The following is a 121896-nucleotide window of genomic DNA, read 5'->3' on the forward strand; positions in this document are numbered from 1 at the left end:
CTTAACCACTGTGCCACCAGGGAAGTCCCCAAGTACAGATCTTGAGCTTTTAAATATTATACAATCCTGCCTCCCAGAGCCAATGAAGCAGTGGTCCTCCTGGTGCTCCAGGATGTAGAGCCTGGAATCAGAGGAGAGTGACAGGGCCAGAGAGGGTCATGGTGAGAACAGAGGCCCAGCTTTGATTAGGGGGTCAGCAAGGGAGCCCAGGATGGGGTGGTGGGGTTGGGAAGTGATGTTACAGTTCAGGGGGCTGTGGCTCTGAGCCTCTGAGTCATTCAGACTGAGCAGCTTGACTCCCAGCCACAGGAGATGCTATTTATAACCTGCAGGTTCTAGCAGCCTCTGGATCACCGAGCCCTGAAGCTGCTTGGGGCCCTTTGCCCTGGGCCTCAGGGCAAGGAGGGAAGGCAAGTGGTCAGGGAAGGCCATGGCCCAGCCTTCCTTCTCCTTGCTCTGGACTCTTTAATCAGCACAAAATACACACTCAAGTACCCTGTGGCTCGCTCTGGGGGAGTCTGGCTTGTCATCAGCATAGTGCCTGGCACCTAAGAGGCTTGAATAAATGATCGAATGAATGAACGAATGAACGGCCATAGCTTCAGACTTTTTGTTGGGTCAGATGATGTCACCTCTCTGCCCCAAACTCTCCAGTGGTTTTCCATTTCATCTGGAGTAAAAGCCACAGTCCTCACAGCAGCCTACAAGGCTCATACATGATGTGGCTCCTTTGCTGCTCCTGGGAACACTACTGGAATGTTCCTGCCTTGGGGGCCTCGGCCCTGCTTCCTCCTCCTGGGACACTCTTCCCCAGGTACTGGCCTGTCTTCCTCCCTCACCTCCTTCAGGTCTTTGCTTAAATGCCAACTTCTTAGTGATGCCTTCCCTGACCCTTCTACTTAAAATTGCACTGACCCAGTATACTCCCAATCCCCTTTCCCTGCCTCATTTCTCTCCGTGTCTGTTGCCATCATCCAACGCACTACATATATTACTAATTTATCATTTTATTTTCTGTCTCCTTCAATTAGAATGTCAGCTCCAGGAGGACAGGAATTTTTGTCTCTTTTGATTACTGCTGTAACCCTAGTGCCTAGAACAGTGCCTGGCACATATATGGCACTCAAAAAGTATTTGTTGGTGGCATGAATTCACTGGGATTTTTTTTTTTTTGCGGTACGCGGGCCTCTCACTGTTGTGGCCTCTCCCGTTGCGGAGCACAGGCTCCGGACACGCAGGCTCAGTGGCCATGGCCCACGGGCCCAGCCGCTCCGCATGTGGGATCCTCCCGGACCGGGGCACGAACCCATGTCCCCTGCATCGGCAGGCGGACTCTCAACCACTGCGCCACCAGGGAAGCCCACTGGGATTTTTCACAGACTTGCTGTGTGACCTTGGACAGCTAACCTCCCCTCTCTGGGCCTCAGTCTGTTGGATTCAGTGGCCTTCCAGTTTGGATAGTCATACGGCTCTATCCCTTCATCCTGCTTCCTGTGATATACTTTTTTTTTTTTTTAACATTTGCTGAAAGGAGATCTGGCCAAGGCCTGGCTTGATATTTTTCTCCCAGACTAGGCTTCTCTGTGCAGAGCTTTTGGGTCTGTAATCAGGCATATGCCAGCACCCTTATATCTATGTTAGGGGCTTTGAGCAGATGCATCTGTGTGAATGAGCCTCTACATGTGTTTGGGATGGGACATTCCAGCAAAATGTCAGTACAGGTCCTAATTCTGTCTTCCTGCTTCTTTTTGTTTTCAATGGAGCAAAAAGTAGACATTTCCAAGGGCATGGCTGACCCTTCTCCAATTAACTGATGGAAACACCAACTCCTCTGGAGATGCAAGGGAAGAGCTTGTTGGCTGTGAATCCTCATACCTGTAACAAGCTGTTTTCACTTCCTCTGGAGCCAGCTGTGAGAACCCCACAGCAGCACTGCCCACTGTTGGATGAGGGAGGCCCACAGGAGCCCTGCAGCCTTCATTGGGGGTGCCAGGCCCGTTTTAGATCTTATCTGTTCTTAAGGGGAAGTGGGTCCAAACTTGCCCAGGTTTCTAGAACAATCCCTGGCATATTTTCTTCCCTCATCTCCTCGGGTCTTTCCTCAAATGCCAACATCTCAGGGAAGCCTTGCCCTGACACTTTTACTTAAAATCGCACCCAGGCAATACGTTCCTTATTCCCTTTCCTTGCTTCATTTTTATCCATAGCACTTGCTACCATCTAGCACACTACATATATTATTAAAGGGCTTTGGAGATTATTAGCATGTTCATACTCTATCTCATTTAATTACACGATCTCTTCTGTTTTTGCACACCCCGAACTTACATAGTACAGTACCTGGCATCTGGTAGGCGTCACTACATTTTTGTTAGAAGAATTAATTTTCCTGAGTAGCAGAAGGCAGGCAATACTGTCATTTTACAGATGATGATGAGGCTCAGTGGTGACAAGACTTGTCTGAAATCGTACAGCCAGGACATGAACCCAGGCAGGCAGCTGGCTCAGAGTTACTAGGGATGGAGAGAGGGAACCACTTCCCAGTGGTGACCACACTTCGGGAAAACAAACTTTACTTTTGAAAGATGAGGGAGGGCCTAAGAGAGCTTGGGCGTTTGAGAGCCAGAGAAACTTGGTTCAAATCCCAGGACTGTCATTACCTATGCCTGTGGACAAGACCCCCAAACCACGAGCCTCAGTTTCTCTATCTGTAAATAGACACAGCAATCCCTACTACGTAAAGCCCTTGGGGTAATTTAGTCCAATGCCTGCCACTGGGCAATGCTCAATACATCCCAAGCCCACCCTGACCGCCCCCCACTGACCTCCTGAATCTCTTTCCCATTCCTACACTGCCTCCTGCCTTTAAGGGGACCAGGTTGAAATGTGCAGCTGCAACATCTGGGCGAGGGTGGAGAGATAACGAGAGGACTAATCCTCCCGCGCACGCGAAGCCTCCAAAAGTCACGTGGCTGGATGCCAGACAAGCCCAAGGTATGAGGCTGAAGGAACGTTATGTTCCCACTGGGACTCGGTACTGTCATGTTCTCATCTCAGCTGGAGCTTCAGGTCTTGGAGCGCCTAGGTATACACTTGGCGGGGAGGGAGAAAGCAAAGACCTTCCAGAACCTCAAAGAGGTTCTTTTGACCTTTTCATTTTTGAGAGGTATCTTGCTGGGCCTCTGGGACCAAAGAATTGGTAGAAATGGCCACCATCAGGCAGGGCAGTCCTCCTGGGTTCAGTCAGGCAACAACTGAGCCTTCAACTCTTCACTGGTGTTCGGATCTAGGGACACAGTGACACCGGCCCAGCTGGGGAGACAGACATTCCCTGGAAAGTGTCAACCGAGTGGAAACTGGAGGGGTGAGTCTGAGTTAGTCTGGAGAAGGGAGAGGAAGAGGTTGCAGACAGATCTGGGGACAGAGTGCAAAGGCCTTCAAGTGGGAAGAAGCCTGGATGGTCGAGGGAACTGAGGCAGAATGGTGGCCCTGTGAACAATTCTGGACTTGATCCTAAGAGCAGTGGAAAGCCATTGAGGTTGGGGAATAATGTGGTGTTTATGATCCTTCACTGAATAATATTTTTGCCTTGCTTGCTCATTAAAAAAAAAAAGGATTTTGAATTCCACACCTGCCAAAGTAATTTTTTGGGTTTTTTTATTTTTCAGAAGGAGAAAACAAGGGAATGGTAGAATATGCATTTACCTCCAGGATTAAATGTGCTAACAGATGCAAATTGCCTAGCATTCTATGTGTGGTCTATAAATGGTAGTTCCCTTATCCTTCCTCTGAATTCCATTTCACAATTTCTGCTATTCCAAGAGCACGGAAGGAGACCAATCCTCCCTACAGACTAAAGATAAATTTCATTTGAAGTACTTTAGATGGATGAAAAAACAGAATTGGTTCAAAAGATCAAAGGGTGATTATTTTACCAAATTATTATTCAAATAGTGAGGTCCCCCTAATCATACAACATATTATCTGATTTATGGAAATACAATCTCTATTCAACTTTTTAGGAACACATTTAACAGCATAAAACAAGACCGCATTTCGCCATGTCAGAGCCCATGGTGATGTTATTCCTCACCGTAAGATTTCCATCTTTCTGGCCACGTAGTAGGCATTTGAATATTTGCGTGGTTGATTTAAATATTGGAATAAATCTTCTGCTAAATCTCAAGTCGGGGGCATCAGTTCTGCAACTCTCTCTTTATAGTTGTTCACATGAATTTTGATGGCATGAAAAAGCTTGTTCTCGAATTATAGTTAGCTCATACAAACACTACTGCACAATTATGTTGTAAGGAAGAATTAGGTGTTATCTTTAAGTTGTTATTATAGCCTTGTGAAAAGGTGAACATTGAGAACAACTATAAAGTAGTAGCATATCGTATTATTAATTTTGCTACTTTTTTTTTTTTAAACTGTGGTGCAGGGCCTGGAACAGACTGACATGTGTGGTAGGTGTATCAGTCAGGTTCTGTATAAGAAGCAGATGGTACATTCAAATTAGATAATTTGAGGAGGTTTTAATAAAGGAACTATTTACAAAGGTTTGGGTAGAGTGTAGGGAAGCCACAGGGGTAGTGCAGTACCCAGGGGGCTAGGGATAGCTGGGGTCTTTACCATTCCTAGATCTAAAAGTTGAAGGGAGGGAGAAATTCCAGAACCCAGAAAGAGAGCCGTGTGGAAAGGGCTGCCTTGAGAGGGAGCAGTGACCTTTTATCAAAAGACATAACCAACCTGCGGCGATCTGGCAGGGAGGGAACCAGGGAAATAAATACTTCACCCTCCCTGCCCTTCCGCCCTCCAGTCTGCTGCTGCTGTCGCCTCCCACTGGCTGTATCCAAACGGAAGCTAGAGGGTCAAGTTGATGGCGTCTGTACAGGGGAGTATCCCAGGCTGGACGGTGGATCGGAAAGGGCAAATAGAAAATATCTGGTACAATGGGCTTCGTTTCCAAGTTGAATAAATACCCGACATTTAAATCTTGGTGTCTTAGACAATGTGTCTTTAGGAATGGTCCTTTGGCAGTAGGTTCAAGGTTATCATTTGATCATTCTTTGGATCTACTGAACATTCTATAAAAAGTATTATGCTGGGCACTTTGAGAGAAGCCCGGCAATGACGAAATTATCCCAGAAATGCAATGAATTCTCCTTCCTGATGCATCTACTTTAAGAACACATTCCCACTCTATCAGAGAAGCACTTGTTTAGAGCTCTGTGACCCCACTGGACTCAAAATTAGATGCTGCTTCCTTCCCCAGAAGCAAGAGAGTTCAGTTCAGGCAAGGCGCACAGGTTCTGAATCTGGTGGCTGGCAACAGGCAGTTATGTTTCTTGCCGTGTTGGTACCTTTTAGGTAGTGGCTGAATAGTCATTTTTTCAGGCTAGGGGACCAGAAGAGGATTTATCAGTGCAATTCTGGAAATAGGACTTGCTCTTGTGAATGGAGTCGACTGTGGTCTCACATTTTCTCCATCTGTAAAAATCATCCCCCTCTTTAATGAGGTCCTCTTGGAAGAGGAGGGAACGGGCCTCCTTTAGTGACATGACTCTGACAAGCAAATCAATTCGTTCCATTTGTTTCCTCTTTGAAAACAGCAATCCTCGAGCGTTACATAATCTAATCTCCATGCCTCACTGGTTTGTTCTGTCCTCCTGAGGAACTGGCAGATGGTGCCAACGCAGAGACCCGCACACACGCCTCGCAAGCCTCATGGTAACAGGAGAGTTGCTCACGGTGTCTGTCTCTCTGCTGTGGGGTCCCTCGCTGGCATTTGTTTCCCTGGCTCAGTCTGCTCTTTAGCATTCCTCAGGCACCGCTGGCTTCTTGCCTTGGGCTCTCATTCCAAGATTAATTGGAAATACAGAAAGCAGATAAAAAGAGAACAGAAAGTGAAGTTGCCAGGGCAGAGAATTTGCCACATCTCTTCTCAAAGGCCTCCTCCATTAAAGGCTGAGCATCTTTGGAGAGTTTAGCTCCAGACCTTCCTCATCCAGCTGGTCCCCGGGTCCATCCTTGTTGCTGGGTTACACATAGCTCAGGGACGGGGTTGGCTGTGACAGAGCTGGGAGACCAGAGATCTGCTTGATAAGGTCTCTAAATTTCTCTCTCTCTCTCTCTCTCTCTCCCCCCCCCCTCCCTCCCTCCCCCCCCTCCCTCTCTCTCTCTCTCTCTCTCTCTCTCTCTCTCTCTCTCTCTGGCTCTCTGTGAGTCACATACCTGAAAGAATGATTGTTCCCCAGATAGGGCAGTTGCCTGGATCCGCCTTCAAGCCAGTGATGTCATCCTTGCTTCAGGAAAATTATCTCCATACTCTGTAAGGGAAGGAGCCTCCCAGCAAGGCCCTGTCAGCGAGAACCACAATGTTTAGATGTCCAGGCAAAGATATTGCCTATATAGCTAATCTAAAAACGTGGAAATGGCAGCTTCCAAGGAAGCAAAGGCTTCTTGAGCATCCTGTGGTGGGTATAGTTCTACTGATACTTTGTACCAGAAATCAGCTGACGTGCTCTGGTTTTGAAAATATTGAAATATGTCCATATCAGTTGGTAAATAGTTATATCTTTGTGCTCCCAAGTGCCTCCCATCCTTCTGCTAATATGTAAGTCTATTGAGAGGCTCTTATTTTAGGTGATCTCTTTTTTTTTTTGATGTGAATAATTTTTAAAGGCTTTATTGAATTTTTTACAATATTGCTTCTGTTTTATGTTTTTATGTTTTGGTTTTTTGGGGCGAGGCATGTGGGATCTTAGTTCCCTGACCAGGGATCCAACCCGCACCCCCTGCATTCAAAGTGTTAACCACTGGACCGCCAGGGAAGTCCCTAGGTGATTTCATGAGCAGCTCTACCTTTCCATGCAGCACTGTGAGCCTCCTTTGCTACTTTGTTTCCAAACATGTGGTACCAGGATGTCTGCTTGGTGTCAGGGTCAGGCTCAACTCCAAGTGCTGCAGATGTAACTGCCCTGCTCACAGACTGGACTGTTGGCTGACTTGGATTTTTGATGGAACTTCCAGGCAATTAAAGCATAGAGCCCTCCTGCCTGTGGCACAAACATGGCTGGTCCTTGAAGGTCACATGTACCTTTATGCTGGCTGGTCACTCACGATCCAGGTTGTATATACAGATGACAGAAACGATCTGTCTGAAGGAGGAAAACAAACCAAATCATGTAGAATCTTCTTACAGTTCCATCCCCTGCCCCCCACTGAGTCCAAGCATAGGGGACTAATTTCTATAAAAACAATGAATGCTTTGCTTCTTTCAATTTGTGACTCATTCACTCAATGTCAGGTGAGTACCTACTATGCTATTATGTGTCGGTCACCTTGCTAGGTGTGGGATATCTACTAGTGAATAAAACAGACCCTGTCTCTACTTTCATGGAACATACACTCTAGTGGGGGAGACAGATAATTAAGGAGGCCACCATGGTTGGAGTGTCCTTAGGTCATCTAAACATGGGTTGCATTTCAGCTGATGGAAACTGTATGGATGTCATGGTGACTTCCAGTGAATTGTGTATGGAGTGCATGTGTCTACACTGCTAGAGTACAGGGGTGTGTGGCATTAGTATTAAAGGAATAATGGCAGGGCGAGGGTCAGGGGGTGAGTTCACTTCCTGTATCCAGTCAAGATCTCAGAGAGGCTGAGAACTGCTTTGGACTAGGGAAAGAAAATAAGGAATATTCTTAATGAGCATGATGATGGTGATATATTTAATATTTGGAGATCAGGTATGCTGTTCTTAAAAGAAGATGGTAACTTCTGACCAATCAGTCATCGGTAGGGGACAGAATTTCTCTCATCTATGCTTTTTCTCTCCTTTGCCCTTGAAACCAGGGAACAAATAAATACAGAACTTGCTATCTAGGAGGAGGGGTACAAACTGCACCCCCAAAACCATGGATGGTTAATGGCCTACGTAGGAATCAGCTCGTGACAACCTTGGCCTCACTGTCAGAGACTCCTCCCAATGGAATTGTCACCACTATTTTGAAAATCATAATTCATGTCCCTAAAATAGTTTGGTAGTTGGTTCTACTTGTCAGTATTAATTATTTTTGCTCTGTCTGTCCCGCTTGTTTGATTTTTCTTTGTATTGAGTTATAATTTATACACAGCAGGATGTCTAGTCTCAAATGTACAGTTCAGTTTTGACATATGCATATATATTCTTATAACCCACATCCCTTTTCACTTTATTTAAAAAATCTTGGAATCCTCTTAAGTGATGAACATTTGGGTCCAAAGGCAGATTTCTGAAAAGGAATCCCCTATTCAGTCCACTGACTGTCCCCTCCCCCCACCCCCTGGAAAAAAATTCTCATCCAATCCTTTCCCGAGTTCCCCAATCACCACAGAGGACTTAAAGCCATAAGAACATTTTGTAATCCCAGCTTTCTGAAACCTAACAGAGAGATTTTTGTCATCTGAAAACAAGGAAGAGATTAAATACAGAATTTGATTCTGACAATGGCAGAAAGGAACCAGCTAGACAAGAAACGTCCTGGAGAAGTAATCCAAGCACCGCTGTCCAAATGCTCCCCACCTTTTTCACGACTCTGAACGTGACATACGGTTCTGTTTTTTTTTTTTTTTTTTTTTTAGTACGCAGGCCTCTCACTGTTGCGGCCTCTCCCGTTGCGGAGCACAGGCTCCGGAAGCACAGGCTCAGCGGCCATGGCTCATGGGCCCAGCCGCTCCGCGGCATGTGGGATCCTCCCGGACCGGGGCACGAACCCGTGTCCCCTGCATTGGCAGGCGGACTCTCAACCACTGCGCCACCAGGGAAGCCCGACATGTAATTATTTAATAATTATAATTTGTATAACATTTAAAGACAAGTGAGAGGCTTTACGTGAAAGTGCTTTTAAAGCTATAAAAATATGTATAATCCAAAAGGATTATTTAAAAAATTGTTTCTACATGGCAGGATACTTTGCAGTAACTATACTCCCATTATAGCAATAATCAGAGAGGCAAGCCATTCTCATTTTCCACATGCAGAACTTCCCATGTCTTAATGGTGACATTTCTGAAATATTTCCTGAATCTGACCCAGCCTCTACATTTAGGCCTTATTACCTCCCCATCAGGCTTACAATCCATAAAAAAAGGCATGATGTTCCCTTATTTACTGCTCTGTTCCCAATGCCTAGCACATGGTGGGCACTCAAGCATTTTGTTACATAAATGAACCTAATTTCCTGGTTGGTCCTGCCTTCAGTGTCCTTTTAGTTTACTCCACAATACATCAGCATGATCTTCAAAAACACAGTTCTGCTTATATCCTATATACACTCATAAAACCTTAGAGGACTCTGTTGTCTGTAGAATAAAGGACAGACTCCTGAATATCACATTCCAGAGCCTTCATGGTCTGGTTCCAACCACCTTTCCAGGCCTGTCTTCCAGCCCTTATCCCCCCACCCCGCCAAACCACTAGTTTCCAAACACCCTCTGCAGGTTCACACTCCCAAGCCTTCACCAAAGCTGTCCCCTCTGCCTGGAATGACCTTCCTTTTACCTTCCTTATTCACCTGGTGGAATTTCACTTCTTCAAAACGCAGCTCAAATGTCACCCTCTCTGATGCTTCTCCAACTCCCCTAAGGGTTCCACTTTGGTGCTCCCATATAAGCCTGCTTGTCCTTCCCTTATTGCATGCTACCCATTATATTATAGCGGGGTTTATCCTCTCTTTTTTCTTTTTGCAAATTCCCGGACAGCAGGAACTGAATCGTACTGACTCTGTACACACCTCCTGAATCTGACCACTCCTTCCCGCCTCCCCCACTATCAAGCTAGTCCAAACCACCACCCTTTCTCGCCTGTGCCACACGACAGCACCCGACCGTCTCCCCCTTGCCACACTGCCATCCAGCAATGGACTTGCTGCAAAGCCGCCAATGCTCCTCAAACAATGTAAACAACCAGATGCCTCGCCCCTACTACAGACCTGCTAGTGGCTTCCCTTGACACTTAAAAAAAAGCAAATTGGACTTCCAGAGGACTTCCCTGGTGGTCCAGTGGTTAAGACTCCGTGCTTCCAATTCAGGGGGAACGGGTTCGATGCCTGGTCGGGGAAGTTCTGCATGCCACATGACCAAAAAACAAACAAACAACAACAACAAAACCCCAAAGCCCTGGACTCTCTGGCCTCTGTCTTCCTCTCCAGTTTCATCTCTATCACTCTCCCCCTTGCTCATGCCAGCCCCACTGGTCTCTGCTTCTCTGTGACTGGGCTCATCCCCTCCTCGGGACTTTTGAACTGTCTCCCCTCTGCCAGAAAAGTGCTTCCCCTGAATATATGCCTGCCTTGCTCCCTTCCTTCATTATGACCTCTGCTCAAACATCCCCTCCTTAGAAAGGCCCTCCCTAATCACCAGCTAAGATAGCACCCTCCATTAAGCCCTCCTCTCCTACCTGCTTTTAATCTCTTCACAGCACTAAACCACCAGCTGGTCACTATTAATTATCTGTGCATCTCTAGTTGTTCATCTGTTGCTAGGGATACAGACTTTGTTTTGTTCACCACCATGTCCCTGGTACCTAACGCAGTGCCTGGCAAACAACAGGCACTCAAGTGTTTGTGGAAGGAATGGATGAATCTGTGTATCCCAGGTGCCTAACACAGTGCCTGTTTCTAGACGGATTTGTTAAGTAAATGACCAAATTAATGAATTTTACAAATGAAATGGCATCTTGGCCTATATCCACGATAATCCAGGATCTGGAGGCAAGTGTTTCATCCATTTGCTCCACGAACATAATCTTGATTTGTTTTATTTACTCTAAGATCATAGGTGATATAACCAAGTTCTTCACTTTTTCAGAAACTAGTCACTGACTGAGGTCTTGCCCAAGAATATTTAGGGAATTTCAGAAAGCTCACCAAGAGGGGCACAGCGGGGATTTAGAATACCCTTCAGCCCACTGCTTTCAAAAGCTCCTGGTGTGTGGGGGAAGCTCCTGGGCGGGGGGGGGGGGGAAGCTCCTGGGGGATTCGGATAAGGTCCTTTATCTCCTGTGATTTATCCAGAATGTACATTTGTTGTTAATCCTGCCCAACACTGATTATTCTCAGGGCTGGAACAGGTAAGACACTGATTGACCTCAGACTCCGAGAGAATAGACATGGCAGTGAGGCTTCAGGGTTACTGCACCCCAGCCGGCCTCAGTATTTGTGCTTTAGGAACCTGGGAGTTCCTAAACTCCTAGGCTTTGATGTGGCAATTCAGCCCCTGAGAGTAGGTGAGCTGGGGAACAGTTGCTGGAGAACAAGAGGAACTTCCCTTGTTCGCTTTGGCCTCTGGGCAGTTGTATTTCCCACCCATCCTGTTTTTCTTAATTCCTTGCATATGGAATTATATGTCTGCATATGCAGAAAGTGCAGAGAAGGATGAACCCCTGGCATGAGTGAAGTGTAGCATCTGTCCATCTATCCTTCTATTGAGGTGAAGCGGTGACCAGACTTGCCCTGTTCTCCTGCATGGATGGCATCAGGGCCAGAGACCAGAACAGGGAGAGCCTGGGAGGTTCACACCCCACTCCAAATCTCCAGTATCCGATTACTAAACAAGAGTAGGGGATGGGGCCTCATAGGCGCAGAGGGAAGGGAACTAGCTTAACTGCACGTGCGGCCCTGTTGCAAACACTAGACTAGGCCTTTTATGTGATGGTGTCATCGGATGTCACCGAGAAGTTAGTTATGATTATTATCTGCATTTTACAGAAGAGGAAAACAAGGTTCAGAGAGGCTGATGACACCTGCCCAAGTTACCCAGATGGTAAGTAGCAGAGCTGGGGTTTGAGATTCAAACCAGGCCTGTGTGACTTCCTGGCTGCCTACCAAGAGCAGGAATTTCTTTAACATCTAGAAGGGCAAGAGGGTGAGAGGGGGGACAAGAGCTGGAGGGGCAGCAAATGGGTCCTACCTGAGACTTGAGCATCACCAGACCCTGAAAAGCCCAGGTTAAGCGGATACCACCTGGCTTCTGTTCTGAGAACTGAACATCCTGTGGCTGCTTCACCAGGGTCATCCTGGTCCCACTCTAGGGTACTGGGAGTGAGTGAAGCCCCCATAGAGTGGAGCCTCTCCTTCCAGCAGTGTCCTTCCACGCCGTTCTGGCTCTGGGCTTTGTAGTGGTGGTGTCATGAATAGCGTGCTTTCATCCTCCTTGGGTCTTGAGTTTACTTCCTTCACCTCTCTCGTCATCGTTTCCAAAGTTGTACCCCGTGGACAGTGCACCCTGCCAGCATTTCTGGACGTTCCGGCGGTTCTGGGTCATTTGGAAACCTCCGGGCATGTTAAGGGGGACTGCCGGCGCCACCAAGGTCTGGGCATCTATGGGGCCCTTCGCCTAGCCCCTTCTCTCGCGCTCCCGGCGCTCCCGGCTACGCACCGCAGCGTCCCCTCAGCCGCCAGGGGCCGCCGGGAAGCGGGGCTCCTCGAGCGCGGGGCGGGGCAAGGGGCGGGGCGCGGCGGTACCTGGGCCGCCGGGGAGCCGGGGGTGGGCTCTTCTGGGACAGCCGGCGGTCCCCCCCCAGATTCGCACCGCCAGCCGCCGGGGAGCTCGGGGCTCCAGGCGTAGAGGCTGCGCTGTCACATGGGCGGCGGCGACGGGGCCGCATTTAAGCGGCCGGGGGACGGCGCCCGCCTCCAGCGCGTCCTCGGGCTCGGCTCCCGCCGGGCGCCCCGCTCTCTGCCCGCCGGGGGCCCAGCGCCGCGCCGCACCGCGCCGCCCCCGCCGGGCCATGCGAGCGCGGGCCCCGCCGCGATGAGCTCGCACATCGCTAAAAGCGAGTCCAAGACGTCGCTGCTGAAGGCGGCGGCGAGCGGGGGCAGCCGGGCTCCCCGCCACGGCCCTGCCCGGGAGCCAGTGCTGTCCAGCCGCCGGCTGCCCGGCCCCTGCCCGGGCACGCCGCCGCCGTCCGGGGACCCCAGTTTGCGGAGGCCCCTGTGCCGGCCAGCGCCGCGAGAGGAGGGCGCGCGGGGGAGCCGGCGCGGGCTCCCCCAGGCGCACTGCAGGCCCCGGGAGGCGCCGCCGGCCGCGGCGTCCCGACCTTCGCCGCCGTCGCCGCTGCCGCCGGCCCGCGGGCGGGATGGGGAGGAACGGGGGCTGTCCCCGGCGCTCGGCCTCCGGGGCTCTCTGCGAGCCCCAGGTCGCGGGGACTCAGCTCCAGCCGCCGCGTCCGAGGCAGACCCGTTCCTTCACCAGCTGCGCCCCATGCTCAGCTCCGCCTTCGGCCAGGTAAGGGCCGCGCCTCCCGCCCGCTCCCTGGAGAGGCGCTCGGGACCCTGCCGCGGCTGCGCGCCCACAGCCCTCCTCCCGCTGCCCGCGGGTCCCCGGGTCACGCTCCTCTGGTCCTCCCGCCGCCTGGCGCCCTAGCCCGCGCGCCTCCTCCCCCGTGCCTGATTCAGCACCCTGTGCGCTGTCCACGCTCCGGGCATCTTCAGGGCGAGGCCCCACCGCCTAGCCTCCCTCCACTTGCCGGAATGGGCCAGTCCTGGACGGGAGCGACCTCCACAAACCGCCTGGAAATTTGCAGGGGTCAAGGAGGGGTGCTCCGAGCAGGTGGCACCAAACCCACTCCTCCGGCCTCTGGCCAAGACGGCCAATGAGCGACCCAAGAGAGCAATGGGCATGGAGTCTGGGGATCAAGAGTGGGGACCTCGGGGTACACAGCCTTGCTTGGGGATGAGGGACCCTAGCCATTGCCTGTGGTGGCCCCAAAGGCCTGGGAAAAGTTAGGACAGCTAAAAATATGAGAAAAGAGAAGTGTCTGGGTAGGCATGGAGGGATGCACAGAGCTATGGCTCAAACTGGAACTTTGGGGGTATTTTAAGGAGGTTGTCATCTAGGGATGCCATTAAGACGGTAGTGGGCAGTTGTCGAGTTGTGGGACATGGAATAACACCCAGAGACCCCTAGTCTGAGTTAGTGAGTATTCTAGGGTCAGAAAGGTCACTAAGGGGTCATGAATGACTCGTTTTGTTTCTTTTAAGAACCCCAAGCAGCTGGGCATCTGCCCTTTAAAAATGGCCCCGTGGTCATAATCCAGGTCTACAGTTAGGGGCTGTGCTGCTGGGGAGAGAGGCTCAGCAGAAAGGAACCTGTGAACTCCTGAGCAAAGCCAGGATTTCCTGTAGTTCTGAGTCCATAATTAAATCAAACTCGTTGGCACAGCATGGACACAGTTCTGGAGCAGCCGAGGAGGGGTGTAACACAGGTCTGATCAGAGTGTCGCGTGCTGTGTGGGCGAAGGTGGGGCCTGTGCGTTTCTGTGCTAGGATGTAGCGTAAAGAAGCCGTTTCAAGCTCCTGGCTTGCCATGCTGGATCAGAACTCCAAGGAGGCCGTGCGTGTTTTGCTTCAGATCTGCACATTCCTTTTCAAAATACTACTCTGCAGTGGCTGATGCCGGTGGAGGCATGAAGGCAGCTGACATGAAGGCAGCTGCACGTAGACTCGGGTTGCACGGGGCTGCTGTGGTGGCGTGATAGGGCAGCAGTGTGGCTTTGTTCCTGCCAGGAGCCCTCGTTAGCCAAGTTACCGGGAAACGGTTCTCCAGAGTAGAGATTTAAATGCAGAGCTGTGAAAGTTAGTGCAGTGATATGTTGAAGAGTTGACTGCAGTGGCTTCTGTATTAGTGAGGGGGTGTCAGGTGTTAGGGCAGGAGTGGTCTGGATTGCAAAAGGGATACTGTGTCGTTGAATTGGTGACAACTATTCATCCATTTATCCAATATATTTTGATTGCCTACTTTGCCCAGGCATTTGCTGGGCACTATGGAGACGAAAGTGGACAGGATAGCCCGGGTTCTGGCTATTTTGGAGCTTACCATCTACCAGTGTGGAAGGGTAGGTCATTGGCCCAGGATCACACACTTTCTGGTTATTTAGTTTGCTGGTGATCTGACTTCGTTTCTGGAAAAAGGGCCCTTTCTTTCCAGTCTTGCAGAAGTTGCCTGCCTGGGCCCTTTGTGAGCTCAGAGCATTTCAGCTCATGTGCTTTTCTTCTTCTACTTCCTCAGTCATAAAATGAAGGCTGTTTTCCAGTTCCATGTTCTGAAATGTCACCAGGGTCACCTGAGTCAGGAAGAACTGGAAGGTCCCATCAAATATTTACTACCTCCCTCTGGAAGCTCTTGTCCCTGGAGCTGCAGGCTTTCTCTTTAAAGCTGGGCACATCCCGTCTGGCCTTCCTGCTGACGGCTCCAAGGCATCTGCTCCAGCAACGGTAACAGTAAGAAAACCCGGCCTGGGACTTTGTGTCAGAGTCTCCAGTCTCCTGCAAGAATTAGGCTTTCCATCCCTTCTCTTTGCATTGAGATTTCTGTCCTTAGAGACAGGGTCAGGACCAAGAGAAGGGAAATGAGATTCTGAATATAGAAACTTTCAGATAGGATCTGCTTTGGGCAAAATACAGCCCTGGGGAAGTATATTTTTCATGTCTCCCAAGTTCCTTTTTTTTGTTTTTTTTAACCTTCAGTGAATCGTTTGACCTCAGTAAGCCTATGTTTCTTTATCTGCAAAATAGGGATAATCATAGTATCTTAATGGGTTTTCGGGGGGAATTAAAGGGGATATGGAGATATGCACAGAGCTTGGCCCAGAGCAAGGGTCTATGGATGTTAGTTATTATTATTGTTGTTGTTGTTGATTAACTACCAAGGACTGTGTCCGAACTTCTTTCCATTTGTGATAGAGCCAGGGAGGGCCAGGGGCCAAAGTGACACTGAAGGTACCAAGATGGACTCCTTCATTAGGGGGAACAGGAATTAGGGTTCTTCCAGTGACCTAACAGAGCATCCTTACTGCCTGCAGGGAGATGGTGTGGTTTTGAGGCTAAGGCATGGAATGGTAGTTTAGGAGTTAGAGCTGCAGGTTCCAATCCCAGCAATGTTACTTCCTATTGCTGTGACCTTGGGCCTGTTATTTTCTCTCTCCGGTCTGGGTTTCTTCATCCAGAAATGAGATTGACAAAAAACTACCTTGCAGAGCTCTTATGAGGGTTATACAAGATTAAGGATGTCAAATGGGCTGGCTCAGAGTGAGTGCTGGAAAAGGGCACAGGCTTCATTAACACTATTATTAGTAGAGTAATTGTCAGAACGAGGGCCTGCGTCAGGTAGTTTGAAAGCTGTCTCTGAGCCAAGTGAGGAGGGCCATTAAAAGAAGGAGCTGAGAGGGCCTCCCTGGTGGCGCAGTAGTTGAGAGTCCGCCTGCTGATGCAGGGGATGCGGGTTCGTGCCCCGGTCTGGGAGGATCCCATATGCCGCGGAGCGGCTGGGCCCGTGAGCCATGGCCGCTGGGCCTGCGCGTCCGGAGCCTGTGCTCCGCAACGGGAGAGGCCACAACAGTGAGAGGCCTGCATACCGCAAAAAGAAAAAAAAAAAAAAAAAAAAAAGAAGGAGCTGAGGGACTTCCCTGGTGGTGCAGTCGTTAAGAACCCGCCTGCCAATGCAGGGGACACGGGTTCGAGCCCTGGTCCGGGAGGATCCCACATGCCGCGGAGCAACTAAGCCCATGCGCCACAACTACTGAGCCCACATGCCACAACAACTGAAGCCCGCGTGCCTAGAGCCCATGCTCCACAACAAAGAGAGGCCACCGCAATGAGAAGCCTGTGCACCGCAACGAAGAGTAGCCCCCGCTCGCTGCACCTAGGGAAAGCCCGCGTGCAGCAATGAAGACCCAAAATAAATTAATTAAATAAATTTAAAAAAAAAACAAAAAAAAGGAGCTGAATGACAAAGGACCTCCTCTAGTACCCTCTTTGTGGCCAGCTAAGGACAAGCCACCCAGCTGCCTAGAGAGAAGATGTGGTATCAAAAATTAACTCAGGACAGGCATGACTTGGGGGCAACTCTTGGCACTGGGTCTAGGAAAACTATTTTAAGAATAGTCTTTCTGTTCCTTCCCCTAAGTTTGGGAAGAAACACCTCTTGTAGACGAGGCAAAGAGGAAAAAAACCCATAGCTCTGTCCCATCCTTCCCCTTTCTTTAACTATAGAGACATCTCTTCTGATTTGAGTAGGCTAGCCCAATTCTCAAACTGCTTTGTACGTAAGAGGGTCAAGGTATTTAATGCGTGAATGAATGAATCTCCAGCCTCTGCACTTCAGTTTCTTGGTTCCTATAGCTTAGATGAGGGAGAGGGACCGTACGGTTTGGATCCTAACGGATTCAAGTGCACCAGGCCTGTGTACCTAGAATGATGGCTTGTGAATATTACTTACTCCTGCCCAGCCAAGTCACTCCCTACTGCTCTCTGAGAGGGCTGGGAGTCCCTGTGGCCTTTCTCTGGGTCCTGGGGAAGGGGAAGAGAAGGTCAGTTTGTGGTTGAGATCAATCGTAGATGATAGGTGTCAGTTCGTAGGTTTTGCAGATGCAACATTGGCACTTTCAACCTCTGTCTAGAGCCCAGTAAACAATGGACAAAGTATCTTCTCATTATCTTATCTTCATAGCAACCTGTGAAACTTAGCATTATCTTGCCCCATTTTAGAGAGGAGAAAACAGGCTCAAGAAAGGGGAAGTGGCTTGTCCAAAGGTCACAGTGTAAGTAAAAGGCAGGACTGTGATGTGGTGTGTCTGTCTCCAAACAACCTGCCAGTGCCACACCATGCTGGCCAGTGGAAAGTCACAGAAGCGTGTTTCCTATTTGTCAGAAGCATCCACAAAGCACTTCTCCGGTTACGACCCAGCTTTCCCCAAGTGTCTTAACACTGGGCTGCCATCCAAGTTCAAATGCTGGTGATAGGACTGATCAGGGCCCAGAGCCAGCCTCCCTCCTAATCAGGAATCATCAGCAATGGGTTTATCCTTCTCATCCCTCTGATCCTATTATTCCATTCCAGAACTCTAAGCATGGCTTCTGGAGGCCCAGGGGCTGCTGCCACGGTGCATAGGGGTGGGGAGGCGGGGCCGTGGGATGTGCTTCACTCCTTAGGGAAGCCCCCACCATTCAGCCCTCTGTGAAATTTTCTGCCAAAGGTCAAGCCATCTGCCTCCTCAAGATCAGTAGTTACTCCCGTCACACAGAACCACCACACACCCCATCTGTTCAACCTAAAATAGATTAAGCAAGCTCGGGGTTGGAATCCTGAATCCCTGGCTGCCCTTAAGCCTCAAGCTGGTGTCAGCACCCTCTTCGCTAAAGAAGGATGGGATTTCTTCCAAGTGCATGGACTTTTCCACAAGGGCCTGGTTTTGCTGTCTCCTGTCTCCTTGTCTCTAAGGACAGAGGCCTATCCCAAGGTCGACAGATGGGTGCTGTGCTCTGAACTGGCCTGTGGGGGGCAGGAGTCACCAGGTCTGAGCCTGTGGGTGCCCTGCTGAGTGAATGGAGGCCCTGCTGGGCCCTTTAGGACCAACATCGCCACTGGGCAGGGGAAGGGGCACCTTCTATGTGCCTGGAACTGTGCCAAGCCCTTTGCATGTATTATCTCATTAACTCCTCACAAGAGTCCTATGAAGGAAGGGTTATTAGAGTACCCACTTTATAAATACAGAAACTGAGGCTCAGAAAGATTAAGAAGTCCTCAAGGTCACATGGTTGGTAGGCAGGTGGGCAAGATTTGAACGCAGGTCTGTCCGACTCTGTATGCTGGGCTCTTTACCTCTAGATCAGTGGTTCTCAACACTGGCTGCAGGTTAGAATTACCTGGAGTATTAAACAACTCCAGGGGCTCACCTACACCTACTCCATCAGCATCTCTGGGGAAGGTCCCTAGTGATTCTAGTCTGCAGCCACCATTCAGAACCCCTGCTTCACACTGTGCTGACTTTTCATGTATCCACCCGTTTAGTTCATATGAATTGGATTTGTACCTGGAGCCTAACTCATCTCCCCTCTGGGGTCCGCAGTGAGACCTAGCTTTTCAAAAGAGTCTGCAGATGGTCAGTGTTCTACATTTTGTCTACAAGTCTTTCCTGATCCTTCCACACTAAGTCAGACCCCTGTCTCACATTCTTAGAGTGTTTGTGTTTCTCCTTCATAGCATTTACCTGAACTGAGATTAAGTATGTTGATAGCCCTTTAATATCTCCTGCCCGCCTGCCAGAATGTGAGCTCCCTGAAAGCAGGGACCATGTGTATCTTGTTTCCACAACTTTCCCAGAGCCAAGCACATGGGACAAATGATACTTCCTTCTTCCGTTTTAATAATTCCTTATCCAGTACCTGTCCTGTGCCACGCACTTTCCCCACACGCACCGTATCACCAGGCGAGGGAACTGAGGGCTGCCATGTGAGCACTCAGGAGCCGCGGGGCCAGGACTCAACCCCAGACCTCCAGATCCTTCCCATCCATCTGAGTCCGTTGCTCTTCCCACAACCCTGCCATCACGCTCTGTTTCCGAGGAACAGGTCTTTGAAGAAGGCATTTTTGTTGGCTCTCCCCATACCAGCTCCCCAGCAGCATCTTCACCCCCTTTCCTGCCCTTTAAGTGTCAACAGCGCACCCCCAGCCCCACCCAGGCTTCTCCTTCTGGCCTCCAGAGGCCGGAACCAAGCTGCTGAGCAACTCCCCCGACTAAAATAAACCATTGCATCGTCGTCAGCGGCACGGTCCTCAAAAGCTATCCAGGGGCCTCCCTCCCCAGCTCCCTGGGAGCTGGCCTGTGGCACCTTCTGGGCGGCGTCCCCATCCATCTCCCCCTAACGGGAGCTCTGACCAGCCACCCAAAACTGTACAAAAATTCCTGCGAGAGGAGCCCCTCTGGACTGAAACTCTCAGCCGTGCGTGTAAATGGTTTTGCTTCAGGGCCTGGGAAAAGCTCGGCTTCCCAGCCTATCTCTGGTGCCCCCTGCTGGGAAAAGCCGGGTGCAGGGAAACGGGGACACTTCCTCTCCTGGGTCATCTGGCTGGGGCTGTAGGTCACAGAGGTGACATCTGAGGCTTGAGATGAATTCACATCAAAGCTGGAAGCTGGAGGGACGAGGACGTGCCAGTTACCTAAAAAGTTTCATTCATGGGACCTTGAAGACCGCTTTGTAAAGGGCGGCCTCTCTGCACCCCGAAGGAAACCGGTGAAAGATCCTCTATGGGGATCAGGCAGAGGATTAGGAGGTCTGTCGCCCTCGCTCGCTCACGGCCGCCCGCCGTGCCAGCACTGCCTCCATCAGGACCCCCTCAGGGCCGGCTCTTGATTTCCCTTGGGTTGGAGAGAGCGCGCACAGTGAAGGGAGCCGAAGGAGCTGCGTCGGCTCAGCTGTGCTTCCAGCCCTGGAGCCTCATCCCGTTTCGGTGAGGAGGCAAGTGTGAAAAATGGAGCGTGATGGAGACTCGTCACAAGATCTCCCAGGGCCTCGCTGGAGCTGCCTGCTCTCAATCCAGCTGCCATGGCGGCGGTGATTGAGATGCGTGTTTGTCCCTGAGCACCTGTGTGTGTGTGTGTGTGTGTGTGTGTGTGTGTGTGTGTGTGTGTGTGTGTGAATGTGAATGCACACATAAGGTTGGAAGCTGGGAGGCACCCTGGCTTTGGGGGTCCAAACTAGCCTGCTTCCCCTTCTGGGTCTGCTGGCCTAATTCCCAGCTGCAGCTGCCATTCTGGGCTCCCCTCCCCGAGGCAATCTCCCTGCAGATTTGACAGCCAGAGAGGAGGGGCCGAGGGAAGGGGAATGGACCGGGGAGAGGACTCAGCTGTAATCTGATGTAGATGATCCGGCAGCCTTCTCCAGCTAGGCTGCCCTTTGCCATCAGCTCTCCGGGCAATTTCCTCTATGCCTGCACTCTCCCCTCCTGCCTTCATCTCCTTAAGAAAGTGTCCAGAAAGTTAAACCCACACACATGAACACACACACAATCTACCCAAAAAAAAAAAAAAATCTGGGAACAGGAGCAGGCAGACAAGTGAGAGAGCACGCGCGCAAGAGAGAGGACTCAGATCGGTCTTGGAGGAAGAACGGCGCAGGCAGAGGGAGGCTAGGGTTGGTGGGGACCCAGACTAAGGTCTCTTAGCCCCCAGGAGCCTCCTTCATGGACCCGGGGGTCCTGAGAGGGGCTGCCTCAGCTTAGGATGGGCAACTGTGTCAAGTCTCCACTGAGAAATCTCTCAAGGAAGGTATGTTTCTGGAGTTCCTAAGACCTGGGGCGGGGGATTGGGGCATCTTGCCCTCTCCCCCAGAAGTTGGGGGCAGAGAGGGTGGGCATCTGAAGCTTGCTACCCTTCCCGTGGGTTCTGTCTAGAGCTGCTTCCCTGTTTCTACCTCCAGATTCCCTCCTATCACATTTTTCTATGTCCCAGGCTCTGAGCTGAAGTTGGGACTTAAAGCTGCATGGGGCGCTGTGTTTGGGAATTTGTGCAAGATTTAGGGAAAAAACCACGTAGCTCCATGAAAAGCGTGGATCTTTAGGATGTGAGTGGACAGACCCCCTTGGAGCCAACAGGATCAGAAGAGGGTTGAGCTGGGCTTTGACCCTGCTGCTGCTGGTTCCTTCCCGGCAGTAGGATGGGGGCTCATTCAGCTCCTTTGAGGGTCTCTGAGCCTCTCTGGTGGTCTCTAAGCCTTCAGAGTTGTGGGTTTTGAAGTAGATCGCCTTGTTCCTGAGAGGAACCAAACCAGGTGTCCCCTTCCACCCTTGATAATTCTTGAGTCAGATCAGAGACTCACAGCTAGGACCAGACTGGTTTGGGGCCCCAGGGTTGTTTCCGTCGAGAAACAGAGTGTACAGCAAAGGCGTCTGTAAGTTGCTTTCTGTAGTGGATGTATTGCTTATACACCACGATAATATCCTTTTGCAAGAATCCTTTTTGGAAAGCAAATAATCACCTCCAAAGCATCTTTCTTGCAAACCTGGGCTTACTTCTGTAGGGTCTTGCTTTAAGTGGGCTCTGCCTGTATTTCTAGCCCCCTGTAGTCAGGCCATAGAAGAAACTCATAGATATTACTTAAAGGAAGAAGTAATGTGAGGGATGTTTTCCTCCGAATTATTTTATTTACCAGACGAGGAACTTGATTGCCACTCAGGTTAAGTAACTTACCCAAGGTCTCAGGTTAGCTAATGGTTCCTCTACCCCCAGCCCCATTCTACCTCCTCTGTTAGTTTGACAGCCTCTCAATTTAGGACATTTCAGCCTTTTCTGCTCATCATCTTCCTCACTTAGCTAAGCTGCTCACATCAAATTCCTTTTAATCTTCACTGTTCCTTGGATCCTTCTGAGGGTTGACTGTTTCTTCTGTGCACACACCCCCCAATCATCTGTCATCTTAAAGGAGAGTCTTTTGCATCAGAGGTGGCCTCCACACTGTTGCAGAGAAGCAGAAACGGATCTGAATTAGTTTAGAGGACAACAGGGCGAAGGCCCTTTCCCTGGGTTCTGTCCAGAGTTTAAAGAGGTGAACTCAAGAACAGGTATTGTCCTCCTGTCCTACCCAACCCATCTTCCCTTATACAGCAGAGTGCTTAAGAGTCAGACTTCTCAGGTCTCCTCTTTCTAGCCATGTGACCTTGGATAAGTTACTTGACCCGTCTGGGTCTCAGTTCCTTTGTCCATCAAGTGGAAATACTAACATCTACCTCCAAAGGTGATTTTGGGGGCTAAAGGAAGAGCTGGGAACACTGCCTGGAATATAGTACTCAGTAAATGTTAGCTAGTGTTATTAGCATCATAATCATAATTTTTCCACTCTGGGTTTTCTGAGAAGGGGGATGGAAATAAAAAGGGAAATAGGAGAGGTTTTGCGTCCATGGAGTAGGGCTAAAGATCATAAAACGTATTGCATTCAGTTTCATGTTTTTTTATAATAGTAATCATTGCTTCTTCCTGAATATCTGCAAGACCTCCAACACCTGTTATCTCATTTGCTCTTTTCCACCAAGTAGTTCTCTTGGCTATTTTCTAGAGAAAGGAGCTGGACTCAGAGATAAGAGCGTTCCTATGATCCCACAGCCAACCAGAAGCAGAGCTGAGATGTAAACCCTGGTCTGTGTAAATCCAGAGCTGGTATTTTTTGTTTTTTGGGGTTTCTTTTTTGAATGTTATTTATTTATTTATTTTCTTATACAGCAGGTTCTTATTAGTTATCTATTTTATACATATTAGTATACATATGTCAATCCCAATCTGGTATTTTGTGAGCCTCTGTGAGAGGCTGCCTCTCTCTTTTTCCTGCTGTCAGAGATGTTATTCATAGATTCACGAACCTGACCTTACAGGTCATCTTAGTCCAAATTCCCACTCACTGGGCAGTGCTCTCGTCCACCTCACCAAGTGCTTCCTCACTCAACTTCTCCTTGAATACCTTCAGTGAGAGGGAGCACGTGCTTGGCGAGCTTGTGCTGTTAGAGAGCTGTTAGGTCATGAGTCGTGCCAGCCCCTTCTGTTGCCCTGCCACACTCAGGAGACGTCCCCTCGGTGCCAGGAAACATTGTCAGCCTGTGGGCCGCTGCCCACTTGGCTTCCTAAGTAGTAGCTGGGAATTAGTAATGGAAGGAGGAGGCCTCCTGCAGGCTCTGAGCAGGGCAGGACTGGGCTGTCAGGTACCATCACTGGCCAGGGAAGAACAGAAGCGTCCTGGGGCAACTTGGTGCCAGGCAGGGTTAAGATCAAGAGACGCAGTGGAAATTTCCCAGCCATCACTGGTTCCTCCTTCGTGGGAGCAAATGTTTCTCTGTCCTTCTCACTTCTTTCCTGATTGGCAAATATTCTCCCACTTCTTTTGCAGCCAGAAGTAAATGCCTTCTGGCATCCAGCATCTCTTAAGTCGCATCATCATCATCATTGTCATCATCGTTGTCATCATCATTGTCATCACCATGGCAACTCTACACAGTCAGCTCTTACGATGCTCTAGGCACCATGCAATAGCCCATTTACCTCTCACCGAATCCTCTGAGTTGCCCTGATCATACCCATTGGACAGAGAAGGAAACCAGAGCCCAGAGAGGTCAAGTGACCTGCCGAAGGTCACATAGCAAGCAAGCGGCAAGCCAGAATTTGTCCCCAAGACTGTCTGAGTCCAAAGCCAGTTATACTCAAGCTCCTCTCGGAATTCTGTGCTGCCTGCTGCCTGCTTCTGGGCGTGCTCATCCAAGCCAACTGAGTGAGACTCAGCCAGAAACGAAAAGGCTGATTCTCTACAAACATCTCCTGAGATTGTTTCCTGGGGTTAAGCCACGGTCGGCTCCTGGGCTCCCTCTGTCAGGAAGGTCTCTCTGGTCCTGCCCTGGCTCTAGCCAGGTCCCTGAAGCCTATGTGAGTGTGGCCGAGGCTCTGAACCTCTCCTGGTCATCAAACCAGAATGGACCCTGGTCATGTCTGACACCCCTCAAGTTCTAAGATTACCTAGGGTGACCCTTTTTTGCACTCACTGGACTCAGGCCTCGGACTGAGGTCCAGCACCTCGGGTCTGAGTTGCTGCTTTCCCTTTGAGGGGCCAGAATATTGCTCCTTCGTCTCTAGTCCTGGAAGAGGCTTAGGAAGTTGGAAGAGAGTCTAGACTATAGCTCCACAGTGTGGGGCTCCGGGGAGGAGGACCACGAGGACAGGGTGAGATGGGGGAGGTTGCCCTGCTTGGCCGCCTAGGAGGACAGGCTACCTGTTAGGTCGTGGGGCCTTCCTTGAGCTGGAGGAAACTGTTAGAAAGCAGGTGCAGCAGGATAGACGGGCAGGGCATGCAGCTCTGGTGTTCTTGGACAAAGACAGCCCGCTAAGTTTCCACCACTCTCTCTTTCCTTGGAAGGTTTGGCTCCAAATCCCCACACCAGGGGGGAGGCATCAAGCTCAGGGCCGAAGGCAGACTGCCCTGACCTGGATTCTGGGGGGGATGCTGGGCATCCTGGCCGGGAGGCTGGGGTGGAAGAGAATACTGTGTCTGGATGCCGCTGTTGCCCTAAGGGGACGGTCTGTGGGCAGTGTTGACTTTTTATAGCTGCATCAGGGAAGAGGGTGGGCTGGCCGTGGCCTGGGAGCACAGCTATATTCGGCCAGCAGAGAGGGCCCCTGCCTCAGCCTCTAGAGGTCCTGCAGACTGGGCTGGGCAGGGAGCCAGTGAAGGCGGGGGGGACGAGGAGAATTGCTGGTGGTAGAGAGCGTCTAGTCTCGAGGCCACACACTAGGTGGAATCTGACCCATAGATGTGCTTTGTTTAGCCCACCTGGTGCTTTAAATCAGAAGATCTGGCAACACTGGGCTGGAGTTACATAATGTTGTCCCTTCAAAGGGGACACACAGCATCCATTTTGCCCCAGGCCCTGCCTCTCACACCTGCCTGCTTCATTTCTGTTCACTGTGGCACCTGTGTCTGCAACCTCCGATCTTGCAGACTAGCTGAGCCTGCTCTTTGTGTCACCAGTTCTGATGGTCCTCACTGTCTTCCAGTGGGTTCCAGTGGGGGTAGGGTCAGAGGTCAGTCTGACCGGGGAGCTTAGCCCCAGGAATTGCGCTGGGACATTGGGAGCATCTTGGGAAAGGACATTATTCCCTGAATGAACAGAAGCCTCCCTCTGCCTGCTTCTCCCTCTGAGCTTCTGCATGCACACAAGTGTGTGGTTCTGTGCACGTGTGTGTGTATGTGTGTTTGTGTCTGCACTTGGGCCACACAGAGGGTATCAGACCCACCTCTCCCTGGAGCATCCGTTTTGGCCGAGGATCGGGGACTCCACCTGTTGGACCAGTTTGATGCCTGCCCCAGAGCATCCTGAGGGCTCTCTGCACCCTGCTGTTTGCCTCGCAAGGTCTGCTCTTGAGAAGGGCCCCTTCTAGGACCAGGAGCCAGGCTGGGGCCAGGAGGACCCAGCTGGGCAGGGAGGTGATGCCCTGCCTTTCTTTTGTATTTGCTTGGTGCTGGCTGAAGATGCGCCAGGAGGAGACCAGCTATACGGTGGTGCAGACGAGTGAGGAAGGGCTGGCGGCCAGCGGCGAGCTCCCCGGACCGCTCCTGATGCTGGCCCAGAACTGCGCCGTCATGCACAACCTGCTGGGCCCGGCCTGCATTTTCCTGCGTAAGGGCTTCGCGGAGAACAGGCAGCCTGTACGTAAGTTGGCCCCGGTGGAGCCGCGCTCGACTTGGCTTCACAGGGCGTGAGGAAGGAGGTGCTGGGAAGAAGAGGGGGCTCTGTACTCAGCAGTGCGCGTCCCCCAACGGATACACCTCAAACCCGCCACTTGTGAATCTGACCCCCAAAGTTTCCCACTGATGGCTGCAAAGCCCTGGTGAGTCCACATCCACCAGCAAGAAATAATAGCAGCTAATATTGCTTGGAGTTTTTGGTTTTTTTTGAGCACTTACTATGTGCCAGGCACTGTGCTAAGTGCGTTGGCTCATCACCTCCCTTAAGCCTCAGAGCAACTCCAAGAGGTAGGTACTATTATCCTCCCCATTTTACAGATGAGGAAACTGAGTTGGAGAGGTAACATGCTCAAGGTAACATCTGGTGGGTGATAGAGGTGGGATTCAGATTCAGGGATACTGACTCAAAGACCTCCTGTGCTCTGAACAACAGTACTGAATATGCAGCACCATCCAGTAGAACTTACTGTGGAAACACTGCCCAATCTGCGCTGCCCTCCCTCTACAGTAGCCACTAGCCACATGTGGCCACCGAGCCCTTGAAGTGTGGCTAGTGCAACTGAGGAAGTGAATTATTAATTTTCTTTGATTCCAATTCCAACTTAAATAGTCACATGTGGCCATTGCTTTGGACGGCCTCCCATGCGTATCTGAACAGTCACAGAGAGGAGGGTATTAACAGTGATGTTATAGATTCAAACATCAGTAGGTTTAAATGCCACCTGTTAAACACTTTACACATCTTGCCTCACAGATGCTTACAAAGGCCGTGTAAGGTGAGTACTGGTATTAACCCATTTTACAGATGAGGAGACTGTGGCACACACAGTTGAAGGAACCTGCCTAAGGTCCTACATCTAGGAAGCAGCAGATCTGGGCTTTGCCCTTGAGTCCGTCTGACTCTAGAGGCCAAGCTCTTCCCCCGACTGCTTAAGTTGAGGAGTGAGGGGTGTGGTGGGCTCCATTCCCACCTGACCCCCCAAATCAGTGCTCATGGTTTCTCTGCCCCATCGGTGGGCATCCCCGGCTCTACTACACATCCTCCCGCTGCTCTGCCCTGAGGAGTGTATGATTCAGGGACCAGCCAGCAGGACTCAGTTGGACCAGCTCCGGCCACGGGCACACTGCCAAGGGGTACCCAGCTTTTTTGTTCCCTGGCTCTGGGTTTATAAGAAGTAGGGTGGGGGCTGCAGAGCTGGGTCCTGGAGATGTGAGAGGCTACTTGAGGCCTGCAGGGTGGGAAGGGTTGTGTCACTTGTCCCAGTGAGCATACTCTGCACGTGTGAGTGCATGCATATAGTCGCTGACACTTTCACTTACTGGGGGTACCGGGCATTGTAAAAGACATTCTTTTTGGTCACCCAAGATCCCAGTCTGACTGGAGCAGCTAGTGGGTGATAGAGGTAGGATTAGGTAGGTATTACAGGGCGTGACAACCCCTCCCTGTGCACAGTGACAGGTTTTTAAAGTGGAAGTCCTCACAGTCATTTCAAAGAAACAGACACCTTGAGGTGAGTCCTACCTTCAGCTAAAAATGCCGCTAGCAGGACCTGGTAGCCTGCAGCCTACTCGTTCCAGGCTCACGTACGCTGTCAGCACTGTCCTACCACGTACGGCCACTTCTGAGAGCTGGGTCCTTCCTGCGCAGCTGGTAGTCCCACAAAATGTTGCTCAGCAGCCCCTTTCTAGAAGATTCTCAGATTTTCCAGCACTGGGGTCCCTTGCCCTGGGGCCAGTTTGGAGCAGGTGGGCAGCAGCCTCTCACCCGCCCTGGCCCTATTGGCTAGAGCAGCCTGTGTGCACAGCTGAGATGCCTCACGCTCGCTGTGGCCCGCTCGCTGTGGCACACCCGTGTGTCTGTGTTTGCGATCGGTGTGCCCACACCTGGTGTGCACTTCCTCAGGGCGGACACACCCTGCCCCGTGTTCTCCCTGCCCAAAGGCAGAGAGCTGTGACATATGGAGAGGATGAGCCCGGTGGACCAGTTTTGGAGCCTGCTAAGCATGTCCATCTGGGCACTGCATCCATTTCATGCCAGTCTGTCTCCCTCCTGGGCAGGCCTGGGGCGACTGACGCCTCACCAGCCGGAGCCTGCCCCCTGCTTCCTCTGGGCCTGCTCTTTGGAGACTTCTCTGCCATCTGTTCAGATGCCTCGTCCCAGGGCTTCCTTGACTCCCCAAGGAGACCTGGACACTGTTTGAGGCCGCAGACGTGCGCTTTGGACCCTGGCAGCCGCCAGAGGCACTGGCAGCCCCCAGGGTCCTATGCTGTGTCCTGTGACAGGGCGAGGTATAGGATGGGGGTCCAACTGGAGAAGGTGGGGCGGTGCCCAGGAAGCAGGGCACAGCCTCATCCTGCCTCCGCTCCCTCGGCTCTTCCTCCGCCTCCTGTTCCTCCCTCTTGGGTGCCTGTCTGGGCCCCCACTTCCCCCCCAGCCCCTCGCTTCTCCCATTGCTTTGCAGGCCTCTTCTCCACTGCTCTTCCTGGTTTCTTTGGGTAGAGCCCTCTTCTTTCTGTTGTGACCTCCTGCTAACCCCGTTTTATTTACAGGTTTTGGCCTCCAGACCAGCCCTGTTCGTTGACACATTCTTGTGTCTGGAATAAGGGGCTGGGGGCCCAGAGGTTCTGTACCCAGGCTGGAGAGGGCATCTCCCATGTCTGTGGGACAGGTGGGGCTGCATCCTTTCGCCTCCAGGACATGGTCCAGGCACGCCTCCGCTGCTGCTCCATCACCTCCCGCCCAGTGCCTGCTGCCACTGGGACGGCCCTCAGCTGGGCATTGTATGACTTCTGGGCCCCTTGCAGCTGCTAATAGGACATGTTCTTTTGTTTCAGGACAGATCACTGCGGCCAGAGGAGATTGAAGGTAAGAACTGGCCCCTTAGGGGAGAGGGTTGCTCAACCATCCAGAAAGATAAGGAGAGGGAGGTGGGTGGGAAGAGAGGCAGAGATATCTCGGCCTCCTGCAAACGGGGCCTGGTGCAGAGCCAGGCATCCTCTGTGGAGCCAGGCGTTGGAGGAATGCAAGAGTCAGCAGGCCCTCGGGCTGCCTCTGCCCCAGAGACTCTGCAGGTCATCCCCTCACCCCCCCACCCCCATCCACAACCAACCCTCCCCCACTTCCTTTGCTTCCCCAGAGCTCCGGGAGGCCTTCAGAGAGTTTGACAAAGACAAGGACGGCTACATCAACTGCAGGGACCTGGGCAACTGCATGCGCACCATGGGCTACATGCCCACCGAGATGGAGCTTATTGAGCTGTCTCAGCAGATCAACATGAACCGTGAGTCCCTCCAGCGGGTACCTCCTTCCCTCCCCAGCCTCGCCCTTGCTGTCCTCCTCCTGGGTTCAAGTTCTCGGCCCACCTCTTCCCAGCTCTGTGACCTGGGGCAAACTACTCTCTCTGTGCCTCTGTTTGCTCACCTGTAAACTGAGGGGTGGAATAGAGCACAGGAAGTCAGTTGGGGGCACGTTTATTTCTTTATTATTTTTTCGTGGTTTATTCATTTATTTTTTATTTTTATTTTTGGTAACAGCTTTACTGAGATATAATTCATAAACCATACAATTGACTCACTTAAAGCATGCACTTCAGTGGCTTCTAGTGTATTTAAAGTTGTGCAACCATCACCACAATCAATTTCAGAATATTTTCATGGCCCCCAAAAGAAACCCTGTATCACTTTGCCATTACCCCCAAGTCCCTCCCCAGCCCTAGGCAACCACTAATCTACTTTCTGTCTAAGCAGGTTTGCCTATTCTGGAAGTTTCTTTTTTTTTTTGCCGTATGCGGGCCTCTCACTGTTGTGGCCTCTCCCATTGCGGAGCACAGGCTCCGGACGCGCAGGCCCAGCGGCCATGGCTCACGGGCCCAGCCGCTCCGCGGCATGTGGAATCTTCCCAGACCGGGGCACGAACCCGTGTCCCCTGCATTGGCAGGCGGACTCTCAACCACTGCGCCACCAGGGAAGCCCTGGAAGTTTCTTTTTTATTTTTATTGAAGTATGCTTGATTTGCAATATTATATTAGTTTCAGGTGTACAACACAGTGATTCAAAAATTTTTATATATTATACTCTATTTAAAGTTATTATAAAATATTGGCCCTATTCCCTGTGCTGTATACTCTATCCTTGTAGCTTATTTATTTTATACATAGTAGTTGGCATCCCTTAATCCCCCGTCCCTATCTCACCCCTCCTCCCACTTCCCTCTCCCCACTGGTGACCACTAGTTTGTTTCTGTATCTGAGAGTCTGTTTTTCTTTTTTGGACATATTTAAAACAGCCAAATACCTGGCACACAGTAAGAGGTGAACAGAGGATGCCATTATTATGTTTTTCTCTGTCTTCATTTTCATTCTCCCAGGAGCAGACCGGGAGATAGGGCTTTGAGTGCGGTAGTTTACTCCGTAGGGGCAGGACGGCATCGGTAGGGGGTAGGGAGATGAGGGGGCGGAGACAGGAGCCAAGGCACGAGGCACTGGAGCAGCTGCCACTGCGGGTGATGGAGTCTAGTTCTGCCGGGAGCTCGGGAAGCTGGTGTAGCAGGCCCACCTCGGAGTTGTCCCCAGCCCTTACCTCTCGGGCTGGGTATTTATCCCCCAAACTCAGTCACTGGCTGAAAGTGCTGTGAGCAGGCCCCAGGGGGCAGGTCCCCTGTATTTCTCCCCACTGAGGGCCACTTGGAAGGTGAGTTCTATTTGCACGAGGGAAAGGCGGGGGCAGGTGGGCCAGGTGCCCACGGCTTCTGCTTCTCTCTCTGCTTTTCTGCATGTGTGTCTCTGTCTCTCCTTCTCTGAAATTCTTTGCCTGTCTCTTTCTCCCCTCCGTATCTACCCCTGTCAACTTCCTGACTTGTTCCTTTAGTCAAACTCCAGCCACTCGCCTGAGCCATTCTGTGACAACCCCCCATCCATGGTCACCTCTGTGTCCTCATTTGGCCTTTGCTTATACCCTGGGCCTGGAGCTGGGCAGGTCAAGGAGGGTTGGCAGTTCCCTCGGTTGCCTAGTTGGAGATGGGCAGTGGTTAAATTTTAATTTTTTAAAATCTATATGTATTTATTTATTGGCTGCGCCACGTGGCATGCGGGATCTTAGTTCCCCGACCAGGGATCGAACCCGTGCCCCCTGCAGTGGAAGTGCAGAGTCTTAACCACTCGACTGCCAGGGAAGTCCCAGATGGGCAGTGGTTAGATGGATGATCCAGTCTGTTCCTCTGTCCCCAGTGGGTGGCCATGTGGATTTTGATGACTTTGTGGAGCTAATGGGACCTAAACTCCTGGCGGAGACAGCAGATATGATTGGAGTAAAGGAACTGCGAGATGCCTTCCGAGAGGTGAGTGATGGGCAGTGGACAGGCAGCGGTGGGGAGCTTGTTAGAATTCCAACCCGGGACGGAAACGTGAGCTCTGGATCCCAGACCAGGGGAAGGAGCTTGGACAGAGAAGGGATCCGGGGAAGGCGGGACAGGAAGGGGCTCAACCTCGGGATCTGCTTCCAACAGTCTTCATGTTGTAGCTACTCCTCCCTCCTTCCTGCCCTCTCTAGTTTGACACCAATGGTGATGGGGAGATAAGTACCAGTGAGTTACGAGAGGCCATGAGGAAACTCCTGGGTCATCAGGTGGGACACCGAGACATAGAGGAAATTATCCGAGATGTGGACCTCAATGGGGATGGACGAGTGGACTTTGAAGGTAGGTGGAAGTGGTTTTGAGAATGGAAGAGAAACCAGGGTAGTAGTGGGCATCCATAGAGCCCTCCACGTGTGTATCCATGATGCAATCATCAATGCACTCCAACTTTCCATCCCCCTACCCTTCCATCCTGCCACCCCTCTAATCTGCCTTCCATCCCTACACCCATCCATCCATCCAACCATCTGTCCATCTTTCCATATCTATCTTTCCATCTTTTCATCCATCTATCTCTTTATCTGTCCAGGTGCCTATTTACCCACTCACCCATGTGTAAACAGTTATCCATAGAACCATTTATCTATGGCCTTATCTATCCATCCATGCACCTATTCATTCTTCTCTACATTCACCCATGCATTCATCCATGCATCCATCTACCCATGTACCTCTCTCCATCTATCCATGCATCTCTACTTCTCAACATTCATTCATACATTTGTATATCTCTACTCATCTGCCTATATTTCTACCCATACTTCCAATGATCTGTCCATCAGTCTGTACAGTCATTTTCCCATCTCTATCCATGTACTCATTCATCCATCCATCCCTGTGTCCATCTGCCCCCATCCATCTCTCTCTATCTATCTGTCCACCTACTCCTGCATCCATCCATGTAGGTATTTTCTGAATACCACATTCCTCAACCTGACACTCAGGCCCCCTAAAATCTCTTCACGGCTCACCTCTCTGGCCACAGCTCCTACCATTCCTTCACTCACACTCCACCTTAAAGCCATAGGTGGTCCATGAACCTCCTAAGCTGTCATTTGAATACGTTGTTCTTTTTGTCAGGATGCCTTTTGTCCTATTCTTCGCTGGTCCTAAATTCTATTCATCCTTCAAGACCCAGCAGTGGGGCCACTCCCTCAAACACTGCTTTCCTCATTCCCCAGATTGAACTTCCTATTTTCTGGGCTTTCACAACACCTCAGGCTCACCCTCATTCTTCACACTGGCCCCTAAATGCTAGTTATATCTCTGCTTGACTCTGAACTTTTGGAGAGGAGGAACTCCGCTTTCTTTATCTCTGTCATTCCCACAGAACTCAGTACCGGACACATAATGAATGCTCAGTAAAAGTGTTTTTAAAATAACCAATAATAATCATAATAGTGATCATCTATAACTGTACACTTATTGTATACCAGTCACTGTACTAAGTAGCTTTACACATATTATCTCATTTAATTTTCATGATGACTCTAAGGACTGCACATTATTACCTCATGTTATAGATGAGGAAACTGAGGCTCAGAGAAGTAATATAACTTGCTAACTGGTAAGAGGCAGAGCTGGGTCATAAACTCAGGCCTGGAATCTCAACCACTACATACATTACACTGTACATGACACCGTCCGAGGCACCATGGGATACAGGAAAAACAACAAACAAACAGCAAAACATTGATTCTGCACTCCAGGAACGTGCATTCTGAGCAGAAAGGCAAGGTAAACACGAGCAAGACTGTGAATATGTCCAGAACACAAAGGCTGAGAGGCCTTTTCTGGGGAGTAGCTGGTCTTCAAGGTCAGAGAGTGTGGCAATGGAGAGAAGGCTTTGCTACCACGAGAGCTGAACATTTCAGGTCACCCCATGTCCAGGTAGTGACTCCTACAGATGCTGGCTCTTCCCTGAAAGCCCAGCATCCCCCATTCATTCTATCAGCATGTGTTGTACACCTAGTGTGTGCCGAGACCTGATCCCTGCCTTGAGGAGCCCAAGACCAGCAAGGAAAGCCGAAGCCAGCAGTATAGTCCATGCTGTTTGGGGGAAGTACCGTAGGCTGTGGGGCACAGTGGTGGCACCTTTGCCAAGCTGGGAGGGGGGATTAGGGAAGACTTCCTGGAGGAGGCTATAAGTAAGTAGAGCCCTAAGAGATGAGTAGGAGCCAGCAGGTGAAAAAGAAGGAAGAGATATTTACCCAAAGGAATTGAAAACTTATATCTACACAGAAAACTGCAAACAGATTTGTTGTTTATAGTAGCTTTACTCATAATTGCCAAAACTTGGAAGCAACCAAGACGTCCTTCAGTGGGTGAATGGATAAATTAACTATGGTATATCCAGACAATGGAATATTACTCAGAGTTGAAAAGAAATGAGCTATAGGGGCTTCCCTGGTGGCGCAGTGGTTGAGAGTCCGCCTGCCGATGCAGGGGACACGGGTTCGTGCCCCGGTCCGGGAAGATCCCACATGCCGCGGAGCCGCTGGGCCCGTGAGCCATGGCCGCTGGGCCTGCGCGTCCAGAGCCTGTGCTCCGCAGCGGGAGAGGCCACAACAGTGAGAGGCCCATGTACCTCAAAAAAAAAAAAAAAAAAAAAGAGCTCTCAAGTGATAAAAAGACATGGAAGAACCTTAAATGCGTAGTAAGTGAAAGCAGCCAGTCTGAAAAGGCTACATACTTTGTGATTCCAACGATATGACATTCTGGAAAAGACAAAACTGTGGAGACGGTGAAAAGATCAGTGGTTGCCAGGGGTTGTGAGGAGAGGGAGGGATGAGGACAGGGAACACAGAGAATTTTTAGGGCAATAAAACTATTCTGTATGATAGTACAATAGGGATACATGTCATTATACATTTGCCCAAACCCACAGAATGTCCAATACGGAGGATGAATCCTAATGTAACCGTGGACTTGGGGTGATAATGACGTGTCAGCGTAGCTTTATTGACTGTAACCAACGTCCTGCTCTGCTGGAGGATGTTGACGATGGAGGAGACCGTGCGTGTGTATGGCAGGCAGGGAGCGTGTGGGAAATCTGTACCTTCTGCTCGATTTTGCTGTGAACCTAAAACTGGTCTAAAAAATGAAGTCTAGTTAAAAGAGAAGGGAGCAGGGATAGGCTGCAGGAAAGCTGAGAGGTGAACGGGAGGGGCGTGTGTTGGTTGCCCCTGAGGCGCTGACAGGGAGCTCTGTGGAGTCAGAGCTTAGTGGCTGGAGGTGAGTGGTGACAGGTGAGGCTGGAGATGTCAGCTGGGGCCAGAACAGGGAGGCCCTGGGGTCGTGTCAGGATCCAGCACGTTATCCAGTGGGGACCATGAGAGGTTTAAGAGGGGTCAGATACGCAGATAGAAAGCTCCTGCTAGCTGCTGTGTAGAAGGTGGATTGGAAGATGCTGGATGGGGGAAATTCTCTGGCCGTCCAGTGGTTAGGATTCCGCGCTCCCACTGCAGGGGGCGCGGTTGGATCCCTGGTGGGGGAACTAAGATCCCGCATGCCGTGTGGCGCGGGCAAAAAAAAAAAAAAAAAGAAGATCCTGGGTGGACGGTGGGGACCAGCATCAGTCAGGGGCCGCGGCAACAGACACGGGGCCACCGATCCGAGGGAGGTTTGGAGGCAGCGTCCTGGGCCCTGACTGCTGCTTTCTCCCCACCCCCTCCTGTGCACCCCACCGCAGAGTTTGTCCGGATGATGTCCCGCTGAGGCCGCCAGGGCCCCTGCAGGACTGCCAAGCTCCACGGGCGGGGAGAGGAGGAGCCGGAGCTCGCCTCATCCCGCCGCCGCCGCCGCCGCCGCCGCCGCCGCCGCCGCCCAGAGCCCGGGACGTACTGGCGGATGGGGCCTGCCTGCACCCCGGGGAGGTGCCCACCCCGGACCCCCGCCCCTCCGCACTGTGAAAGACTCACGACTCCTGCAACTGGAAAGGGGGGCGCCCGCCGACGAGGAGGCCACCGTGCCAGGCCGGCGGAAGTCAGGCCGGGCGCCGAGTGCCATAGACCCAGCCGCTGCTGGCTGGGGGCGCCCCACACAGCATGTCTGCCCCCCGGGGCAGAGCCTCTCGCCGCCCTCCTTAACTCTGTGCCCGTCCCCCCTCGCCTCAGCCCTGTTATCTCAGAACCAATAAAAATATTTCCAAGAGAAAGGCAGCCGTGGGGGGATCTCTGCTTCTCCAGCCTGGTTAGATGGCACACGCGTTTCCTGAGTACCAGCTGCGTGCCCAGAACTGGGTGAATCTCCCTGCCCTCGATGTGTACTGAGTTCCCATTAGGCACCCAGCCTCTTCCACCTTTAACTGAAAGGGAGACTGGGGCATATAGTGATGTAGCTGGATTTGCTGCTACACCAAACAAGGTCAAGTTATACGGAAAGGAGACTGGATATTGGTTGCGTAAGCATCTAGCAGGGTCTGCCTCACTTCCTGCCTCCCTGGAGCTTTCACACTGGTCGAGATAATCACATCCATATGTGATTACAAATTGTGATCCTGCTTTTAGGAAAAATGCAGGGACCTTTGGTGGGGTAGGATAAGGAGGCCTGGACTACTCTCTGGGGAGATCAGGAGAGGCTTTCCTGAGGAAGTGATAACAAGGTTTTTGCCCTGGAGGAAATCCCAGTGTGTGTGAGGACACGAATGTATTAGAATGGAATCAGCTGCCAGACACTCTGCTGAGTGAGAAGCAGGATGGTATACTGGTTAGGTCCTGGATTTACTTGCTGTGTGACTTTGGGCCAGTCACGTCTCCTCTCTGAGCCTCAGTTTCCTCATGTGCAATAAGGGGATAATAAAGTCCACAGTAAATGATCTCAGGGTATTGCATTGCCCACCTCCGGGGGCTGTGAAACTGTGCAAAGTGGCATTATTAAACAGGATCCATTGTAATCATTGTAATTAATTTCTATAAGCCAAGGGCTGAAGGAATCCAAAGGAGAAGTTTGTGGGTAGAAGTCGCCCAGAATCTTTGACAGGCTTGCGGCATAATCGGACAGGTGTGTGGGATGGACCCATGTTCTCCAAGCCAGTGGTTCTCAAACTTGAGTATTTTCATCAGAATCGCTTGGAGGGTTTGTTAGCCCCGCCCCCAAATCTGGGCCCCACCCAGTGATTCAGATTCAGTGAATTTGCATCTCTAACAAGTTCCAGGGCATGCTTGATGCTCTCAGGACCTCAATTTGAATAACACTGCTGTAAATCCCAGACACGAGGGAGGCAGGTGTGCTGTGGGCTAAAGGCTGGAAGCAGAAGGTAGGTGGAGGATTTGTGCTCTTGGATCTGGCAGGGAAGGACTGTGGGCGCCCCCCACCCCCACCCCCCCGCCAGAGGCCTGGGTAATCCCCGTGTCCCCGAAGCTAGGGTGGCTGGGAGCTCCAAATTCACTTGAATAATCCAATTCTGAGACTAAGCCCTTGGCTCTGTGCCCCAGTAGGCAGGCCTGCAGCCCTGCCTGCTCCTGTACCTAGCTCTGCCCAAAGACCCCCAGATCTACACTGTTTCAGAAATTCAATGATCTTGGAGGGCCAGAGGAGCCATTTGTAGAAAGGGAGCTTCTGGGGGCATCTGTGTCAGCTGACAGGATGAGCCCTTGGGGGCACCACAGGGAGATAGTAGAGTTAGGGTGTCAGCTAGGACACTTCTGTCCTCAGTATTGTGGCCTCCTCAAATCATAGACAAGGTAGCTGTGATAAAGCGACTTGAGAAGATGACAGGCCACTGTTCAAAGGAGCGCTCAAGCCAAGGGGAGGCCCAGAGGTGGGGCTTCCGCCTCTGCCAATGCTGAAACTAGTGCTTCTCCCCTTGAATTTGTCTTATATCTAGGGGTTCCTAATAAGATCATTTGAAGAAAAGTTTCTCTTACTTTCCAAGAACTGAGACCCATTTTCCGAGATGGACCCTATCTCAGGTAGGAATTCTTTCTGCATCTTCACCCTTGGGTGGGTGGGTGTCATCTTAGAAGAGTTCTCCTTGTCTGTAAGGTATTAAACTGGGCCTGGATTTGCCTCCTTGTGACTTGTAAAGTGCAACTCATTCACTCATTCATGCTTGCATTCAACCACTGTTTATTGAGCACCTACTATGTGCCAGGTCCCGTGCAAGGGTCCCTGTCTTCTAGGAGCTCAGACTGGAAGGGGAAATGGATAAGAAAACAGACAAGGCTAATGTACTGGTATAAGTGCTATTTACTAGGTTACTTATGAGGTTAGCCTAGGAGAAGTGAGGGTACTAAAAGATACCCACCCAATATAGTGGGGTGAAAGGGACAGATTTGCTAGGACCTGAAGGCTCAGCCGTGCTCAGTCAGAGGAAGTGAGGGGAAGCAAAGACCTGGAGGTAAGGGAGAGTGTGGCTCATTTGGGAAACGAAGCAGAATTCCACTTGCCTGGTGTACTGGGCTGGAGGGAGGAGCAGAGATGATGCTGGTCAGAGAGGCAAGGCCTGACCCCACCGCAGACCTTGGAGGGTAGAGCGGCTCAGGTGGGACTTCTTTTTTTTTTTGTATTTTATTTTATTTATTTTTTATACAGCAGGTTTCTTTTTTTTTTTTAACCTTTATTTATTTATGGCTGCATTGGGTCTTCATGGCTGCACACGGGCTCTCTCTAGTTGGGGCGAGCGGGGACTACTCTCCGTTGCGGTGCACGGGCTTGTCATTGTGGTGGCTTTTCCTGTTGAGGAGCACGGGCTCTAGGTGTGCAGGCATCAGTAGTTGTGGCTCGTGGGCTCCAGAGCGCAGGCTCAGCAGTGTTGGCGCATGGGCTTAGTTGCTCCGCAGCATGTGGGATCTTCCCAGACCAGGGCTCGTACCCGTGTCCCCTGCATTGGCAGGCAGATTCTTAACCACTGTGCCACTAGGGAAGTCCCAGGTATCAAGGTTTTTAAAAAAATGGGCCTGAATAGGGACTTCCCTGGCAGTTCAGTGGTTAGGACTCCGTGCTTCCACTGCAGGGGGCATGGGTTTGATCCCTGGCTGGGGAACTAAGATCCTGGATCCCACATGCCATGTGGCATGGCCACAAACAAACAAACAAAAATGGGCCTGAATAAATGACAGTGTCTAGAGATGTGCACTCCAGTGGAACAAAAAAACATAAAGAAACACAAGGGAATTATTCCTATAAAAATCTGAATAGGGACTTCCCTGGCAGCTCAGTGGTTAAGTCTCTGCGTTTCCAATAGCGGGGGCGTGGGTTCGATCCCCTGGTCAGGGAACTAAGATCCCACATGCCTGTGCAGCCAAAAAAAAAAAAAAAAAGTCTGAACAGTGGTTCCTTTTAGGGAGAGAGAGGGAGGGGGCTGTGATTGGGATGGGGCACAGAGAGGGGAGTCTCTGGGGAGTCTGGCAAAGTTCTATTTTTTTTTTTTTTTTTGGCCACACCATGCGGCTTGTGGAAGGCTTGTGGCATCTTAGTTCCCCAACTAGGGATTGCACCCAGGGCCATGGCACTGAAAACACCGAGTCCTAACCACTGGACCGCCAGGGAGCTCCCAAAGTTCTATTTTTGATCCATGTGATAGTTACAAGGGTGTTTGCCTCTCGCTAAGTTGTACATTTATTCTGTATGTTTTTCTGTTTGTCTTATTTTACAATAAAAAGGTTTTTTTTGTTGTTGTTTTTGTTTGTTTTTTAAAGTGTGAACTCAGGAGTCAGCCACCTGGTTTCAAATCTCAGCTCTGCCACTTATAAGCTATGTCATCTTGGGTGAGTTATAAGACCCTCTGGGCCTCAGTTTCCTCATCTGCAAAATGGGGATGAGGTTACAGGGTTGTTTTGAAGATGAAACAAGCTAGTATACTTGAAGCCCTTGGAATGGTGCCTGGTACACAGTAAGCCTGATACAGGTTTTTGCTATTTTTATGATTATTGCATTGTTATTCCCTATTTCCCTATCCCTTCTCCCATGTGTCTTCATGCCTCCATGATCCCCTCTCCAGGAAAGGGGAAGGGAGAGCCAGCCTTGGCATTCTTTAATAACTGTGGCTGAACCTCTCATTGACAGTGACAATATAATCACAGCTTAAGTCTGGGATCTGGCCCTATGACCAGGGAGTGACGATCTGCACAGTATGGTCCTGCAAAGCGGTCCTGATGCTGTTGACTGTGCCTGTGGCTTAGGCTGCAGGGCCAGAATGTCCCTTCACCCCTCTGGAGGTGCCTGCCACCTGCTCCAATGATCTTACTGATGTCTGTCTTTCCTAGAAAGAGGACAAAGGGGCTGAGTTTCATGATCAAGGGATGGGCTTTGGTGGTAACATGAACTTGCTTTCTAACCCATCTCTGCCACCTAGAGAAGTTGAGAGAGATAGGTGTTAAGGGAGTCCCTCTTCTTCTTTGAGCCTTGTTATCCATTATTAATGATAATAATTGCACATACCTGGGGGGGTTGTGGAGAAATAATCCATGCATAATGCTTAATAGAGGGCCTGGCTCAGGGCCTTCACACATGCTGTTCCCTCTGCCTGGAATGCTTTTCCCTGCATTCATTGAGTAGCTGTTGGATCTTTCTCATTTCTTGGGGCTGGGCTTGAATGTTTCCTTGGCTTCCCTGTTGAAGGAAGGAAGGAAGCCACTGCCACATCTCATTTATATTCTTTAAAGCATATGTGAAATTTCTGGCCTAATACATTTATTATATTACAATATTTTTTAAAATCATTTGATGCCCCCTGCCCTTCACTGGAATGTAAGTTCCATGTTGGCAGAGACCATGTCTACCTTGTTCACTGCAGTATCTCCAGTGTCTAGTAGGTACTCAGCAATTATTTACTGAAAAAATGAACAAAATCCACAAATATATAAATATGTACTGTTCACTTCTCTATCTCTTGATTTCAGGTGGCTTCGGCCTGCAGTGGCTTGAAGCAGGGTTTCAGTTCCCAGCCAGAGACTGAAGTCAGGCCACAGCAGTGACAGCACTGAATCCTAGCCACTAGACCAGTGGCCAATGACAAGGTCCTAACCCATCAGCTTTGTAGAAATGAACTTCCAAAGAGAGACAGAAAGTAGCGAAACAAGTAAAGTATTTATTAGGAGGAAAGGGGTACATGTGGATAGACACACGGGTGGACTCAGAGAAAGAGTCATGCCCTCGTGATAGTTTGAATCACTTATATGAGGCATTTCTTCCAGGTTGCCTTTGGCCAATCATCTTGCATTGCCTGGTTCTGAGTCCGTATTTGGTATATCTCAGGGTCCTCCCCTGTGTGCGCACACATCTCTTAGCCAAGATGGATTCTAGCGAAGAGGCCTATGGGTAGGTTGACATCACTTACTATGAGGTGACTCCCCCTCTCTTTTGACTTCTGAGGAGCCTTTCTGCACATGTATAGTCAGGAAGATCTCCTTGACCTCGAGAATGAGAAACATGTGGTCTCTATCTTTTATCTGGGCAGGACTCAGCTCCTCTCTTGCTCCTGCTATTTTGGAGTATCTGTCCACAGGGGACAACTCCAGCTACCCAGCCTGGGGCCCGTCTATCTCCTGCCTCAGTCTGTCTTCCCTGACTGGCTTGTGAGGGACATAAGGGCAGGGACCTTGTCTGACTTGTTCTCTGCTGTGTCTCCTGAATCCCTTGTACTGGCCAGTGCATACAGCATACAGTGAATACAATATTTGTCTGGTAGACACAAGCCTGGGGGTGCAGAGGGTGGCAGCCACCTGTGACCACTGCCGTCGTGTGCAGGAAGGGCTCCAGGCCCCATCCCTGGTGGCTTCCTGACCTCAGGTCTCCCTCTGTTCCAATGTTGGATCTTTGGGGACCACGTCCTTGTGCTACAGGGGTCTCAAAGTCACAGGCAGTGCCATGGAATCAGAAAACAGACAAAGGATTGGGAGTTGGGCAGACCTAGATGCTAGTCTTTGATGATCAATCATTAACAATCTCTGGGACCTTAAGTCAGTTGCTGAAGCTTCAGTTTTCTCATCTGTAATACCATCCAATATGGTAGCCACTCACCACATGTGGCTATTTAAATTTAAGTGAATTCAAATTCAGTAAAAATTTAGTTCCCTGGTCGTACCAGCCACATCTCACAAGTTCAATAGCCACATGTGGCAGGTGGCTGCTGTACTAGATGTGCAGATATGGTACATTTCCATCATGGTGGAAAGTTCAAGTCTAAAGGGACCGCTGACAAGTAACCTGGCATGCAAGCACTGGCTATTGTATTTCTTCTTGCTTCCCTAATTTGCCCAGGTCAAGGGGAGAGAATGGAAAGGATACAGCAGCTGCTTTATTTATTTATGCGGTGTTGTTGGGTATGTGTTAAGTCCCTTTCATTTATCATCTCACTCCATCTATACAACCACCTTATTTTACAGATGAGGAAACTGGGGTTCAGAGAGGGCTTGTGACTTGCCAAGACTGTCTCTGGTGTTCCTGACTCCAAAAAGTTGTGTCCTTAACATAGGAAGAGTCTGGGAGATAATAAGAACAGCTAATATATAGGGAGTGCTGACGATGGCTGTGTAAAGCACTCTTGGAAATTTGCTTTTATATAATCCTCATCCCAACCCTGGGCGACTGAGGGTTCTCACCACCTCATTTACAGGTGAGGAAACTGAAATGCAGAAAGGAAGTGACTTGCCCAAGGCCACCCAGATGGGAAGGCGTTTGTTTTTTTTCTGTCCTTGTCCCAGGCAACTTTCCTGTGACTCATATCCTCCTGGGGGAAGCAAAGAATAGCCAAGTCCATTCTCCCTCCCATGACATTGGAGACCCAGCCAGGTTTCTCTTGGTTCAAGTTGCCTACTTGGGGCAGGACCAGGAGACACCATGGGCTGGTTCCCTGACTCTTTGGGTGGTTCTGGTCCCCCTGCTATCTAACTACTAGAGGCCCTAGGCATGGAAACTTGGCTTTGGGACCAGACCCACCCACCTCCAAGACCAAGGGCTGGCAGGGCGAGCTGAGCAGAAGGCAGGGCTGGCTCCCACCCCTTCTCTGTGTTTACCTTTTGAACTTTTATTGTGAGCTTAGCTTTAAAGGGGAAAAATATTCCATAAACTTAAAATAGGCAAGACTTAATTAATAGCATGCTTTGTTCTTCTGATCCTTATCTATATAGGAAGAAACACCCCTTTTCAGTTTTGTGGGTCAAGGCGAAATTGCCCCTGGGGGCTTCCAAACAGCTCCTCCATTTTCTACTTTTGAACTGTGGGTCCCTTTGGCTTTTCCCTCCCTGGGGTGAAAAGGTTTTTTCCAACTCCTTAGCCTGAGGATTTCACCAAGACCTTTTCTATTTGCCAAACTACCAGTGTCACATGTTATAATTATTTCTTCATAAATGATTCACAGCTACTATGCATTGAAGACCTACTCCATTAAGGGCTCCTAATACTCTTATTTCCATTTTACAGATGAGGAAACAGGCCCAAAAGTGGGTGGTGGGTCTTATTTCCATTTTACAGATGAGGAAACAGGCCCAAAGAGGAGAAATGACATTCCCAAGGCTGCACAACTCTAAGAAGTTGAGCTAGGCTTTGAATCAAGGGTTCCATGCCTCCACACACCCATGACTAATATTTATTGAGTACTTAGCTCTGGGCTCAAGAGTCCCATGATGCTAGCTTCTAAAACATGTCCTTTTTATTTTCCTTGTTTAAAACATGTCTTTTTACTTCTTACAGTCCTACATGGCATGTATAATTATTCTCTCCATTTCACATATGAGGAAACTGAGGCTCAGAGAGGTGAATTCATTTACCCAAAATCACACAGCAATTAATGGTGGAGCTGTGATTTGCACCAATCTGTGTCTGATAGGTAGCCTGGCTCAGAGGAAAAGGAGTAGATTAGAAGCCAAAAAAGCCACAGCTTTTGCCTCTTCATTGTGTGGGCAATTCACTTAACCCTTCTGAACTTCATTTTCTTATGTGCAAAATGGGGACATTCTATTTTCCCAACTTCTTGAGGTGAGAATCAAATAGCTGGGAAACAATGGTTCTTGAGAACCTGCTCTCTCAGGGCCTGAGTTTATGCCTTATCCCAGTTTTGGATGGAATTATGGTGAATTTTATCTTTGTAAAATTCTCTTCTGAGTTTTCCACAAAACGTTTATCTTTCTTCCACAAACAGAGAAAAATAGTTTAGGTACTTTTTTTTTTTTTTTTTTTTGCAGTACGCGGGCCTCCCACTGCCGTGGCCTCTCCCGTTGCGGAGCACAGGCTCCGGACGCGGAGGCTCAACGGCCATGGCTCACGGGCCCAGCCGCTCCGCGGCACGTGGGATCCTCCCGGACCGGGGCACGAACCTGTGTCCCCTGCATCGGCAGGCAGACTCCCAACCACTGCGCCACCAGGGAAGCCCGGGAAGCCCCTAGGTACATTTTTAAACCATCTCATTTAATCCTTGCAACAACTATGAGATGGATGATCTTATTTGCACTTTAGGAGAGAAGTGATTAGAGAGAAAAGGAGTGACAGAGCTGGGGAGCCACTAAGAAAGGACCTGAACCCAGTTCTGTCTGACCCTCAAATCTCCATTCCTGTCATTCCATGGAGGGCAGATCCTCCGCCCTGAGAAAGTTCTGGAGGGTTTGAAGTAGCATTTTTTTAGATAGACTTTATACTTTAGAGCAGTTTTAGGTTCACAGCAAAGCTGAGTGGAAAGCATCAATACATAGAGTTCCCATATTACCACGTCCCCACTCCCCCGACCCATACACAGCCATCCCACCATCAACATCCCCACCAGAGTGGTACATTTGTTACAATTGATGAACCTACATTGACATGCCATTATCACCCAAAGTCCAGTTTATACTAAGGTTCACACTTTTTTTTTTTTTGCGGTACGCGGGCCTCTCACTGTTGTGGCCTCTCCCATTGCGGAGCACAGGCTCCGGACGCGCAGGCTCAAGGGCCATGGCTCATGGGCCCAGCCACTCCGCGGCATGTGGGATCTTCCCGGACCGGGGCACGAACCCGTGTCCCCTGCATCGGCAGGCAGACTCCCAACCACTGCACCACCAGGGAAGCCCAAGTTTCACTCTTAGTGTTGTACATTCTACGGCTTTGGACAAAAGTATAATGACATGTATCCACCACTATAATATCACACAGAGTAGTTTTGCTGCTCTAGAAATTCTCTGTGCTCTACCTTTCGTCCCCCCACCCCCTGCAATAACCCCTGGCAACCGCTGATCTTAGTGTCTCCATAGTTTTGCGGCTTATAGTTGGCATCATACAGTATGTAGCCTTTTCAGATTGGCTTCTTTCACTTAGTATTATACTTTTAAGATTCTTCCGTGTCTTTTTATGGTTTGATAGCTTATTTCGTTTTTAGCACTGAATAATATTAGACTATCCCATTGTCTGGATGTACCATAGTTTACTTATCCATTCACCTACTGAAGGGCATCTTGGTTGCCTCCAAGTTTTGGCAGTTATGAACAAAGCTGCTGTCAACATCCGTGTGCAGGTTTTTGTGTGGACGTGGGTATTCACTTCCTTTGGATAAATACACAGTAGTTTGATTGCTGGATCTCATGGTAAGAGTATGCTGAGTTTTGTAAGAAGCTGCCAAACTGTTTTCCAAAGTGGCTGACCATTCCCACCAGCAATGAATGAGAGTTTCTGCTCCTCTGAAGACTTGAAGTAATTTTTGGAGAAAACCAGCCCCAGCTGAAGGAGGTGGGGATGCAGCCACTCTGAGGGTCCTTGGGCTCTCAAATGGGGCTGACCTTCCACAGCAGGCAGGAGACACTGGAGGCTGGAGAGAAATGGCCTGGGCCCAGCACCACCAGGGAACTGACACCCTTACTTTCCTAGAGCTCACACTCCCTGCCGTGTGGACAGCCAGCCTTGAGAGCAGGCCTGGGGCTATTTGGGGACTCCTCTAGGTCAGTGACTTTGTTTTTTTGTTTTTTGTTTTTGGCCACACCACGCGATCTTAGTTCCCTGACCAGGGATCAAACCCATGCCCCTTGCAGTGGAAGCACGGAGTCCTAACCACTGGACTGCCAGGGAATTCCCTAGGTCAGGGACTTTGGATGTAATCCTGCCTTGGGGTCAGGACCTCCAGTCTGGCTTGGCAGCTGCAACCCTAATCCTTTTGTCTCCTGCCCCCACTCCCATCCCAGCCCTGAGTCCCGCTCCTGATAACCCCTCAGCTGCTAGAAACTTGACTCCCTCCACCCCAGTCAAGTCGGCTTGCCCCCAGGAGACTGCCCCTGAGCCAGAATCTCTCAGATGAGACCCCATTCTGTAGCAACCAACTTCTGCTTGCAGGAGCAATGCCCATCATTTGAAAACTGCTGGCCCCTATCCCTGCGGGCTTGTTTCCTCTGTTATATACATGGGGATAGTAGGCTACGGGGCTTTCAAACACTGTAAGAATCTCATGAGATAAGAGAAAGAGCTTGGTGAATTGAAGGGCCCAATTCTTCTGTTAGGAAGTACCCTGTTAAATGGTACCACCAATTTCACCTGCCCCAGGGTGAGGGGGTGCTGCCTACAGAAGACGTTGTCACCCTCAAGGGGCACAGAGTCCTTCAGCAGAAAAGAGTTTGAGGAGGCTGCAACCTCAGTGATTATACTTATCATGAGCTCTGGGCATTCCTAAAAAAGCCTAACTCTGGCAGTCTGTCACAGTGCAGGTGGGGTTACATTGCAGAAAGCAAAAACTCAGGGACCCTTTCATTCCAGGATAATGATTGGTTGAGTGCTTGGCTTGTGCCAGCCACTATCCTAATGTCTATTCTATTCTAATGTACATCGCCTTCTCCCCTTCCTCCTCCACCCACCCCCTTCTCTTCCTTCTCTTCCCTCTTCTTTCTGGTAACAGTTTTATTTAGATATAATTCACATACCATGCAATTCATCCATTTAACATGTACAAATCAGTGGTTTTTAGTATATTCACAGAATTGTGCAACCATACCATAATTGATTTTAGATATTTTCATTACCCCAAAAGGACACCCTATACCCTTTAGTTATCACACCCCAATCTCCCTGCTCCCCCAGCCCCAGACAAACCCTAAGCTACTTTCTGCCTCTATAGATTTGCCTATTCTGGACATTGTATATAAATGCAATAATAGACTTTATGGCCTTTTTTTTTTCTGGCTTCTTTCACTCAGTACAATGTTTTCAAGGTTCATCCATGTTGTAGTCTGTAGCAGTACTTTGTTACTTTTTCTGGCTGAATAGTCTATTGTATAGATATACCACATTTTAAAAACCCATTCATTAGTTGATGGGCATCTGGGTTACTTCTACTTTTCAGCCATTATGAATAATGCTGCTATGAACATTCATGTACAAGTGTCTGTGTGAACATATGTTTTCATTTCTCTTGGGTGAAATGGAGTGAAATTGCTGAGTCAAATGGTTGCATTACCTTCTCTAATTCTCACATCTACCCTTTGAAGTAGAAACTATTATGTCACAGTTGAGGAAACTTGAAACTCAGAGAGGTTGCCCAAGACCACATGGTGAGTGAATGGTGGAGCAGGGTTTGGAACCCAGAAAGTCTAACTCAGATCCCATGCTCATCCCGCCTCCAGGGTATCAGAACTTTTGTTTTACCTAAGAGGTAGCCTAATCGACCAGCATCTGAATCTCAAAAATGGGGCCAGGCCTCTCGGTACAAGGATAGCCCAGCCAGGCGTGGACTCTGAAGGGCCTAGTTTGGGGGAGGGGGGCTAGCCAGTTATCTTGTTCACCTCTGGGGTGACCAAGGATCTAGGAGACTGGAAGAAGGCTTAAGGTTAGGGTTTCTGGGTCCTTTTCAAAAGTTTAATCGTTTCTGTGATAGTTTCTCCTAGACTAGACTGCCCTGAGGATAAACATGAGCTCCTGGAAGCAGTGTAGTAAGTGGCCAGAACATAGGCTTTACAGGTCAACTGCCCAGGAGGGAGGAGGTCTCCATCACCTCTTTGTGTCTGTGTTCCCCCATTTGCACCACGCCCCTGCACTGAGGGCTCTTCAAGCTCTGACTTGTCAGGTTCCTCCAAGGATGACAGGTTTCAGAGGAAAGTAGGATTAGACACTCTAGGGCAGGGCCCCAAAGAGGCCTTGGGAGGGGAAACAAGTCTGTGGAAGGAAGCAAGTCCAGATTCTTGCAAAACGGGGAAAAAAGTGGGACCAGTAGAGGATACTACAAAAATTGTCTCTGTGGGAATCTGCTCTTGGGGTCTGGGGAAGGAATTCAGGTGCATTTAAATTCCCCACCTATACTCCTTTTCCGTACCTCACTTTGTTCCTTTACAACATTCCTCATTGTTCTAACTAAATAATTGAGTCAGGACTGTGATTCTCATGCAAGATCCTGGGTGTAGTTTTGTTCATTGCTGCCCAAAACTCATTGCCTGGCAGGTAGTAGGCAGGGTTGTCAGATAAAATGCAAAAAGCCCAGTTAAATTTGAATTTTAGACAAGCAATAAATTATTTTTAGTATGAGTATGTCCCATTTATTTGAAATTCAAATTTAACTGGGCTTCCTGTATTTTATCTGCTAAATCTGACAATCCTAGTAGTAGGGCCTTGATAAATAATTTGGAACAAATGGATAAATGGGGTTTTGCCTTGGCTCCGCCCTAAACTTGCGGTATGACCGTTTGGGTAACGCTCCGCCCCTCTCTGGGCCTCAGTTTCTCTGAGAAGAGGGAGTTCGGGCAGCGACCACAGCGCAGGGATCGCCAAGGCAGGAGAGCGCTGGGTGAACTGCCAAAGAGCAGGGAGGAAGCTAGGGTCATGCCTGTACGGGACAGCCTGGACCTCCATACTGGGTACCTCCAAGTCCTTGCCGGGGCCGGCGAAGCCCCAGCCCCGCCCCTCCATAGCTGGGGCCTGCCCAAGGCTGTCGCCATGGAGATACGGGTAGCCTGGAGCCCCTCCCCCCAAGCCACGCGTTTCCGCTGCGTTGGAGCCTTCTGATTGGGCGGCCGTCTGGACGCTACCACCAGCCCCGAGCCCGCTAAGGGGTGGGGGCGGGATCTTGTCTTCGTGAGGCCCTTGCCCTGAAAACCTGTGCCTGTGGCCTTTCTAGAGGAGGATGGGTTCTCTCCTCACGCGGGGAAAAAGGCCGAGTCTCAGGTCGGAAGAGTGATCATTGCTTCTCCTACTAGAGCGTATGCTCATGCTTCTCCCTGAGAAAGAAAGGGGGCGGGAAAGTCGGCAGCGCCCCCTCGGGAGCCTATTCGGTCCCCAAAACCTGGAACACCGGAAGTGCTGGCGACGTGTCAGTGCGCCCTATTCTAAACCTTCCCCGCTAGGCCCCCTTTCCTATTCAGCTGTGGGATTCCGGGGCCGCCTGGGCGCTGCACCCCACCACTTCCGCATTGAACCGCCGCTTCAACCCAACTCTGCGCGCGCTCCCTCTCGTGCCTGATGGTTGGGCCGGCGCCTGGGAGTAGCCACGCCTTTTCCCGCGCCTGGCAGCCAATGGGCGGGCGTTTCCCGGCTGGGTGGTGGGTAGTTAATGAGGCCCGGGTGCTGATTGGCTGCAGGGTCGTGGCCGGGGCTGGGAGGTGGGATAGGTTGTTCCTGAGGTGGGAGGTGGCACCCGTGGCTGAGAAGTAGGCCTGAGAGAGACATGTCTCCGGCGGCTGAGGCACAGCGGCCTGTGGCGCTGTTTTTCTGAGTCCGGGGCGGCCTGGCGGGGCTGAGGACAAGGCTCGGCGGAGGCTGCCCCCCGCTGTGGAGGCCGCCATGCTGGGCGCCCGGGCGGTTGAGGGAGCCGCCGTGGCGCTCCTGCGACTGCTGCTGCTGCTGCTGCTGCTGCCGCCGGCGCCCCGCGGACCGGGGCTCGGCGTGGTGGGCTCGGCTGGGGCCGGGCTGCCCGAGAGCGTGATTTGGGCCGTCAACGCCGGCGGAGAGGCGCATGTGGACGTGCACGGCATCCACTTTCGCAAGGACCCTTTGGAAGGCCGGGTGGGCCGAGGTGAGAGCCCCTCGGCTGAGCCGCCGGATCCCGGGCCTGCCGTGCCCGGCGCAGCGCGCCGAGGGCTGCGGGCCCCGGGCCCCGAGCCCCTTCGTCGACCCTAGGGCCACGTCTCTGGAGCGAAGTTTCTCTCTACGGTTTCCTCGGGAACCCGATCAGAGCCCAGAGCCTGGCACTGGCTCGAAGCTACCTAGAGCCGTCGAGGCAGAGAGTTGGCGAGAAGTGATATTTGGACCTCGCATCCTGCATTTTCTTAACCCCTCACCTCCACCCAAGCTAGGAAAGTAAAGACGAGGGCGGCCTGTTGCCACCTTGAGGCCTCACGGGTTTTTCGGTTATCGCTGTCCGTGACCCGGAGGTTCTGCTCGCCTTTCAAGTCAGTTTCTGGTATATTCCTGCCGACCCAGAAGTGGGCCGCTTTCTTTACCCTCTCTGCAGGAGCGGGGCTTGATTCTTAGCCAGAATGGAAAGGAATCTTCGAAGAGGATGGGCCAGGAAAGTTTGATTGTAGCTTCCTCCCCCAACCCCCTTTGGAGCGGGGCATGTGTGCATAAAAGTAGAAGCTGCAGGCCCTTTCCAGAGGGCGGTTATGTCGAAACCATACTGCACAGGGGGCTGGTGGTGTGTCACCTGGGTCAGCCAGAGTAAGGTCTGAATATTCCGTCTGCGAGTGCGGAGAACCTACCCTAAGTGGTCCTGAGAGGTGTGATTCCAGCTTATGGGAAAAATGATTTTGACTTAATTGATTGAGCAACAGTAGTTTTGACAGAGCTGCACAGTTCTCAAAGTTAGTGTAAGAACTGCCACGGGAGCTGGTTAAATACAAATTCCAGACCTGTGGATTAAACCCAGGTTTCTGCACCCAGGGCTTCTGATGTAGGACATCTGCAGACCACTCTTTGGGAAAATCTGCTCTAGACTCTGTTTCTTCTGTTAGTAGGATTGGAAAACAGGATTAAGAAGGAAGTTCCTCGCTTCATGTGTTGGAAGGAGATTTATGCCGTATGCTGGGTTCAGAGGCTGCCAGATTGGCAATATGCCATCTCCAGAAAAGTAGGAGACAGACTTTCTCACTCTTTTTTCCACGATGCCAGATTTGGCTCTTGCCTTTCCTAAAGGGTTTAACTTAGTTCTTCCAACCAAGTTAATTGCAGTGTCCTGGAGTTTGTTATATTGGGGAGTTTATTGCTTCCATACATGTCAGGGTGTTGGGACCCAGAGCTGTTTTCTGAAGCACTAAGTTTGTCTTCAGTTTAGCTCTGGAATTTATTTAGCCCTGGCATGTAGGTCTCAGTAGCCTGGGTTCAGCTGAGTCAGGGCCCTGGTCTGTAGCAGCTGTAACAGCAGCCAAAGCCAGACTTAATAGCAGGAGGTCATTGCTATCTCCATCCTGGACCCTTCCTCTGTCTTCATGGGTGTGGGCAGGGAGGAAGGAGACCGTTTGTGGACTTTGCCTCTAGAGATAGCCATGGTGAGACAGTGTGCAGATGGTTCCTTTCACTTAACAGATACCAGGCTTTACATAGGTTACATTATCCTCTTGGGTCCGTTGTGCAGAGGAGGGAGCTAGGACCACACAGGTTTAGTCCCCAGCTACTCCCCTTATTCAGAAATCCTGGTTTTAATTTGCTGGTGCCGGTGGGTTTGGGTTTTTTTTTTTTTTTTTTTTTTGGTCTGGTCAGCACTCAGCCGGGCTCTCTGTCCTTGGGTTATTGGCTCATGGTCGCAGTTCCTTTGGAAGAGTTTATTGTAGCAGGTAAAAGTATGCGACTTACCAAATTACCGAAGCTCATGTGTACTGGAGTCCTGTCTCAGACCCTGCCACTCCATAAACGGAGGCCCCCTGCTCCACGCCGGCGGACCATTTGGGTATGAATTGTAGCAGTATTAAGGCGTGGACGGAGAGTAGAGGGCGGTTGTGGGCTTGTAGGCTGTTGTAGCTTGGACCAGCCAGTTGCAACATTGCACTTGGAGGGCTCCTGAGAGTAGCATTTTGCTGGCTTTAGGTCTAGGGCTGAGAAGTGATTTATCTTCCTCTCTCAGAAGGCAGCTCTCTAGTTTCTTTCTGTGCGAAGGAGTCAGCACCACCAAGGGTGGTGCAGCGGTTCCCTCTGCCTGCCCTCTGGCACTGTTCGGGTAAGGGTTGCCAGGTATTTGGAGACCCTTGCCCCCTGCAGCTATTTATACTAGTTGCGGTAGGAGCTGTACGTCTTTCTTTCCCTGCCTGTGATGTTGTTTCCAGCACGCGAGGAAAGTCCATTTTTATGTTGAATGAATTCAGGTATTTGTTGCCATGTTAATCCAGATAAGGGTTTGGCCTGCTTTTGAACTTGCTGTTTCTCTATAGCGTCTTTGTAGTTCAGCATTCTCGTAACGGTGAGTGGCCCAGGGCACCCAGTGGCTTTTGCTTTCAAAGGCACTTCATAATGTTTATTAAATTTCATTTCTGCCTTGAGGATAGCTAGTGCTCATAGAAGATGCTGACAGCCTGGGAAAGGCTTTTTTCAACCCGTGTGCTTCAGCAGATGGAGGTACCACTACCGAGAGTGATTCAGAAGCGCTCCGTGTGGGATTTTGGCGTGCTCTGCATTCCAGGTCCTTTTTAACTTGCTCTTTCTGGGTTCCTCTTGACTCTGGTGGAAAAGACCTGGTTATTTGGCTTGAGGGCATTGAACTTGGCTTGGTTTTAGGAGATATTTCCTCTTCATAGAAGGATGCCCGCTAGTCATTTGTATGACCTTGAAGTATTCGCTTTCCCTCTCTTGAGCCTTGTTTTCTTTCTTCATAAAACTTGTCATGCTTTTGAAATCAGTGACACGAGTCTGAAAGTTCTGCCCAGAGTAGGTTAAAGTGTCTCTATCTTTTTCTTTGCTCAGTGACCTTTTACATGGAATTAAAAGTGGAGCAGAACGTGGCTCTGGAGGGGAAAAAAGCTGGCCAGGGGCCTGAGCCCATCGGATGACTAATTCTGTAGACCTAATTCTGAAGACCCTTTCCTTTTGGCTGGGGAAGGATTTGGCTTTGGGGAGATAAGAGCTTGAAAAGATAGTGTGAGAGAGACACTGCTACCTCTGATTTGCTTAAGGCCAAGGGATTTGCTTAGAATTCTCTTCCTGTACTGCCACATACGGGGCAGGCTTTGTTTGCAGGCCCTCCTAGCAGCAGTTCACTGGTAGAGAATTGAGGTAGGTGATACCCCATTTTCCAGGTGAGAAAACACCTAGAGAAGACAACTGGTTCCACATCACATAGTAGGTGGCAGAGCCAGGATGCAAATCCAGACCCATCTTACCTTCAAACCTGGGCTGAATTTTTCAAGTAGCCTGGTGACTCCATTGTCTAGAGCTAAAAAGCTGCAGACATAGTGTGGGCCCTTTGGCCCCCCTCCTTCTTTGGCTAACTATCTGAACCATGTCGTGCCAGCTGCAGTGGCGTGCTGCGTGTGTACACTGTATTTCAGAGAAACGTAGCTGTGAATGCATAAAGGCTCGGGGGGTGGGGGGGAGAAAAAGTCCTTTTTGCTATTGTCCCTTTTGGGACTTGGGCAAAACTTTGCTTGTGGCAAATCTCGTTGGAAAGCCACTTGGGAAAATATTTAAAGATAATTCCAAGATTGTTAAGTAGTTTTTTGCTCACATGGCAGCGTTTTCATAGCCGTGGGACTGAGAGTGCCACAGATTACATTACCGTCAGTTTCTCACTTTTTCCATGCTGGAAGGGGGGAAAAATGATTCTCTACACATGCACAACCTTTTCTGTGTCTCTGAAAAGCAAATCTAGCGACCGTTCCAAATTTGTAAGGATCACGGTCCTTGAGGAAGAGGGAGATTCTTAGAACTCAGTTGGAAGAGGACTGGCAATCTTTTAATCTTTACAGGTTTGTGGTCTGAGCCTGGGACAGACCTGGGCCAGCTGGCGGTATACCCTTTGCAGTGCTACTCAGCCCCCACCTTCTTTGATTTCTTGAGGAGAAATAGGAAGAAAAAAATGTCTGGAGACAAAAGTGCAATGAGTTTCCTGTTCATTGTCTCATCGGTGCATCTCATCTCCCGGCTGCCATTCACTTACAGGAACCGTTAACACTTCTGTTTATTTTTCCAAGGGCTTGACCTTAGCCATTGGATCTTTTAGTTACTCTTTTACCTCCCTTAGAGATAAAAGATCCTCTCCCTTGGAGTTTCAGAAGATAAAGCTCCCGGGATGACCACTCTCAAACGTCACCCAAAGGATCTAGGTGCCAGATGTCTTCAGAGTCACCATGTGAGATTGGAAGATGGTCTTAAAATCTTAATTCCAAGGCTTCTCCTCCAAGGTGGAGGAGAGACTAGGCCCATGTACTGAAATCACTGCTAAATCTGTGGTTTGGAAAGTATCAATAGATTGATGGAGCCCTGGAAAGCATAGCTAGTCATCTCTGCGGCTGGAGTGTGGAATCTTATATTTGAGGAAAGACCTGGGTATAGTTTATAACGTGGGGGAAAGAAAAACATGTACAAATCCGTCTCCTACTAAGATTGGGGGCAGGCTTAGGGCAACAGAGGTTTTTGGCTCTTCTGATAACCACCCAAGTAAGAACTTTTTACTATTACTCCACCTTACTTCTTGTCTGTCTGAAATGGGAAAGGTGCTCCCTCTGGACCTGGGCATCTTAGGCCAGAGGTGCCAATAGGACCGTGGCACATTTTCTTTCCCTGCTCGGGTGACTCTGGCCCTGTGGAGAGGAGTGCATGGCTTGACTGCTCTGCAGGCACCTCCTTTGTTGCCATTTGTTCGTTCAGCGAATCATATTGAGTGCCTGCGTATGCGCCAGGGCCTGTGTCAGGTGCTGGGGATATAGTAGGGGCTTTTTTTCCTTGCGGTTTGCCTGGGGGAAAGTTCAAGAGCCTGCGTGAGGTTGAGTTCTATGAGTCTGTGGGGAGTAAGGTGTTTGGACCCAAAGGAAATTAGAGAGCATCACATCCTTTTTTTAATGCACATACTTCTTTTGACCAGCCTTGGAACTTTTTGAATGAAATAATTATAAAAAGCAGCCAAAGCTGGTATCTTAATTTGTAGTAAAGACAATGAAGAATGACTTTCCTAACAGATATCCTGTTTTTTATTTAGACTGAGCTTTTCTGAATGAGAAAAAAAAAAACAACATTCTTTGAACTTAATTGTCTTGCTGTGTTCCTGGCCATCCCCCTGGTTTTATGAGGTTTCTCTGAGGCTCTCCCTCACCAGGGAGCCCAGCAGCTGTGGCACAGTGTTTTGTTCTCGTAATGAGTTAGACTTGTTCCCTCCCCATCACTCTGGATATAGTTGGGGAAAAGTCATTTTCACGTACTTTCAAAAGGTTCCACTGTGAGGGTTATGGGAGCTTCTTGGGGTGATCAGTGCTTGGTTTCTTTCATTTTACTCTTCCTTGGTAACGGGTATCTGATTCTTGCCTTTGTGGCTGGTCTCTTGAGAGCCAGGTGCAATGTGGGTGGCCCCTTTCCCTGGGAGGGTTATTAGCATAGCTCTGCAAATGCCTCTGGTGGTTCTGGGGTCTCCACTCTTCTTTTGTGTTTTGCCTCTGACGTGGTTTCTCTTTGTCTTTTGTGCCCAGCCTCTGACTATGGCATGAAACTGCCAATCCTGCGTTCTAACCCCGAAGACCAGATCCTGTATCAAACAGAGCGGTACAATGAGGAGACCTTTGGCTATGAAGTGCCCATCAAGGAGGAGGGGGACTATGTACTGGTGTTGAAATTTGCCGAGGTCTACTTTGCACAGTCCCAGCAGAAGGTGAGGCCTGGTCAGGCCCCTGCCTGGCCAGTGGGATGTTACCACTTTCGGATAGCCCTCTGCTAAGGGCCAGAGAGTGTGAGGCGCGTTCCCAGAAGGGAGGAACAGATGAGCTTTGAGGAAAAGCTGGATTTTTTTTTTTTAAAGGCCGTACCATGCGGCCTGCGGGATCTCAGTTCTGCGACCAGGGATCAAACCCGGGCCATGGCAGTGAAAGCCCAGAATCCTAACCACTAGGCCACCAGGGAACTCCCAAAGCTGGATTCCTTTTGCCCAGCTGTGTCCCATTACTACACGACTGAACTTGCCTTGGGGTTGGTGACAGAAGGCTACGCCAGAATCCTAGTTCTTGGCCACTAACTAATCCTCTTCAGGCCCTCCTGGTTATAGCCTTTCCCTTCTTGGTTGTCAGCACCTTCTTGTTTTTAGCCCTGTTCTCTTCCTGTCCCTTCCTCTGAATTTCCTTCTTTCCATGTTGAGCTTTTTGTTTGTATTCTTTGTTCCCTACGGCCAGTGTGCGACCTTGACAGTGAAGGAACATGGCTTTGATTTGGCTCAGGTGAAGGACTCTAGCCACCCTGGAGTATATCCAGTCCTGTCATTCCTTGAATTACTTTTGAACTTGAAGCCCAGGCAGGTACCTGATGTCCAACTGGGGAAGGGGTGTGAAGCGGGTGGTTTTGACATTGTCTCCTTTTCTCATCTTGGCAGGTATTTGATGTGCGATTGAATGGCCATGTTGTGGTGAAGGACTTGGATATCTTTGATCGCGTTGGGCACAGTACAGCTCATGATGAAATCATCCCGATGAGCATCAGAAAGGGGAAGCTGAGTGTCCAGGGGGAGGTGTCCACCTTCACAGGGAAACTCTACATCGAGTTTGTCAAGGTAATGCTCCTACTCTGCCCTCACAGCTGAGGACGAACTCAAAAGAATGGGTGCAGGGGGATGTTCGCTGCTGTGTGGGGTTGACCGCTGTTTCCCGTTTCCTAGGGATACTATGACAATCCCAAAGTCTGTGCACTCTACATCATGGCTGGGACAGTGGATGGTAAGTTGTGTTTCTGATCTGCTTTTTTTTTTTTTGTGGTACGCAGGCCTCTCACTGCTGTGGCCTCTCCCGTTGCGGAGCACAGGCTCCGGACGCGCAGGCTCAGCGGCCATGGCTCACGGGCCCAGCCGCTCCGCGGCATGTGGGATCTTCCCGGACCAGGGCACGAACCTGTGTCCCCTGCATCTGCAGGCGGACTCTCAACCACTGCGCCACCAGGGAAGCCCTCTGATCTGCTTTTTGACGTGGTCTGAAGGATCTGATCGAGGAAGCCCTTGGGGGATGGTTTAGCTGATTGATGTTTTGAAAACACTAATACTTAAAGCCAGACTGTGGGGAACCCAGAGTCCAGTGGCCAGGGGTGAAGTGTAGCATGGTGCTAGCCGTAAGCTTGTGAGTAAGATCTGTGTTCACATCTTGCTGCCCCAATTAATCAGCAGATTGGTTTTGGATAAAATCCTTTAATCCTACTGTAAATTGGGATTAATAATGTGACCTATGGTGTGCCCTGAGCCTTGTAGTCATTTGGAATTGCCTAAAACTCATCCTTATTCTGTTTCTTTGACATCTGTGTCCTGGGGGCAGAAAGAAGAAAAAGGCTGAAGGAAGGGTCCTTGAGTGTTTTGGTGTGCTCCAAGAGAGTGCAGCATTGCTGGGCTGCACTGAGCAAAACTTCATTTACTAATGTCTCCCTGTCCTTGGGATCCAGCCTGAGAGTACATCTCTTTCTCAGGGTTGAGGGTCCTGGCTGCCAGCTTTCCCAGGCTGATTTTTGCAGAGAAAGTTTCTGTCTTAGTGACTTTTCTCCCCCATCCCACCTCTGTGCCTTTCCCCACCTCATCCTGGATGCACCGAGGCTTGCATCCTATTGTTTTGACATCCCAGAGGATGTCTTGCCACCAAACTGATTTGTAGCCAGAGTCCCTCAGGAGGGGACAGAGAACAGAGGGATAGTGTGTGCTGAGAACCCACAACTCTGTGGATCAGCTATTCCTTGATTGCTGTGTGAATCAAAAGGGAATGTGGGATCGTAGGAGGGAGGAGGAGAGGTTTGAAAAGGTTAATCTCTGGGTGTCGGGTCATTATCTTTGTCCAGTCTGGTTCTTTCTGGGCTCTGAAGAAGTAGGACAGGAAGGGGAGGTAGTGAACCTCTCCGTGCTCAGGGCTTTTACTACGTTTTAGTTAAATCTAAAGAAGACAAATGTTTGCGCAGCAATCTGCTGTTCTCTAGGCTGGGAACTGTTTCTGCTCCTTCCTGTGGATCCTGCTTAAGTGCATCCTGCTTAGGTCACAGGGTCTCTTTACTGTGACTCATTTACTGCCCTTAAGGGCCTCACTTAAATGCCATGGGTCCTACTTAAAAAGTGTTCTTCTTCTTGTGTCAGATGTACCAAAGCTGCAGCCTCATCCAGGACTGGAGAAGAAAGAAGAGGAGGAGGAGGAGGAAGAATACGATGAAGGGTCTAACCTCAAAAGACAGACCAATAAGAACCGGGTGCAGTCGGGCCCCCGCACGCCCAACCCCTATGCCTCGGACAACAGCAGCCTCATGTTTCCCATCCTGGTGGCCTTTGGAGTCTTCATTCCAACCCTCTTCTGCCTCTGCCGGTTGTGAGAACAAATCACCATCCTGAACAGGTGGAGGGGTGTGGGAAAGAAACCAAACATGTTGGTTTGGGTTTCTGTATTTTTTACAGTGATTAACAAAAACAAACAAATGAAACACACACACACACACACACACACACACAAAATTAAAGGAGATGAAAAGAGGCGGAGTGAGTAGAGAGCAGCCCTCATCCACCACCTGGTCCTAGACCTGCTCCAGTCCTAGTTCTCTCTTTGTGGTGGCCTCCAGCTGTCTCTTTTCTCTCCAGGGTACATAGGGTAAACTGGATCCTACCTGGTCCAGGGTCTTCGTCCGTAAACGCAGTGGAAAGGACTCTGAACTCAGAGCAGACACGGTTCCTTGTTTTAGGTTAGAAATTAACAGCAGGGAAATGTCATCTTCTTACCTGAGAAGACTAGAGCTGGGAGTTGGGTATATTCTGAAGTTATGTCTAGATAAGTTTTCAGATGTCCTGGGATTCAAAGTGTGTTTGGTTTGTGTGTGTGTGTGTGTGTGTGTGTGTGTGAAGGTGTATAATTTGTATGATAAAGATGAAAACGGAAGGGGGATTAAAAAGAAGAAAGAAAAGATACTTCCTTACTTGGAAGCCTTTCTGGTTTTAGCCCAATGATGGTTCCACCTTAAGTGTTTGAGCTTTGTCATTGCTTGTCTCCCGGACATGTGCCAGTTAGAGAACTGTCTGGTATCCGAGACGATTAGTTTATATCAGGTCCTCAAGTTGCCTCTGACTTCTTACCACAAACAAATCATTTTGATTTCAGTGCCTGTTGGGGACTTGATTTCCTCTCTCTCTCTCTTTTTTTCTGAACCTGGCTCATTTGAAATCTCTCTCTCAACCATACCGCTAAGTTATTGCCAAGAAGGGAAGGAGACATAGGGATTTGGGGTTCCCTCTGCTTGAATGTCTTATCCTCCACCACCTCACCTTACTGGTACCTCCCTCCCTGGATCTCTGAGCCAGCAGCCAGGAGGACCTGACCCAGCAGTTCTTTTATTGGCCCCTTTGTAGGGTCTTGCTGCCAGGGGACAGGGATGCTTTCCAGCCTGCAGCAACAGAACACTTGACCTTAAAAGTCTCTTCTGGTCTTTGGATCAGAAAAGGCTTATGTTAGCATAACTTAAGAGCAACCTCGGAGACTTGAGCCCTACTAAGTGACTGACCACTGTTGAGAGTATCTAGTACCTGATGTTCATTTATTCCCACATCCTTCCATGTCACGGTTCAACCAGTTTTGGTTTAAGCCTAGAGCTGCCCCAAGGAGCTAGACTGATTGTCTGTATCTGGCCCAGTGACGCCTCTCACTGACCTTAATAGCCTGCCCTTTTTGTCCTTTCATTTCCTTGTCCAAGTCTCAGCCAGGTTCTTGATGTGATGGGGCTGAAAGATTGCCAGTCAGCCATAGTCTTGGCAGCTCTGAAGCCACCCTTAGCCTCTAAGTGTCTGTCTTGAATTCCATGGGAAAATTTCTGCAGGAAGTGAGGCTTCCTTGTTCCTCTCCTTTCTGGTCCCTGTCATCCTTTTCCCAGTTAGGGGAGCAATGAGAGAGGACCCAGCTAAGCTACAAGGAATTTTGTGGATGGAAAGCTGCAGGATTAGCTTATGCTTGGGTTGGAGCAGCATAGAAGCTCAGGCCAGGCTCATCTTTTTAGAATGCATTTAATTTTGAGTTTGTCTCTTTGGATATGTTTTCCAAGAGCTCCATATATTTGAACTGCTCATTATATGACTAAGTAGCCCTTGGGCTCATGTCCTGGGTTTTGGTTCTTAATGAGTTACTCCAGGTCAGCATTTAGTCCTTTGAGAGTCGTAGCCCTTTATTTCAACTGTGACTTAGGCCTCGATACTTGGGTACTGAGTCAGGCAGCTGGACAGCTGCGGCCTGGAGCTATAATCAGAGGAACACTTCTGGAGTGTTTCATGAAGCTCCCTGCGTTACAGGATGATGTCCTGAAGCCTTGGTCCTGGGGACCACCTGCCTGGGGCAGTGGACATCCTGGCTATTAACTGGGCTTCTGACAGGGGCTTCGAGTCCCGTTCCGTCATAGCTCTCCAAAGCCGTAGGCTACTGCCAGTGGAGTAAACAGGGTGCTGCCTCCATTTTGCCTTGTTCATTAGTTTGCCTGGGTCTCTCTGAGGAAGGAGGGCTCCCCGCCTCCTCACCTCAACCCTTCCCTTTGGTGACTCAGAGTCTCAGAAGGAAACCCTGGCTCCTGGGGCCATTTCCTAACGGTACTGTAAGCCAAGCAGCTTTGCTTCTGCCTCTGTTTCCAAGCCCACCCTTTCCCCCTGAGCTCAGGGATAGGGACGGGCACTTTCCTCTTTGGTTGTGTCTGAAAGGAAGGAACATCTTTCTGTGGCTCAGAAAAACTAAAGGGGAAGTGAGGAAACAGGAAGAAGTATGGGGGCAGCTGGGGTAGAGTCCCCTGGAGCCAAGCACACCCAGATCACAGAGCTGCCCAGGGCTGGTTACGGTTGGCTTGTGATGCTGAACTTGAAAGTTTTTTTTTTTTTTTTTTGGCTCTTTCAAGATGATATAGGTACATGAAATTTGGGTTAAAGGGGTGGGGATGGGGTACTCTTTATTTTTATTTTTGTATTGTGTATGTCAAGAATTACTCTGTTGTTCATCTTTTGCTTTTTGCACTGTTTGTCCCCACGTCTGTATCCTGAGCTGGTGCTAGGGGCTGAGAGGCTGCGCTGTAGGGGAGTCTGGCTGGGGTTGGGGAGGTGAGAAGTCACGCCCGTTAGGCGTGAGGAAGGAGAGGCCTGGGCTCTTCTACTGGATCCACGCTCGTCCTAGGGTTTTAGATCTTCCTGAGCCCAGCTGGCCAAAGCCAAGAGCAGATAGCCAAGGTGAAACTCTTGTTGCCAGAAGTGTGGCTTGGGTTCAGTTTCCGGGTGGACTGGGCAAAGATGTCTGAGGGAGGTGGGCTCAGAGTCTGCAGTGTAGCCCTGATTTGGGTCAGGGACCAACTGGCCTCTAATCAGACTTTTTGGGGGCTTCACTCATTGCTGATGGGAACATCATGCCAGGAAACAATGTTTGGGACCCATGTCCCCTAAACCAGTTACGTTTTTCTAAAAAAGCCTCCACTATTGAGGAGAAGCTGCTCAGTGTTTACCTTGCGTTCTGGTGACTTGAAAGGTGGTTCTCTTTGTGTCGGTGGTGTCAGACTTGCAGGAGGACCACAGGGCCTGCAGGCCCACCTGTTGGTTTGAGAGTGTGATCTTGTTTTCGTGTTCCCACTGTTTGCCTAAGAGATACTGGCCTGAAATTGGAGGATCACAGTAGAGGTCACTTAGGCTTGGAAGAGATGGGGTGAAGTTTGAGTTAAGTTTACCCCGCCCCCTTTCTTTGCCTGGGAACTGTTTAATCCAGTTTTAGAATTGTGATTTGACTTCTTTTCTTTTTGGAGAAGCTTCTGTTTTAAGGAATTTCTCTTCCTCCGTATCCTGCCTCTGCCCTCGCCTGGGAAGGCCTGGCCATGGCTTCTAGAATCTCAGTTGAACTTCAGAAAACAGCAGCAGTATTTTCCCTTTCCTAGCACTTATATTCCTTTCCCTAGAAATTGGTTTACCTTGGGAAGCACAGGGGGAGAATCAGCAGGATCTTGACCCTCCCTGGGGATTGGGGAAGGACCCACCCGGCCAGCACAGTGCCTTGTCCTCTCCTGCTCTGAGCCAGGGTGGGCGTTCCCTCTAGATTCAGGTCTGGGCAGGGGGTCTCACAGTCCCTTCCTCCCCCTCCCCTTTGCTGCCTGGCTCTGACCTAATTCAGGTGTCTTCTTGCCTCGAGGAGCCTTAATGGCATCAAGTGGCAACGTTAATACCATCCTCCATGCCTCTCCAAAAGGACCTAGAAGAGCAGGTGAGCTTTCCAGGGTGAGAGATGAATAGATGCTCCTGTTTTAAAAAAACAAGTTGGGGAGGGAGGGTAAGCTTTGGGCCTCCTTCCGCTGTGGCCCCTGGGGAAGGAGCCTGGGGCGAGGCTAAGTGATGGTGCAGAAGCAGAACCAGAAACACCCAGGATCGGTTCAGAGACCAGAGAAGGAATCTGCTTTTCTTCTATGGGAAGATGTAATTAGGGACCAAAGAGCTCTAAGAAAATTGCAAAGAAGGCTTCACGTTCAAACTTAGGAGAGATCAGAGTAATTTTTCCCTTTCAGTCCGAGCTAGGACTCTTTCTGTATTTATACCTCTCCTGGGGCAAGAGGGCTAGATTTCCTCATTTTGTTACAAGACTAGGTTGGCACCAATGGGTCCGCTTCCCAGCGAGGGCGGTTTCTTCCCTGTACATGGGTGGCTTGCAGCCGCTGGTTTGTCCTTGCCCAGCTGTCTTTGGCAAGCTGGCTGTAGGCTGCCAAATCATTTGGATAAGGGCAGATGATTTGGGGCCTGGCTGGGTTGGCAGGAAAAGAGCAGGATGGATCTCTTGGGACGGGTTCCCCCCTCCCCACCCCCCAGGAGTATAAAAACAAGGAGCCAGGATTTTGCTGGCAGCCTGGGAAACAGTAGTGCCTGCTGGAGTTGGCACAGAGGGCCCTGGCACCTCTCGCATCCAGGCAGTCTTGTGAGAGGGGAGCACGTAGCACCAGGAAAAGCAGAACTCCATTCTCACCTCTATTTTGAGCTTTGGGGCTTTATTTCAGTACGAGGAAAAACAACAACAATCTGAAGTGCGCTTTCCGTCCTTTCAAAGGACAACTGTCGGGAAAGGAGGGCCGAGTTGCCAGGTGGGAGGGGAGAGTTGGCAGGGAGAGGCATTGTGGCAGAACCAGGAATGAGACATCCTTGACTCCTGTCTTCCCTGGTGTGTCATGATCCAGGGAATGAAAAGAAATTTGACCCTGGATTAGTTCCCTCCTTGGATTTTCCTTCCACCAAATTCTCCCACGCTTGGACCAGCTGCCCATTCAGAGCTCAGGGCAGCCTCTTCAACCACTACTGGCCTAACCTGGCTCGTCAGGAAACCAACCCCACCCCTCTAGATTGGGTCTGGCTGCTCTATTCTGTACCAAGTACTGGACAATAGTGTCAAGTTCTCAGTAGCCCCTTTAGCTCCTACTCTAGATTCCCATCCTCTCCCTGCAGAGGCCAAACCTACTCTCTGTCTGTAGCCACAACACGCATTTCCAGCGACGCAGTGAGATGTGATTGAGGGCTGTGAACCTGGCTGGCCCGGGAAAGCTGTAGGGGTGGATAGAGCTCTTTCCTTCTGGGCTGTCTCCATCTGTCCCTACCCCTTCCATGCCCCACCCTACTCCCACCAAAAAGTAAAAAAAATCAGGATGTTTTTCACTGTCCGTTGCTTTGTGTTTTAATAAACAATTTGCAGTGACACTCTTGTGTTGGGATTGAGTTTGAACTTGATTGCAAAGAAGTGACGTGATGGGGTGGGAAGAGGGAAACCCAGGGGTTCTCTTGGCTACTAAGGGTTCTTCCGTGATGAGTCTGGGAGCTTTCTTTTCTTTCCACCAGGATGTTTGGTTAAGGGAACGGAGTTTTGTTAAATGCTGCCCGGCCATTTCAACCAGCAGCGCATTCAAGGAAAGCTAAACAGTTGTTGTGTTTCCACTTCCACTGGGACGCCAGGCCATGACACTGTCGCTGCCAAGGCACACTGAGCCTGCTGCCTTCCCTCCGTGTTTCCCCGCAGCTTCCACGATAGCCTGTGGACAGACTAAGCCGTGGGACGGTTTTCTCTGCTTGCTCCTTTTCTGATGTGTTGTCAGTGTTGACAAGGGGAGGGGCAGGAAGAGCAGGAAGGATTTTTGTTTTCCTATAATTTATCCATCACGTTTTATAGCTGAGGAGCATGAAGCTCAAAAAACTTTAGTAATTTACCCCAGGCTAGTCAGTAAATGATCAAGCCAGGATTCAAACCCAGTCTGTTTGTCTGCAAAGCCCATGATCTTTCTAAGGCTATAAGAATAATAATCACAGATATCTTTTATTGAGCCTTTGAAATGGGCCAGGCACAAGGCCAAGCAGTTTTACAGATGTTATCTCTGTTTAATCTTCAACCAACCAGCTGGTACTCACCTTTAAGAGGTGAGGTGACTTGCCGAAGACCACACAGCCAGCAAAAGGCAGAACTGAGGTTTTACATGAGGACTCTTGCTCTTAATCATTATTCTCTCCAGCCTTCCATTCCCGCCCTGATGCCATGTGCTGTGTTTCTCCAAGCAGGAATGGAGGCTGCTGGTTTGGGGAATGGGAGGGAGAGCTTGGCCTACCTCCCTCAGTTATCCCTTGAAGGGCAGAATTCAGCGCTCAGCTCCAAGAATGAAGCCTGTGTGGATGGAGTCTGTTCTCAGGGCCCAAATAAGCCAGGAGGCCCACAGAGCCTCATTCTTAGCTTGAACCCACCCATAACTGGAGTTCTTTACTAATTTAGACTTGGCTGTTACTATTTCAAGTAGCTTCGCATGAGCTGCCAAATGGGGAAGAGACCTGAAGAAGCCCTGCTCTAGGGACTCGCAGGGAGGGAAATTGACAGAAGATCTTGGGCCAAGTGTGGGGGGGTTGGGTTAAACCACTCTTGGGTCCAGATCTTAATCTCACTAAGGAAATCAGGCTCCCAGTTGGCTGGAGCCGGTGTGTCGGACCTTTCTCCATACTTAGTACCCCATGCCCCTCCACCCCCCATAGAGGAAGAGAGATGAGTTTTTCCAACATTTACTGGAAAGCCTGTTGCCATAGCAATGGTGAGGGGTCAAGGCAGAACAGAGGTGAAGCACAGAGGTGTGCAGTGGGCAGGCCTCTGCTCTCTAGCAACCTGAGATGGTAGGCACCTCACTGCGGTACTCTGGCCCAAGAGTCTTAGTTTTGTTTGTTGCTAACCACTTATATTAGTGAAAAATAACCCCACTTACTTTTTGGCTTGGGCCTTGTCCTAAGACTCCCTCTTCTGGGTTTTCTTATGGCTTCTACTTGCCTCCGTCTGTTGCTTCCTCAAGCCTTGGTCCCCAGCTCGTTTCCTCTCTGCTCTGACTTGACTGTTCTTTTTGGTCACCACACTTTCCAATCCAGCTCCATGGCTTCTCCCTGCCCAGGGTGCCTGCCCTCAGCAGGGGTCCTGGAGAAAGAGGCCACTTAAATGTATTGTCATAGCGACCATACATGAAACACTCTCCCTGGCGCCAGCAGAGTGCTTTTCGTTGCTGTTTTCATCTCCGTTTTTAAAATTTTATTTTATTTATTTATTTTTGGCTGTGTTGGGTCTTCGTTGCTGTGCACAGGCTTTCCGTAGTTGTGGCGAGCAGGGGCTACTCTTCGTTGCGGTGTGCGGGCTTCTCATTGCGTTGGCTTCTCTTGTTGCGGAGCACGGGCTCTAGCTGTGTGGGCTTCAGTAGTTGTGACACGTGGTCTCAGTAGTTACGGCTCGTGGGCTCTAGAGTGCAGGCTCAGTAGTTGTGGCGTACAGGCTTAGTTGCTCCACGGCATGTGGGATCTTCCTGGACTAGGACTCGCCACCAGGGAAGCCCTCATCTCCTCTTTACAACCCTAGGAAAGACCAGTGACTAGCCTGACTTATAAATAAGAAAACTTAGGCTCAGAGGGCATAAATGACCTGCCCAAAGTCACATAGCTGGTAAGTGGCAGAGTGGGGACTGGAACTTAGCTCTGTCTAACAAAGCAAAGCCTGTGCTCTTAACGTCATGATGTACTACTTTTAAGAAGGAACCTTTTGATTGTAGATAACTGAAGAAGCTGGGTGTTGGTTATGTGGAGGTTTATATTATTCTTTCTCTAAAAAGAAAGTAACCTTTTAAGACTTAGTGATACAAAGTGCGTAAGTACATTTTAAAAATCGGGGGACTTCCCTGGTGGCTCAGTGGCTAAGAATCCGCCTGCCAGTGCAGGGGACACGGGTTCAAGCCCTGGTCCAGCAAGATCCCACATGCCACAGAGCAACTAAGCCCGTGTGCCACAACTTCTAAGCTGTGCTCTAGAGCCCATGAGCCACAACTACTGAGCCTGCGTGCCACAACTACTGCAGCCCACGCACCTGGAGCCTGTGCTCCGCAACAAGAGAAGCCACCGCAATGAGAAGCCTGCGCACCACAATGAAGAGTAGCCCCTGCTCACTGCAACTAGAGAAAGCCCACACACAGCAACGAAGACTCAACATAGTCAAAAACAAATAAATAAATAAAATATTAAAAAAAATTTTATATGGGGTGCAGAATGTGAAAACTCCTCTTTCTTAGACCTACCTCTTTAATCCCTAGAGGATATACAGGTGTATTATCTTTGGTGTATATCTTTCATTTTATATGTATTTATATATGTTTATATGTACATACACACATATTTACATAATATATTTATTTTGCACATGTGCAAGTGTGCCTTTAGAATTCCATTAAGGAATTACTAAATCAAACAGTATATGCACAGGACTTTCCTGGCAGTCTAGTGGTTAAGACTCTGCGCTTCCACTGCAGCGGGTTCGGGTTCAATCCCTGGTCGGGGAACTAAGATCCCGCATGCTGCGCAGTGAGGCCAAAAATAAAACGAAACAAAACAAAAAGCAGTATATGCACTTAAAATTTTGAAAGTTCTGCAAGGCTATGTGAATTTCCACCCACCAGTCTTGTGCTGTACGACTTTGGAATACGCCACAAATCCTTTTTGGAAAGAGGTGAGATATAAATAATAAATTAATGCTTTTAAAGAACAGCCCTCAGCCAGGGAGAGAAGTGACTTGGGTACTATGGAAATCACTAGCTCTGTTTCCCAGACCACAAGGCCTGCCTGCAGTCCCAGCCACGACTTGCTGATTCAGTGGATGCCATCCTTAGGGAAGCAGCAGGAAGGAGGACTGAACTTCCCTGCCTCGGCAGAAAAAAGCCCTCTGATGTCCTGCTTACCTTGGCCGCATCAGCTGTGGGCCCCACCTGCCTGGCCTGATTTGAGGCAGACTGCCTGGCAACTCTGGGACTGCCCTGGAAAACAGCCACTGTCACACCTCTTACAGTGAGGAAAATAACCAGCTTAAGGAGAGGGACTTGAAGAGCACCAAGCTGCGGTGAAAGGGAGGCCAGCCTTTCCACTCCAGCCTTCCCATGTCTGGCCCAAGGAGACATTGGGGTTGCTATTTAATGCAGTCAATCTCTATTTTTCTTTTTCCACCCAACAGGGAATTAGTATATGTACTTTTCAGAAAACTTTTTTTTTTTAAAGAGCCTTTTGACATACCTTAGAAAGATTTGGTGAGGAGAGGCAGATTGGAGGTTATGGCCCTAATTTTTCCTACTCCCTCTTAAAAAGTAATATTTAAGGATATTTTTCATTTCTTTCTGTGTGTTTTCTGTTCTCCTAAAGACATAATCTTTTGCTTTTTAACCACAGTTTATAGGTAGTGATCAGAGACAGGCCTCAACTCCCTTATATGGCAGTATTTATTTAAAATTTTTTGAGCAGAAAAAAGTGATCAAGTTTGAGGTGGCTTTTCAATTTTAAGAGATTTTAATAAGTCTACTTTGACTTAGAGTCTGCCTTCCAGACGCAGATCCTAAGTTAGTTATATTTATTTATTTATTTATTTAAAGGTATACAAGCAGCCCATGATCATATGCTTGTTGTGATAAAATAGTATAGAAGTAGCTCTAAAGAGTGTCAAAAGTGAATATACCCCCTTTTAATCCCTTCCAATGCTCTCCTCCCCCAAGGGAACCACCTCACTTAACTCTAGTGTATATCCAAACCCCTTCCCGTGTAGTTACAGATAGAAATATTCATATACTTTCAATTTTTTTTTTTTTTTTTTTTTTTTTTTGCGGTACGCAGGCCTCTCACTGTTGTGGCCTCTCCTGTTGCGGAGCACAGGCTCTGGACGTACAGGCTCAGCGGCCATGGCTCACGGGCCCAGCCGCTCCGTGGCATGTGGGATCTTCCCAGACCACGGGGCACGAACCCGTGTCCCCTGCATTGGCAGGCGGACTCTCAATCACTGCGCCAACAGAGAAGCCCTACTTTCAAATTTTAAACAAATGGGATTATGTGCCTTGTCCCCAGCCCCACCCCCGCCAAACTATCTGTCTTTGAGATCTCTCCATACTAGTAAGTAGAGATGGACCTCATTCTTTTTAACAGCTGCATAACATGAATGGGTGCAACTGTAACTTGTTGTAATTTTTCAGTGTTACAAATGGTCCTGCAGTAAACATCTTCGTGCATACATGTAGGCTAAGTTCCCGGATGTGGAATTGCAGGTAAACGGGTCAATACGTTTGTTATCATCCCTAAAAAGAGAAAAGCTGGGATCCAGGTAACTAGTCCTGGTGCTGAGGACAATGTTCAGTCAGCAAGTGATTGTGGGAAATGGCTCCATGCTAAATTCCCTTCTTGGTGATTCACAATCAAGTAGCATATTAAGAGTTCTGGAAATTCTTCAGTAACCACTTACTGCTGAGTAGTTTAAAAAGAATTGTTTGCAAAGGGAAATTGCAATGTGCAAATGTGTAATTCTTGTACACATCTTAAAATTTCCCTGAACAGTTTGGGAAGTCGCCCCCCCGGGTGGTAATCTCTCAAAGACAGGACATCATTTAGATAGGGACTGGCCACATACTGTTCCACCAGGCTGGGCAGCTGAGGTGGAGTCAGGTTTGGGTTTGGTCCAGGAACCAGGTGAGGCCTGTCAGCCACTCCCAAACCCCTCATGTCGGATGAGAGGGATCCAGCAAGTCCTGCATAAATCCAGGCTTTGAGGCTGACCAGTGGGGAGAGGGGTAGAGTTTCACTTCGACCTGAGTCTATCTAAGAGGTGACATCAACCTAGCAGACACACTTTGCATCAGTCAGGCCCAAGCCTCCAACAGAGAAGGGTGTCGATCCAGAATCTCTAGAGAAGGAGCCACTTGGGGTATAAGAGGGCAATGTCCTCCCCCCTCCCACTCACCTCCAGTCCTTGAAATCATGGTTAATTTCCATGGCTCAGTGCCAGATGTCACCCCTGAAGCCTCTCCCCTACCCCCTAGACCCCGCCTGTGTGCTCTGGTAGCACGTCTGCTGCAGCAATTAGCAGTCTGTTTTGTCTTCTGGTTCATTCATACTTACTGGGCTGGTCTAGAGGAAGGGCCACATGATGAATTATGTACCTCACAGTCTTCCCCAACAAAGTGGGAGCTCCTCCGTAGCCCGGTGCTGTTCAGGCCTTCCTTCACTCATTCGATCATTGAGCACCTACCACATGTCAGGCATTAGCTAGACTGCCTGAATACAGTGCTGAATACAGCAGACTCAATCCCTCCCTCTTTCGTATTCTTATATTCCCTGTAGCCCAGCCCAATGTGTAGCCCAAAGCCTGACACGGTACGGTTTAGAAATGGCAATCTAATTGGAAAGCTGCCTTTGCATAGCAAGAACTGCCTTACCTTCTAGACTACAGATGAAAAAACATTTTCTCAAGATGCCTCGTCTACATTTTATGTGATGGAAAGTCATTTGACTGTACGGAATATTTTTTTTAGACGTTTGGGGTGACCTCGGGGGCCTGATAGAGAATCTGGAGTGCTAAGGTGCCAGCCACCTGGCTGGACCAACGCTGGCGGGAGGGCGCTAGCGACGCGGCCCGCAGGTCCCGCCCACACAGGCCCGGCCCCGCCCCCGCTCTCCATAGTTACGGCTGCGGAGGCGGCGGCCATCTTGGCGGCGGAGCGATGAGCGGGTCGAATTCTAAGGCTGCGGCCTTGGGGTCGGCGGCTGGGTCCGGGGGGCTGGTGACTGGCAAGGAGGAGAAGAAGAAGGCTGGCGGCGGCGTCCTGAACAGGCTTAAGGCGCGGCGGCAGGCGCCCCACCACGCGGCCGACGACGGCATCGGGGCAGCGGTTACGGAGCAGGAGCTGCTGGCTCTGGACACCATCCGGCCCGAGCACGTCCTGCGCCTCAGCCGGGTCACAGAGAGTAAGTGCGGGGCCGGCCGCGCCCTCCCCTCGCGCCGGTCCCCGGGCCCCTCGTAGCCTAAGCGGAGCCGGCCGCTTGCCGCTCGGCCGGCCCAGGGTGTCCACCCAGGCGCCCCCGGCCGGCCGGGCCGCGCTGCCCACTCTCACCTAGACCTGGTCGGGAGGGGTTCTCCTGGGGCTTGACTGCCCTCCTCTGAGTCCGGCCACGCTAGGCTTCCCTGTGGCCCGTCCCCGCTGGGCCCTCAGGCCCGGCCGTTCTCCTCCTCAGCTGGATCTGTTTGGGTGGGGACCCGCCTTGGCTTAACCGGATCCTCCTGACCCTGGGAAGTGGGCCGCTGCCCCCCAGCCATCAGTGAAGTTCCTGATCAGCTAGGCCCCCTCAACCTGTCTACAGCCAGCTTCTGCCGCCCTCTGCCAGCCCAGACCCCTACCCTAGCTGCTTTCTCTGCCTTTCCCTCCCCTCCGGCCCCTGACAGCCCCGCCCCCTTTCCAGCCTGCCTTGGCCCCCTACCTCTTTGGGCCCCTAGCGTTGCCCCTTTGTGTGCAGGTGGGCTCCTCCTTCCTCAAATACATTGCCGTGGCATTTCGTGCCGCATTAAAAAAATATTAATAAAGTTTCAGTTCACGTACAAAACCAAAATGTGAATCCTGCTTTTGACACTTGTTCCAGTGAATTAAGAATATGTCAGGGTGTCAGAGATGCATTTCTTGCATAAAATGCAACCGTCCTACACCTTTTCATTGATAGTACGAGGGGTGGGGAGAAATATATAGCTCACCTCCTGTCCTGGTTTTCCTCTTTTCTGTTCTCTTCCAGGCCAACCCCTGACTTGATGCCCCTTTTCTTGCTGCTGTTTCCCCCTAAGAGTTTGCAGTCAGTTGGTTAGACCCTGCTTGCCCAGCCGGCCCTGTCCTCCAGACTTCTAACGTTGAAGCGCCAGCACTCCCTTGATGGATTAAAGACTGCCGTCCTATTATCTGCTGAATTGCTTTAGTCGGCAGCCCAGGGCTGCTCAGGTGTCCCTCAGGGAGATAGAGGCCGCCCCAGTGATTTGAGGATGACAGTTTGGGGGGATAGGCCTTGGTCCAGCCTGTTTGAAAGGGAATTCCCATCTCCTAAAATAGCTTTAATTTGAGTCTGGGTATTTTCATATCCCCATTTTCCATCACTGTTTGGGTTGGGACTGTCCTTTGCATGCCTGAGTATATCTTTGGAAGGTCTTGCTATTCTGTTTCATAGAAACATTGTGAAAAAGCTGCTTCTGTTCTGACCCAGATTTCATTTGGGGCTCTGAAGGTACGGAAATGCTCACCACCTCACCTTTCTCACCCCATGCTTTCTCCTGATACCAAAGGTGAATTAGGCCACTCTAATGCCTGGCCCTGAGCAGCATTCTAGGAGAGCACTGAGGTCCTGTGTAGGAACTTGAGCTTGGTGCCATTGCTCAAACACACCTCAGCAGCTTATTGGAGAAAGTCACAAGTCAGCTTGGTGATCTCTGGATTTTTTACTCTTAAAGTCTGTTCCGTTCAGCAGGTTATTTATTGAGTCCCCTCTAAAGGTGCAGAACCAATCTCAGCACTTTTGAGAGTTACAGAATAATCAGTAGCTCTCAAGTTTGCCATCTTATTGGAGAGTCAGCTTGTAAAACATGAAACAGCTAACACAAACAGGCAGTATAAGATAAAGTGCCAAAGTGAGTTGTGGAGAAGATGCTCTCAGGAGTCGTGATAGAAAGAAATCAATGAAATTGTCTTTGATCAGTACTGTTTTGATTAGTTGATCAGGTTTTTGGGGGCTGTACATCACTTTGGCCTCACGCCCTCCATAGCAGATCTGTCCTGTGCCTGGGTAGGTATGGCCCACCACCTGGTTTTGTGCAGCCCATAAGCTATGAGTGGTTTTTACCTTTTCAAATGGTTGGGAAAAAAAAAAAATCTTGGGACACATGGTTATATAAAATTTGTATTTCGTGTCTATAAATAGTTTTATTAGAATACAGCCACGCCATTCATTTCCACGTTCGTGGCTGCCTTTGTGCTACAGCGACAGAGTTGAGTAGTTGTGATAGTGACTGTGTGGCCAAAAGCCTAAATTATTCATGATCTGACCCTTTACAGAAAAAGTTTGCTGATCTGTGCTTTGTGATACGGTCAGCAAACATGCACCATATTAGCCATTAGATCAGCATAAATGTTTTAAAATGGATTTCTAAAAAAAATTCTATCCTGTTGTGATATCCAATGAAAGGTTTATAGGCCATTTTTGAAGTATTTCCAAAGAAATCCCCTTTTACCATCCCTATTTCTAAAGTGTTACAGTAATCTTTCATCCACACAAGCCCATGCACATTTTTTCTTTCTTGGATCCCCTAATTCTCTCCACACAACTTTTGCTTATAACATAAAAGGAAGTTTTGGGGTATATTTTAAGTGAATTGTGTAAGAAAAAAACCTGAGTTTGCTTCAAAACTTGAGAAAGAAATGGTAGATTTGGAGGATTATTTAACGGCATTGGTCTCTCTCTCTCATTTTCAGATTATTTATGTAAACCCGAAGACAACGTCTACAGTATTGATTTCACACGCTTCAAAATTCGAGATTTGGAGACCGGGACAGTGCTTTTTGAGATTGCCAAACCTTGTGTGTCAGGTAGGCCTTAATATTGCAGTAGCCACTTGACAGTTGGAGCAAAAGGTCTTTCACGCTTGAGTTTTTGTATGCCACTGCATCCTGTGTCACAGACTCCAGCGGCCTGCTTCCAGCCGCCTCCTGAAGCCTGCCTGTGGGCCTGTTGGCTTGAAGCTGTGCTGAGAGGCTGATTGTTTGTTGAGTATCTACTCTGTGCTGGTCACTGTGTTCCACATCTTTCTGTTTACATCAGTTCATGTAATCCTCACACCTCTGTGGGGGGTTATTATCCTTATTTTACAGATAAGGAAACTGAGGCCCAGAATTTCCAGGTGACTTTCCTAAGGTCCTCTGCCCTTTGATCTTACCATGTTTCCTCCACTTAGGAAAGGAATCCTTGAAATTAAACTCCAGTGAGGAAGCCTACCTGAACCTTGAGTCCTGGGGACACTCTGGAAGGGTGATACGGAGGATTCCAGTCCAGATCATAAGGCAGTGTCTTCTCACACCCTTTCCTTTAAATAGTGTCTCAGATTTCCCAGTAAGTCCTGGTTTGGACTTTAATGTCTGCCATTTTTTGGATGAACAGAAGGCCTAGACCTGTGAACTCATCTCCTTGGGACCCCTTAAGGTAGCTTTGAATGGACACTTCCTGTGCTTGTGATGCAGTTCCAGGGTGATTCATTTCTGACCAGGGGACCACACGTACGTCTTTGGAGCACATCACTGGAAATGGAGCACCCCCTGGAGTTAGTTACTAGAACACCAGCCTAGATAGTCCTTCAGAGTATCAGCCATGGTCTGTGTTGATGACTCTTTTTGCCAAGCTTTTCTCATCTGATTTGCTATTCAGAAAGAGCCTGTAAATTTGGTAAGACAGCTGTTAGTAACCCAGATAAGTCAAAAGGCTTTCATGAAAAAGTCTCAGCTCAGGTTAATTATACAGCCAAGGCTAGAGCACTGGTCTCCTCACCCCACCCAGTATTCTTTTTTTAAAATTAATTAATTAATTAATTAATTAATTAATATTTGGGCTGCTTTGGGTCTTCGTTGCTGCACGCGGGCTTTTAGTTGCGGCGAGCTGGGGCTACTCTTTGTTGTGGTGCGCGGGCTTCTCATTGCGGTGGCTTCTCTTGTTGCAGAGCACAGGCTCTAGGCGTGCGCGCTTCAGTAGTTGTGGCACATGGGCTCAGTAGATGTGACTCGCGGTCTCTAGAGCGCAGGCTCGGTAGTTGTGGTACACGGGCTTAGTTGCTCTGTGGCGTGTGGGATCTTCCCGGACCAGAGATTGAACCCGTGTCCCCTGCATTGGCAGGCGGGTTCTTAACCACTGCGCCAGCAGGGAAGTCTCACTACCCAGTATTCTTTATGCTGTCGTAATCTAGTATTGACCAGGGCGTCTAAAGGCTCAAGCTTGTGGGTACTTAAATCTTGTATTGGGAGGGTCAGGGCCAGCCAGCTTCCTGGGTCTGTGCTGTTCGTATCTCTAAGCCACAGGTCCTAGTACTTAAGATGTTCCCAGGACCCCAGGGCTACTTCAGGTGTATGGATTTGGATGAGACTGGGCTCATTTCAGTATAAAACTAAATCTCAAGAAGAAGGTCAGCTGCAGATACTGTAAAAATACCTTGATTTACAACCCATCCAGTCTTTACCTTTAAGGATCTTGATTCACTAAGAATACGCACACACTGATTCAGTGCCTTCCTACAGCACTTGTTCGGATGAGTTCGAATCCCTCAGAAGGTTTGGTCTGATCCTTTTTGAATCCCATTGTTGGAGCCAGGGCTGTGGAGTCTCTGTCTTTGAACCCCTACTCAGTCTGGTTGCCCAGCTCCTCTTGGGCTTGTCACAGGCAGAGATGTTTGATGCTAAAAAAGACTCCTCTTTTACTGCACCTATGTTCAGCCTAGAACTGGAAAAAATACCCTTGCTGGATACTGGGTGGCTGTAGCTACTAGAGAGGGAACTAACTCCTTGTTTACATTAGAATGTTCTCTGATTCATTTTACAAATCTTTCATTCCTGGGTTCAGGAGTGGACTAGACCAGAGCCCATTGTTACTCTTGTGGACCCTCTCTCTGATCTCACGTGTTGGTTCACCTTTTCCCAGGTGCTCGGAGTGTTGGGCCTGGTATGGCCTGGAATAGGCATTAGTCCAAGAAAGTGCAGTACCCCAAGGCTATACGCCAGTGTCTTCTATTTAAATAGCAAAATTATTTCTAGGGATTTGTCTTTGCTGTGTCAGAAATTTTTGCATTCTTTGAAGGTGCCTTTTGAATAGTTTCAACTTTTATAGCCTCATTCTTTTGGTTAGCAGCAAGCACTTTAACTGGGTCAACAGCAGACCTAGTCTGTATAGCAGAGACCACGTCACAGCCACCCAGCTGGTGTTTCAGGCTTCACCGTTAGGATATGGCCCAAGGCGCCAGATTATATAAAAGGCAAACAGCTTAGTGTTTAAGAACAGGCCTTGAGTCTGATGGACCCGGATTCACATCCCTGCTCCCTCCATTTACTACAGGCGTACCTCATTTTATTGTGCTTCACTTTACTGTGCTTCGCAGAAATTGTGTTCTTTACGAACTGAGGGTTCGTGGCAACCTTTCATTGAATAAGTCTGTTGGCTCCATTTTTTTCAACAGCATTTAAAGAAAAAATTTTTATTGAAGTATAGTTGATTTACAGTGTTGTGTTATTTTCTGGTTTACAGCAAAGTGATTCAGTTATACATATGTATATTTTTTCATATTCTTTTCCATTATGGTTTATTATAGGATATTGAATATAGCAGCTTTTTTTTTTTTTTTTTTGCGGTACGCGGGCCTCTCACTGTTGTGGCCTCTCCTGTTGCGGAGCACAGGCTCAGCGGCCATGGCTCACGGGCCTAGCCGCTCTGCGGCATGTGGGATCTTCCCGGACCGGGGCATAAACCCGTGTCCCCTGCATCGGCAGGCAGACTCTCAACCACTGCGCCACCAGGGAAGCCCAGCATTATTTTTCAATTAAGCCGTGTGCATTGTTATTTTTGGACATAATGCTATTGCATACTTAATGGATTATAGTAAAGTGTAAACATAACTTTTGTATACACTGGGAAACCAAAAATTTCATGTGACTCTCTTTATCATGGTGGTCTGGAACTGAACCCGCAGTCTCTCTGAGGTCTGCCTATATCTGGGGGACTTTGGACACGTTAGCTAATCTCTCTGAGTCTGAGCTTCCTGGTCTGTAAAGTGGAGATAAAATGAAGACAACATCTACAGGATCACAGGATCCTGTGAGGCGTGCAGCACGGGGCCTGGAATTACAGCATATGCTCAGTGAGTACTGGCTGCCCTGCCATATCAGTGTCGGTGTCGGTACTGCTGATCGGTCGTGATCTTTGCCGAGATGGTGATTCAGCTTCCGTGTGCTCTTGCAGACCAGGAGGAGGAGGAGGAGGAGGAGGCGGCGGCAGCAGCAGGCGGAGATGTGGATGTCAGTGCGGGCCGCTTCGTCCGCTATCAGTTCACGCCAGCATTTCTCCGCCTCCGCACCGTGGGCGCCACGTGAGTACCAGCATTTCCTGAAGGGAGGACGTTCTTCTGGTTCAGAGAAGAATGTTCTTGGTTAGGTTTGGGGTTGGCTTTAGAGGAGGGAGGAGGCAAAGTCAGGCTCACAGAGATTTATTCTGCAGGGTGGAGTTCACGGTGGGAGACAAACCTGTGTCAAACTTCCGGATGATCGAACGGCACTATTTCCGGGAACGCCTGCTGAAAAACTTTGACTTTGATTTCGGCTTCTGCATCCCCAGCAGTAGGAACACTTGTGAACATATCTATGAGTTTCCCCAGCTTTCTGAGGATGTCAGTACGTATCCCCTGACTTTCACAACATTCTGGATTCTTCAGGCTAGAGGAACAGACCTTGAAATGAAATCCATCTAGTCTAACAACCTCATTTGCAGAGAAGTAGGGACATGATGCGTCTCTAGTCTTTCGACCTCAGGCTTCTCGTTTCCTATTGCTCCTGTCTCATGTTTCAAACTCTGACTCTGCCTGCATGGGAGCACTGAAGGTTTTAATACAGGCCATCCCTTTTAGATGCCTGCTGCGGGGAAGAGAGTGGCCGAGGGAGATAAGAGGAGGCCCCTGACAATCCCTGGGAGTGCAGTTCGATACATGGCCAGTCATGGTTTCACTGTGTTCTAGTCACCGGCTCCTGCTCAGCACTCCTTTAGCTCTTTGCTTTTTCCCTAATCAGAACTACATGGGAAACTGTGGGCTAAGTAGAATTCTAGTCCTGAGGACCACCCCTTTCTCATTCTCTGCAGGTAGAAGGTTAATTAGATGAAACTGTTAGAGTAGATCCAGCAGGCGCTAGGAAAGCTGTTAGAGGCTCGGAGCAGAAGGAGTAACGCGAGGGAAGCCGTGTCTGAGGAAGAGTCACCCCGTAGTTCTGGGGAGGAAGAGCTGGGGAAGGCGCCGGAGGGAGAAGGCTGGGCCGGGGAGGAGAGGGACTGAATGACAGAGGAAGAACAGTCTGTGTATTCCCATGGCTTCGGTCTGGCCCTCTCACATTAGCATCCCCTGTGAGGAATTAGGGGAGGTTGTTCTAGAGCAGTCAGGATGTGAGTGGGATCCTGTGAGTAGTGGTGGAGTTTAGTTGGATTGTTGGCGAAGGTCTACATACACCGACCAATTTTCTCAGAATCCCAGGTCCTTAAAATTGTCATTTTCTGACAGGTATTCTTGACTGGTGCAGCAGTACTGTTCCCAGGTAAAGTGAGGATTGCTGAGAAGTGGGCAGGGCGTTGATGACCGCATCAACTGTTAGGATCCTCGTTTGAAGTCCACTCCCCAGGCTGGGCTGGAATATGTAGATACTGCGAGAAAAGATTATGTACAGTATTTCAAGTTTTTATCTAAGGCCATGTAACTTTTTCTTCTTGAAGCCAAATAAGCTAAAAGAGCGTGGGGGTCAATACTCTGGATATGAACTAAATAACTCTGGCCTGGCTGAGTTCAAAGAACTTGAAACAGTCAGCTCTCCTTTTGAGAACTGTGGTCAGCAACAGCATTTCCTCCAGAGGATTCAGAACAGCATGTGACCATTGACTCAGAACCAACCAGAGGTAGTGACTCGCAGTTCTCTTGACCCTCCAGTTATGGCTAAAGAGGTCGGGGCAACTGCCTGAACAAACAGAAGATTTAAATCTGGATTCCAAGACAGGCTCACCCTTTGCTGGCAAGTTAATACCCCGAGCCATCTCTGGAGAAGGCTCCTTGCCCTTTGTGCCCCTGCATCCACACGCATCTGGGATTCCTTTGTTGTCAGGGTTGCCTGCGGGACGTGAGCACAGTGAGGCGCAGCTTTCTGAATTTGGACCAGAGTGTCTAGAGGTGGGGACCAGAAGCACCAAGTCAGTAGGCTGCTGTGGTGCCTCTTGGCAAGCGGGCGAGCACCTCTCCCTGGGGTTCTGATGGAGCACCAGGCTGGCGATGGCCTCGGAGGGCCAGGTCCAGAGCTGGTTGCATCCTTCTGTTGAGGTGGACAGCATGCTCAGTTTGGGGGCCTCTGTGATCCCCAGGTCTCCCCAGCTCTCAAGGCCTGGCTCCTTCTGTTCTGACCTCATTATTCTGACAGCGTGAGCTCACATTTTCAGGAAGGGCTTGTTTACGAATTTTCGAGGGAATGCTCAGTTTTTTCCCACCTGGCCCATGGGGCAGACTCACACATAAGTCTTTGCTTTTTTCCTTTCCCTGACTTGCAGTTCGTCTGATGATTGAAAATCCCTATGAGACCCGTTCTGACAGCTTCTACTTTGTCGACAACAAGCTGATAATGCACAACAAGGCTGACTATGCCTATAATGGGGGCCAGTAGCTGTGACAGGAGCGGACGGGGAGGTGCTTTGCTGTGGCCCGAGGTCCTGGTGCACGGAGGTGGCTGAAGCTGCAGTCTGTCAACACACATCTGGAACCTGGCCCCAGGAAGCCGAGGCTGGGGTGGCAGTTTCCTGTGCTCCAAGAGAGGTGCCAAGCAGTGCTGTGTTTCCTTCCCCAGTATTTTTTCTTCCTTTTTTCCCTGCCCCTTAGGTCACAGAGGTACTATAGTAAAACTTAGCATAAGGCTCCTGGAATCCAGATAAAAATAGAAAGTTTATTTTCATGTAGTCATGGCTCCTCTGGGTTGTCCTGATGAGCCTGGATCTCTCCAGGCAGAGCTGCGCCGGGGAGAGAACGCTCTTCTGTAGGTTCGGGGGCACTGTGGGAAGCTGAGACTCCTCTCTCGCCTGTGGGGTCGCCGTCAGCACACTCTGACCTCAGCCTGTGCATCGTCCTAAACCAACTGGGGGGGCAGAAGGAAGGAGTGGTGCCAGGAGTTGAGGCACTGGGGTGGGCAAGGCTGCCAAACTGCAGGATCTGTCTTACGTAGGGGCCGCTTATCTGTCTGACTTCCGGATCCTCAGCCGGTCCTCCTGGGGCTCCACTGAGGTTTCAACCTGGCAGTGCCTTCCTGTCCTCCTTCCAGAGGGAAGATGAGCTTGCTCCGCTTCTCCTGGCTCCTCACTTTTGAGTTTCTCCTGAAATACAGTGTGTCAGCTTTGCTCTTGGAACTGTAGTATCTCTCGAGGCCAGAGCAGGCCTTATCGTATTTTGTTTTTTTATTTCTAAGCTTCTTGTGGGGAGGCTTTATAAAATGTCAGTGGCGTTCCCAGCATATAGGATGTGTGGCCAGACTTCTGATAGTATCAGTCAGGCTCCCGGGGTTAATCTGGGTCATGTCGTACCTGCTTTTGTACTGAAGTAGTTCCTAGAACCGTCCTGGCCGGTCAGACCTAAGTAATGTGTATTCTGGTCCTTTGGACTGCCACTTGGAATGGTTTTGGGCGTTGGGAATGGGGGAAGTCAGCTGAGGTGGCCTATCAGAGAGACGTGTTCTCAAAAAACTTCCTCACACATCCCTCAGGCCCTCACTGGATGGACTGTCCGTGCCTAGCTCCCTACTGTTGTCTGACTGTGTGGGCGATTTAAGTGCTCAGGCCCAACTCCTGACCCTCTGATAAGACTGTTGCTGCGGCCAGGGTTTAGCATTGCTAGAAAGGTCGCAGAAGGAAGGGCCCAGGTACGTGGTATCTGTGACCGGAGAGCTGTCTCCCTAGGTGCTTGGGAGAAAGGCCAGGTGGAGCCAGGGAGAGAAGGGCCAGCGCTTTGCCCCAGATGCTCCTGTGCTTTCACTGACCAGTGTTGCTCCCTGTTTGCATTCTAGAGCGTGAGTGGCCTTGAACCGTGGTCCAGTGCTTTGTGCCAGGCCAGAGTCTGGGCTGTGCCAGATGCTGGCAACTTCCTCACTGAGAAAACCCTGGTTAGCCCTGTGTGCTGGCACTGCACCCAACCCCCGAGGGAGGAAGAGACCGGGTTCCCTGCAGGGTGGGCTACTCATCCCCAGACCAGTGAATCCCAGAACTGGAGTCGGCTGCAAATCCAGGTGCCTTATGCGTGGCTCTATCCCATACACTGCCGGACAGACATCAGCACTGCCTCTTCACCTTCTGTTTCTCACTGGGGCTCCCTCAACAGATTTGTGTTCATTGAGCTCCAGAATAACCCCTGCTCTCTGTGACAGAAGCCCAGTCGGGAGAGTTTTTCTACTATTTGATGTTTAATTATTATCTAGGATGTGGTTTCTGGAACTGCCCAGAACTCTGCTCAGTAGAGTGTGTCTTGGAAATGTGTCCCAGGCAGACCACGTCTTGTAGGCTAGTGGGCTGTCTCTTACCTGCGGTGTTAGCTTTTGCTGGGAAGAGGGCTGAGGAGGCAGGCATTCTGGCTTGAATAGTGCTGTATCCTCTTCCCAAGAGCTTGCTTTAGTCTCACTGGAGACCGTTTTGAGGCCAAGTGCTCGGTCTGTGCCCAACGGCACAGGGATTTGCTATCTTCTGCTCCTGAAGGTCTGGTATTCTGTACCTGGGACTCTGGATTCTTGTGTCTAGCTACTCAGGAAACCTTGAGAAGCATTACCTCTCTGGGGTGTTAGCTAGGTAAGTCTGAAATTCAAGCTTTTGTACCCGAACTGGGGAGAGAATTGGAAGTCACACCTTCTCTGAAAGTAGCTGAACTCATCAGAAGTTGAATCAGGAGGCCATGTTGTTAAGGAGTCTGGGCTGTTGGTAGCAGTTACCTGTGGGCAATAAAATGGGAGGAAAAAACCTACCTGCCTGGGGGAGACCGTGCCCTCTGTTCAGAGCTGGTACCTGAGAGGCAGCTCCTGAAGGGAACACATTCCAGCAGACTGACAGGCCCAGCTGGCGCCGGGGGGCCTGCTGCCTGCACACCTCCCTCTCGTGTCTTGCTCCTGTCCCTCTGGCCTGGAGTCTCCTGGGAGAGCGACTCTCTTTTCCTGTGGAGCTTTTGGGCTAAGATGCCCTTTTAGCTGCTGCAAAGAAGATCCTGGTTTAATTTATTCTGTGTTTTAAAGAGTAAACAGAGGAAATAAGTAAAAGTAGTCCTGGGATAAAGTAGGTCATCCTCTCCTCATGTGTTAGCTCAGAGCTGTCTTGCAGGGAAAGTACTTTTCAGGGCCATGTCAGCCTTCCTGAAGACCTCACAGTCTTTGGGCCATCCAGTTCTCAAATAGGGGCGGTGATTTGGGGGCGTTGGGGCTATGCGGAGACTGGAGATTCTTGACGTGGCAGTAGCTGGGGGAATCTTCAGCTTGTTTCTTCAGTTGAAGTGGGACTCATTTCCGGAATGGACTTAATAGGCTGTGTCTAATATACAGATTGGGTGAGTCTTGCTTTAGTGTGTCTTGCCACCCTCAATAGGCTCCCAGGGTACTCTCTTTTTTTTCTCTGTAACGTCCCTTCCTTCTGGTGGCCGTTGTCATTCTGACGTCAGTGAGGTTGGGGAATGGGGACAGTTCTCAGAATCATAGCACAGACTCGTCTGTGTGTGTGGACCCCTGATGCAGAGGGTGCTGCCGTGCCTGGCGTTAGGGGCCCAATCATCAGATCACCATGTTTCTCACATTCCGCATCACAGGACATCTTAGGTACAAGAAGGGTCTGGTGGAGGTGGATTTACCCCTTGTTGCACAAAGGATCATGTAAAGTCACTGAACTGGTGAAAGTCTATTTTTTTCCCTGTATATCTATTTTTCACAGAATGTAAGAAGCGTTAATGACCTGGTCTGTCCTTCCCCTTTCCCCTTCACCTGAGGTCCTCATTCCAGTTTGTATTGTCTTTGTGTCCAAAGTAAACTAGGTGACTTATTTGTATAAAATGTTATTTTGCCACAAGAGACAGTAATAAAAGAAAGATTTTCACAGTATGCGCGTACCCTCTCTGGTCTCCTGACTGGGCCCCTTGGGTCATGGGGCGGGCAGGTGTGGAGCGGGGGTGGGCTCTGAGTTTCTTTACGTGGCCTTTCTGTAAATATTGGTTTAATGAGTAGAGCTGATTTCTAGGGTGATTAGGGCACAGTATTGAGCTTTAGGCATAGTATTTTTTGCTTTACATTTTGATGGAGTGCTTTGAGAATTAAAAATGTATATACATGTTTTTAAAACATGTTCATTAAGGTGTGTTTTAACTATACCTCATTTAAGAGTAAATTCACCTCATTTAAGAGTACAGTTTGATGAGTTTTGACAAATGGATACATGATCACAATCATGATACAGGGCATTTCCATTACCTCAGAAAGTTCCCTCAAGTGCCTGGTGTTTGCAGCCCGTTTCCTCCCTCTATCCAACCCCTTGCAACCATCTTCTGATTTGTGTCTCTTTTGGAAAACTTGTATACTTTTCATATAAAACTTACATCCATGTTTAAGCTCACAAACAATACAAGTTAAAAATAAGTCTGGTTTAGATGGTCTGTGGCACCTGAAGGTCTATTGGCCTCTGCCCACAAACATCACTCACTTATTTCCCCCTTTCTCTTGCTTCTTGCTCTTTTCTTCCTGGTGCCCAGGTAGGGTAATGAAAGGTGAGGAAGCTTCGGAGCATTTGTCAACGACAGTAAAAGTACTGTGGATTTAGAGGCTTTCTTTTGAATGCATTTCTTTTAAGTGCAAGGTAACATTTGAAAGACTGCCGCATCTTTTAATAGATCTGCGGGAAGCAGAGGAAGGTCTTGAAGGAAGACAGAACTTTTGGCGTGTGGGTCAGTGCTGGGGACAGACGCCTGGCTGAGTTATGGGGGAAGAAAGGCAGCTGGAGAGACTGGGTTCCTGGGGGCGTGTGGGAGGTGTCTGGAGCCTGTGGAAGTCTGACTCACACCTGTGCCCATGCAAGACCCTTGGCAGGCAAGTGAAATCGCTGTAGTTTTTTGGGCAGGGTGAACACGTCCTGACGGACGCTAAGGACCAGTGCCCCCTGCTCCCGGTGGAGGGGTTGGGGGGGTCTGCCCCCAAGTTGGGAGTGAGACGGTGGGACCACAATGGAACAGGGAAGCAGCAGTACCACCCCACCTGCACAACCTCCCAGCAACCCAACTCCCCATGTCTACATAACGAGCACCAGCGCAAGACAAGATCCTTGTCCCTCTTGGCGCTCAGACTTACAGGGGACTTGATAAGATTTCAGATGCTACGTGCCAGGAATAAATAAAACAACGGGATGGAGAGTGTGTTGGGGGAAACACTGGCCTCCTGCGGTCAGGGCAGGCCTCAGCGAGTGATGAAGGGAAGGAGAGTTCCAGCTGAGGGAACGGTGCCTGCAAAGGTTTGGAGGCAGGAACCAGCTACGAGTATTAGAGAAAAGCTGCCCTGTGAGGCTACAGCAAGGGCACGGCGGGCGTGGGGCCGGGGAGGGAGGCGGGGGAAGGCCAGATAGGGCTTTTTAGGCCACGGAATTGGATTTTAGGAGAGATGGGCCCCCCCCCGCGAAGAGCTTTAAGATCGGCCTAGAACCGACTTCGGAGACTTCCCCAAACACCGGACAGTTTGATATATCTCCTGGGAGGGAGGCGGGGCTCAGGAGGACCCGAGGCAGGCCCCGCCCCCGGAGCGCGAGCGCGCGCCGGCCCCGCCCCCCGCAGCCCGGAACCCGCGCTGGCGGCCCGAGGTCTCGGGGAAGAAACCCAGTGCAGTCACAGGTCTCCGTCCTCCATGGCCGCCGCGCTATTCGCCCGGGCCTGCGGCCCCGTCCGCGGAGGTGAGTGCGCTCCGGCCTGGGGCGGGCCGGGCGGGCGTGGGTCCCGGAGGCCGATTCTCGCCTGACGCAGGCGGGCTGGCGGTGCCCCTCCGGCAAGGCGCGGCCTTTGCCCCAGTTGGGCTGCTCCTTGCGCCTGCGTGGCCCCGGCAGCTGCTCTGACCCAGCCCAGTTTTCACCGCTGCACCCACATTCCCCTCCGTTCATTGCACCTTCCGCGGAGGTTCAGGGTGCGCCATTCCTCGGCAGCCAGCCCTGGGATTGAACCCACACTCTGCTTGTGTGACCTTCGGCCCCTGTCAGCCCCAGCTGGCTCTTGTGTAAAATGACCACAGTAATACTGTTGTTCTCATAGAGTTGTTATAAGGATTAAATCACAGGTGCCGGGCATATTACAGGTGCTCAGTATCAGCGCTGTGGCTGATTGCATACAGTACCTTTCCCACCTTCTCATTTCTCTCCAGCTGTAGCAGCAGTGACACCTGTAACCAGGGCTTCCTTTGCCTGGTCAGGACCCCCCACCCTGAATAATAACAAAGGGGACCCTCTTTGAGAGCTGTCTCCGCCAGGCCCCGTGCTAAGGGCTACAGTCAGTATCTCATCCTCCCAGCCCAGGAGCTGAGTACTGCTGTCCGCCACATTTAGAGAAACCTGTGAAGTTCGGACCCTCGCCTGAGGTCACAGAGCTGTGCTCCTGCTGTCATTGGTGTCACACTGGTGATTGAGTGGGACCGTTGTACAAAGCGTTCAGCATAGTCAACATTCAGCGCTATTCCCAACAGCAGCGCTATCAACGTTTTGGGCCTCTAATTTTTTGTCATGGTATCTGTCCTGTACAATGTTTAGCAGTTTTCCTGGCCTATACCCACTCCATACCACCCTTCGGTTGAGACAACCAAAAACGTCTCCAGACATTGCCAGATGTCCCTTGGGGGACAGAATCATCCGTGGTGGAGAACCACCCAGTTAGTGGATCACTATTATTATTATTATTATTATTACTACTACTACGCAAGACCTCTTACATTCCCCTTCCACTGACTACTCTTCTCATTGGCAGCTCTCCGGCCTCGGGACTGGCGTTGCTTACATACCATCTACCAGTCTGTGGAACTGCCCGAGACACACCAGATGCTTCGTCAGACGTGCCGGGACTTTGCTGAGAAGGAGCTCTTTCCCATCGCGGCCCAGGTGGACAAGGAACATCGCTTCCCAGCGGCTCAGGTGAGAGTTTAAGAGTATGGGTACCATCAGCTCCAGGATGATTGGTGACAGTGACATCCAGAGGCACTGAGACTGCAATCAAGGAACCCTAAGTGGGGGGTGGGGGTGGGGGGGTGGTCCTGGGACCCAGAAAATGCCCTGGAGGTTTCCCTTGTCCAGAATGAGGCCTATAGCCAGGATGTAAGTTCTGGAATAACAGTAATAATGGTGGCTGGTTGATATGCTTACTACGTACTGGGCGTTGTGTTGATAGTAACAGTTAATGCTTAGAAACTACTGCCCACGTGCTTGGCATTGTCCTAAGTTCCGATGGGTTAGCTCATCTGTTTCTTTCCTTTTTTATTTTTATTTTTGGCCGCACCACGTGGCATGTGGGATCTTAGCTCCCCGACCAGGGAGAGAACCTGGCCCCCCCTGCAGTGGAAGCTCGGATTCTTTTTTTTTTTTTTAATAAATTTATTTATTTATTTATTTATTTATGCTGTGTTGGGTCTTCGTTTCTGTGCGAGGGCTTTCTCTAGTTGCGGCGAGCGGGGGCCACTCTTCATCGCGGTGCGCAGGCCTCTCACCGTCGCAGCCTCTCTTGTTGTGGAGCACAGGCTCCAGACGCGCAGGCTCAGTAGCTGTGGCGCACGGGCTTAGTTGCTCTGCAGCATGTGGAATCTTCCCAGACCAGGGCTCGAACCCGTGTCCCCTGCATTGGCAGGCAGATTCTCAACCACTGCGCCACCAGGGAAGCCCGAAGCTCAGATTCTTAACCGCTGGACCTCCAGAGAAGTCCCTAGCTTACCTGTTTCTTAAAACTGTCCTATGAGATGAAGGTGCCATTATTACATACCCTTTTGTACAGTTGATGAAACTCAAATTGATGAGAGGATTAAATAATGTGCCCAAGGTCATGGAGCTAATGAGTTACAGAGCTAAAGTTTGAACCCAAGTCTGTCTTCTGCCAGCTGCTGAGATCCCAGTCAGTCCCCTCCTTCCCGTGCCGTTGTATCACTCCATCTGTAATGACAAGTTTGAGATGTTCATGCTGTCTCCATCCCCTGGCTTGGCAAGATGTCTGGCACATAGTATACTCAATAGGTATTTGTTGAGTACATAACTTGTGAAAGAGCCAATCTGTTTGGCCTCTTCTCCACGCCTGTTTTCCAGTCTGAGGAATTCAGGAGTTGTGATCACAATTAACATGCCTCATAGGCTCTGGGGCCACTTTTCCAGCTTAGTGAATGTTGTGTGTTCACAATGTATCGGGCACTGTGCCTGGACTGTGGGAATACCCAAGGAGCTCAAAGTGGGGTAGGCAAGCGGCATTCTGAGCACCAAAATTAGTTGGGCAACGTTTAGGTGTTAAGCATTGAAATCATGTCATCTCGTTTAGTCCCGAGGGCATCCCCAGCTGCACGTCTAATCTCCATTTGGCTTCCTGGAATGCTTGCAAGGATTGTGGGAGATCACATATGTCAAGTTCATGGTGCCTGGTACTTGAAAACCAGAAGCTATTAATACTATTATTATTTTTATTACAGTTGAGAAAATTGAGGCGCAGAGAGGTGAAGTGATTTTCCAAGGCATACTGTCTATGGACCAGTGGACCTGGTGTGATTGGCTCCAAAACCCTGCTCCATCCACTAGCCACGTGCTTGTCCCAGAGGCCCAGCTGGGAAGCCCTGTTCTAATCGGGAATATTATCGTCAAGGGCCTAAACTACCCTGTATCCTCCATACCGCCACACTCTGGAGCTGCCCTCAGAGCAGTTGTCCAAGACATGGCTGTATATTGGGGCTTTTCTGGCCAAATGACAGACCACTTGATTTATTTTTCCTATATTCCCTCAAATTATAATACTTATTATATTACAGACATAGACTTGCTTTGTGCAAGAAAGCTGGCAGTAGAAACAGGCTTTCTACCAACCAACTCTTCACCAGTCCTCTTGCTTTGTAGGGCGGGAAAGTTTGCAAATTAATCCTGCCACTAAATAGTGGCAGAAATGGATGTGGAAGGAAGAGATCAAAAGAATCAGCTTCCTTCCTTCTGGCACATTCTGGCACCCGGAGGCTTCTCAGTCCAGACTTGCTGAATGCATGACCTAGCTCAGAGTAGTGATAGCATTTATTTGGTTTTATCTTGGACAGGTGTTTTCATATCTGTAATCTGGTTAGGTGATCAGGAGCCCTGCTATTATTTCCTTTGTCTAGTGGATGTAGGAGCAGTTGTAGGAATTGCCTGAGGTCGTAGAGCTGGGGGGGGGGAGAAATAGATCTTCTGATCTTGCCTCATTTTGGTGGCTGATGGGATGCAGAGGTTGCTCAATGTTTCCCTTCGCTAAGGATTGAGGCCGGTTGGCTTTGTGCTTTTATCATTCTCTGTCACAGCTCCCCCCATTACAGAAGGGAATCCAGGGCTTAAACAGGCAGAAGGATCAAAGCAGTAGACACAGGGATAATAGGGCAGGTTGCAAAAATAAAAATAATACCACTAGTGTTTTATTTTTATTTTTTTAAACATCTTTATTGGAGTATAATTGCTTTACAATGGTGTGTTAGTTTCTGCTTTATAACAAAGTGAATCAGCTATACACATACATATATCCCCATATCTCCTCCCTCTTGCGTCTCCCTCCCTCCCACCCTCCCTATCCCACCCCTCTAGGTGGTCACAAAGCACCGAGCTGATCTCCCTGTGCTGTGTGTCCACTAGTGTTTTAAAATGATGATAGTAATAATAACAGGAGTAACTATCATTTGGGGGTTACTGTATTCCAGGTACTTATCCATTAAATCTTCAACAAAACACCCTGAGGCAGTTACTTCATTGATCTCCAGTCTTCAGATGAGGAAACTGAAGCCAGGGGTTACATTTCTTGGTCAGCAGTCACACAGCTGGGATTGGAGGAGCCAGATGTAGACTCTGAGCTTCCCCCACCCCCAATCCCACCGGCCTACAGGAGATGCTTAGTTAGTGATTGCTTTCTTTCTTTTTTTAAAATTTATTTATTTACTTTGGCTGCACCAGGTCTTAGTTGTGGCATTCGGGAACTTTTAGTTGCGGCATGCGTGCGGATCTAGTTCCCCGACCAGGGATCCACCTGGGCCCCCTGCATTGGGAGTGCGGAGTCTTACCCACTGGACCACCAGGGAAGTCCCTAGTTAGTGATTGCTAATATTTTTTTCCTGAAGAATTTTTTTCTCCCAAGAAAAGTGGGTTTACTGGGGAAGAGTCAAGGGGAGAAGAATTGAGAGGTGGGCAGGCCACGAAGGAGGTGGAAAGCTAGTGCCAGTTTCTGCTCACTTGGCTTGTTTTGTAACCTAAGCGGAACTTTACTCTTTCTGTGTCCAAACCTAACCCCTGCCCCCGAGGAAGAAAAAAAAAAAGGAACAGTTATGAGTTTATAATGTATTATAACATAATGCTATTATGTTATAAAGGGAAATAGGGGGCTTCCTTGGTGGCGCAGTGGTTGAGAGTCCGCCTGCCGATGCAGGGGACACGGGTTTGTGCCCTGGTCCGGGAGGATCCCACATGCCGCGGAGCAGCTGGGCCCGTGAGCCATGGCCGCTGAGCCTGCGTGTCCAGTGCCTGTGCTCCGCAACAGGAGAGGCCACAGCAGTGAGAGGCCCGCGTACCGCAAAAAAAAAAAAAAAAAAAAAAAGGAAATAGGAAATAGACGGTGTTTCCAAACCAGCTTTGGACTCTGGAACCTGGAAATGTATGTGTGCATTTTTTTTTTTTTTTTTTGTGGCCGCACTGAGCATCTTGTGGGATCTTAGTTCCCTGATCAGGGATGGAACCTGGGCCCCTGCAGTGGAAGTGTGGAGTCCTAACCACTGGGCTGCCACGGAAGTCCCTATATGTGCATATTTATATGTATGAAACTGAACCCAGTTTCTTTTCCTTCACTCAGTGAACGTTTACTGAGTAACTTTTTAAGAAATTAATTTATTTAATTTAATTTATTTATTTTTGGCTGTGTTGGGTTTTCGTTGCTGCGTGTGGGCCTTTCTCTGGTTGCGGCGAGCAGGGGCCACTCTTCGTTTGCTGTGCTCAGGTTTCTCATTGCGGTGGCTTTTCGTGGAGCACGGGCTCTAGGCGTGTGGGCTTCAGTAGTTGTGGCACACGGGCTCAGTAGTTGTGGCTCACGGGTTTCAGTAGTTGTGGCACACAGGCTTCAGTAGTTGTGGCACATGGGCTTCAGTAGTTGTGGCACGTGGGCTCAGTAGTTGTGGCTCACAGGCTCTAGAGCGCAGGCTCAGTAGTTGTGGCGCACGGGCTTAGTTGCTCCGTGGCATGTGGGATCTTCCCAGACCAGGGCTCGATCCTGTGTCCCCTGCATCGGTAGGCGGATTCTTAACCACTGTGCTGCCAGGGAAGTCCCTTATTGAGTAACTTTAATATATCAGGTGCAAAACCTGCTTTTCATCCTCTTGCCCTATCTCAGATGATAGTTAACCGCATAGAAACCTCTCAAATCATAGTCCATTTTTCTTCTTCCTCATGTGCACAGACTTCTGTGAATTCCACCCTGGAAGTGTCCCCTGAATGGCACCTCCTCTCACCTTTCCCGGCAAGAATTCATCTCTCTGTGTTTCAGGAGCGTTCGTTCATAATCCCTAATTCTCTGGGTGTACTTGTCACGTGATGGTGTGTATCCTGTGTCACAGTTATTTCCCACAGTTGCCTCCCTGAAGGCCGGGATTGGTCTTGTTCACGCCCCTACCTCCTTGCCCTCCGTAAGTGCTTGGCATTCAGCAGATGTTTGCTGAACTTTGTGGACTTGAATTTTATGGTTAAGTCATCCTGAGTGTCCTTATTGTCCCAGCACTTAGCACACACTGACCCAGCGTGGGAACTGGGGAGGTGGCTCCCGCGGCCCCTTCCCCTTGAATAAAGCAACAAATTTTCAACAAGTTAGGGAATTTGATTCTCTAAAAGGAGTCTGGGACTTCCCTGGTGGGAAGTCCCGGACTCCCTGGGACTTTGTCCCAGGACAAATTTGATTTTTTAAATATGTGCGCTTTAGAAGTGACTTAGAAGCACTGTTTTCATATGAAGTGTCCTCTAAGCGTGTCCCAGATATGAAGGCAGCAGGTGCTGAAGGCTCACTCTGCTAGGGAAGGGGTCCTTCTCTTTCTCACATTTTCTCTTGGGAGTTTGGAGACCACTAGGCTTGGCCCAGTCAGGGATGCAGGTCTGGACTCCCGGTTCACAGACACAAGGGACCGAGAGTAACCACGGTGAGTAGCAGCTCTGAGGGGTTCCCCTTGAGGTCGCTCTGAAGGTCAGGCTGCTGGGAGAAAATATTAGGGAGCCTGGCAGCTGTTAGCCAGTTACCATCAACATGCTTAAATCAGGAATGATTTATACAACTGAACATACGGTCTTTTTGTGTGTGTGTGTGCTGCTGCTTTTTATTTTGTTTCTGATTTTTTTTAATATAAGTTTATTTATTTATTCATTTTTGGCTGCATTGGGTCTTTGTTGCTGCATGCGGGCTTTCTCTAGTTGCGGCGAGTGGGGGCTACTCTTCGTTGCGGTGCACGGGCTTCTCATTGCGGTGGCTTCTCTTGTTGCGGAGCACGGGCTCTAGGCATGTAGGCTCAGTAGTTGTGGCTCACTAGCTCTAGAGCGCAGGCTCAGTAGTTGTGGCGCCCAGGCTTAGTTGCTCCGCGGCATGTGGGATCTTCTTCCTGGACCAAGGCTTGAACCCGTGTCCCCTGCGCTGGCAGGCGGATTCTTAACCACTGCGCCACCAGGGAAGTCCCTGATTTCTTCTTCTTGTTTTTTTTTTTTTGCGGTACGCGGGCCTCTCACTGTTGTGGCCTCTCCCGTTGCGGAGCACAGGCTCCGGACACGCAGGCTCAGCGGCCATGGCTCACGGGCCCAGCCGCTCCGCGGCATGTGGGATCTTCCCGGACCGGGGCACGAACCCGTGTCCCCTGCATCGGCAGGCGGACTCTCAACCACTGCGCCACCAGGGAAGCCCCTCTTCTTCCTTTTGATTGTACTGTCTCTTCTCTCCAATGCCATTGTCTCCAGTTTTTTTTGTGTGTGTGTGACCACACCGTGTGGCATGTGGTATTTTAGTTCCCCAACCAGGAATCCAACCTGTGGCCCCTGCAGTGGAAGCATAGAGTCTTAACCACTGGACCGCCAGGGAAGTCCATGTCTCCAATTTTTTTCTAGAATGTTCCTGCAGCTGGCCATGGCATATTGCCAGAAATCTCGAGATCCACTTCAGAATGAGAAAGGTTGGGGGAAATAGCATGCTAGTGAAGTCGCTTGGGTGCAGTCATTGTGAACTCCTACAGCTTTTTATTCAGACAGAGAGAACTGTCAGGAGAGCCAGAGGGCAGCAGTGTGGTGTAGAGACGAGTGCCAGGAGTTCTGGCTTCCCCATCCAGGTGTCCCAGGACTGGCACCATCTGCACGTGAGCCCCCTTCCATGACAGGAAAATGGGGTAATCCTTGTCCTGCCTACACTCCGTCTGGGAATTTTGGTTTCCGTTCTGTTTCTTGGGGTGAAATGGTGTCATGGTGTGATCGGCTGATCTGTCGTTTATCCCAGGGTTGTGTACTAGAGATAGAGGCTGAAGAGGCGGTGGGTCTTAGTGTCCAGGGAAGATGGGTGGAGCGTGTAGGGTGAGACAATTGGGGCTTTTTTTTTTTTCTCAGCTTAGTCTCTTTTGCTGTTTGGCCGGAGAAAGCAGTTCAGCAGGGTTCCTGTCCAGGCCTGAGCATGAATCTTGGGGACCCTGCGTATTTCTGGCACCTGGTAGAATACAGCCCTGGCTTCTGACCCAGCACAGGCATTCCCCATAAAACACTATTCCACCCTGGAATAGGTTTGTTGCAGGCCCTAAGTGTGGGTTCAGAAGGGACTCTGGGACTTCCCTGGCGGTCCAGTGGTTAAGACTCTGCGCTTCCAGTGCAGGGGCATGGGTTCGATCCCTGGTCAGGGGATGAAGATCCCACATTCTGTGCAGTGCAGCCAAAAACCAAAGAAAATTAAAAAAAAAAAGGGGGGGGGCTCTGTTCTGAGGCCACGGTCCTGCTGGCACAGGGCGTTGTGAGTCGCCGGGTCGTGTTCAGAGACGACCCTGCCTCAACCACTGTCTCCTTTCCACTCCCACCCCCTCCTTGATTCCCACCAGCTGCAATGATGCAGCTTTTCTGAGCAGCATCACCCCCGCTGGCCTCAGGTGCGCGGTGACCACAGAATTTTTTTAAGCGATTCTCGAAATGACACATCCCTTGGAGCTCTGAGTCTCATTTATCACTGTGTACTAGCTTCTCGTTGCTGTTGTAACAAATTACCGCAGACTCAGTGGCTTAGAATAGTACACATTTAGTATCCAACAGTTCCTGGAGGGCAGAAATCCAAAGTGGGTCTCTCTGGGCTTAAAATCAAGGTGTGGGCAGGCCTGCGTCCCTTCCAGTGGCTCTAGGGGAGAATCAGTTCCTTGCCTTTCCCAGCTTCTAGTGGCCGCCTGCATTCCTTGGCTCATGACCGCCCCCCCCCCCCCCCCCCGCCTCCAGCCAGCATCCCAGTCACTCCAGCCTCTGCTTTCATTGTCCCATCTCCTTCTCTGCCCCTCCTGTCTCCGTCTTTCCCTTACAAGGACCCTGCGATGACATTAGCCCCCCTGGATCATCCAGGGCAGCCCCCCACCTCACGATCCTTCGCTTAATCTCACCTGCAGAGTCCGTTTTGCCACGTGAGGAAACATATTCACAGGTCCCGGGGATTAGGATGTGCTCGGCTTTGGGGGGCTGTCATTCTGCCTCCCACGCACTGGCCGTCTCCTCCCCTGTGTTACACGGAGACCCTGAGCACGGTCAGGCCCACCCCAAGCTTAGAGTCTTACAGGAGTTTCCCATGGGAACAACTCAAGGCAGAATCAAACAAGCAGTTTCATAGAGGGACACAAATCATTATGGAAGTTCAGCAGATTCACCAGTGCCCCTCCTCCCAGACATCACTGTCAAGACAAGAACTTACCAGTCACTCAGTGATAATAAATGCCATTCACTTGCTCATCATTGCTAATTCTTAGAGAACTTCCCATCAAAACTACAATGAGGGGGCTTCCCTAGTGGCGCAGTGGGTGAGAGTCCGCCTGCCGATGCAGGGGACACGGGTTCGTGCCCTGGTCCGGGAAGATCCCACATGCTGCGGAGCGGCTGGGCCCGTGAGCCATGGCCTCTGAGCCTGCGCTTCCGGAGCCTGTGCTCCGCAACGGGAGAGGCCACAACGGTGAGAGGCCCGCGTACCGCCAAAAAAAAAAAAAAAAAAAACACTACAATGAGGTACCACCTCACACCGGTCAGAATGGCCATCATTAAGAAGTCTACGAATAATAAATGCTAGAGAGCGTATGGAGAAAAGGGAACCCTCCTACACTGTTGGTGGGAATGTAAATCGGTGAAGTCACTATGGAGAACAGTATGGAGGTTCCTTAAAAAACTAAAAATAGAGCTACCATGTGATCCAGCAATCCCACTCCTGGGCATATACCCAGACAAAACTATAATTTGAAAAGTTACATGTACCTCTGTGTTCATAGCAGCACTATTTACAATAGCCAAGACACGGAAACAACCTAAATGTCCACCGACCGATGAACAGATAAAGAAGATGTGGTACATATATACAATGGAATACTACTCAGCCATTAAAAAGAATGAAATAATGCCGTTTGCAGCAACATGGATGGACCTAGAGATTATCATACTAAGCGAAGTAAGTCAGAGGAAGACAAATACCATGTGTTATCACTTATATGTGGAATCTAAAATACAACACACATGAAGCTATCTACAAAACAGAAATAGACTTACAGAAGTAGAGAACAACAGACTTGTGGTTGCCAAGGGGAGGGAAGGATTGGGAGTTTGGAATTAGTATATCCAAACTATTATATATAGGATGGATAAACAATAAGGTCCTATTGTATAGCACAGGGAACTATATTCAACATCCTGTGATAAACCATAATGGAAAAGAATATGAAAAAGACTATATAGATGTATAATGGAGTCACTTTGCTGTATAGCAGAAATTAACACAACATTGTAAATCAGCTATACTTCAATTAAATTTTTTTTTTTTTTTTTTTTTTTCCGTACGCGGGCCTCTCACTGTTGTGGCCTCTCCCGTTGCGGAGCACAGGCTCCGGATGCGCAGGCTCAGCGGCCATGGCTCACGGGCCCAGCCGCTCCGCGGCATATGGGATCCTCCCAGACCGGGGCACGAACCCGTATCCCCTGCATCGGCAGGCGGACTCTCAATCACTGCGCCACCAGGGAGGCCCCAATTAAATTTTTTAAACAGTGCCATTCACCACCGATCACTCACCTCGCGCCAGGTACTGGGCTCAGCATTTTATATATATATTGTCTCAGTTAGTCCTTAAAACAGTTCTATGAAGTAAGTACTATTTGGGGAAGGGGGAATCAAACTTTTATAATCACAGAAGTAATACTAATTATAGACAAATGAGAAAATATGGCAGACATTCTTACTGATGTTCATTGAAGTCAGCATAGTCTAAGAACACAGTTACAGGAATCAAATGATATAAAATGATTTTCTTTTTATGTATTTATTTATTTATATTTTATTTTTGGCTGCGTTGTGTCCTCATTGCTGCACGCAGGCTTCTCTCTAGTTGCGGCGAGCGGGGGCTACTCTTCGTTGAGGTGCGCAGGCTTCTCATTGCGGTGGCTTCTCTTGTTGTGGAGCACGGCTCTAGGCGTGTGGGCTTCAGTAGTTGCAGCACGTGGGCTCAGTAGTTGTGGCTCGTGGGCTCCAGCGCACAGGCTCAGTAGTTGTGGTGCACGGGCTTAGTTGCTCTGCGGCATGTGGGATCTTCCTGGACCAGGGATTGAACCCGTGTCCCCTGCATTGGCAGGCGGATTCTTTTTTTTTCTTTTTTATAAATTTATTTATTTATTTATTTTTGGCTATGTTGGGTCTTCGTTGCTGCGCGCAGGCTTTCTCTGATTGCGGCGAGCAGGAGCTACTCTTTGTTGTGGTTCGCGGGCTTCTCATTGCGGTGGCTTCTCTTGTTGTGGAGCACAGGCTCTAGGCACATGGACTTCAGTAGTTGCAGCACGTGGGCTCAGTAGTTGTGGCTCGTGGGCTCTAGAGCGCAGGCTCAGGAGTTGTGGCACACTGGACTTAGTTGGTCCGCAGCATGTGAGATCTTCCCGGACCAGGGCTCGAACCCATGTCCCCTGCATTGGCAGGCGGATTCTTAACCACTGCACCACAGGGAAGTCCTAAAATGATTTTCTAATGAAAAGCAACAGTCCCTCTTCTACCCCAGCCTGCTGCATAGAGGCCATTGGTTTTAGTTGTTTCTTCTCAAAGCTACGCAGGTTCTGTTGTGGTCCCTGTTTCCCAGGTGGGGAGCAGGCTGACAGAGGGTAAGGAATCTGTCCTAGGAACCTGCTGAAGGGTCTGAGCTGGTTGAGGTCCTGGAGTCAGTGCTGGGTTTCAGTCCCAGCCCCACCACTTACAAGCTCTGCCCCGAACTGGTTGCTTCACCTCCCTGAGCTCCGGTTTCCTCACCTGTGACATGAGGTTGACTCAGCATTGTCCTCACAGAGCTTCGGTGAGACTCAAATTGAAGAGTACACATAAAGCATTTTTCAGCGTTGGGCATTGATAATTAACGATGACCACCACTGGTATTCCAGGTCAAAAATTCCAAGCTTCTTCCCCTTTATTCATTCTTTCACTGGCATTGGAATATAGCAGTGGACAAAACCGCACTGTCTCTGCCCTCGTGGTCACGGAGAAAGACCTGACTCCCTGTCAAGGCCTGTGGGGCAGAACGGCAGGGGCCGTGAATAGGTGTGAGATTACAGCTGCACAAGCACCACTAAGGAGAGGCCCAGACGCTGCAGGAGGGTGTGATTGAAGGGTTGGACTCAGTGAGGTCAGAGACGGCCATGCAGCAGAAGTGATGCTCGAGCTGAGCCCCAAGGACGGGAGGAGACAATAGCTAGTTGATAAAGGGCGGCACTGACAGGACACAGCACGTGCAAAGGCCCTGTGCTGGGGAGGGGAGGTGTGGTGCGTGTAAGGGACTGAAAGACGGTCTGTGTGGCACCGTGCTGCCCTGCTCTGCTCCCTACCTCAGAGGCCCCCAAAGCCTTCCTGTGCCTTCTGCCTGCTCACTGGTTGTGTCTGTAGACACAGGGTAGAGTTGGGGAAGAATTGGGGGACAGGACGGCTTGAATGAATGGCGCTGTCTTGCAGACTCAGCCTCGGGGGTCCCGGGGTAGGTGGATGTGGCCACATGACCTGAGTTTCTGCAGGCACTGGCTCAGGGGCAGGAGGGTTGGGGGTGGAGAAGGGTGGGCACCGTCCCCCGGCAGCTGCCCTTGCCGTGACATCCTTCCCTGGGGCCAGGTGAAGAAGATGGGTGAGCTGGGGCTCATGGCCATGGATGTGCCCGAGGAGTTTGGCGGTGCCGGCCTCGATTACCTGGCCTACGCCATCGCCATGGAGGAGATCAGCCGGGGCTGCGCCTCCACTGGAGTCATCATGAGCGTCAACAACGTGAGTCTCGCGCCTGGGCCCTGGATACACCGGTGAAGGGGAAGCTCCTGTGGGTAGGCAGGCCCTCTGCCACACAGCCCCACATCCGGGGCACAGCCCGGCCTTGGCTCCCTGCCCCTGACCGCCTCTGCACCTGTCCCTTGCGTGGGCCTCTAGAGAGAGGAGGCCTGGGGGTGGGTACGCGGGCGGGCAGGTGTTCTGGGCTGGAAGGCCTCCGACTGCTCTGCACTGTCCCCCCAGTCCCTCTACTTGGGGCCTATCCTGAAGTTTGGCTCCAAGGAGCAGAAGAAGCAGTGGGTCACTCCTTTCACCAGCGGCGACAAAATTGGCTGCTTTGCCCTCAGTGAACCAGGTATCACCATGGGACAGTGGTCTGCCCCTGTCCCCTCCCCTCAGAATCGGGGTGACAGACTCAGGCTGGGGCCGCTGCTGAGCTGGGTCAGCTGCTCGTTGCCTCCCGGGGCAGGAGGGCAGGAGTGAGGGCCTGAGGTGGAGCTCTGGCTGCTGGGATCGCCACAGAGCCCGGGCTCGCCTCGGCTGAGCTGGGAGGGAGGGACTTGGGCCCTGGGGTCCCTTTGGCTTGAAGACACCCAGCTGTCACATCCCCCCCATCCCCCCACCCCGAGAGCTGTGGGAGCCGGTGCGGCCCTCGAGCCTTCTCTCAGGAGCCAGACCCTGATCCCTTGGACCCGGGTCTGGCTCACCAGCCAGGGGTGAGGCCGGGTTCCGGGTGAGTTGGTGGCGGTGCCCTCGGAGGGTGGAGGCGGTGGACTCTGAGTCTGCGTGTGGGGCAGGGAACGGCAGCGACGCGGGGGCCGCCGCCACCACTGCCTGGGCAGACGGTGACTCGTGGGTCCTGAGTGGCACCAAAGCCTGGATCACCAACTCCTGGGAGGCCTCGGCCGCTGTGGTCTTCGCCAGCACGGACAGATCCTTGCAGAACAAGGTGGGGACCCCGAAGGGAGGTCAGTGAGATGTTCAGTTTCTAGATCCAAACCTCCTTGGTCCGATGGAGCTGTTCTTGCTCTGGGGCACTTGCCGCTGTCCTTGTCCCTCTCCCTCCCCGGGCAGCGCCTTCCCCGGAGGAGCCGGCAGAGGGCGTCACCGCGAGGTTCTGAGGGAGGTGGAGGGAAGGGACCGGAGCTGGTGGCTGTGGTGGTTTGTGTGAGGGGCGTGGCCTCGAGCTGGTGAAAAAGTCACTGGGCGCGTCTGGCCTCCAGGGCATCAGTGCCTTCCTGGTTCCCATGCCAACGCCTGGGCTCACGCTAGGGAAGAAGGAAGACAAGCTGGGCATCCGGGCCTCATCCACTGCCAACCTCATCTTCGAGGACTGTCGCATCCCCAAGGACAACCTTCTGGGGGAACCGGGGATGGGCTTCAAGATTGCCATGGTGAGCCCAGCTGCGGGGGCGGGGGCCCTGGGGCCTGGCTGGCCGGCCACTGACAGGGCTGTCCTCACAGCAAACCCTGGACATGGGCCGCGTCGGCATCGCCTCCCAGGCCCTGGGCATCGCCCAGGCTGCCCTCGACTGTGCTGTGAACTACGCCGAGAACCGCACGGCCTTCGGGGCGCCCCTCACCAAGCTGCAGGTCATCCAGGTAACGAGGCACGGTGCCGCGGAGGGAGAGAGTTGTGGCCTTTCCGCTCTGCCTCCCAGATGGCTTTCACCTGCTCCCGAGTCCTCTGCCCTCCTCCCTCCTGTCTTGCAGGGAGAGGGGAGGGAGGGCAGACACCGACTGCTGGGGTGGGACTGGGTTGTTGCAGTTCAAGTTGGCGGACATGGCCCTGGCCCTGGAGAGTGCCCGGCTGCTGACCTGGCGTGCTGCGGTGCTGAAGGATAACAAGAGGCCTTTCATCAAGGTGCCCGTGGGGCTGGGGTCTCCCTGGGCACGGCCCAGAGCTTTCGTGGTGGAGGGACTGAGGGAAACCTCTGGGCGGGGTCCCAGTTCCTTGGGCCCGTGGGTTTATTGCTACAAGGGGTGGCTCCCCCAGGCCCACCGTGCTGAGGGCCATGTGCAGGGTGCTCCGCCCAAGGTCGAGTTTCTGACGCCACCATCCCCTGTGGTTAGGAGGCGGCAATGGCCAAGCTGGCTGCATCGGAGGCCGCAACTGCCATTACCCACCAGGTGAGTGCCCCCGGTGCCTGGGCGAGGGAGGTCCCAAGGGTTGAGTAGCAGCGAGTGTGCCGGCTGCCCCTCCCCCGGCTGATCCTGTCCTGTTTTTCCCCTCGAGTGGGGGTCTTCTCCTCCTGAGCCCCTGCTTTCCGCCTTAGGCCATGCAGATCCTGGGTGGCATGGGCTACGTGACAGAGATGCCAGCCGAGCGGCACTACCGTGACGCTCGCATCACTGAGATTTATGAAGGCACCAGTGAGATCCAGAGGCTGGTGATCGCCGGGCACCTGCTCAGGAGCTACCGGAGCTGAACCCTCGGTAGGGCCAACAGTGCCCGCCGGGATCCGGGCTGGCCTGAGGACCAGGGGAAAGTGGGCAGGAGCCACGTGGCCTTCCCCCTGACTCCCTGTCAAGGCCTGTGGGGCAGAACGGCAGGGGCCACGCCTCCTCTCGCCAGGGTCCCCAGACCCAGTCTTCTGGGTGGACCTGCCGCCCTCAGCTCTATCCGCCCCAGACTAAGCTGCCTGGGAGAAAGGAAAAGCGGGGCTGTGGTCTGAGGATGCCCGTCCTCAGCTCAGGTTCTTGGCTTTGTTCCCTCTCCACCACCGACTGTGCCTTATTCTCTTCATCTGGAGGCTGGGCCGTGGGAAGGGAGAAATTACCACTTGAGGACTCCCCAGTTCTCTTCTGTGGGTCCTGGCGCTTAGCGTGAGACCCGGTGTCTACTCTTTCCTCTGAGGTCAGGAGTCTGGAGGAGTGGGGTGCGGTGGGGGCCGCCGGAATGACCAGGCCTCAAAGCAGAAGTGGCGTTCTCTCTGGCCCTGTAGCCTTGGGGCTGGGTCATTGTGGAAGCTGCCCTGCGTCCCATTAACCTGTTCTTTGTGAAGTATAAATGAGTGCAGGTGGGTGGTCTGATTCGTGCTGTGGGATGATCACCTGTGGGAACTAAGTAATAAAGCATACCTGTTCCCTGACCCTCATGTCCTTGCTTGGGTGCTGCTGGGGAGGGAAAGATGGTCCTTTAATCTGCTCTCTTGCAAACCCCCCACTCTGTGTGAGTGAGAGAGAGAGAGAGGGAGGGAGAGAGAGAGAGAGAGGGACGGGGGGGGGGAGAGAGAGAGAGACAGAGACAGTGTGTGTGTGTGTGTGTGTGTGTGTGTGTGAGAGAGAGAGAGAGAGAGGGAGAGAGAGAGGGAGAGAGGGAAAGAGAGAGAGAGGGAGATTGAGATTATGTGAAGCCAGCTGCAGCGGGAGGGTCCATTTCCACCCTGGGAGAGCTCCAGCACGAAGCAGGGTTGATGCAGTTCAGGAGAATAAGTGCTTGGGTGTCTAGGAGACCGACTGCTGAGCAGGGAAGGCCAGCCAGGTTAGGGCCGCGGGCGGGCAGGTGAGTGAGTGCCAGCCTCAGGGCAGGAGGAAGGAGGATGCAGAGGGGCTGGGGGGAGAGGAGAGGGGAAGGAGCAAAGCCAAGGAGACGGAGACTTTGAAAGCTTCTGTTTTGCTTACTATCTGTTCACCGAGGGCCAGCACTGAGCCTGTAGTGAGAGGGTCCTGTATGGAACCGAACTCAGGTCCACTCGCCCGAGGTGCAGCAAAGCCAGTCAGCTGACAGCAGGTTGTGGTGAAGGAACGTAAGTGTTTATTGAAGGCCCCAAGCAACGGAGTGGAGACAAGCCTCAGATCCCCTCCAGGTGGTGCTGGAGTTGGGGGTTTCTTAAGGGGAGAACAGAGAGGCTGAGATTAATCATTTCTGTGATTAATGGTAGTTCCGGGAGTCAGGACGTCTCTGGTTTAGGGTTCTCTGGCCGGATGGCCCATGGCTCAGGGGTCCGTGAACTCATCTTGCCCTGGAGAAACACCCTGAGTTTGTGTGGTAATGGCATCTGTGATGGCAATTTTAGCACATTAACAGTGTTATTGACAACAGCAGTTGTAGTCATCTGACGCTGGTTGATTAGCGTTCAGTTAGCACAGGACTGAGGCCAGAGGGTATAAGAAAGGGGATGAAGTTTTGGTTAGAGATTAATCACCAGCTCAGCGAGGGAGCTGGTTTAAGGAGGACTCGGTTTGGGTCCTAGTGCTGCGGGGCCGGCTTTGGGCCGACGTGCCTCTGCGCGGGGAGCCCATGCTGTTAACCGCTGTGGCGCGGTGTGGAGAGCGGAGCTTCTGGGGGAGAAACGGAACAGAGGGGTGAGGGCGGCGGGAAGAGCCCGCAGACAGTTTCAGAAGAGGTGCGGACAGCCCTCCGCAGAGCGGGAAGGGCCGGGAAGCTGACCTGCCACTGCTGTGAGGTCTCTGGAGGGAAGAGGGGACGGGAACCTGACCAGCTGGAGCCACCATCAAGTGGGCGCCCAACCACGCGGGCTCTCGCGGCGCGCGGGTTCACGTGCAGGGGTGCGGGTGAGGGGCGCCGCGCGGACGAGGGAGGCAGCCTCCAGCCCCCACCCCCACCCTCCCGCGCCAGCGCCGGCCTCGCACTGGGCTCGCGGGCAGCGCCCCGGCGCCCGAGCAAAGACTCCCTTGCCAGCGGCTCTCCGGGCGCACACGCCTCCACGGGCCGCTGTTGGCGGGGCGGGCCTCTCGGGTCTGGGCACCTGGCCCAGGTGTGCGGGGTGGAGGAGCCGGGCCCCGCAGGGCCGACAGGCGCAGCTGCGGCCCGCTTTCCCCCACTGCGCAGGCGGGCGGGGCGCGAGGGGCAACAGGAGAGGGATCCCGCTAACGAGACGCAGAGACCGCTTCCGTGCCGCCCTGCGGTCTGGTGGACTGCGCTGCCTCCTTCTCCGGGTAAGCAGCTAGCTCACACCTCTGCGGGGCCCTGGGCTCGGGTGCAAGCCGAGGGTGCGGGGAGCAGGCTGGGATTCCAGGCTTCTCCCCCGGAGCAGTCACGGTTGACCCGTCCCACGTGGGAGGCAGGCGAAGGGCAGCCTCTCCCTGAGTCGCTGACCCCACGAACAGGGGCAGCGGCGTTCAGATGGCTCCACGACGCCTCCAGCGAGGTAGCCCTGGCTGCTGGCCCAGGTGAGGGTGAGGGGACAGGCAAGTGGTTGAAGCTGTCTCTGGACCTTTCCTCTAGGCAGTGGGGGACGGGGAGAGGGAGGGAGCTTTGAGGCTCAGAGGAGCCCGACCCCCAATCCCAGGTTGGGACGCCAGGCTGGGAACCCAGCTCTCCTGCTCCGGACTCTGGCCCCTCCTGTCTTGGTCGGGCCAGTCTGCCCTACCTGTTGAAAAGCCTCTGGGCCTTGAAGGGCCAGGCGGCCAGCTAGGGCCACAGCGCTTCTTCAGGGCAAAGGGCTGGGCCATCAGAGCCTGCCCGGCCAGGGAACAGGCAGGCCTGTTTTCCCAGCTGCCGCCCCAGCTGGGCGTCTGCTTAGATGAGTCTGGGAAGAACCTCAGCCTTGAGGTCAGAGAGGGCCATACTGTCTTCCATTTCCGCTAAGGTCCAGTCTGTGCGCTCCAGGTCTTCCGGATGCTCTCATGGGTTGGGGGTCTCCCTGTCCTGTGGGGGGACAGGAGGTGTGGGGAGAGTCAACCACCAACCCTTTGGCTTGGACGGGGAGCAGGCCTTCCTTAGTGGAAGCTTCTCCAGCTCGGAACTGAATGCTGAACTCTGCCCTGGGTCCCCTTGAACTGGAACTATGCAAGGAGATCGCAGACGTCATGTCGCTTTGTGCCCAGTGTGTGTTTCCTACGAATAAGGACAGTCACATTCACTTACACATCAGGGGGACAGTTACCAAAGTTGGGAAGCTTAACCATGGTCTGCAGACCTCACTCATGATTTGCCAGTCCTCTCAGTGCCCTTCACGGTGGTTTAAGGTCCAGGATCACACGTTGCATTTAGCTGAGGGGTCTCTTGTTTCTTTCATTCTAGGACGGTTTCACATAATGAATTTGTTTATGGTGATATTGGCAGTTTTAAAGTGGCTGGTTAATTTTGTAGACTGTCCCTCTGTCCAGATTAGTCTGATGGTTTCTCTAATAAAATGCGTGGTGTGTATTTTTGGGCAGTGATAGTGTACTGAAGTCCCTATTTTATACCTGACTTCGACTATTAGTGTTTTATCTTTTTCTTAATTAAGATGAGGTTTATCATCTTTCTAAAATACCAATTTTTAAAAAAAATTTATTTTATTTATTTTTGGCTGTGTTGGGTCTTCGTTGCTGCGCACGGGCTTTCTCTAGTTGCGGTGAGCGGGGGCTACTCTTCGTTGCTGTGCGCAGGCTTCTCATTGCGGTGGCTTCTCGTTGCAGAGCATGGGCTCTAGGCACAAGGGCTTCAGTAGTTGTAGCTCGAGGGCTCTAGAGCAAAGCTCAGTAGTTGTGGCGCACGGGCTTAGTTGCTCCGCGGCATGTGGGACCTTCCCGGATCAGGGCTCGAACCCGTGTCCTGTGCATTGGCAGGCGGATTCTTAACCACTGCGCCACCAGGGAAGCCCTAAAATACCAATTTTTGACTATTGACATTCAGTATTGTGGTTTTTAAATTAATTTTATAGTTTCCTTCTAATTTTTTTGGATTTAATTTGCTGTTTTTTTCCCCCCAGCTTCCTGGGATGAATGTTCATTGGTTTTTTCAGTCTTTTTTCTAAGGAATGAATTTAAAGTTACGCATTTCTCTCTAAGCATGGTTTTAGCTTCATTTCGTAGATTTCAGTAGATTGTATTTTCATTATTACTCAGTTTCCTGAGTTCCATTATGCTTTCTCCTTTGACTTATCAGTTGTTTCAAAGAGTATTATTTTATTTATTTTTGGCTGCATTGGGTCTTTGTTGCTGTGCACGGGTTTTCTCTAGTTGCAGTGAGCAGGGTCTCCTCTTCGTTGTGGAGCGCAGGCTTCTCATTGCGGTGGCTTCTCTTGTTGCAGAGCATGGGCTCTAGGCGCGCGGGCTCAGTAGTTGTGGAATGTGGGCTCAGTAGTTGTGGCTCATGGGCTCTAGAGTGCAGGCTCAGTAGTTGTGGCGCACGGGCTTAGTTGCTCCGCGGCATGTGGGATCTTTCCGGACCAGGGCTCGAACCCGTGTCCGTTTCATTGGCGGGCAGATTCTTAACCACTGCGCCACCAGGGAAGTCCCGAAAGAGTAGTATTTTATTAAGACGAGGTTTCCACAGTATTTTTTGTTATTGATTTTTAAAAAAATAGTGGTGAGATACACATAAAATTTACCATTTTAGATTGGCACAGCACTGTAAATCAACTGTACTTCAATAAGAAAAGTTATTTTAAAAAAAGATGAACTATCCTGTGCGTGATGGCAAAGTGAGCTTTCTAAAATGCAGATCTGATCAGTACACCCTCATGTGCACTCTGAATTCCAATTTTAATAAATGACTTGCTCTTCTGCCAAAAAAATTACCATTTTAACCATTTTTCTTAAAAAAAAAAAGTACAATTCAGTGGCATTTAGTACATGTACAGAGTTGTATAACTATCACCGCTATCTAGTTCCTGAACATTTTCATCACCCCAGAAGGTGACTCCATACCCATCGCTATTGATTTTTTTTTTCTCCTTTTTCTTTTTTTTTTTTTTTGGCCATGCTATGGTGTGGCATATGGGATCTTAGTTCCCCGACCAGGGATCGAACCCATGCCCCCTGCAGTGGGAGCGGATCCTTAACCACTGGACCGCCAGGGAAGTCCCCCACCGCTATTGATTTTTGCCTTAATTGCATTGTAGTCTCAGAACATTTTCTGCATTATTTAAATTCTTTGAAATTTGTTGAGATTTGCATCATGACCCCATGTCATTTTCTATAAAAACCGAATACTTTTTAAGAGATTCTTTTTTTCCCTATTGATACACATAGCTCTAGTTCATTTATTTTGATTGCTGTATGGTGTCCCATTGTGTAAATATACTATATTTAGGTAGTTTACAGTTTTTCTCTGTTATAAACCATGGTGCAGTGAACATTCTAGACTGTGTCTCCTTGTTCAAGTGTGAGATCTTCTGAGCATTTAAATAGAAGTGGGCTTGTTGGCCTCAGGCTGTTTGTCGCTTGGGCTTTACAGATATTTGCCAGATCTCCACGGTGATTCCATCAGCACAGCCTCCTAGCAGGGGAGGAGTGTCCATCCCTTGGTACCATCAGATTTGACAATTTTTCTTCAACCTGATTGTGATTTTAACTTGCATCCCTGGTTGCTAGAGGAGTTGCCCATCTTTTCACTGTTTATTGGCCGTTCTGGTTCCTGCTGTGAATTGCCATTTATGTCCTTTGTTTCTTCTATGGGTTATCTTTTCCTTATTGATTTGTAATAGTCCAATGGGTATAGTTTGGATGCTAATCACTTGCCAGCTGTAGAGTTGCAAAAAGACTCATACAGTGTGTGACTTTCACTTTTTAAAGTGGTTTTACATTTTAATGTCCACTTTGAAAATTAAAAAAAAAAAAACTTTCAGAAGTTTTATCTATACGCTGTAAATGTTTCAAATACACTTTTCACGATAAAAAGTGACAGTCCCCTTCTGGGGGGGTAGTTTGGGTACCTCTTTCCGGACCTTTTGCTGTGCATCTGCGAATAGCTCAGTTATGTATTTTTCCCCCACAAATGGGATGAATGCTGTATGTATTATGCGGCCTTTACATCAAGTGACCTCTCTGTACCTCTCCTTAGCAGAAAGATTTCTCCCCCTACACATATATACATACACACACACACACACCCTAGAGTTGCCCAGAACCAGAGAGAGGAAAGGTTGCTCGAGGGCCAGCCAGCTTGTCTACACATATTCCCTTTTTAAAAAGTTGGGGTAAAATATGCATAACACGAAATTTACCATTTTAACCTTTTTTTTTTTTTTTTTTTTTTGCAGTACGCGGGCCTCTCTCACTGTTGTGGCCTCTCCCGTTGCAGAGCACAGGCTCTGGACGCGCAGGCTCAACGGCCATGGCTCACGGGCCCAGCCGCTCCGCGGCACGTGGGATCTTCCCGGACCGGGACACGAACCCGTGTCCCCTGCATCGGCAGGCGGACTCTCAACCACTGCGCCACCAGGGAAGCCCAGTGGGTTCTTTTTTGAAGCCACTGAGTCCGTGGTAATTTGTTACATGGCAGTAGAAGACTAATACAGGATATAGTCTCTCTCTTCCCTTAGCAGGCCCCGTTATGCTGTGATTTAGTTGTAATTAGTGGCCGGGCAGCCAGGAGAGGCGAGGGCAGCTTCTGAGGGGGCTACCTGTTGCCTTGTGGGGAAGAGGCTTCCGAAGCATCTTCCAACACAGCAGCAGTGCCAGCTCCCCTACGGGGCTGAGCCCCCTCTGCGTGCCCAGAGTCTGGGGGTGGAGGGTGTGGAATCCACATCCCTGAGGGCATCCATCCAGATGTCTCAGTTTTGAGGACCTCCTCCTCCTCCCCATGCCCCTCGTTTGCATAACAGATGTGCCTTGGCTGAGCATTCAGTCTCTGGAGCTCTGACTCCTTCAATTAGGGCTTTAGCTTGTCATTCAACTGTGTCTGCTCTTTTGCTGCAGGTGATAAGGGCCTTTTTGTCAGCGACTCAAATTGCAATATGTAAAATGGATCAAATCAACACATTGTCCACCTTAAACTTACACAGTGTTGTATGTCAGTTATATCTCAATTTTTAAAAAAAGATCCTTTTATATCTACTCTAAACAAGGCCCTCAGGTGCCCCCAGTTAGCCATTGACTTCATGTTAACAGCTCAGTTCCTCACTATCTTTCTGCAGGGCATCGGTACAATTATACAATTCTTAATAATACTAATAGTCAACGCTATTTTTTGTAGGCATTGTCCCCTCAGCTTCCACCCCTGATTTTTTCAAATGCCTGCACCGTTATACCCACCACAGCATTTCCCTCCACCGTGATATTCCCCAGGTCACAACTGGTGAGATCTTTAGTAAATGGAGCCCTTGAGTGTGCCAGGATCTATCCATGCCACCTGCCAGCCAGGACTGTATCCTCTTCCCATGCTGGTGGTGGGCAAGACAGTTCCAACTCCCTGTTTTCTCAGATCGCTCCTGGTTCCACTCGTTTTCCTCTGGGTCCTCTGAGAAGCAGAAAACAAGATGGGATTAAACATGGGAGAATTCATTAAGAGCAACGCCTCAGTGATGGGAAATAGGGAGCCGGCAAAGGCTGCGAGAGTCATTGGACCACAAGTGAAGGAGAGGAGGTTGGGTGGAAGCATCCTAGACCTCCGTGCAGTCTAAGGAAACTTCAGCAAAGCCTCCAGGGTCTCCAGCCATCAGGGGAGTCCTATGTTTCCCAGGAATAGGCCTGCTTTAGTGTCCCTGTCGCACTTGGTCATTGACTAGGAGTAATGCGTGGGAGGTGAGGTCTTGGTGCAAACCCTACCATGGATTTTCAGGGAGAGCTGTTGAGGCCTTGGTCAGTCGTGTTCCTGGGTGTGGAGGTCTTAGAGGTGCATTTTCACGGCTCCACGCATCCATCTTCATGTCGATCTGTACTTACTTCCCACAGTGTCATTCTGGAACTTAACATCTTTCCTGGGTTAGATTCCTTGTTTCTTAGATTCTGGCTCTTTTTTTGTTTTATTACCTAGTTTTGGCAGAGTATTTCCTCCAATAATTTCCTGAGAAAAGGGGAACGACAGGCACTTTTCAAAAGACCTTGCAGAAATTCCTTGGAGGTCCAGTGGTTAGGATTCAGCCCTCTCACTGCCAGGGGCCCGGGTTCAATCCCTGGTCGGGGAACTAAGATACCACAAGCCATGTGGCCTGGCCAAAAAAAAAAAAAAAAAAAAAAAAAACCTTGTGTGTCTTAAATATTTTTATTCTATCCTTTATTAAACCCTTAATAGTTTGGCCGGGTGTAGAACCCTAGTTTGGAATTACATTTCTTCAGAATTTTGAAGGCATCAATTGTTTTTTAGCTTCCAGTGCTACCATTTAGAAGTCCAGAGCCATTCTTTATAGGCGACCTGTATTTTCTCTATGAAAGCTTGTAGCATCTTTTCTTTGTTTCCGGTGTTCTGAAATGTTAAGGTGATGTGTGGTCATTTTTGGTGTGGGTGATTTTTTTCTTTTTTTTTTTTAAATTGATGTATATTTGATTGTGTTAGTTTCTGGTGTACAACAAATTGATTCAGTTATACGTATATGTATGTGTGTATATATTCTTTTTCAGATTCTTTTCCATTATAGGTAATTACGAGATATTGAATATAGTTCCCTGTGCTGTACAATAGGTCCTTGTTGTTTGTTTTATATAGTGTGTATCTGTTAATCCCAAACTCCTAATTTATCTGCCCCTCTTCTTTGGTAACCATAAGTTCGTTTTCTGTGTCTGTGAGTCTGCTTCTGTTTTGTAAATAAGTTCATTTGTCATATTTTAGATTCCACATATAAGTGATATCATATGATATTTTTCTCTGACTTAGTACAATATGATAACCTCTAGGTCCATTGATGTTGCTGCAAATAGCATTATTTCATTCTTTATGGCTGAGTAGTATTCGTGTGTGTGTGTGTGTGTGTGTGTGTGTGTGTGTGTGTGTGTGTACACATACACACCATCTTTTTTTTCATCCATTTAGCCGGGTATTTGGTGGGCTCTCTCAATCTGGGGATCCATGTTCTCAATTTCTTGGAAAATTACATTATTTCTTTGATCATTTTAGTCTCTCTTGTTTTCTTTCTAAAATTCCTATTATTATTCCTTCTTGATTTTCTTTTCTCTCCTATTTGTCTCTCTGTCCTACTCTTTGGGGGTCGTCAATTTCATCTTCCTATTTTTGTTCATTTGACAAATATGTATCGAACACCTATTTAAAGCGCTGGAGATACAGCAGTGAATAAGATCCTGCCCTTGCTGTTTTTAGTTTCTAGTTTTCATGTGTATTTCTAGTCATATTGTGCTTTGGTCAGAGAAAGCAATCAGTTGTTTCCACTTTTCAGAATATGAGACTTTGTGAGGGTGAAATTTATGGTCAGTTTCCACCGATATTCCATGAGAAACTAAAAAGGTTTTCTGTGACAGTAAATAGAGATTAATAAGATCGATCTACTAATACTGATGCTTTGATTCAGATTCGTTCATGGTTCTCATGTTTATTGCAGCACCTACTATATTTGAGATACCGTGCACGCCACTGGGGGAGATAGTGGGTGAGCAAACACAGGGTTCCTGTTCTCAGGGTTCTGTATAGGCTGTTGGTGGTGGTAGTGATGGGGGCAGACAGTAATCAAGTAATAGCCCAAATGGGATAAGTACTATGCAGGAAAGGAACAGAGTTCTCTGAGAGCATAAAAAATAGTGGCATCTGAGCTAGACCCGTGGGTCACGGAAGGCCTCCCTGACAAGGTGACAGTTGAGCTGAGATCTGAAGGATGAGTTGGCCTTAGTGAGACCAAGAGCCCAGAGGTGAGCAGTCCAGGTCTAGGAGATGGCTTGGGCAGATAAATGCCCTGTGGTGGGAGAGAAACACAGTCTTTAATGAATGGAAGGACGTCTGGAGGACAGAATGACGGAGCTTGGTGTGAGAGGAGCTGGAGAGGCAGGGAGGGCCATGGTGGGCATGGCCCTGAGGGTCACGTAATGGATTTCTGCCTTATCCTGAGAGCAACAGGAAACCCTTGGCTCATGGACCCAGAGGAGCGGTACGAGAATGTTTCCATTTTGAAAACACCACTCTGGCTGTGATGTGCAGAGCAGGTGATGGTAGGTGGAAGGGAAGGTTTGTCAGGGTGAATTAGGAGGCTCCTGTCATAATCTAGGGGCAGGATGCTAGTATCTTGGATCAGGGTGGAGACAGAGGTGATGGAGAGAAATGGACAGATTCCAAGGGCATTCAGGAGGTTAAATGGACAGGAGTCAGCGATCGATTGACTGGTCATGAGGGTAGAGGGCCTCGTCCAGCTGCATGGATGATGGTGTCATTCGTGCGGAAGAGGGACACCATTGTCGGAGGTGGTGCTGGGGAGAGCACAAGACCTGGCTTAGGCATGATGAACTTTTTTCTTTCTACACCCATTCTCCTCCCCCCTGCCCCCGCCGACTTGTGTTGTCCAGGACTGAAAGACATTATGCAATTCTTCAACCACATTTAAAATTTTTTTATTTATTTAAATTTATTTATTTTTGGCTGCGTTGGGTCTTCGTTGCGCGCGGGCTTTCTCTAGTTGTGGCGAGCAGGGGCTACTCTTTGTTACGTTGAGCGGGCTTCTCGTTGTGGTGGCTTCTCTTGTGGAGCACAGGCTCTAGGTGCGTGGGCTTCAGTGGTTGTGGCTCGTGGGCTCAGTAGTTGTGGCGCACGGGCTTAGTTGCTCCGCGGCATGTGGGATCTTCCCAGACCAGGGCTAGAACCCGTGTCCCCTGTATTGGCAGGCAGAACCACTGTGCCACCAGGGAAGTCCCTTCAACCACATTTTAATGTCTGTCAGTTTCTTGTCTTGCTTTCTCTTACAGTTTGATATGTTTGACAGTAAAGTTTCATAACAATGTCAGATTTTAAGATTTCTATTTTTAATTATTGTAGTAATAACTGAAAATGTTATCATTAAAGATGTGAAATTATGGACGGTCCATATTTATGACCCCCAGCCCCATTCCCCTCTCTGAAAGTAATGCTGGTTCACAGCTTGAGTTGAAATACTGTGTGGATTATGGCCCTCACCCTAATGAAACTTTTGTTGTACTTCATACTTTTTAACAAAATTCAGCGTTGCTGGATATGACTATCACGTCCTTGTTTTCTTTTCTTGTGTATTTATTTGCTTGGTGTATTTTGCTCAAACTTTTACTTTGGAACTGAGTCACAAGTGGTTGGATTTATCTTTTTGGTCAAATATGAACTTTTGCTTCTAATAAATGACTTTATCCCACCTACATTAGTACCAGATTCTTGATCTTAACTTTTCCCTTTTTCATATATCCCCTTTATTAAGGCTTCCATACTGCTTTCTTTGCTCTTCATTTTTTGCCATAATGTCTTCCCCTGGGTAATTTGGAAAATTAAGGCATTTTTAGTTTTTCTCGTTGCTGTCTTTATTTTAATTAATTATTTTTAATTGAAGTATAGTTGATTTACAGCGTTTTAGATGTACAGCCAAGTGATTCACTTATACATACATGTGTATATATACATATCCTTCCGATTCTTTTTCATTATAGGTTATTACAAGATACTGAACAGTTTTCTGTGCTACACGTAGGTCCTAGTTTTTTATTTTATATATAGTAGTGTGTATATGTTAATCCCAAACTTGCAATTTATACCCCCCCCCCATTATCTTTAATATACTTGGGTCTATATTTCCAGTTTCTCATCTTCAGGACTGGAACAGGATATTCATTTCTCCCAGACACAAGAAATCACCATGCATTTCTGCTTCCTTCTCTGCCTTTCACCTCGCACTTTTGTTGGTGCCTCCCTGCATTTTTATCATTTTTTATTTTTTTTTTTTTTATTTTTATTTTTTTTTTTCGGTACGCGGGCCTCTCACTGTTGTGGCCTCTCCCGTTGCGGAGCACAGGCTCCGGACGCGCAGGCTCAGCGGCCATGGCTCACGGGCCCAGCCGCTCCGCGGCATATGGGATCCTCCCAGACCGGGGCACGAACCCGTATCCCCTGCATCGGCAGGCGGACTCTCAACCACTGCGCCACCAGGGAGGCCCTTTATCATTTTTTAAACTGCACTTTTTATTACTGCATCATGTATCTTCTACTTCAAGAATGATGACAAGTGATATCATTTTATGACTAATTCCCTTCCGTGAGGAGGAGGAGGAGGTGGATGTCTTGCTTCTCTTCACCTCTAGGAGTGGGACTGGCCTGAGGCACCTTCGCCCCATGGGGAGGGGGTCTGGGACAAGGACAGCTTGGGCGGCTTCATCCAGTCCCAGGAAACACAGGCCAACAGCCTGGCCTGTGGCCTGGAGTCTGTGGTCAACAGCAGGGCTTTCCTGGGGACACAGACCGCAGTCAGCATACACTCGGTGACCACTGGCTCCTTCCTGCCACCAGCCCTTGCACTGGCTGTCCCCACCACCTCACAAAATTTTCTTTTCTTTTTTTCCTCTGGCCGCACTACATGGCTTGCAGATCTCAGTTTTCCGACCAGGGATTGAACCCGGGTCACAGCAGTGAAAGCCCGGAATCCTAACCACTAGGCAACCAGAGAACTTCCCCCAATTTTCTTCTAATAGAATTTTTATTATTACTTAATACAGGCACGAATTAAAAACTCAAAACAGTACAAAAATGCCCAGAGTGAAGCCAGCCTTCTTCCTGTCCCCCCTCCCTGCAGCGCAGTGACTGTTACCTTCTAAGTTACTTCCTTGTAACTTCCTAGAGCTGTCAATGCCTGGACAATTGTGAACTGGCCACACTATATATTGTTCTGCACCTTGCTTTTTCCAGTTAACAATGTATCTTGAAGATCACCTTGATATTAGTACTTGTAGATCTGCCTTGTGCTTCTTTAACAGCTCCGTGGCATCCACTTCTGTGGAGGTACCATGATGTAAATTCACTGATGAGACGACATTTTCGTTAGCTCTTCTTTATTCCAGTGATGACTGCACAGAACATCCCTGGCACATGTAAACATTGTATGTGCTAGCTTTTATGATCATCTTTCCCTTCTAACTCTCAGAACAAACCTGGGTGGCAGGCAGTGTTATTTCCATCTGGAATTCCTAATAGAGTGAGAAGGTCTGAATGGCATCTATCTTCTATGTTTCTTCACCTCTTGTTCGCATTTCTGTCTCTGTCTCTGTGCTACATTCTGGGTAATTCCTTCAGCCATCTTCAGCTTGAAGTAATTCAGTCTCCATTTATCCCTTCCATCTATTAAAATCTTCTTTTGTGGTGGTTTTAGAATTTGTAAGTTTGTTTGCTTGTTTATTCTTGGCCGTGACACGTGGCATGTGGGATCTTAGTTCCCGGACCAGGGATTGAATCCACGCCGCCTGCAGTGGAAGCATGGAGTCTTAACAACTGGACTGCCAGGCAAGTCCCCTTGTAAGTTTATTTTTATATCTAAAAGATTTTAAGGATAATTACAAGCACAAGCATATACAAGATTAAAAAATCTGACAATGTCAATTATATAGTTGATTAAAGCAATGGTTAGGGAAATCATGAGCAAAATTTATCCTTGCACATCCCAAAACATGAATTTCTGAATAACCTTTTTTCCCCCTCAGATTCCTATTTTCTGCTGATTTCTTTCAATATTAAGTATGATGCTTATTTTTTGTAGGTGCCCATTATCAAACAGTGACATTCCTTTCTATTGCTAGTTTGCTGAAAGTTTTTTATAATGAATGGATATTGTATTTTATTAAATGCCTTTTGTGCATCTGCTTTTTTCTTTTTTAGTCTGTTGATATGAATGATAGATCTTTGAATGTTAAACCAAACTTGCATTCGTGGAATAAACTCCACTTGATCATGATATATTATCCTTTTTGTATGTTTTTGGATTCACTTTGCTAAAATTTTGTTAGGAATTTTTATGTCTGTGTTCATGGGGGATAATGGTCTGTAGTTTTTTTTTTTTTTTTTTTTTGGCTGTGCTGGGTCTTAGTTGCCGCCTGTGGGCTCTAGTTCCCCCACCAGGGATCGAACCCGGGCCCCTTGCATTAGGAGCATGGAGTCTTACCCACTGGACCACCAGGCAAGTCCCTAGTCTGTAGTTTTCTTATCTTGCAGTGTTTTTCTGGTTTTGTTATCAGGGAAGTGCTTCCCCAATAGAGGAAGCATTTCCTTCTCTTCAATTTTCTGGAAGAATGTGTGTAGAATTGGTAATATTTCTTTCTTAAATATTTGTTAGAATTCACCATTGAAGATATATGGGCCTGGAGTTTTCTTTGTGGGAAGGTTTTTAACCATAAATTCAATTTAATAGATGTAGGGCTATTCAGGTTATCTATTACCTCTTCATTGAGCTTTGGTAGTTTTTATCTTTCAAGAAATTCAGCCATTTCAGGATGGGGCCAGAGGAGGAGGATGAGGAGGGGAAAAAAAAAAGAAATTTGTCCATTTCAATTAAATGCTCGAATTTATTGCCATTAAGGTTATCCATAACATTCTATTAATATCCTTTTAATGTCTACAGAATCTCTGGGGAGGGATGTTCCCATTCTCATTCTTGATGTTGGTAATTTGTGTCTCCCCACTGCCCCATCCATTTGGTTAAATTTTTATGAATTTTATCGATCTTCTCGAAGAATCAGCTTTTGGTTTAACTGACTTCTCTGTTATTTTTCTGTATTTGATTTGATTTTTGTGCCTTATTTCCTCTGTGCTTACTTTGGTCTTCATATTCTATTTTCTTAAGATGGAAACTTAGGTAATTTGAGATTTTTCTTCATTTAAATATGAGCATTTAAAATATAAATTCTTGGGAATTCCCTGGCAGTCCAATGGTTAGGACTTGGAAACATTCACTGCTGGGGCCCGGGTTCAGTTCCTGGTCAGGGAACTAAGACTCGCCCAAGCTGCGTGGCGTGGCGAAAAAAATCTATATCTATATATATATAGATATATATACATCTACACACACACACACACACACACACTCTAAGCATTGCTTTTGCAGTATCCCACAAGTTTGACATGTCATGTTTCCCATTTCTTTCCAAATTCCATTTCTTTCCAAAGTGTTTTTTCTAACTTTTCCTGTGATCTGCCCCCACTCTTTGATCCATGGGTTATGTAGAAGTGCATTATTTAGCTTTCAAATATATATATATATTTTTATAATAGTGTTTATTTTTACTTGTTGACAGTTTGCTTTATTTGTTTATTTATTTTTGGCTGTGTTGGGTCTTCGTTTCTGTGCGAGGGCTTTCTCTAGTTGTGGAGAGCGGGGGCCACTCTTCATCGCGGTGCGCGGGCCTCTCACTATCGCGGCCTCTCTTGTTGCGGAGCACAGGCTCCAGACGCGCAGGCTCAGTAATTTTGGCTCACGGGCCCAGTTGCTCCGCGGCATGTGGGATCTTCCCAGACCGGGGCACGAACCCGTGTCCCCTGCATCGGCAGGCAGACTCTCAACCACTGCGCCACCAGGGAAGCCCCAGCTTTCAAATATTTGAGGATTTTCTAGATTTTTATTATTTTTACTTTTGTTGTGGTGGAGGACACATTTTATATTGTTCAGTCCTTTTTCATTTATTATCTTGCAGCTCAGAACATGGTCTCTCTTGGTAAATGTTCTTTGTGCACTTGGAAGGAATATGTATTCTGTTATCGTTGGGTGGAGTCTTCTATAAATGTTAATTAGGTCAAGGAGTTTGTGTTAAATCTTTGATGTCCTTTCTCATTTTCTATTTACTTGGTCTATAAATTACTGAGGGAGGGATATAGAAACCTCAACTATACTTGTGGATTAGACTATTTTTCCTCTTATTTCTGTCAGTTTTTGCTTCATGTGTTTTGAAGTTCTACAATTAGCTGCATAAACATTTAGTATTATTATGTACTTCAGATAAATTACTTTATTATGGAATGATCTGCTTTAATAATGTTCCGTGTTCTGAAATCTATTTTGATATTAATGTAGCCACTCCATCTTTCTAATGGTTGGTGTTAGCATTATATATATTTTCCAAACTTTTTTTTTTTTTTTTTTTTTGCGGTACGCGGGCCTCTCACTGTTGTGGCCTCTCCCGTTGCGGAGCACAGGCTCCGGACGCGCAGGCTCAGCGGCCATGGCTCACGGGCCCAGCCGCTCCACGGCATGTGGGATCTTCCCAGACCGGGGCACGAAACCATGTCCCCTGCATCGGCAGGCAGACTCTCAACCACTGTGCCACCAGGGAAGCCCCTTTCCATCCTTTTAATCTATGTGTCTTTATGCTTAAAGTTTGTTTCTCAAAGGTAGTATATAATTGGACCTTGCTTTCAAAATCCCATCTGAGGGCCTCCCTGGTGGCGCAGTGGTTGAGAGTCCGCCTGCCGATGCAGGGGATACGGGTTCGTGCCCCGGTCTGGGAGGATCCCATATGCCGCGGAGCGGCTGGGCCCGTGAGCCATGGCCGCTGGGCCTGCGCGTCCGGAGCCTGTGCTCCGCAACGGGGGAGGCCACAACAGTGAGAGGCCCGCATACCGCAAAAAAAAAAAAAAAAAAAAAAAAAAAAAAATCCCATCTGAGAATTTCTGCCTTTTAATTGGGGTGTTTAGACCATTTACATATAATGCGAATATTTATATGTTTGGTTTTATATCTAGCACCTTGCAATTTGTTTTCTATTCGCCTCATCTCTTGTTTCCTTTTTTCTTTCCTTCTTTTGGATTATTTTTATGATTCCATTTTATCTCTTCATTGGCTTATTTTCTTTTCTTGGTTACTCTAGGATTTACAGTATACCTCTTTAACTTACCACAGTTTGTTTTCAAATAATATTATACCACTTCATATGTAATACAAGAATGTTAGAACAGTATATTTGCATTTCCTCTCTTCCAACCTTTGTGTGATAGCTGTCATACCTTTTACTTCTATATATTATGAACCTCACATCTTACTACTTTTGCTTGGAGCAGTCAATTATCTATCTATCTTCCATAAAAATAACTGTTTCTACTTCAGTAGTTAGGACAAAGGGAAATAAAACAAGTTAATTGTGGAAGATGATAAGGGGAGCATTTCAAGATCTTTAAAGGCTAATTTCTCTAGCACTCTCATTTAATATTATGCTTTATAAGGTCAGTGTGACCTACTGGCATTGGGAAGAAATGCTCATCCCCAAAGACTTACATTATAATCGGACAGAAGCTCCTGTGGATGTTCAAACTCGTGATGATATTCCTCAGCCTGCACATTACCCAATTGCCTGAGATTCAAGATTTGCTAGCACCACAGGGAGCTGTCCTTCTAATAAATCTCAACAGTCCAGGGAGATTTGGTTTAGTGTTCATAGGTGATTGTATTGTGTATTCCCTTCAGGGTCCATCCATCTTGTCATAGATGGCAGAATGTCATTCTTTTCTTATGGCTGAGTAGTATTCCATTTGTGTGTGTGTGTGTGTGTGTGTGTGTGTGTGTGTGTGTGTGTGTGTGTGTCGCATTTTTTAATTCATTCACCCATCAGTGGACACAGGTTGTTACAGGTAGATTAACTCAGGAACAGCCAGATGGAAGAGATGCATAGGGCAAGGTATGGGGGAAGGGTACGCGTTTTATGCAATAGTTGTTACAGGTATTTCATCTTTATACACTATATAATACTTACAATGTATGCCATACAATGTTAAAATTTTTGCTCAGCTGTATGTATGAAAGAAATTAAGAGAAAAGCCTTTTATATTTAATCCACGTATTTACCATTGTCAGTTTTATTAGTTATCTATTGCTGTATAACAAATCACCCCATACCTTAGTGACTTAACAGAGTAAACATTTATCTTCCACAGTTTCTGTGAGTCAGGGATTCAGAATTGGCTTAGTTGGGTGATTCTGGCTTGTGGTTTCTTGTGAGATTACAGTCAGAATATTGGCCAGGGCTGCAGTCATTTGAAGGCTTGACTCAGGTTGGAGGATCTGCTTCCAGAATTTCACATCACAGCACATTGATATTGGCTGTTGGCAAGAGACCTACATCAGTTTCTTACCACGTGGACCTCATCAATGCAGCTGCTTAAGTGTCCTCATGACATGGCACCTAACTTCCCCCAGTGTGAGTGATCCAGGAGAGTAAGATGGAAGTGGCCTTTTTTTGGTAAGTTCAGATGTCATTCTCATACCATAAAATTCACCCTTTTAGAAGTATACAGTTCAGTAGTTTTTTTAGGTATACTCACAAAGTTGTGGGATATTTCATATGATTGAAATGTTGTTTCCCTATATAATGCTCCATTTCTATCTTGTTGTTTTCAGTATTTTCAATTTTTAGTTCCTAGCAGTTTGATTATGAAGTCCCTGGGTAGGGGTTTCTTTACATTTATTCTACTTGTGGTTTGCTGTGATTCTTGAACTTTCCCCTAATTTGGAAAAATTCAGCCATTTTTTTTTTCAAAAAATTTTTTTCTGCCCTAATTCTCCCTCTCCTCTCATTCTGGGACTGCAGTTATGTGTATGTTAGACTGATGCTGTCCCACCGATCAACAAGACTGATTATATTTCTTTTTTCTCTTTTTTTTTGCCACAAACTCTTTTAAAATTAATTTTTATTGGAATATAGTTGATTTACAGTGTTGTTAGTTTCTGCTGTACAGCAAAATGAATCAGTTATACATATACATATATCCACTTTTTTAGATTCTTTTCCCATATAGGCCATCACAGAGTATTGAGTAGAGTTCCCTGTGCTAGACAGTCGGTTCTTACTAGTTATCTATTTTATATATAGTCGTGTGTATATGTCAATCCCAATCACCCAATTTATCCCTCTCCCCACTTTCCCCCTTGGTAACCGTAAGTTTGTTCTCTACATCTGTGACTCTACAAAACAGAAATAAATAGGTTCATCTGTACCATTTTTTTAGATTCCACATGTAAGTGGTATCACATTTGTCTTCCTGTCTTCACTCAGTATGACAACCTCTAGGTCTATCCAGGTCACTGCAAATAGCTTATTTCATTCTTTTTTATGGCTGAGTAATATTCAAATTGTATATATGTATCACATCTTCTTTATCCATTCCTCCATCGATGGACATTTAGGTTGATTCCATGTCCTGGCTATTGTAAATAGTGTTGCAATGAACACTGAGGTACATGTATCTTTTCGAATTATGGTTTTCTCCAGATATATGCCCAGGAGTGGGATTGCTGGGTCATATGGTAGCTCTATTTTTAGTTTTTTTAAGGAACCTCCATACTGTTCTCCACAGTGGCTGCACCAATTTATATTCCCAACAACAGTGTGGGAGGGTTCCCTTTTCCACACCCTCTCCAGCATTTATTGTTTGTAGATTCTTTAATGATGGCCATTCTGACTGGTGTGAAGTGATACCTCACTGTAGTTTTGATTTGCATTTCTCTAATAATTAGTGATGTTGAGCATCTTTTCATGTGCCTCTTGGCCATGTGTATGTTGTCTTTGGAGAAATGTCTATTTAGATCTTCTACCCATTTTTTTTGATTGGGTTTTTTTTTTTTTTTAATACTGAGCTGCATGAGCTGTTTGTATATTTTGGAGATTAATCCCTTGTCAGTTGCTTGGTTTGCAAATATTTTCTCCCATTCTGTGGGTTGTCTTTTCCTTTTGTTTATGGTTTCCTTTGCTGTACAAAAGCTTTTAAGTTTCATTAGGTTCCATTTGTTTATTCTGTCTTCCTCATTTTGGATGCCTATTTGCTCTATCTGTAACTATGGACCACTCCAGGTTGAATCTGTTTATCCTCATTTACTATAACTGCTTTCACACTAGAATGGCAGAGATGGGTATTTGTAATGGATCTTTGACCTTTAAAGCCCAAAGTATTTACTATTGATCCTTCACAGAAAAGGTTTACTAATCCTTGCTCTTTTTCAAGCTTAATGATTCTTTAATCTCTCATCTTCAATGTGCTGTTAATCCCATCTATTAAATTTACTTCAGGTATGGTATTTTTCAGTTCTACAATTTTTATTTGGTTTTGTTAGTTTCCCTGTTCACAATTCCTATTTGTGCATTTATAATTCTCAGGCATGTTTATAATAGTTGATTATTTTTAAAAATTTTTAATTAATTTTTATTGGGGTATAGTTGATTTACAATGTTGTGTTGGTTTCTGCTGTACAGCAAAGTGAATCAGTTATACATATATCCACTTTTTTAGGTTCTTTTCCCATTAGAGTATTGAGTAGAGTTCCCTGTACTATATAGTAGGTTCTTATTAGTTATCTATTTTATATATTGTTGTGTGTGTATGTCAATCCCAATCTCCCAGTTTATCCCTCCCCCACTTGGTAACCATAAGTTTGTTCTCTACATCTGTGACTCTATTTCTGTTTTGTAAATAGGTTCATTTGTACACATTTTTCAGGTTCCACATATAAGTGGTATCATATGTCTTTCTCTGTCTTATTTCACTCAGTGTGACAATCTCTAGGTCCATCCATGTTGCTGCAAATGTATAACAGTTGATTTAAAAATCTTGAGTGTTGGGCTTTCCTGGTTGCACAGTGGTTAAGAATCCGCCTGCCAACACGGGACACGCGTTCGAGCCCTGGTCCAGGAAGATCCCACATGCCACAGAACAACTAAGCCCGTGCGCCACAACTACTGAGTCTGTGCTCTAGAGCCCGCGTGCCACAACTACTGAGCCTGTGTTCTAGAGCCCGCATGCCACAACTACTGAAGCCTGCATGCCTAGAGCCCGTGCTCCGCAACAAGAGAAGCCACTGCAATGAGAAGCCCGCGCACCGCAACGAAGAGTAGCCCCTGCTCACCGCAACTAGAGAAAGCCCGCACGCAGCAACAAAGACCTGACGCAGCCAACTAAAAAAAAAATTTTGATTGTTAATGTTAACATCTGGATCATCTCAAAGTCAGTTTTCATTAATTGCTTTTTCTCTCGTGTATTGATCATTCTCTTGCTTTTTTGTATGTACAGTAATTTTGAATTACATCCTGGATATTTTGTTAATAATACACTGTAGAAATTCTGCTGATGAATATTTTTCAAGTAGGCAGTTAACCTGGCTGAACTCAGACTTAAAACTTGGGTTCCTCTTTGGTGAGCAGCAGCTGATACGTCTCTTTAGTTCTTTTAGCTGGCTGCTTGGAGTCTATATTTAGGGATCATAGAGTTGGGCATGTGGGGCTCCCTCTCGTTTCTGGGATTTACTCCCTCACAGTGCTGGGATCATTTCGAACACCTTTTTTATTGAAGCCAGGCTTCTATATAAGTTTTAACTACCCCACAGAGTGCCACTTGGGGCCTGTTATCAGACAAAAAGCCATAAAAGTGGGAACTTACCCAGTGCCGTTCATTTCCAACTGTCAGCTCCCCTCCAGTTTCTCCTCAGTGTGGTTGCTCTACACTGCCTTAAGGTTGCTTTCTACATTTTGTTGAGAATTTATAGCTGTCATTTGTGGGAGGGTTGGATGGAATAGGAGTTCTTCCATCATTAGCAGAAGCAGAACCTTCTCCATTGCTTTTCAAAAGATATTGTCTGTATTTTATCTACATTTTAAAGTTATTTTTAGCAGGATTGGTTTGAATTACAGTCCACCATTATTGGAGATCAGAACAGCAGTTGACAGTTGTTTTCATTTGTTTTTATGGTTTGTTGTTTTGTTTTAATGACAGCGATGGGGGACTCATCCTTTTAACACTGAAGCCTGTTTGGTTGTGACTTGCTAGGAGGCATGCGTCCTCGTCCCTGTGTGAGGCAGTTCCCTACTTTAGTGAGTAGTAGTCCATGTTGCTACAGCGTTACTGGGAGGGAGGTCTGCACACCCCTCTGGGCAGCAGCTGGGTCACGTAGGGCTCAGGCAACCAAACTCCAGCTCTTCCCTGCTTCCTAATAGGGTCAGTGGTCCCCCACTTCCAATAGGAAGCTGTTTGCACAGTCCTTCTCTGTTTACAGAAACTTCCCTGCTTTTGTTTAAGCCAAAAAAAAAACCTTCTGAAACTACCTTCTGAGAATGAACTCGGGCTTTGGAGGCAGGAAGACCTGGGGCAAAATTAGCTGAGCTTGAAACTCCTGGTCTGTGACACTGGTAATAAAATCTGCCCTGCCTATATTGTATCATGAGATTTTTCAAGTCTGAGATGACTGACCACCATTCTGGCCCACAATGTGGAACATACACTGGACTTGGGAAGAACAGGGCAGAGGTGGCGGTAACAGTCCTTGTCTCCTCTGGGTAGTGGTTGGGATTGAAAGTGTTTTGGAGTGAGTCCTAGGCCACTGAGCCAGCAGTATTTAATGACCCAGCTGTATTTTCTGAGGGTAGGGGCTATCAGCAATTCTGTGATGGGGAGAAATACAGTGGTTAAGGTCACAGGCCAGTGTTTAGGGCTTATTCTGCCACTTACCAGGTGGTGATATCAGGGGTTGGGTGAGTTCCTCTGTAAAACTGGTGATAGTAGCACCTACCTCGGGATTCTTGTGGGCTGTCACTGATGTCCGGTGCGTAGCTCTCATTTGCAGTAGCTCTCTCCATCAGACTTCCCCGTGTTTGATTTGACCCCCTGTCCTAGGCCTCAGGGCTCTCCTTGGATCATGGTTAGGTTCCCTCTCCTTGCTTCACATCCTCCTCAAATTTGCTAAGCCTGGAAGTTGTGTCCTCAGACAAATTATCAAGAGAAATGTTGGGCAGGGCAGGGCTGAGGACAAAGGCAAGGTCCTTTGGGATAACAGGGTCATTCAACTAGTTATTAATCTATTTCATCAATGATATTTTGATGCCCCAATTTCCCCACCTTGACCCAGAGGATAGATAATCTCCCAAATGCTTTGTTGAAGTCTTTTAAGAGTAGACTTCAGGAGAAAAGACAGTCTGTTCAATAAGTGGTGCTGGGAAAACTGGACAGCTACAAGTAAAAGAATGAAATGAGAACGCTTCCTAACACCATACACAAAAATAAACTCAGAATGACACAACATTGTAAAACAACTATACCTCAATATA

The 121896-nt window shown here is 49.2% G+C and overlaps 4 protein-coding genes across 15 annotated transcripts; all 4 read left to right on the forward strand.

Moving 5' to 3' along the window:
- Positions 1–12625: 12625 nt before the first annotated feature.
- Positions 12626–35391, forward strand: CABP1 (calcium binding protein 1; the record flags this gene model as incomplete). Of its 4 annotated transcripts, none has more annotated exons than XM_082640562.1 (7): positions 12626–13270; positions 25825–26001; positions 28876–28906; positions 29178–29321; positions 31266–31375; positions 31588–31735; positions 35145–35391. In XM_082640562.1, 7 exons carry the CDS (start codon positions 12626–12628, stop codon positions 35168–35170), a joined length of 1281 nt encoding a protein of 426 aa, XP_082496688.1. In that variant the 3' UTR covers positions 35171–35391. The 4 variants fall into 4 exon arrangements, with proteins under 4 accessions (XP_082496688.1, XP_082496689.1, XP_082496690.1 ...); XM_082640564.1 differs by lacking the exon at positions 12626–13270 and adding an exon at positions 21045–21089; XM_082640563.1 differs by lacking the exon at positions 25825–26001.
- A 1225-nt stretch (positions 35392–36616) lies between these two features.
- MLEC (malectin) lies at positions 36617–63137 on the forward strand. 5 transcript variants are annotated; one of them, XM_082640504.1, is made up of 6 exons: positions 36617–36710; positions 37281–37365; positions 54937–55115; positions 55827–56003; positions 56109–56166; positions 57552–63137. In XM_082640504.1, exons 2-6 carry the CDS (start codon positions 37350–37352, stop codon positions 57779–57781), a joined length of 660 nt encoding a protein of 219 aa, XP_082496630.1. In that variant the 5' UTR covers positions 36617–36710; positions 37281–37349; the 3' UTR covers positions 57782–63137. The 5 variants fall into 5 exon arrangements, with proteins under 5 accessions (XP_082496630.1, XP_082496632.1, XP_082496631.1 ...); XM_082640506.1 differs by lacking the exon at positions 36617–36710 and adding an exon at positions 39094–39162 and having other exon boundaries at positions 37288–37365; XM_082640505.1 differs by lacking the exons at positions 36617–36710; positions 37281–37365 and adding an exon at positions 40691–40714.
- A 6301-nt stretch (positions 63138–69438) lies between these two features.
- UNC119B (unc-119 lipid binding chaperone B) lies at positions 69439–81655 on the forward strand. The gene is made up of 5 exons (XM_082641249.1): positions 69439–69710; positions 72248–72361; positions 75765–75891; positions 76020–76192; positions 78096–81655. Exons 1-5 carry the CDS (start codon positions 69467–69469, stop codon positions 78206–78208), a joined length of 771 nt encoding a protein of 256 aa, XP_082497375.1. The 5' UTR covers positions 69439–69466; the 3' UTR covers positions 78209–81655.
- Positions 81656–83339: 1684 nt separating this feature from the next.
- On the forward strand, positions 83340–121015 carry ACADS (acyl-CoA dehydrogenase short chain). 5 transcript variants are annotated; one of them, XM_082641063.1, is made up of 11 exons: positions 83341–83483; positions 84541–84704; positions 96127–96276; positions 96517–96628; positions 97071–97222; positions 97497–97667; positions 97738–97875; positions 98042–98137; positions 98347–98403; positions 98550–98709; positions 119351–121014. In XM_082641063.1, the coding sequence occupies exons 1-10, from the start codon at positions 83438–83440 to the stop codon at positions 98700–98702; spliced, it is 1239 nt and encodes a 412-aa protein (XP_082497189.1). In that variant the 5' UTR covers positions 83341–83437; the 3' UTR covers positions 98703–98709; positions 119351–121014. The 5 variants fall into 5 exon arrangements, with proteins under 5 accessions (XP_082497192.1, XP_082497189.1, XP_082497190.1 ...); XM_082641064.1 differs by having other exon boundaries at positions 119440–119513; XM_082641065.1 differs by lacking the exon at positions 119351–121014 and adding an exon at positions 105210–105227.
- Positions 121016–121896: the final 881 nt, after the last annotated feature.

The sequence above is a fragment of the Mesoplodon mirus genome (genome assembly GCF_964341445.2).
Source record: "Mesoplodon mirus genome assembly, chromosome: 13".
NCBI classification, from domain to species: Eukaryota; Metazoa; Chordata; class Mammalia; order Artiodactyla; family Ziphiidae; genus Mesoplodon; species Mesoplodon mirus.

Coding starts and splice junctions, on each gene's coding strand:
- UNC119B (XM_082641249.1), top strand. CDS start 69,467: ATGAGCGGGTCGAATTCTAAGGCTGCGGCCTTGGGGTCGGCGGCTGGG. Junction 69,711..72,247: donor CCTCAGCCGGGTCACAGAGA/GTAAGTGCGGGG, acceptor TCTCATTTTCAG/ATTATTTATGTAAACCCGAA. Junction 76,193..78,095: donor CCAGCTTTCTGAGGATGTCA/GTACGTATCCCC, acceptor CCTGACTTGCAG/TTCGTCTGATGATTGAAAAT.
- ACADS (XM_082641063.1), top strand. CDS start 83,438: ATGGCCGCCGCGCTATTCGCCCGGGCCTGCGGCCCCGTCCGCGGAG. Junction 84,705..96,126: donor ATCGCTTCCCAGCGGCTCAG/GTGAGAGTTTAA, acceptor CCCTGGGGCCAG/GTGAAGAAGATGGGTGAGCT. Junction 96,629..97,070: donor CTTTGCCCTCAGTGAACCAG/GTATCACCATGG, acceptor CGTGTGGGGCAG/GGAACGGCAGCGACGCGGGG.
- MLEC (XM_082640503.1), top strand. CDS start 49,115: ATGCTGGGCGCCCGGGCGGTTGAGGGAGCCGCCGTGGCGCTCCTGCGA. Junction 49,347..54,936: donor GGAAGGCCGGGTGGGCCGAG/GTGAGAGCCCCT, acceptor TTTTGTGCCCAG/CCTCTGACTATGGCATGAAA. Junction 55,116..55,826: donor TTGCACAGTCCCAGCAGAAG/GTGAGGCCTGGT, acceptor TCATCTTGGCAG/GTATTTGATGTGCGATTGAA.